The sequence below is a fragment of the Amblyraja radiata genome, chromosome 1, assembly GCF_010909765.2.
Source record: "Amblyraja radiata isolate CabotCenter1 chromosome 1, sAmbRad1.1.pri, whole genome shotgun sequence".
NCBI classification, from domain to species: Eukaryota; Metazoa; Chordata; class Chondrichthyes; order Rajiformes; family Rajidae; genus Amblyraja; species Amblyraja radiata.
The window spans coordinates 109360567-109504745 of record NC_045956.1 but is presented as its reverse complement, the minus strand read 5'-3'; the positions used below and the strand labels follow the sequence as shown (position 1 = coordinate 109504745).

The 144179-nt window shown below is 42.7% G+C and overlaps 1 protein-coding gene and 1 long non-coding RNA gene across 3 annotated transcripts; both read left to right on the top strand.

Annotated features, from left to right (window-relative positions):
* Positions 1 to 23624: 23624 nt before the first annotated feature.
* chic2 (cysteine rich hydrophobic domain 2) lies at positions 23625 to 85738 on the top strand. Its single transcript, XM_033028797.1, has 6 exons — positions 23625 to 23824; positions 41004 to 41058; positions 50541 to 50696; positions 78510 to 78566; positions 78744 to 78803; positions 83746 to 85738. Exons 1-6 carry the CDS (start codon positions 23640 to 23642, stop codon positions 83794 to 83796), a joined length of 564 nt encoding a protein of 187 aa, XP_032884688.1. The 5' UTR covers positions 23625 to 23639; the 3' UTR covers positions 83797 to 85738.
* Positions 85739 to 88753: 3015 nt separating this feature from the next.
* Positions 88754 to 128563, top strand: LOC116977931. Of its 2 annotated transcripts, none has more exons than XR_004413330.1 (4): positions 88754 to 90031; positions 101946 to 102172; positions 116893 to 117680; positions 128553 to 128563. It is a non-coding gene; the product is annotated as an uncharacterized LOC116977931 (long non-coding RNA). The 2 variants fall into 2 exon arrangements; XR_004413331.1 differs by lacking the exon at positions 128553 to 128563 and having other exon boundaries at positions 88754 to 89340; positions 89705 to 90031; positions 116893 to 117648.
* Positions 128564 to 144179: the final 15616 nt, after the last annotated feature.

Genomic DNA, 144179 nt, shown 5'->3' with positions numbered 1-144179 from the left:
GAGAGTGACATTGTTAATTCAGAAACAATGGTCCTGAACTTAAAGAAAGGTAACTTTGAGGGTATGAGACGTGAATTGGCCAAGATTGACTGGCAATTAAATCTAAAAGGGTTGACGGTGGATATGCAATGGAAGACATTTAAAGACTGCATGGATGAACTACAAAAATTGTTCATCCCAGTTTGGCAAAAGAATAAATCAGGGAAGGTAGTGCATCCGAGGATAACAAGGGAAATCAGGGACAGTATCAAAGCGAAGGATGATGCGTACAAATTAGCCAGAAAAAGCAGCATACCAGAGGACTGGGAGAAATTCAGAGACCAGCAGAGGAGGACAAAGGGCTTAATTAGGAAAGGAAAAATAGACTATGAAAGAAAACTGGCAGGGAACATAAAAACTGACTGCAAAAGTTTTTATAGATATGTGAAAAGAAAGAGATTAGTTAAAACAAATGTAGGTCCCTTGCAGTCAGAAACAGGTGAGTTGACCATGGGGAACAAGGATATGGCGGACCAATTGAATAACTACTTTGGTTCCGTCTTCACTAAGGAAGACATAAATAATCTGCCGGAAATAGCAGGGGAGTTGGAGGAATTGAGTGAAATCCAGGTTAGTCGGGAAGTGGTGTTGGGTAAATTGAATGGATTAAAGGCCGATAAATCCCCAGGGCCAGATAGGCTGCATCCCAGAGTACTTAAGGAAGTAGCTCCAGAAATAGTGGATGCATTAGTAATAATCTTTCAAAACTCTTTAGATTCTGGAGTAGTTCCTGAGGATTGGCGGGTAGCAAATGTAACCCCACTTTTTAAGAAGGGAGGGAGAGAGAAAACGGGGAATTACAGACCAGTTAGTCTAACATCGGTAGTGGAGAAACTGCTAGAGTCAGATATTTAAGATGGGATAGCAGCACATTTGGAAAGTGGTGAAATTATTGGACAAAGTCAGCATGGATTTACGAAAGGTAAATCATGTCTGACGAATCTCATAGAATTTTTCGAGGATGTAACTAGTAGCGTGGATAGGGGAGAACCAGTGGATGTGGTGTATCTGGACTTCCAGAAGGCTTTCGACAAGGTCCCACATAAGAGATTAGTATACAAACTTAAAGCACATGGCATTGGGGGTTCAGTATTGATGTGGATAGAGAACTGGCTGGCAAACAGGAAGCAAAGAGTAGGAGTAAACGGGTCCTTTTCACAATGACGGGCAGTGACTAGTGGGGTACCGCAAGGCTCAGTGCTGGGACCCCAGCTATTTACAATAGATATTAATGATCTGGATGAGGGAATTGAAGGCAATATCTCAAAGTTTGCGGATGACACTAAGCTGGGGGGCAGTGTTCGCTGTGAGGTGGATGCTAGGAGACTGCAAGGTGACTTGGATAGGCTGGGTGAGTGGGCAAATGTTTGGCAGATGCAGTATAATGTGGATAAATGTGAGGTTATCCATTTTGGTGGCAAAAACAGGAAAGCAGACTATTATCTAATTGGTGGCCGATTAGGAAAAGGGGAGATGCAGCGAGACCTGGGTGTCATGGTACACCAGTCATTGAAAGTAGGCATGCAGGTGCAGCAGGCAGTGAAGAAAGCGAATGGTATGTTAGCTTTCATAGCAAAAGGATTTGAGTATAGGAGCAGGGAGGTTCTACTGCAGTTGTACAGGGTCTTGGTGAGACCACACCTGGAGTATTGCGTACAGTTTTGGTCTCCAAATCTGAGGAAGGACATTATTGCCATAGAGGGAGTGCAGAGAAGGTTCACCAGACTGATTCCTGGGTTGTCAGGACTGTCTTATGAAGAAAGACTGGATAGACTTGGTTTATACTCTCTAGAATTTAGGAGATTGAGAGGGGATCTTATATAAACTTACAAAATTCTTAAGGGGTTGGACAGGCTAGATGCAGGAAGATTGTTCCCGATGTTGGGGAAGTCCAGGACAAGGGGTCACAGCTTAAGGATAAGGAGGAAATCCTTTAAAACCGAGATGAGAAGAACTTTTTTCACACAGAGAATGGTGAATCTCTGGAACTCTCTGCCACAGAGGATAGTGGAGGCCAGTTCATTGGCTCTATTTAAGAGGGAGTTAGATGTGGCCCTTGTGGCTAAGGGGATCAGAGGGTATCGAGAGAAGGCAGGTACGGGATACTGAGTTGGATGATCAGCCATGATCATATTGAATGGCGGTGCAGGCTCGAAGGGCCGAATGGCCTACTCCTGCACCTAATTTCTATGTTTCTAAATATCTTAAGAAATGACACTGTGACATTAAAAATCCAGATCTATTAAATGTGTCATGCAACACCGTTTAACATCTGTTTAATGACAATATTTTTAGTATGACTAAAAAGGTTGTTCTTTTTTCACAGCAGGTTTCTGCTCCTACTGTTTCAAACTGCTGTGACTGACCTGAGTTGAATTGGTGTATGTCATGATTTGAAATGCTGTGTATTTGTGTGGGAGTTGAATCACAGAGGGTCCATCAGATATTGTGAAATAGAAGTGTGTCATGCAATTTTCACATTGCTGCAAGCAGTGTCTTGCTGTTTAATTCTAAACATCTTAAAGAATAGACAATCTCCAGATGTTTGGTGTGGAGGGGAGATTGCAATTATATAGTGGTGGATGGACGATTTGCTTCAACAGCAACGAGGCTCAAGCCAGACTGCTTGTAATGGCCAAGATGACATCTGCAAAAGCATCATTTACCTGGAAGTACATTTTATGTTCCAATCTATAAAAAAACATAAATAAGATTAGACAAATAGTTATTCTTAAATTAGGAGTTAAAGTAAACATTATCCACATTGGTGTGCAAAAGAACAAAAGCAGTGTACTTTTTTAACAGACAAATTGAGAATTATTTGCTAGGATTAATGTTACCAGAATGATGCTTGGAACAGGGAGAGTTTGGCCAAACTTGGATTGTTTTCTTTGGAATGCCAGAGATTGCGAGGAGACCTGATCGAAGTATATAAAATTATGAGGCATAATTAGGTTAGACAGTCAAAATAATTTTCCCAGGATAGAAAAATCAAATGCTAAAGGGTACCTTTAAGGTGTGAGGGGCAAACTTTAAACGAGACTAGACCAAATGGGCAAAGATCCGGTTTGCGGGGGGGGGGGGGGGGGGGGGGGTGGCTGCGGCATCACACACACTAACCACCACCCTTGATATTATATTAATATTATTCATTGGATCCTTTTACACCATCCCAGCCCTATCCACTGGCGCATAGCACCCAACTCGCAGGCACATCTAGAGAGAGAGTGAGGGGGTAGAAAGTGAGGGCAGAGAGAGAGAGTGGGCGGAGACAGAGAGAGGGGAGGGGGAGAGGGAGAGGGGGAGAGAGGGGGTAGGGAGGGGGAGACGGAGGGGGGGGGGAGAGGGGGGGGAGGAGAGGGAGAGGAGGGGGAAAGGGGGGATAGGAGGGGGAGAAGGTGAGAGGAGAGAGGCGTGGGGAGTGGGGGGGATGAGTGGGGGGGATGAGGGGGGAGAGGGGGAGGGGGGGAGAGAGAGGGGGTGAGAGGGGGGAAAGAAGAGGGAGAGTGAACTGGAGGTGGGGGGGAGAGAGAGGGGGGAGAGAGATGGGGGGAGGCCCTGGCCCGAACAGAGGGGGAGAGAGAGAGGGTGGAGGAGGCCTGGGCCAAGCCGAGGGGGAGAGAGAGAGGAGGGGGGAGAGAGGAGAGTGGGAGAGAGGTAAGGGGGAGAGAGGGAAGAGGCAGAGAGGGGACGGGGAGAGACCCGAGTCGAAGCTCGAGCGAGTGCCAACCAAAGGAGCACTGGTTGGGCCAAAGCAGTCTTCAGCTAAGATCTTCGGCTGGCGGCAGCTCGTGGGGGGGACGGGACGGGATGTGGCAGCTCGCGAGGGGGGGGGGGGGGGGGGGGGGTGCGGCAGCTGGTGTGGGGAGGGGGGCAGCTGACGGGGGGGGGGGGCTACAGCTTGCGCCGACCAAAGCTCTCAGGTACAGGGCCAAGCCGAGGCACGAGCGGGCGAACGTCTTCAGTCAACAGGGTGACTTGTGAACAACAGGGGGAGGAAGGTAGGGTGGGAGGTGACGTCAGTCGCAGAGCGAGCAGATCCATTGTCACATCATCTGCGAAAAAAGCCCAAAAATTAACAGGCGTTTTGAATTGAAAGTTGGATGGGATTTGTCAACAATTTAATTAATAACTCAAGAAGTAAAGCGAGAATTTTTCAGGTAAACCGATTTTTTTACTCCAGGGAGTAAAAGTCTACTGGAATATGTAAACATGTTCCCGTTAGCTCGCCGTTTCTCCCAGTAGACACAGAGACACAGAGACACAGAGACACAGAGACACACACACACACACACACACACACACACACACACACACACACACACACACACACACACACACACACACACACACACACACACACACACACACACACACACACACACACACACACACACACACACACACAACAAGTCTTTACACAGAGGCCTGGAAGGTGCTGGTGTTTGAAGCAAATATGTGAATGACACTTAAAAAACTTTTCAATAGGCATATAGATATACAAGGAAGGGTGGGATATGGGTTATGTGCAGGTAGATAAGTGGCATCAAGTTCGACACAAGACATTGTCGGCTGAAGGGCACATTCTTGTGCTGCACGGTTCTATGTTCTATTCATGTTCTCAGTCCAAAGGGTGCTAAATGTACACAAGAATTAAGATGGCGACTGAAATTCTATAATATCTTGTTGAGACTAATTATTCTTGGAGCGGCAAGTTTAGTTGGACGTTGGTTGCACTGAAAACCTTTCCCCTGGCTGTATTGTATGAAACTAGGAGTTATGCTCTTAGAATAAGGGGAAAGTGATTTAATGTTGAGATGAGGAGAAATCTTTATAGGATGTTGAATTCTTTATCCCAGAGGATTGTGGAGTTCAGTTGGACTTTGTTCAAAACAGAGATTAAGGGAATTATGAGATATAGAATTAAGTGCAAGAAAATGGAGCTTAGAAAGAAAATGTGCTGTGATCTGTGGATCAGGTTCAGAAGCCCAGATGGCTATTGTGTCCTGAATGTTGAATGGAAAAGTGACTGGTGATGGAGAATGTATAACAAGAATGAGGTTTGGATTTGGCATTAAATAGGAGTAAAGTTTTTGGCGTTAGAGTTAGATAGTGAATGGTGATTACAAGAGTAAAAGATAGGCTAAATTGTGAATTAAACTTTGCTATTTTTAGGTGGTATGCAGGGTGGGTGGGATGTGAAATGAGGAAGGGTTATTTCATGGTATGAGCATGTCTGTTCTAAAAGTGGCAGATATTTTTAAGTGGTGACAATGACATGATATTATAGTTATAAAGACATATAGCACGGACACAGATCATTCAGCCCAACTCATCCATGCCAACCGAGATGTCCCATCTAAGTTAGTCCCATTTGCCCGCATTTGACCTATATGCCTCCAAACATAGAAACATCAACATAGAAAATAGGTGCAGGAGTAGGTCATTCGGCCCTTCGAGCCTGTCTTCAGTGGTGAATCTGTGGAAGAGAATTCCAGAGATTCACCATTCTCTGTGTAAAAAATGTTTTTCTCATCTCAGTCCTAAAAGATTTCCCCTTTATCCTTTAACTGTGACCCCTTGTTCTGGACTTCCCCAACATCGGGAACAATCTTCCTGCATCTAGCCTGTCCAACCCCTTAAGAATTTTGTAAGTTTCTATAAGATCCCCCCTCCCGCGAGTACAAGCCGAGTCTATCCAGTCTTTCTTCATATGAAAGTCCTGACATCCCAGGAATCAGTCTGGTGAACCTTCTCTGTACTCCCTCTATGGCAAGAATGTCCTTCCTCAGATTTGGAGACCAAAACTGTACGCAATACTCCAGGTGTGGTCTCACCAAGACCCTGTACAACTGCAGTAGAACCTCCCTGCTCCAATACTCAAATCCTTTTGCTATGAATGCAAACATACCATTCGCTTTCTTCACTGCCTACTGCACCTGCATGCCTACTTTCAATGACTGGTGTACCATGACACCCAGGTCTCGTTGCATCTCCCCTTTTCCTAATCGGCCACCATTCAGAGAATAGTCTACTTTCCTGTTTTTGCCACCAAAGTGGATAACCTCACATTTATCCACATTATACAGCATCTGCCATGCATTTGCCCACTCACCCAGCCTATCCAAGTCACCTTGCAGCCTCCTAGCATCCTCCTCACAGCTAACACTGCCCCCCAGCTTCGTGTCATCAGCAAACTTGGAGATGTTGCATTCAATTTCCTCATCCAAATCATAAATATATATTGTAAATAGCTGGGGTCCCAGCACTGAGACTTGCGGTACCCCACTAGTCACTGCCTGCCATTCTGAAAAGGACCCGTTTACTCCTACTCTTTGCTTCCTGTCTGCCAGCCAGTTCTCTATCCACATCAATACTGAACCCCAAGGCCGTGTGCTTTAAGTTTATATACTAATCTCTTATGTGGGACCTTGTCGAAAGCCTCCTGAAAGTCCAGATATAACACATCCACTGGTTCTCCCTTATCCACTCTACTAGTTACATCCTCGAAAAATTCTATAAGATTCGTCAGACATGATTTACCTTTCATAAATCCATGCTGATTTTGTTCAATGATTTCACCACTTTCCAAATGTGCTGCTATCCTATCTTTAATAACTGACTAGCAGTTTCCCCACTACCGATGTTAGCCTAACTGGTCTGTAATTCCCCGTTTTCTCTCTCCCTCCCTAAGTGGGGTTACATTAGCTACCCTCCAATCCTCAGGAACTACTCCTGAATCTCAAGAGTTTTGAAAAATTATCACTAATGCATCCACTATTTCTGGGGCTACTTCCTTAAGTAGGAACATAGAAACATAGAAAATAGGTGCAGGAGTAGGCCATTCGGCCCTTCGAGCCTGCACCACCATTCGATATGATCATGGCTGATCATCCAACTCAGTATCCCATCCCTGCCTTCTCTCCATACCCCCTGATCCCTTTAGCCACAAGGGCCACATCTAACTCCCTCTTAAATATAGCCAATGAACTGGCCTCAACTACCTTCTGTGGCAGAGAATTCCACAGATTCACCACTCTCTGTGTAAAAAATGATTTTCTCATCTCGGTCCTAAAAGACTTCCCTCTTATCCTTAATCTGTGACCCCTAGTTCTGGACTTCCCCAACATCGGGAATAATATTCCTGCATCTAGCCTGTCCAACCACTTAAGAATTTTGTAAGTTTCTATAAGATCCCCCCTCAATCTTCCAAATTCTAGCATGTACAAGCCGAGTCTATCCAGTCTTTCTTCATATGAAAGTCCTGCCATCCCAGGAATCAGTCTGGTCACCTTCTCTGTACTCCCTCTATGGCAAGAATGTCTTTCCTCAGATTAGGAGACCAAAACTGTACGCAATACACCAGGTGTGGTCTCACCAAGACCCTGTACAACTGCAGTAGAACCTCCCTGCTCTTATACTCAAATCCAAGTACTCTGGGATGCAGCCTACTGGGCCCTGGGGATTTATCGGCCTTTAATCCATTCAATTTACCTAACACCACTTCCCGGCTAACCTGGATTTCACTCAGTTCCTCCATCTCATTTGACCCTCGGTCCCCTGCTATTTCCGGCAAATTATTTATGTCTTCCTTAGTGAAGACAGAAACAAAGTAGTTATTCAATTGGTCTGCCATGTCCTTGTTCCCTATGATCAATTCACCTGTTTCTGACTGTAAGGGACCTACATTTGTTTTAACTGATCTTTTTCTCTTCACATCTCCATAAAAACATTTGCAGTCAGTTTTTATGTTCCCTGCCAGTTTTCTTTCATAATCTATTTTCCCTTTCCTAATTAAGCCCTTTGTCCTCCTCTGCTGGACTCTGAATTTCTCCCAGTCCCCTGGTAGGCTGCTTTTTCTGGCTAATTTGTATGTAATTTGTTTTTATACTATCCCTGATTTCCCTTGTTATCCACGGATGCATTACCTTCCCTGATTTATTCTTTTGCCAAACTGGGATGAACAATTGTTGAAGTTCATCCATGCAGCCTTTAAATGCCTTCCATTGCATATCCACCGTTAACCCTTTAAGAATTAATTGCCAGTCTATCTTGGCCAATTCACGTCTCATACCCTCAAAGTTAGCTGTCTTTAAGTTCAGAACCCTTGTTTCTGAATTAATTATGTCACTCTCCATCCTAAAGAAGAACTCAACCATATTATGGTCACTCTTGCCCAAGGGACCACGCACAACAAGACTGCTAACTAACCCTTCCTCATTACTCAATACCCAGTCTAGAATAGCCTGTTCTCTCGTTGGTTCCTCTACATGTTGGTCTAGAAAACCATCCCACATACATTCCAAGAAATCCTCTTCCTCAGCACCCCTGCCAATTTGATTCACCCTTTCCTATCCATGTACATGTCCATGTATCTTTTAAATGTTGTTATTGTGTCTGCCTCAGCTATCTCCTCTGGAAGATTATTCATTACACCCACCATTGTCTGTGTGTAAAAAGTTGCTGTTCAGGCTCCTATTAAACATTTCACTTTCTTTTTAAACCTATGCCCTGTGGTTCTTGATCCCCTAATCTGGGTTAAAGTGCATTCACCTTATCTATTCCCCTCATGATTTAATGCACGTCTATAAGATCACCCTTAGCTTCCCGTGCTCGATGGAATAAAGTCCTCGCCTACCCAATCCATCCCAATAGCTCAGACCCTCAAGTGTGGGCAACATCCTCAGATATATTTTCTGCCCTCTTTTCAGTTTAATGACATCCTTCCCATAGCAGGTGATCAAAACTGACCACAATGGTCAAAATGCGGTCTTACCAGTGTCTTGTACAACTGTACATAACTCGAAGATAGACACAAAAAGCTGGAGTAACTCAGCGGGACAGGCAGCATCTCTGGAGAGAAGGAATGGGTGATGTTTTTGGTCAAGACTCTTCTTCAGAGAAGACCCTTCTTCAGAGAAGGGTCTGAAGAAAGATCTTGACCTGAAACGTCACCCGTTCCTTCTCTCCAGAGATACTGCCTGTCCCGCTGAGTTACTCCAGCTTTTTGTGTCTATCTTCAGTTTAAACTAGCATCTGCAGTCCCTTCCAACACATTGTAACATAACTCTCCAACTTCTATATACAATACCCTGACTGATGAAGGACAATGTACCAAAAGCCTTCTTCACCACCTTATCTACCTTAGATACCATCTACAGGGAACTGTGTATCTGTGCTTATACATCATTCTGCTCTACAATACTTCCCAGGGCCCCACCAATGCTGTGAAGGTCCTGTCCTGTTTTGACTTTCTAAAATGCAACATCTTACACTTACCTGCATTAAACACCATTAGCCATTTTTCAGCACATTTGTCCGACTAATCAAGATCCCACTGGAATTTTTGATAGTCATCTCTACTGCCTATGAAAGCACATACGTTAGTACTATGCATTTTACTGTATGCTCTTTATCCTTCATATCAATCACAGCAAGCAAGCAAAGCAGTAAAGGGCTCAATAAGTATTAACAAATATTTCACTTCTAACCTGACTTTAAATATTTTAATGGTGCTGAGTTTGTCTTTGCCATCTATTTTTGGGTCATTCACTTTTTACAACTGTTGCCTCGCAGTGCCAGAGACCCGGGTTCGATCCTGACACCGAGTGCTGTTTGTGTGGAGTTTGCACATTCTTCCTGTGGCTGCATGGATTTCCTCCTGATGCTCCAATCTTCCCTCACATCCCAAGACAAGCGAGTTTGTACGTTAATTACCCTCTGTAAATTGTCCCTTGTGTACCAAAAATGAGAGCAGCCACTTTAGACTGGGTACTGCCTCCACATGGCAGAGAAACAAGTATGGTGGCACATGCACTGTTACTAGACGAGTAATGCTGAAGCCCAGACAAATGATTGACAAAAATGATTTCAAATTCCACCAAGACGGGGAATTTGAGTTCAATTAATTGTCCAAAAAAAATTAGTAATAGTGACCATTAAACAGCTTTTTAATTCATGAACATTCTTTATCAAATAGAAATCTTCCATTCTTGGACGGCATGGTGGCGCAGAGGTAGAGTTACTCCCTTACAACATCAGGGACCCGGGTTTGGTCCCGACTGTGGGTGCTGTCTGCACGGAGTTTGTACGTTCTCCACATGACCGCGTGGATTTTCTCCGAGATCTTCGGTTGCTTCCCACACTCCAAAGACGTACAGGTTTATAGTTAATTGGCTTGGTGTATGTATGAATTGTCCCGTAGTAGGATAGTGTTAATATGCGGGGATCGCTGGTCGTTGTGGACTTGGCGGGCCGAAGGGCCTGTTTCCGCACTGTATCTCTAAACTAAACTAAGCTAAACATGCAGATTTGTAAGTTAATTGTCCCTAGTGTGTAGGATAGAACTAGTGTACAGGTGATCATTGGTCAGCGTGGCCTCGGTGAACTGAAGGGCCTGTTTCCACGCTGTATCTCTAAACTAAAAAAACTAAACTGAATTCTTATCTACTCTAGTTTTTTTGCGTCCAGTCAAAAATCTCAGTTCATGAAACAGATTTAGTCAACTAATCAGTTGAAAGCCAAATCAGGCATGGTTAATCAATTATGATCTTGGTAGCATTGTGTGCATCTAGTGAAATAATGAAAGGATGAGTGAACAGACACGATCTCATCACCCAGCAACCTTGTGACCAGATTTAAAAAATCAGATGATATACTGGAAAGCTAGACTTCCATAATGAAAATAAATTTTAGAATTTTGCAGGTAGTTCAGCAATAACTATAAAGTGGGGTTTTGCAAGGCATTAACATAAAGGCACACAAGGTTAAATGGAAACTTAGATGTGAATATTTACTTTTTTTTGATTAGGAAATAAACAATATCTTAAAATGCATTTAAAGGACAAATGAAAAGGTGAAAAGTGAAATATAGTATGAAGACATTTCTTTGAAGCCCTTTAATTATAATTTGCCAGTCTGTCCTAGCCAATTCCCGTCTCATACCTTCAAAGTCTCCTTTCTTTAAGTTCAGGACCCGAGTCTCTGAATTAACTGTGTTACTCTCCATCCTAATGCAAAATTCCACCATATTATAGTCACTGTTGCCCAAGGGGCTCTGCACAACAAGATCGCTAACTAATCCTTCCTCATTACACAATATCCAGTCTAGGATGGCATGTCCTCTAGTCGGTTCTTCTACATATTGGCTTAAAAAAACATCCAGGAAATCCTCCTCCTCAGCGCTGTTACCAATTTGGTTGGCCCAATCTAGATGTAGATTAGTCACCCATGATAACTGCTGTACCTTTGCTACACGCATCCCTAATTTCCTGCTTGATTCTATCCCTAACCTCCCAATTGCTGTTTGGTGGTCCGTAGACAACACCAAAAAGCATTTTCTGCCCTTGGCTATTTTGCAGTTCTACCCATACCGATTCTACAGCATCCAAGCTAATGTCTCTCCTTGCTATTGCATGAATCTCCTCATTAACCAGCAATGCCATCCCACCTCCTCTTCCTTTCTGTCTATCCTTCCTGAATATCGAATATCCCGGCATGTTTAGCTCCCAGCCTTGGTCACCCTGGAGCCTTGTCTCTGTAATTCCAACTATATCATATGCCTTAGCTACGAACTGCACATTCTATTCATCCACCTCATTACGAATGCTCCTTGCATTAAGGCACAAAGCTTTCAGGTTTGTTTTTCTTATCTCCCTTCTACCTTTTGCTTCTGTCCTCCTTTTATGTCCCTCTGCCCTGTTAGTTTAAACGTGACCTTTACTACACTCTCTTTCCCGCTAACCACGTATACGCTTCCACGTTGTTAACTCCACCCCCCGACTGTTTAGTTTAAACCCACCCGTGCAGCATTAGCAAACCTACCTAATAGGATACAAAGTGCTGGTGTAACTCTGTGGATCAGGCAGCAACTTTGGAAAACATGGATAGTCCCAAAGTTTGGCAGAAGAGGAAGATCACAACATTTTCCACCAGTTGGTGGTGGATGGTTGTACGTCTAGTTTGAGTTTTTGGGCAATCTTTTGGATGACTTACATCCACTCCAATTATATGGATTCTGCGATGGCTAATGAAAACAATACGGAATCCACAACTCTTTCATAAGTGTGGAAGGCAGTGGTTGATTTAGATGGGTGGGTGGGTAGTGTGGTCCTTCAATCATTTTTATGTGGGCTTTGCATACACCCAACAAAAAGACAACATTCTCAGTGCCAACCTGGACATTCCTTCTCTATTTTAAGTGGTCATGGGCCAGGGATTCTGGTGAGATAGTAAGCATGTTGCATTCATTCAAAAAAGATTTGAGAATATTCTATAGCAGTGTCTGCTATCCTCCTGTTAATATTTTACTGAGATTAATTTTCATTTCTCTTAGAATAGAATATCTGTTTCAGGAGGCTGTTGCAGGGCATGTGACCAATAAGGATCAACCATTAGAGCAAGTTGAATGTAGTTAGATCCTCAATGACAGGGTCATGGTTAAAACAATGTCTGCAGATGATTTAGAAGGTTTTAGAGTTGCTAGGACATCTTTGGTGCTCTGAGGTGCCCATATAGATAGTTCACACCTCTGAAACAAACAGAACTGTAATTACTTCTAACTGTTCAACCATGAGCTTAGTGCCTAGGTTGAAGTCATGATCTTTGCACGCTCTTTTCATCAAATGGCCAAAGTGAGCTGTCATCACAGGCACTCCCCTCCATTGAAAGGATCTACAAGAGGCTGTGCCTCAAAAATGCAGCCAATATCACCAACACTACCCTGGCCATGATCTCATTTTGCTTGTTCCATAGAGGCATAGGAGCCTGAAAACCAAGTCGACCAAGTTCAAAAATAGCTTCTTCTCAGCAATCATCAGGCTCTTGAACATAACATAACACTAATAGCTACTATGAACTTCTATGAATTGTGTCTTTAGTTGTACTGAAGACTTTGTTTTTTACACTATTATCACTGTCTAGTATTACGATAATGAATTAATTGAACTTTTGTTTATTATGTATTAACTATGTGCATTGTGTTTACAGGCCTGTTAAGGGCCTGTCCCACTTGGGCAACCTAATTGGCGAGTTCGGGCGAGTTTGCCCTCGACTCATACTCGCAGCATGGTCGTCACAATGTCGTAGGAGGTCTTCGTAACTCTCCTTCATGCTCGAGAGTGGTCTCCGCGTACTAGAGGCCTCAGCTAGGTCGCGGCGTTTTTTTCAATATGATAAAAAATGCCCACGAGTAAAAATAGGTCGCCATGGAAAAAATCGATACTTTTTTTACCCGTAGGCTTAGTCGCAGTAAGTCGTAGTAGGTCGCCATGTTACTCATAGGTAGTCGAAGGTAGTCGTAGATAGTCTTCATCATAGTCGAAGGGAGGTCGAAGGAGATCAAAGGAGGTCGTCTTCACTCTCCATTATTCGGTGTCCAATTTCCCCAAAGTTAGTCGTAGCAAGTCTTCAACATAGTCGAAGGAGGTCGAAGGAGGTCTTCAACGTCATTTTTTTAAACTCTTCTATACTCGCCAATTAGGTCGCCGAAGTGGGACAGGCCCTTTATGCAACTGCAAGTAAGAAATTGATTGTTCTTTTGTCGGAACATATGGAAATTGAACACTCGAGTCTTGTCTTTGCTGAGAGTCATCTTTGAAGATATTTAGTTTTTAGTTTAGTTTAGTTTATTGACAGTCTACATGACAAAAGGAGTAACATTTAGTTGAACTTAGTTTATTGTCACATGTACTGAGTTACAGTGAAAAGCTTTAGTTGCATGCTAAACAGTCAATGAAAAAACAATAGATGATTACAATTGAGCCACCTGCAGTGTACAAATACATGATAAAGGGTATAACGTGAATAACGTTTAGTGCAAGATGAAGTCCAGCAAAATCTGATCAAAGATAGTTCGAGGGTCCCCAACGAGATGCATAGTAGCTCAGGATTGCTCTCTGGTTGTTGGTAGGATGGTTCAGTTGCCATAGTAACTGGGAAGAACTGTCCACACTTCTATATCTCTTGCTCAATGGGAGATGGGAGAAGAGGGAGTGGCTGGGGTGTGACATCCTTAATTATGCTGGTGGCCTAGCTGAAGAAAATGGAGTTGCAAGATAAAGTCCAGTTAAGTCCAATTAAAGATACTGTCATCAGCAGGTCTTTAGTGAAGTAGATATAGCTCAGGACTGCTCTCTAGTTGTTGATAGGATGATTCACTTGCCTGATAATAGCTAGGAAGAGGGGTAGAAGATTGCAATCTTCACGTGGTCTGCCCTGTTTCGACGAATGCAATCAACTCAGTGTGCACAATCAAATAAAATCAGATAGAACAAGTTGTCCTACAACTTTAGGCTGTGCATGCCATACGCAAGAAGAAGAAGCTAGGAAGAAGCTGTTCCTGATTATGGAGTTATGCGTTTTCATGCTTCTGTACCTCTTGCTTGATGGGAGAGGGGAGAAAAGTGGGTGAGACTCGTCCTTGATTTTACTTCGGAGTCACATGAGTGACTACGTGAAGAAGACCCCGTCCATGCGCACACGCGTCATATCGTCAGACGCTTAGCGGCTGCGACCATGTTGGGAGGAGCAGAGCCCTCCAAGCGATGAGTGAAAGAAAACCTGAAGGTATGTACTTTTACTTTCACTTTCAGGCCATTTTTCTTCCGTGGAGACTGTGTGCTGAGCAACAGGCAAGTCTAAACTATGGAGAAAAGTGGGAAAAGTAATGGGAAGCGCACCACAGCTAAAACTCAAGAGGACAGAGTGTCTGAGAGTAGCGGGCGCCCCGTTAAAAAGTCTGCTGTAGAAAAACCAGCGACTACAGAAACGGTAGAAAAAGGTACCGTTGTAACACCCACAGGGTGTAAGGCCAAAAAGAAAACAAACAGGCCAGTAGACTCGGATGAGTCAGACCCGGAGATTGTTCCACCTCAGAAAGAGGTCATGTCAGATCGGGTCGCACAATTGGAATTCCTCATGGGGAAAATTATTTACAAAGGCACACCCCACCAGCGTATGGAACACCCAGGAGAGGTCCTGGGAAACGTTGGCCTAGAAGAGAGCCAGCGCACGAAACACCTGAAGAAGAAATACCAGGTCAACCCCACTATGAGGAGGAATATCCAGAAGATTCTGATAATGAATCATATGAGGACCAGAGCCCAATAATAGAGCTCAAAGTACCAGGTCTGGCCCAAAAATTCTCAAGTCCCAGACTGAAGGGACAACCATTGGCAGAAGAATTAGCAGCAACTATAAATTATCTGCTTTCCCATCAGTTAGAAGAACTAACGATGGATGAGACTATCAATAAATATGAAATCCCGCAGAATTGCGCACTGCTAGCAGTCCCAGCAGTAAACAATGTAATATGGGGCTATTTGGGCACCGCAGTACGCGCACAAGAAATGAGGTTACAGCGGGTGCTGAGATTAATGCGGTCAAGTATTACAGCGTTTGCCAGAGACCTGGAAGAAGAACATGCGACAATGTCACAACAGGATGTTTTGGCACTAATGTGTAATGCACACTTCGAAATTAACAGTATTCGTAAAAGTGCTATAAGACCTAACATACATCCTAAGTTTGCAGGGCTCTGTAAACCATCAAATATACAATTGCCGAACTTACTCTTTGGAGAAGATCTAGCCAAAAGGGTGAAAGTCCTGAATGAAGAAGCAAAAACCGTGGGTATGATTAAACCACCGATGTTTGGCAGATCAGTTCGAAGGCAATATCCATACCCAAGGGTGGCTGGAGCTGGTGAAGGAACAAGTCGTTCGTACCCGTATACGCGTTATTGGCACACTGCTCCAGGGCGTGGAGGACATGGCATTCCCACAAGGGGCAAGGTACAACATGTGACACCAGCAAACCCTGAGGTAGGTGGGTCTGGTTCTGAAAGAAACATATTAGATGTTTCATATTCGCAAATTGGGGGAAGGTTACAATACTTCCTAAAAGAATGGCGAAAAATAACATCTGATGCATTTATACTGTGCAGTATTATGGGGTTCAGAATTGAATTCTACCCACATTTGAATCCTCCTACTCAACATGGTCCAAAGCGAATGCATGTTTTTTCTCTAAAGAAGAGAATAGAAACATTCAAGCAGAACTTGACATATTAAGTAGGAAAGGGGTTATTGAAAAGACAGTTTATCAAAACCACCGATTTATATCTAGTATTTTTTCTAGAGCAAAAAAGGATGGTGGTTGTAGAATCATTCTTGACCTAACAAGTCTTAACCCTTTTGTACAGTATAAACATTTCAAAATGGAGACATTTACTAATGCTATGCAGCTAATTTCAAGAGAATGCTATATGGCCAGCATAGATCTGCAAGATGCATATTACTCTGTGGCTGTGCATGGTAATGACCGAAGATATTTGAAATTTAACTGGATGAATCAAGAATGGCAGTTCAAAGCATTGCCTAATGGTTAACCTCAGCCCCTAGACTATTTACAAAATTGTGAAAACCAGTCCTAGCATTGCTAAGAGCCCAGGGCCATTTGGTAATGGTTTATTTGGATGATATTTTAATTGTGGGTGATACTGAAGCTACAACAGAAGCATTAGTATCAGAAGTCAAGCTCACATTTCAAAGGCTGGGTTATTTAATACATCCAGATAAATCTAGATTGTCTCCAAATAAAACAATTGATTACTTGGGGTTCACTATTAATTCAGAACACATGATAGTGACTTTACCCAAGGACAAAAAGCTGCAGTTAATTGAGGGTTGTAGCAAACTCATTACAGAGCATCAACCATCAATTAGCTTACTTGGCAAACTTATCGCTTCATTTCCAGCTGTGCAGTTCAGTCCACTGCATTATCAGCAACTGTAGCGAGCAAAGGTACAAGCATTAAAAAGACATTCGGGGCATTTTGATAGGCCCATGCAATTATCAGCAACAGCAATTGCTGATGTACAATGGTGGATTAAGAGTGTCTCCTATTCTTCCATGTAAATTCTGGTTGAATCACCTGCTATCATTCTACAGACTGATGCAAGTGCGCTAAGTTGGGGCGCTACTGATACCATTACCAGCTATGGAGGTAGATGGAATGTGGAAGAGGAACCTTTGCTCGAAGCACATGGAATTAACTGTCTAGAATTATTAAGTACATTTCATGGGCTTAAAGCTTATTGCTCTAATGTGCAAAATCTGCATGTGCAGGTTCAGATTGACAACACAATGGCAGTAGCATATGTCAATCATATGGGTGGAATCAAGTCAGAAGCTTATGACAGATTGGCAAACGTTATCTGGCACTGGTGTATTATTCGAAACATTTGGCTTTCGGCGATTTACCTACCAGGTAAATTCAATATAATTGCAGACAACAGGTCACGAAAATTTAATGATAATACAGAATGGATGTTAAATCGTGACATTTTTTATAATATTGTTGAAAAATTTGGAAGGCGAGAAATTGACTTGTTTGCATCTAGACTGAACCACCAATTGCCTCAATATGTTTCATGGGAACCAGATCCAGGTGCAACAGCGGTGGATGCATTCTCGCTAAATTGGGGTGGAATATTTTTATATGCATTTCCTCCCTTTTGTCTTATTAGTAGGTCTCTGCAAAAGATCAAGCAGGATGATGCTTCAGGATTGTTGGTGGTCCCAGATTGGCCTACACAACCATGGTATCCACTAGTGCTAAAAATGGTCACAGAACCTCTTATGCATATTCCAAGACAAGAAAACCTACTTGTGCACCCTGTAACTGGTGATTTTCATCCTTTACATGATCGTATTGATTTGTTGATTTGCAGAATCTAAAAAGTCCATATCTCGGAAGAGGACTATCAGATCAAAGACTGCAACATCCTGATCTTCACGGAAACTTGGCTCAACATCGACGTTCCTGATAGCGCCATCCAGCTAACGGGGCGTCATTTACTCCGAGCGGACAGGACAACAGACTCCGGTAAGACCAGGGGTGGGGGTCTGTGCATTTATGTAAATAAAGCATGGTGCACGGACTCCACCAACATCGAGAGTCACTGCTCAGCTAACCTTGAGTTCCTCTTGGTTAGATGCAGACCGTTCTATCTGCCCAGAGAGTTCACTCCACTGTTGTGACTGCAGCATATATCCCTCCTGATGCTAATGCCAAGCTTGCAATGAGAGAGCTGCATACTGCCATTAGCAAACAACAAACGCACAACCCCGAGGCAGCCTTCATTGTTGCGGGTGACTTCAATCACTCCAACCCGAAGACTGTACTCCCCAAATTCCACCAACATATATCCTTCCCCACTAGAGTAGACAAGACACTGGACAAAGTCTACACTAACATGGCTGAAGCTTACAAAGCCGTCCCACTCCCCCACCTTGGTCAGTCTGATCACCTCTCATTGTTCCTGCTCCCTAAGTATTCCGCACTCATCAGATGGGTTAAACCCACTGTGAGGACAGTTAAAGTCTGGTCAGAGGAAGCGGACTCCACACTTCAGCAGTGTTTTGGAAACACTGACTGGAAGGCGTTTGCAGCCCAGGCCACCCTTGACTCCCACACGGACATTGATTCCTACACATCCTCTGTTCTGGACTTTATAAACTCCACCATCAATAGTGTCACCTCCCTCAAACGGGTGACCATATTCCCGAATCGGAAGCCATGGATGAACAGCGAGGTCAGGCTACTGCTGAAAGCACGGGACACCGCTTTCAGGTGAGGCGATGCTCGAGCCTACAGTTCATCCAGGGCTAACCTGAAGAAGGGCATCAAGAAGGCCAAGCACTGCCATAAGCTCAGGATTGAGGAGCACTTCAACAACAACACCGACCCCCGACGCATGTGGCAAGGCATCCAGGCCATCACAGACTATAGACCCACCAACACCACCCCCACATCCAGCGACGCCTCCTTCCTTGAGGAGCTTAACCACCTCTATGGCCGCTTCGACAGGGACAATCTAGAGACAGCCACCAAGGCTGTGCTCCCTACTGATCACCAACCCCTCACACTCACCCCCTACGACGTGTACGTGGCACTGAGTAGGACTAATGCACGTAAGGCTGCTGGCCCTGACGGCATCCCCGGGCGCGTCCTCGGGGCCTGTGCTGCGCAGCTGACAGACGTCTGGACTGACATCTTCAACCTGCCACTTGCCCAAGCAGTTGTCCCCACGTACCTTAAAACCACCTCCATCGTGCCGGTGCCAAAACACTCCACTGCGGCAAGCCTCAACGACTTCCGCCCAGTTGCACTTACCCCCACCATCACCAAGTGCTTCGAGAGGCTGGTCCTGGCACACCTCAAAGGCTGCCTACCCCCCACATTGGATCCCTATCAGTTTGCCTACCGCAAGAACAGGAGTACGGAGGATGCCATCTCAACGGCACTTCACTCCGCCCTCTCCCACCTCGACAACAAAGACACTTATGTAAGAATACTGTTCATCGATTACAGCTCAGCATTCAACACCATTGTACCCTCTAAACTGATCACCAAACTCGGTAACCTGGGCATCGACCCCTCCCTCTGCAACTGGATACTGGACTTTCTAACCAACAGACCCCAGTCTGTTAGGTTAGACAAGCAAACCTCTTCAACCCTCACCCTGAACACCGGTGTTCCACAGGGCTGTGTGCTGAGCCCTCTCCTCTACTCCCTCTTCACCTACGACTGCACACCTGTACATGGTACTAACACCATCATCAAGTATGCAGATGATACAACGGTGATTGGCTTCATCAGCAACAACGATGAGTCGACCTATAGGGAGGAGGTCCAGCTCCAAGCAGCATGGTGCGCTGACAACAACCTGGCCCTTAACTCCAAGAAGACCAACGAGCTCATTGTAGACTTCAGGAAGTCTAGGGGCGGCACGCACCCCCCCATCCACATCAACGGGACGGAGGTGGAACGTGTTTCCAGCTTCAGGTTCCTGGGGGTCAACATCTCCGATGACCTCTCTTGGACCCACAATACCTCAACTCTGGTCAAGAAGGCTCACCAGCGTCTCTTCTTCCTGAGGAGACTAAAGAAGGTCCATCTGTCTCCTCAGATCCTGGTGAACTTCTACCGCTGCACCATCGAGAGCATCCTTACCAACTGTATCACAGTATGGTATGGCAACTGCTCTGTCTGCGACCGGAAAGCACTGCAGAGGGTGGTGAAAATTGCCCAACGCATCACCGGTTCCTCGCTCCCCTCCATTGAGTCTGTCCAAAGCAAGCGTTGTTTGCGGAGGGCGCTCAGCATCGCCAAGGACTGTTCTCACCCCCAACCATGGACTGTTTACCCTCCTACCATCCGGGAGGCGCTACAGGTCTCTCCGTTGCCGGACCAGTAGGTCCAGGAACAGCTTCTTCCTTGCGGCTGTCACACTACTCAACAATATACCTCGGTGACTGCCAATCACCCCCCCCCCGGACACTCCTCCCAGAGTGTCCCAAAGAAGTCTATGACTGTATGCATGTAAATAGATTTATTTATTGAAATCATATTCTATGTCGCTCTTCCAGGGAGATGCTAACTGCATTTCGTTGTCTCTGTACTGTACACTGACAATGGCAATTAAAGTTGAATCTGAATCTGAATCTGAGATCGCACTATGGATGTAATTGCAGGAGCCTGGAGGGATAGTACCCAGAAGCAGTACATTTCTTACATTACGAAATGGGAGGTGTTTTGCTCAAGACAGAATATTTCATACCACACTGCAGACATCTCAGATGTTTTAGAATTTCTGTCAACACTACATTTTGATGTAAATTTAAATTATAGTGCGATCAATACTGCAAGGAGTGCCCTCTCTGCATATTTATGGAGAGCATCAGAACAACAGGTTCTAGGATCACACCCATTGGTCTGTAGGTACATGAAGGGAATCTTCAATGCCAAACCTCTTAGACCCAGATATACAGATATCTGGAATGTGAGGGATGTGCTCATGTTACTTCGGGAATGGAGTCCCATTTCAAATTTGTCTTTAGACAAAATTACCATGAAGTTAGTCATCCTAATGGCATTAGTTTCAGAACAAAGAGTACAGACATTACATTAATTACATATAGCCAGAATGGGAATGACAACAGAGGCAATTACATTCTATGTCTATGATTTACTCAAACAGAGCAGACCAGGAGTCACGGGGTGTAAATTGGTCTTTGCAGCATACCCTACGGACCCAAGACTATGCGTAGTGGCACATTTAAAATGTTACATTGAGGCCACCAAGGACTTAAGAGGTGCAGAATCAGCATTGTTTATTAGCCATTAAAAAACACATAAGAAAGTGTCAGTACAGACTATCTCCAGGTGGCTGAAGCAGGTGCTGTTAGATGCAGGGATTAATACTGACAAATTTAAATCTCATTCCACCAGGGCGCAGCAACATCGGCGGCCAAGGATTTGGACGTTCCAATAGACCATATCCTCGCGGCCGCAGGATGGGCAAGTGAACGGATGTTTCACAAGTATTACCATAAAGAGATTGCAGACCCTGGTGTATTTGGTGGTGCTGTTTTGGATTCAGTATTAAATGTTCCCCTGTGATAAAAAAAGGGGACAGAAATGTTTTGCTATGATAAATAAAAACCAGTAACTGATTACATTAATGTTATGGTTGTATATTATTGATTGTTTTCACTCATTTAGTCAATCAATGCAGTGAGACGCCTGGATTTGAATCTATGGCATGAAATCACAGAAGCTTTGAAATCTTCACGTAGTCACTCACGTGACTCCGAAGTAAAATAGTAAGATTAAACGAGCTTACCAGTTTGAAGTTTGATCTTTATTTTATGAGGAGTTACGATGAGTGACTACGTGCCCTCCGCTCCCACCCTCATAAAGATCAACTGTAAGTTATGTTTGTCTCGCGTAGCTCACTATTATGCTTCGGTAAATTAATCATCTGTGATTTCACACCGCTGTTTTGAAGGTTGACGCGTGTGCGCCTGGACGGGGTCTTCTTCACATAGTCCCTCATCATAACTCCTCATAAAATAAAGATCAAACTTCAAACTGGTAAGTTCTCATTTAATCTTACTATTATGCTGGTGGCCTTGCCGAGGCAGTGTGAAGTGTAGATGAAGTCAATGGAAGAGTGGTTGGTTTGTGTGATGGTCTGGGCTGTGTCTACAATTCTCTGCAATTTCTTGCGGTCTTGAATGGAGCTGTTTCCAAACCACGCTGTGATGCATCCCGATAAAATGCTTTCTATCAGTCTAGAGGCTGGTCATAGGATTATTATTGGGCTATAATAAGACTTTTATTGGAGGAGACATAATATATTGGGACACAAAGTGCTGGAGTAACTCCCAAAATGTCATCTATCCATGTTCTCCAGAGATGCTGCCTGACGTGCTGAATTACTCCAGCCCTTCGTCTCCTTTTGTGTATTTACCAGCATCTGCAGATCCTCGTTTCTACATCATATATTGGGGACATGTTAGCAAAAGGCTTTGTTTTTGCACGTTTGGTGTAACGGCTACCCTTTCGTATGCTTCAATGAAGTCAACAATGACTCGCAAGAAAAGACGCATGAAGTGTAGCGATGTTACAATACCTACCTTCAGCGGCGCCTGCCTGTCGGAGTCGAACTTTCTCAGGCTGTTCAGCTGCTGCAGAAAAATCGTTCCGACTTCCGTTCTCTGAAGTTTAAAAAAAAATTGCGGGACAATTTAATCCCTGCTACTTCTAACGCCGTCAACACCGACAACGGGACGGATCTCACATAGGGGACAAAACATAAGGTAAGTCGTTTACTTTACATATAAACTTGCTTCTTAGGATGACTTTAATCCAAATTTCATTGGCGAAAATTTGATTTTGGCCCCATACGAACCGGCAGTGTTTTTCCTGCCGATATGGGGTTCAAATTCACTGCAACCGCAACGTTCCAATCGATCGCGTTCCACATAAACCCACTCGCAAGATGATTAAAATGCCCATTAATTTACGGGAATTAAACATTAAATTCCTACCATTTGGCCTATAAATTCATGACATTGAGATTTAAAAATCATGTTATATTGTGAATTCTTATGTGAATGTTATTTGGACACAGGTTATTTTAAAATGTTAACCTTTTCTTAAGAAATGGATAGATGTTTAGATCTAGTAATTGAATTTTGTAATTAGCTACAATTAGGTAACTAACTAATTATATGCTTTAAGTTCAGGTCATCCAAGTAAGATTGTTTCATATTTGTTTCAGAATGCTTCAATCTATAATAACTGAAAATGTCATTCAGTTCTCTTAATTTTTAAGAAAGTTCTGGGCTTTTGACTGTCCTTGATCACAGCTTTTGCGTTCAGTCAATGGAAAATCAATAGGGAACAAGATGCCAATTTCCCAGTATGAAAATGGTCATAACTTTTTTAATACTGAAGATATGAACGTGAACTAGGTGTCAAATTAAACTTCTTTTTATGCTTTATCTGATGGGATAAATTGCAGACTTGATATTTAAAATCTCAAAATGTTGTAATATTGCTACTGGTACTGTCTGTACAAGTTTGTTCGTTCTACCTGTGACTGCATGAGTTTCCTCCAGTATCTTTGGTTGGTTGCCAGCAGCGACAACCATATGTCAGCGCCGCTGCTCTCGCGATGTTGGTCTCGCGATGTTGGTCTCCCTCCCCCCTCCCCTCCCGGTTACGTAGCGCGAGCGAGCGAGCGCGTATGTGTGCGCGTGCGCGCGGTGTCTCGATGGAGTCGGCGGCCTTCGGCACGATGGCGGATTTCGATGCGATCTACGAGGAAGAGGAGGAGGAAGAAGAAGAGGACGAGGAGCGGGCGCTGGAGGAGCAGCTGCTGAAGTACGCTCCCGACCCGGTGGTGGTCCGGGGCTCGGGACACGTCACTGTGTAAGGCCGAGCGAGGAGCGGTGGTTGGGCGGGCGGGCATGGAGGTAGTGAGCTGAGCTGAGCCGCGGCTGGTGACCCGGAGCCGGGCCGGGCCAGGCCGCAGGTGCGGTTACAATCCACCTGGGCAGTGAGTCAAGTGCTTGGAGCCAACGTGTAACACAGATCCTGGGTGGTGATGGTGACAATCCACTCCGTGCCACCAGATGATCAGGATCATGTCCTCCCTTCCCTTAGGGATTTATTTGCAGGAAATTAAACAAAAAGTTGTGGATGGGAAATGCGACGCTGCTTTAAACAGTGAGGTAATGTGGAGTGATGTGATTCTGCTTGTCAATTCCCGGGCAGTGGGGCTTCTCGCAGCTCCACGCGATGGGTTGTTCAGCATCGTTAGTCCTGGAGGAGTAGCCTGGAAACTGACCATGAGAGCAGTAGGATGTCACCCAGCTTGACGTAGATTAAAAATATTGATTGGATCGCGATGTTCCATTAACGCGTCTGAGTTGCGATTTTGTTCAGCGGTGTCTCATTGCTGTGGATCATTTGGACGTAACAGCGCTCCAAACCACCATGACATGAATTAGTAAATATTGCGTCAACGTACACGAACATACTCAGCGTGTTGTGGACTAACTTACAATGTCGATTGGTTGGTATCTACATTGCACAAGTCAAATGACAAAATGATTTAAAATGAATGTGATGCAAACTATGGTCAGATATCTTGTCAGCTGTTTGTTGAGTGGCAATGAATGGCATATTGGATGAACTGCCAGCACATCAGTACTTTCCCCACTTAATCTCCCTTTCCAAATGCCCCATGTTTCGCCCTAGCTCAACCCCTGCCAGATCTCCACTATCCTTACCAACCTCTCTACTCTCAGGATTGATACAGGGTTTCAATATGGCGGAGCTGGCTCGAAGGGCAGAATGGCCTCCTCCTGCACCTATTATCTATTGTCTATTGAGTTAGTTGTTTTGTGGAAATTGCTGCTCCTAAGTGATAGGAGCAGAATTAGACCATTCAATAGACAATAGGTGCAGGAGTAGGCCATCCGGCCCTTTGAGTCAGCACTGCCATTCTATGTGATCATGGCTGATCATCCCCAAGCAGTACCCTGTTCCTGCCTTCTCCCCATATCCCCTGACTCCGCTATTTTTAAGAGCCCTATCTAGCTCTCTCTTGAAAGCATCCAGAGAACCTGCCTCCACGGCCCTCTGAGGCAGAGAATTCCACAAACTCACCACTCTCTGTGAGAAAAAGTGTTTCCTTGTCTCCGTTCTAAATGGCTTACTCCATAGATACATAGAAAATAGGTGTAGGAGTAGGCCATTCGGCCCTTCGAGCCTGCACCGCCATTCAATATGATCATGGCTGATCATCCAACTCAGTATCCTGTACCTGCCTTCTCTCCATACCCCATGATCCCTTTAGCCACAAGGGCCACATCTAACTCCCTCTTAAATATAGCCAATGAACTGGCCTCAACTACCCTCTGTGGCAGAGAGTTCCAGAGATTCACCACTCTCTGTGTGAAAAATGTTTTTCTCATCTCGGTCTTAAAGGATTTCCCCCTTACCCTTAAGCTGTGACCCCTTGTCCTGGACTTCCCCAACATCGGGAAAAATCTTCCTGCATCTAGCCTGTCCAACCCCTTAAGAATTTTGTAAGTTTCTATAAGATCCCCCCTCAATCGCCTAAATTCTAGCTAGTATAAGCCGAGTCTATCCAGTCTATCCATATTCTTAAACTGTGGCCCCTGGGTCTGGTCTCCCTCAACATCGGGAACATGTTTCCTGCCTCTAGCATGTCCAAACCCTTAACAATCTTGTATGTTTCAATGAGATTCCCTCTCATCATTCGGCCCATCAAGTCTACACCACCATTCAATCCTGGCTTATCTATCTTTCCCTCTCAACCCCATTCTCCTGCCTTCTCCCCATAACCCCTGACACCCGTACTAATCAATAATCTATCAATTTTTGCTTTAAAAATATCCCTTAACTTGGCCTCCACGGCCTCCGTGGCAATGATTTCTGCAGATTCACCACCCTCTGACTAAAGAAATTCCTCCTCATCTCCTTCCTTAAGGCACGTCCTTTTATTCTGAGGCTATAGTCCTAGACTCTCCCTCTAGTGGAAACATCCTCTCCACATCCACATTGGGGCAATCAAATAAGTGGGCAGCAGGAAGAATTAAAAAATTAAGTTGCACTGTTTACAAAGTTGTACAGCACCAAAATGAACCCTTCAACCCAACCTCAAATTTATATTTGGATTAAAAACTCATGAATACAATGTGTCTGGGAAGTGAAACGAGGCAGAACCTACACCTGGAATGGTAGGGCCCAGGGTAGGGTTGTAGAGTAGAGGGTTCAAGGAGTGCTGGTACATATTTCCATGAAAGTGGCATAACATGTAGATAGGGTAGTCAAGAAGGTTTTTGGTATGTTGACAATCATCAGTTGGAGCATTGAGTGTGGAATGTTGGGATATTATGTTGCAATTGTACAAGATCTTGATGAGGCTGCATTTAGAGTGTTGTATTCTGTTTTGGCCACTCTGCGAGAGAAAAGATGTTGTTAAGCTAGAAAGAGTGGCATAGAAGATTTACAAGAATGTTACCTGGACTGGAGGGCCTGAGCTGTAGAGATAGGTTGGGCAGGTTAAGACTTTATTCCTTGGTGCACAAGAGGCTAAGGGGTGATCTTCTCAAGGTGCATAACATATTGTGCATAAATGGGGCATAGAGTCATACAATGTGGAAGCAAACCCATCGGCAAAACTTGCCCACACTGACCACATGTCCCATCTACACTTGTCCCACCTGCCTGCGTTTGGTCCTTAAACCCAACCTATCCATGTACCCATCTAAATATTTATTAAACATTGCGATAGTATCTCCCGCAACTGCCTCCTCCAACAGCTCGTTCCATATACTCACCATTCTTTGTGTAAAAAAAAGTTACGCCTCAGCTTCCTATTAAATCTTTCATTCCCCCTCCCCCCTCACCTTAAGCCTATGTCCTCTGGTTCTCAATTTTCCTACTCTGGGAAAGAGACTGCATTTACTTGTTCTATTCATCTCACGATTTTGTACAATTCTATAAGATTACCCCTCGTCTACCTGCGCTCCAAGGAATAGAATCCTAGCCTGCTCAACCTCGGCCTCGAGTCCTGGCAACATCCGTGTAAATCTTGTCTGCACCCTTTCCAGCTTGACGACATTTTTCTTATAACATGGTGCCCAAAACTGAACACAATATTCTAAATGTGGTCTCACTGTCTTGTATAATTGCAACATGACCCCCTCTCCCAACTTCTATACTCAATGCTCTGACTGATGAAGGCCAATGTGCCGAAAGCCTTTTTGACCACCCTATCTACCTGCGATCAAGGAACTATGTACCTGTACTACTTGATCCCTCTGCTCTGCAACACTCCCCAGAGCCCAACCATTCACTGTTTAGGTCCTCCCCATGTTAGCCTTCCCAAAATGCAATACTTCACATTTCGCTGTATTAAATTGCATCAACCATTCCTCAGCCCATCTGACCAACCGATCAAGATCTTGTTGCAATTTTTCACAACCGTCTTCACTACCAACCGACTTTGGTGCCATCTGCAAACTTGCTAATCATGCCAAGTATGTTTTCATCCAAATCATTGACATAGATCTTGGTCGACATGGGCAAATAGAGCAAAAGGGCCTATTTTTATACTGTATGACTGTGATTACATTCAGTACTGAAAAAATGTTTATTTTGCAAATTTGCAACTTTTAATGCACTTACTGATTTTCATAATGCATCATATTTGGTAATTATTTTGAGCCGTGAATAGTCTAATTATGTTACAATTTAGTCATTGAATTTTCCATTGACACTTGTCTTGTACAATTTATTCACAATGGGATTCTCATTATTGCCTACTTTGGTCTTTAAATGAGTGGTTTCAAAGGATGATTTAGTAGAAAAATGACAAAGTGCTGGAATAACAGAGTCTGGCAGCGCCTCTGGAGAACATGGATAGGCGATGTTTTGAATCGGGACCCTTCTTACTCATAATGAGTTACACGGGCACTTTTATAAGATTTAAGGCAAGGCAAGGCAAGGCAACTTTATTTATATAGCACATTTCATACACGAGGCAGACTCAAAGTGCTTCACATAAAAACATGTCATACAATAAATGAAATAATAAAATGAAATAAAATAGAAGAACTAAAAGAAAAGAAAAACAAAATTAAAAATGCATTATAAAAAGTGCAAAAGTTAAAAGTGCAATGTAGTTAAGATTTAGCTGAAAGCTAAAGTAAACATAAAAGTTTTCAGTCTTGTTTTAAAAGTGGTCAAAGTTGAGGCAAGTCTTAAATCTTCAGGAAGTTTATTCCAGCTATTTGTTGCATAGTAACTAAATCCTGCTTTCCCATGTTTTGTATTTACTCTGGGAATCACTAGCAGATTGGTTTCAGAAGATCTTAGCAGTCTTGAAGGCTTATATAGTGGAAGCATGTCAGTGATATACTTTGGCCCTAAACCATGTAGTGATTTATAGGTGAGCAGCAGGATTTTAAAATCAATTTAAACCATTTCACATTGCTGATTTTAGCAACTTCTAAGAAAATGTTTCTATTCATTGCTTGGTAATTATATACACTAGTTGGAAGATTGTCCTCCAGTTATACATGGCTTTGTTGAGACCATATCTGGAGAATTATGTACAAAGAGATCTGTTTCCATGCTCTATGGCTTTAACTTTGAATATTGTTCTCCTTATTTTAAGGAAGAGTATGAATGCATTTCAGAGAAAGTTATTTAAGTAAACTTTAAGGGGGAAGGTTGGACAGGGTAGGTATGTACATGCTCAAGTTTAGAAGAGTGAATAAGGATTTTTTGGAAACAGATGGTCCTGAACGGTCTTGTGAAAGGCGCAGCAAGTAGTGTTGCTGCCTCATGGCACTAGAGATCCAGGTTCAAACCTGACTTCGAATACTGGCTGCATGGATTTGTGTATTCTGCCTGTATCCAAGTGGGTTCCATCTGGGTGCTACTGTTTCCACTGCCCCCTCCCCACCAAGAAAGCAATTGAGGCAAGAACAATCTAAACATGATAGATTTTGCTTGGCACAGATATGTGCAGTTACTTCAAAAATATACTTTGGATAAATTGAATGATTGCAATATGTGTTATCTTTTGAATGATATGTTTTAAAGCACTACACTGTCATTGGCATAGATATTCCATACACTATTCCATTAAAATATTCCATACACAATTCCAAGGACAGGAGAATTTTGATATCGCTTGGTGTATGTTGGTTTCTTGTTTCACTGCATACCAAGAGTATCTTACATTTCATGATCTGATCTCAAGTTTTACATTTCAAAGCTTATAATTGCAAACTTGTAAAAAAGTATTTTTCGCTAATTTTGCGGATCTGCAATAATAATTCATGTGAATGGTCATTAAGCATAAAGCTGCATGAATAGTTAAACTTTCAAGGATTGATAAAAATAGTTAATGAAAAAAGATAAACAATTGTCAATGTATTGATATGTAAATAGAGGAAGAGCGCAGTTGCAAGCATCAGCCACAGGAGGTATAATTGAGTAACTCTTCATCACCTGAATTTTAAACTGAAATTATATAATTGAATTCACTTATGTACCTTTGTTAAATTAATGTAATGTTTAGCTTACTCTTTGTCTGCTTCAGATTGTTCAGCAGTGGAGCACTTCATCCAACTTGGTACATATTAAGTGCAATTTGACAATGACATTTGTCAAATTACTGAAAGATTAATGGAGTATAAGCCATATGAAAGTGGAAAATTGCTGCCCTTTATAAGAGCATTTTGATAAAAAAAGCAAATATTTTGATTTCACTTTATTCCAGCTGTAGAGCTAATTAGTTTCAACCACTTGCATTATGAAGTAATCCAAATTATGGTTGATCCTGATGTTTTATTTTAAAGCTTTAGAACCAGTCTTCAGCTGCATAACGTTTCTGGAACTGACTCACCTGATCATTATTGACTAGGAAACAGTGCAACAGCTGTGAGTTTATGCCCACTGCAGACAAAATAGTATGAGAATAATGAGGACTGTCAAATTGATGAGGACCATTCTTGCAGTTGTCTTCCAAATCATAACTTCAGTGTAATAAAGTTTGACCATATTCATACTGTTTTAGTCATCAAACATCAGTGTATTCACCATAAAAGTGTAGCCAGAGCAGCCTATTATGCCAAAGGCCTTGCTGAAGTCCACACAGACTACGTCTATGACCTTGCTCTTGTCAATCTTTGATCTCCCATGTGCAAAACCACTCTTAACAGGAACATGCACACCTTGAACTCTCTGTCACACTTTTAAAAGTATCCCACTTTCTGGGTTCCTCTTTGCTGGCAGACAACCTCCTCCAGTCAAATTCTCCTATCTAATATTATCAAAGTTGGTCTTGACCCAATTTAGAACTTTAACTTGTAGACCAGGCCTATTCTTATCCATAACTATTTTAAAGCTAATGGAACTGGTCGCTGCTCCCAGAAGGCTCACTCACTGATGTTTCAGTCAATTGCCCTACCATATTCCCTATAAGTAGTTCAAGCTACGCTGTCCCCATTGCAGGGCCCTCTACATATTGTTTGAGGAAACATTCCTGACACAATTTGACAAATTTTTAAGTGGGTATACTAGGTGGATGGAACCATGGAGATGAATATGAGGATGGATATGGAAAAAGGGACAAAAATGGGAAGGCCATGATCAGAAGGAGGGAGAAAGGAAGTTGGTAAGGTTTGTCTGAAATTAGAGAATTCAGTATTAATACTATCGGATTGGAGACTACCCAGGCATAATATGAAGTAGACAAAAATGCTGGAGAAACTTCCAACGGGTGAGGCAGACTGAAGAAGGTCTCAACCCGAAACGTCACCTATTCCTTTGCTCCATAGATGCTGCCTCACCGGCTGAGTTTCTCCAGCATTTTTGTCAACCTTCGATTTTTCCAGCATCTGCAGTTCTTTCTTAAACAACTCTTAGGCATAATATGAGGTGCTGGTATGGGCAAGAGTAGGTGCTCTGCAAGCCAGTCGCCTAATCTGCTTGGGTTTGCCAATGTAGAGGAGGCTACACCACAAGCAGCGACTGCAAAGGATGAGGTTGGAGGAGGTGCATGTGAATTTTTGCCTGTTTAGGTCCCTGGATGGTGGTAAGAGAGTGCATATAGGAATATGTGTTGTAACTCCTATGATTGCTGGGGAAAGTGCCAGGTGTTGGACAGCTGGTGGAAATAACAAGGTATGCTGATTCTGCATCATAGGACATTAACTTGTGAGTACATTTTTAATTAAAAGAACTTCTGACTTCAAAAAGAAAACTTGCTAAGCATGGGTAACATCTTTGGCTTTAATTGATCAGAAAAGTGTATGGGGAAACTACAAGTGAATTAGAGGAGTAGAATTTTCCTAGCCACCTGCTGTCCTTACTAATAGATACTGTACATGAAAGAGATTTCAACAAAAACAATTGAGAAATTATTTTTCTCTGGAACTCGGAGGTTGAGGAGAGACTTGATAGAGGCGGATAAAATTAGGAGGCGTAGAAAGGGTAGACAGTCAAAACCTTTTTCCCAGGGTGGAAATATCCAATGCTCGAGGGCACAGATAAGGTGAGAAGGAGAAAGTCTAATGACGATGTGCGGGGCAAGTATTTTACACAGAATAATGGGTACAGAATACATCATATTCAGGAGGAGGAGCCATCTTGGTGAACGGCTGCTAGCCAGCAGCCGTCCGTTTTAATTCGTTTTTTTTATAGTTTTTAGTGAGTCTTGTTTTTCGTTTGTAGGGGATATGGACTTTTTAATGTGGGGGGTAGGTCTCAACTTTATTTCTAGGTCCCTACCTGGTCGGTGTGGCAGCTTTTTCTCCGGGCTGCCTGCTGACCCGTCCTCGTGGCCTACCAGCGGGCTTGGAGCGCCGTTTCCTGGCGGGCACCGCCCAGCAGCTTGGCCTCGGTGGCGGCACAGTGTTGGAGCGCTATCGCGGAGCGGAGTGGAGCGGGCGATGCCTTGCCTGGGTCGCCGCGCTGGAGCGACGCGCTGGAGCTCTGGCGAGCTGGACCGGCGAGAGCAACATCCCCGGGCTGCGGGTCTGCGGAGCGGAGAGGGCGGCGCCGGCTTTAACATCGGGAGCCTAGGAGCTCCAACTCGGTGCGTCCTTGTCGGCTCCGGAAGCCGCGGTCTCCAGCTTGGAAGCGGCCGTTCCAGGTGGCCCAGCCGCTGAGAGGACTCTCCCGACGCCGGGGCAAGACCACCCGGTGAGAACGGCCAGGAACATCGGGCCTCCGTAGAGGCAATTGCGGTGGCCTCAATAGGCCTGACTTTGGGGTGAACTGGGGATGGGGACTGGACATTGTGCCTTCCTCCACAGTGGTATCCATTGTGGGGGGATGATTTTTTTGTCTAATGTAATCCTGTAAGTCTGTGTCCAAGATGGCCGCCGTGAAGGGAGAGTGGACGCTGGCACGAATTGGTTGCCGCTGCTCTCTCTTCACACTGTGTTTTTGATTTTCTGTTTTTGGAATGAATTCTGTTTTTAATTTGTGTCTCTGTGATGTCTTTATTACTTATTTTATTCTGATTATATGTTTTACTATGTAAGGTGTCCTTGAGATTTTGTATGAAAGGCGCCCATTAAATATAAAATTTATTATTATTATTATTACTTGGAACGCAATGCCAGGGGTGGTGGTGGAGGCAGATCCGATAATGTCATTTAAGAGGCTTTCAGTTAGGCACATGGAAGTGCAAGGAATAGAGAGATATGGATCATTTACAGGCTGATGAGATCATTTTAACTTGGCATCATATTCGGCAAAAATATGGTGGGTCGAAATGCCCGTTCCTGTGCTGGGAAAGCATTTAAATTTTACAAGAGAGGCATACATTTCCTGTGATAATTTTCTCAAAAATCAAATTTTACCACATGGCTATTGTTTCAGATCCAGTATATATAGTGAGTTTTTAAATGAACCAACCAGCTGGAGTTGTATTAAACGTAATACAGGTATTTCAAGTCTTGTTCAAGCCTAGTATTTCATCTGAATATGTAGTTTGATTCTGCTATGTATATGGCATCTGGGATTTTGTTTCAAAACCATATGTCTTTTGTTAAATCTAGCAAACCCTGGCAAGGAGTCAGGAATTTTAGTAGTATAAATTATCAGCGACTAATGAAGTTAATAGATGTTTTATTGAGCCTTTGAGAAGTTTCAAGAGTAATATGGTGGGTTCCTGCAGTTTCAAGGGACTGCAGCAGTTGTGTAACGAAATATATATGAAAAATAACTTGATAGATTGAAGTTTTTGCACCTTATTTCGAGGAACTATGTATTAGAAAAACAAATGTGAAAGTGTAGTTATTTACTTTTAATTAGTTCACCCCAAAATTCACTGCAATTGTTTAAAAGACGATGTAATTGTGGTGCTCTGTAGGATATAAAATAATTTCACCAAATAATTCTTATGATTAAGTTTATGACTGAGAGTTTCGCAAGGTATCCTGACGTGGGGGCATCCTGGCAAATGAAGTTGCAGAATCATCTAATGTTTAGAATTGTCAACAACCAAAATTGTATTGGCTGTTTCTGCCTTGTTTCAATTGTTTTCATTTAAAGTTATTTATTATTTGATAAGCAGCAATTTCTCCTACCATGTCTAAAGGGCAACATCACAAATGCATTTAGGCAGAGTTGAAAAGCTGCCCAATCAAGGGAGAGAAGAAAATAGTTTTCATAGAGTGTGCAAACAGGCCCTTCGGCCCAACTTGCCCTCACCGGCCATCATGTCCCAGCTACACTAGTCCCACCTGTCTGACTTTGATCCATATCCCTCCAAACCTGTCCCATCAAATGTACCTGTCTTAACTGCTTAAACATTGAGATAGTCCCAGCCTCAACTACCTCCTCTGGCAGCTTGATCCAGACACCCACCAATTTTTGTATGAAAAGGTTACCCCTCAGAATCCTATTAAATCTTTTTCCCCTTCACCTTAAACCTATTTCCATATGGTGCCAGCGCAATAACCTGGCCCTCAACACCAGCAAAACCAAGGAACTGATTGTGGACTTTGGAAGCAGTAGGAGGGGGACCCACAGCCCCATTTATATCAACGGGTCGATGGTTGAAAGGGTCAAGAACTTCAAATTCCTGGGCGTGCACATCTCTGAAGATCTTTCCAGGTCCGAGAACACTAACGCAATTATCAAAAAAGCTCATCAGCGCCTCTACTTCCTGAGAAGATTACGGAGAGTCGGATTGTCAAGGAAGACTCTCTAACTTCTACAGGTGCACAGTCGAGAGCATCGTGGCTTGGTTTGGCAATTTGAGCACCCTGGAGAGGAAAAGACTACAAAAAGTAGTAAACACTGCCCAGTCCATCATCGGCTCTGACCTTCCTTCCATCGAGGGGATTTATCGCAGTCGCTGCCTCAAAAAGGCTGGCAGTATCATCAAAGACCCACACCATCCTGGCCACACACTCATCTCCCTGCTACCTTCAGGTAGAAGGCACAGGAGCCTGAAGACTGCAACAACCAGGTTCAGGAATAGCTACTTCCCCACAGCCATCAGGCTATTAAACCTGGCTCGGACAAAACTCTCATTATTAATAACCACTTTCTGTTATTTGCACTTTACCAGTTTATTTATTCATGTGTGTATATATATATATCATGGTAGGTACACATTTTGTGTACCTTCGATATTCCAGCATCTGCAGTTCCCTTTTGAACACTATATATCATGGTATATGGACACATTTATTTGTTTTGTAGTAAATGCCTACTATTTTCTGTGTGCTTAAGCAAAGCAAGAATTTCATTGTCCTATACAGGGACACATGACAATAAACTCACTTGACTTGACTTGACTTCCTCTGGTCCTCGATTCACCTACTCCTGGCAAGAGAGACTCTGTGCATGTACACAACTGTACATTTTCAAGGAGAAGCAGTTTTTTTTTTTTTAAGTTAACCTTCAATTTAACAGTAAATATTATTGTAGGTGTGTCACTTGGTCCCTAGTGTATAGGCATGCACAGGTGGCTTGTTGCGGATGGTAAATATAAACCTTATTCCAAAGCCCAACCAGAAAGGTTCAGGATATTGCCATTGCTTGTGTACTCTATGCTTCCTTATTTTACAAAAAAAAAGCTTTTTTTACATCATAGATAGAAATATCTTGTCTTTCTATAGCACTGTATTGAATCTTGGAATACTTAATGTCAAAATAAATACTTTTAAAGTGGTGTCACTATCTTAACAAAGGGAAATGATATCACCAACATGCCCCTGTCAAACACCCACTTATAACAATGGGAAGAGAATGGTTGTATCAGCTTGGTCTCCCCAGTACCTACATGTTGACCGTTGATAGATGAGTTATAACTTGTGAGATATATTTAGTATTTTCATGAACGTAACTTGTCATTTAAAACGATTAAAAATAATTATGTTAGCTAGGAAGCCAAAATTTGTATTTAATCACTCATCATATTTTATCATCTTTTCTAATGGATGCACACACTGGCACATAGCTTCATTCATCTTCAGAAATTAGTGCCCATTTTAAAAGCTTTGAAAAAGTTTTATGTCGTAAGATTGTTGTCCTTTGGCTTGTAAAGAAATAGCTGGTGAGAAATTAGAAAATTGTGTGAAAGTTTGCATACGATTTCATCTTTTGAATTGAATAAAATTCCTGCTGATAGCCTTGTAAAAAGCAATATCTTTACTGGCCCTGTTGTATGAAGTGGTTAATATAGCAAATGTTACTTAATGAAAGTACTGTTATTTGAGTATTGCCTGGAACATAGAACGGCACAGCACAGGAAAAGATCCTTCAGTCCATAATGTCCATGCCAAGCATGATGTCAAGTTAAACTAATCTCTTCTGCCTGCCAATACTCCTCCATTCACTGCATAACCATGTACATACCGTAAATGCCATTATAACGGTCTCCACCACACCCCTGGCTGCACATTCCAGACTACTTTTGGTGTAAAAAAAATACTCTGCACATCTCTGTTAAGTTATCTGACCTAAAAGCCTCCTGATATTACCACTCTTTGGGGGAAAAAGGTTTACATCCTACCTCAAAACCTTCCACATCCATCCAGTAATGGGATCACCAGAACTGCACATAATACTGCAAATGATGCCTAACCAAAGTCCTATAAAGTTGGAACATGACTTCCTCGCTCTTATACTCTACACTGTGACCACTCTTATCTAATTTGTGATGCCACTTTCAGGGAGTTATGCACTTTGACGCACAACCTCTCTGAACATCAATGCTTTTAAAGGTCTTGCCATTAACTGCATACTTTCCCCTTGCATTCAAACTCCCATAGTGCAATATTTCATACTTGCTCCGATTAAACTCCATTTCTCTGCCCATTTCTATAGCTGATCTATATCTCGCCGTATACTTTGACAACATTACTCATTGTCTGTAACTCCGCCAATTTTGGTCTACAAACCCTACCCATTTATGTCCAGCTCGTATATATCACAAGCAACGGAGGTCCCAGCACAGATCCTTGCAGAAATCCACTGGTCACAGACCTCCAGCGGAATAAGACCCTTCCACCCCTGTCTTCCAAGAGTAAGTCAGTTTTGGAAAATGGGCAAATTGACAAGAGCTGAGAATTGAGAATGAAACTTAGAACTACCACAAATATATTTTTGCAGAAATGGGATGACATATACTAATTCCTTCTGTGAAAGGAAAAGTGTTAAAATGACGCAAATGTAAGAATATTTGGGAAATTCTTTAGATTGTAACCAAAACAATGAACATTTTTCAAGAGTAGATTATACAACCTAGTTTAGTTTATTGCATGATTACAATCGAGCCATCCACAGTGTACAGATAGATGACAAAGGGAATAACATCTAGTGCAAGATAATGTGCAGTAAAGTCCGATTAAAGATAGCCAGAGGGTCGCCAATGTAGTAGATAGTAGCTCAGGGCTGCTCTCTAGTTATTGATAGGATGGTTCGGGTGATAACAGCTGGGGAAAAAACTATCCCTGAATGTGGACGTGTGCATTTTTAGGCTACTGTACCTCTTGCCTGATGGGAGAGGGGAAGAGGGAGTGACCGGGGTGGGACTTGATCTTGACTATGCTCGTGGCCTTTCCGAAGCAGCATAAAGTGTACACAGAGTTAGTGGAAGGGAGGTTGGTTGGTGTGATGGTCTGGGCTGCGTCCACAATTCTTTGCAATTTCTTGCGGCCTTGGATGAAGCTGTTCCCAAACCATGCTGTGATGCGATGCGCCGTAGAAGTTGGTGAGAGTTGTTGGGGACATGTGGAACTTCCTCAGCCGTCCAAGAAGTAAAGACGTTGATGTGCTTTCTTGGCTATTGGTTTGATATTGGTGGTCCAGGACAAGTTGCTGGTGATATTTACTCCTGGGAACTTGAAGCTTTTCTTCTCTACTTCGGTGCCATCAATGCATACTGTGGTATGTATAGCTCTTCGCTTCCTAAAGTCAATCACTATCTCATTTGTCTCGCTGACATTGAGAGAAAGGTTGTTGTCTTGACGCCAGGTCACGAGGTTCTCATTCTCCTTCCTGTGTTCTATCTCATCATTATTTGATATCCGGCCCACAATGATGATATCGTCGATCATTTTGCAATCATCACCGTTATCATTTGCACTTTGAAGATCCAAACAATTTTGACTGAAATATTCATCAATTTAACTGTGGATTGGGATTAGTATCTAATCCTAATAATTGGAAAGCAAAGAAATAAAAATCATGAAATCCGTTGCTGTGGTATTGGAAGAAATGAATATCATTTCAGTATTTGGTATAATGTGTGTTTATAGTGAAAGTAGGTACTCTGCAGACATGACAAATGAACCAACACACTTCTTTAAAAGGATTTTAAGTGAAGAATACATTGCTTTTTCAGCTTTTATGAAGGAACTCCCAAGATGTTATGTAAAATTGCCAAAAGGAGCAGGCAGAAAGATATTGAAGAAAAAAAACATGAAAAATGTATAATTTAATTACGAAGGTGAGCTTTGTTCGAGGTTACTGTCTGGATCGAAATAACTAAATTCAAACTTTTTCGTGCAAAATAACTTGGTTAATTCCCAGATTTGTAATATTAGTTAATTAAACAAAGGCCTTAATGGAGCATTGTCATCGTTTGCAAAGAAAACAAATTAGCTAGGGTTTCTGAAACAAAATGCTACCAGTGACCACATTATAATGACTAATGTTTGATGAATGTGTGTTTAGAACAGGATTGGGCTTGAGTTTGAAGTAATTTGATTGTGAGGGCAAGATGGAGCGAATATTTCATGTCTTGGTTCTGAAAGAAAGAATGATTGCTTGCTGAATGTACAATTGAGATACATGATTATGATAACAACTTGTTACTGATATTAACCTCCAACTCGCAAACTTGGAAATATATCACTAAACTTTCATTTTCACTGTCTGAATCCTTCAATTCCTTGCCCACAGATGCCTGTGGGATTTACCTGATATAGAAGGACTGCACATGTTTAAGAGCATGGCTCCCCATCATCTTCACAATAGCATTTGAAGATGAGAACTTGTGCTGCTTTGCTAGTGACACCCAGAACTAAAAAATGAGCTAAATTCTTTTATTTTTACAAAGTGACTGGGATGGCAACGTGAGCATTGGACAAGTGCTTGAATATAGGCCGTTGCGGGTTCATATTGATGTGGTCCACTGGGAGTTGAATTGTATTTCCTTCAGTATAATAGATGGCCAGGTTTTTCTGCAGTGTTCATCGATGTCTATTAATTGCTTTGAAAGTTTAGTACAGCAACCAGATCTGTAAGGTTGAGCCCTTTGTTTAGGACATGGTTGTTGTTCTATTAATACCTCAATTTTTCCTTGTGATTGATGAGATTGTTATTATAGTCCCTTCTGTGGTGGTTTGTGATTTGAAAATGATATTGGTATGCCCTCCATGTTGTGGTGGATTGGGTGTGATGGGTCGGCATAGATGTAATCACTGAAGCAAGTGATGGAAACTTCATGAGAATGTGGTGTAACTTGCTTTGTCTTCTTGTAGAATTGACTCTTCAGATGTTTCTTCTGAATAATTTAAACACCTTCAGAGAAAAAAGTGCTGTGCGATGGTACAAAAACAAGAATTTTTTTAATTCAATTATTAGGAATGAGTTTTTGTCATGGTCACCACAACATCCACATTTGATGCTATACTGCTGTCATACTACTGTGTTTGCACTTGACTTGTTATATTTTTATGCATCAATCAGTGGTAGGGTTGCTGCCTTACAAAATAGGAGATCCTGACTACGTGTGCTGTCTGTATGGTGTTTGTACATTCTCCCTGTGACCTTATGGATTTTCTCTGGATGCTCCAGTTTCCTGGACATGTTTGTAGGTTAATTGGCGTCAGTAAAATTGTAAATTGTCCCTAGTTTGTAGGATAGTGCTAGTGTACGGGATGATCGCTGGTCGGCACAGGGCCTGTTTCCACGTTATATCTATAAAGTAAAGGAAATCATAGGCTGAGATTTACCTGCAGTGGATTTGCTTCCTCTTGACCCAATTTTTCTTCCTCTTTATTCATGTTCATTTCCTTAGCAAGATCATCTGAAAATAAATAGTCTCCTTCCACACATATGTTTAATAGGTGTCATTTTGGTAATGTGGCAGTCAGAAACTAGCTTGGAGGGATTCAGACAAATAGTTCTGAGAAAGAAGGGTATGAAATTGTGAGGCTGCAGCATGTTAAAGGGGTAAAAGACAAAGGTTGGTATTGGCATTCAATTTACCTAACACCTTGAGGTTAATATGGGGAACATTGACTATTTCTATCTCCATAGACATTGTCTGACCTGCTGAGTGTTTCCAGTGCTTTCTGCTTTTATTTCAGTTTGATATGCATCGGGGAGAGAGAAACTGTGTGGACAGACCTGAGATAAACTTAAGACCACACCTCTGTCATCATTTAGCTCTTCCATAACCCTACGTGGCTCCATGTCTGCTGCATCTCAGTTGATGACACCCTCATCCATGCCTTTGCTGCCTGTGTATTTGTCTATCCCAGTGGACAACCACACTTCTTTGATCTACCTCCTGCCTGTAAATCATTCTAATCTTCTACCAAGACTTTGATCACATCAATTGATGCTTATCGACTTGCATCAGTCCTCAATTAAGCAACACTTTGATTTTAAGATTCTCATCCGTTTTCAAATACTTCTTGTTGTCTCGCCATCCACCCTCCAATTTTGATATTTATGCTTCAATTCTGATCTATTTCATTTCCTGTTCTTTCTTAAATCCATTCCTTACAACCTAATGTTTTTCTTATTGTTCTTGTATATCTCCTTTTGTGACCTGGTGTCAAATGTTGTTTAATAATGATCCAGTAAAGTACTGTGGGATGCTTTGTTCCATTAGAACCTTGAGATAGACTTTGAAGAAATGTTCCACTTCAGATAGTATTTGGAATTATGTATTTGAATGTTCTTTGTTGTCTGAGCCAGCTAACAATGAATTAAATTAATGTTAAGGATATGGGGATAGGATGGGAAAGTGGACTTGAAGAAAGTTGGATCAATGTATGATCATATTCAATGGCAGGACAGGCAAATGGTTTATTTTTTATCTTCACTAATGTCTTGCAATTAATTTCAGTTGGAAAGCCTTAATCCAACTATATCCGGCTATATTTAAGAGTTAATTGTGGCCCTTGTGGCTAGAGGGATCAGAGGGTATGGAGAGAAGGCAGGTACGGGATACTGAGTTGGATGATCAGCCATGATCATATTGAATGGTGGTGCAGGCTGGAAGGGCCGAATAGCCTACTCCTGCACCTATTTTCTATGTTTCTATGTAATCCACTTCCTCGTGGAGCAATTAATAAAGTAGTCCTGCGATAACTAAGTTGAGTGAAGCTGTGCTGTAATGTAAAGAAGTGCTTGATGCTGATAGAATGAAATGTTGGCATCTACACTCCAAGCAATTTAATCTAATTTATTATTATTATGCATGTTTTGAACCTATTAATTCATACTATGAAGCCAAACTTAGCTTTTAATTGGAATGCCAGAATTATGTGACATTGTCTAATTTTTTTTGTAATTTCAGGTTTGGTCTGAGCAACAAATTTGAATTTGAATTTCCTTCGCCATTAACAGGAAAGGTGAATCCTTTATTTCTCCCCTTGAATTAGTTTTCTTTTTGCTGTTGATGAGAGTCAAAACTGTAAATGAACAAGTGAAAAAACGTAAGAATTTATTACTTAACAAACGTACATAAAACGTGGCCAGTGCTAACATTTTTGGAAGCAAAGCCTTCTAATGGTGGGGTTTAACGTGGTGATCTTTCAGTAATAGACCCACCATACACTAATTTAAGAGTTACATTCCTTGAGTCACTAGGTCAAAAATATCTGCCTACATATTGTAGTATTAATAGTAGTTATTGAGAATCTTTTTTGCATGTTTTTACACCATTTGGGGTAAATTGCAGATGTAAAATATACCAGCATTGGACCAATGGATCTTAATTATTACTGTGGTAGATTTCGATACCTTGTTTTCTATTTGCTCCTCAAAGGTTTGCACATCTGAAAACTAATTTACTCTGCCACAAGTTGTGCAACTATTTTTAAAAATTGTGGCATCATCACTAAATTATTGATGCAAATATCTAGAAAGTATTTATTCTGCACTGTTTTATTGCAGTTGTTTAAAAACATTGTTACATCATTTAAAGTATTTTCTGAGTGATATGTAGGATGACGTGCTTTTTATCGGGTGCATTAACATCACTAAGTTTGACTTGCCTACTATTTTGTGTTATAAATGTGGGTACTTCAACACTCATACCTTATTAGATATGATCATCACTATTGTACTGCTACATTTGTGTTCCTTTGACATTCCTTCCTCCACCAACAACCCACCAAATTCCGCTCAGTCCTCATCACTCTGCTCACTGATTTTTATGAGTTTATGGTTCCACAGGTAGATTATTTTTGTTTCTTATGATCGTGATCATATTTGTAACCTTTCCTAGTTTTAAATTTCTCTGAGAATTTTGCATTCACCCAACTCTGCCATATTCTGCATTCTCTTCAGTGTTGATTCAACTGTCTATGATGCATGATCTGAAATTTCCTCAGACTTGATCATTCTCCTCCATCTTCTTCTATTTATAACGTGCCCCTTAAAAGCCATCTCCTTGACTTAGTAGAAACACAAGGAACTGCAGATGCTGATGTTGATATACAAATAAGACAGCGCTGGAATAACTCAGCTAATAATCTGAAGAAGGGTTCCGACCCGAAATGTCACCTATCCATGTTCTCCAAAGATGCTGCCTAACCCACTGAGTTACTCCAGCACTTTGTGTCCTTGAATTGGTATTTGGTCATTAAGAAATTCCTTACAAAATAGCTTTTTTTTCTGATTTCCTTCAAGTGAAATTCCTGTGATATTTGTATATAGTAATGTTTAAATAACCTGATATGGTTTTAGAATAAACGGACTAATCTGGTTATACTAAATTTTACTGGAATAGTAAATAGTGTACTGTAGAGCTAACTTAAACAATACAAGAACAGGAAAAGGCCATTTAATCCTTTAACATGCTCGACGATTCAAACTGATTATGGGTAATCTTCTATTTTTATACCACATTCTTGCTTTCTCCCAGACATCTTGAAGCCTTTTATCCAGAAACCTATCCACCTTCAACACATTCAGTGATATAGCATTCAGCATATTGTATGGCAGAGAATTCCACGGGTTTATCACCCTGGTGAAGAAATTTCATCTCGTGTCAGCCCTAAATGCTTTATTCATGCCATCCCGTCCCCCTCCCTGCATCCCAGCAAGGCTAAACCATCCTGCCTGCATCCAGATTTTGTTTAGCCCTGTAAGAATTCTGCACATTTCAATAAGGTTTTGTTTTCATTCTTCCAAACTCTTAGTTGGAAGTTTGGTTTGATCAACCAATCAAATTATGGTTTGATCAATTTATCCTCTTATGGTAGTGCTGGCATCATGAGAATCAACTTGCTGAACTTTCAGTACACTTTTTTCTGATTAAATATATCCTTACTTTAAGGATGACTATTGTACATGTGATGCTCCAGGTATGGTCTTACCAAAGCCCTATATAACTTCTTCTGTACTGGAAAACATCTTTCATCGAAGGCCAACATAATATTTGCCGACATAACATAGCTTCACAGGTGTTTGTAATTGCTCAGGTGTGTTTAATTGCCACCTTAATGCAGCTATAGTCCTAGTCTTTCCTCTAGTTTTTCCATCACCTTTGGAACCTTTTATTGCTGTTTATCAACACGAGGATCAAAGTTGTGCCAATGAAAGTCAAAGAAGCCATGATGAGACTGGGAAACACGAATAAGACTGTTAGAAACATCAGCTAAACCCTAGGCTTACCAAAATCAACAGTTTGGAACATCATTAAGAAGAAAGAGAGCACTGGTGAGCTTACTAATCGCAAAGGGACTGGCAGGCCACAGAAGATCTCCACAGCTGATGACAGAAGAATTCTCTCTATAATAAAGAAAAAAAAACAAACACCTGTCCAACAGATCAGAAACACTCTTCAGGAGTCGGGTGTAGATTTGTCAATGACCACTGTCTGCAGAAGACTTCATAAACAGAAATACAGAGGCTACACTGCAAGATGCAAACCACTGGATAGCCACAAAAATAGGATGGCCGGGTTACAGTTTGCCAAGAAGTACCTAAAAGAGCAACCACAGTTCTGGAAAAAGGTTTTGTGTACAGATGAGACAAAGATTAACATATCAGAGTGATGGCAAGAGCAAAGTATGGAGGAGAGAAGGAACTGCCCAAGATCTAAAGCATACCACCTCATCTGTGAAACACGGTGGTGGGGGTGTTATGGCCTGGGCATGTATGGCTGCTGAACGTATTGGTTCACTTATCTTCATTGATGATACAACTGCTGATGGCAGTAGCATAATGAATTCTGAAGTGTATAGACACATCCTATCTGTTCAACCTAATCCTATCAAGTTCAAACAAATGCCTCAAAACTCAGTGGTTCATTCTACAGCAAGACAATGATCCCAAACATACTGCTAAAGCAACAAAGGAGTTTTTCAAAGCTAAAAAATGGTCAATTCTTGAGGGGCCAAGTAGGCACCCGATCTGAACCCAATTGAGCATGCCTTTTATATGCTGAAGAGAAAACTGAAGGGGACTAGCCCCCAAATCAAGCATAAGCTAAAGGTGGCTGCAATACAGGCCTGGCAAAGCATCACCAGACACTCAGCAACTGGTGATGTCCATGACTCGCAGACTTCAAGCAGTCATTATCAAGTCAAGTCAAGTTTATTTGTCACTTACACATACAAGATGTGCAGTGAAATGAAAGTGGCAATGCCTGCGGATTGTGCAAAAAACTATAGAACAGAATAGAACAGAATCAGTATTTACATTATTCGGAAAAAAATCCTAAAAAAACAGCAATTTAAAAAAGACACAACACAACAGTAAATTGGTACAGTAAATTAGTCCCTGTTGAGATAAGAGTTTACAGTCCTAATGGCCTGTGGGAAGAAACTCTTACATCCTCTCTGTTTTCATAGCTTGCAAAGGATATGCAACAAAATACTAAATATGACTATTTTCATTTACATGACATTGTTGTGTCCCAAACATTATGGTGCCCTGAAATGGGGGGACAATGTATAAACACTGCTGTAATTTCTACATGGTGAAACTAAAATGTATAAAAATGGCCTTTATTAAAATCTGGCAATGTGCACTTTAACCATATGTGATCTTTCCTATTACAAATCTTAAGTTGTGGAATACAGAGGCAAATAAATAAATGACGGGTCTTTGTCCCAAACATCATGGAGGGCACTGTGGGCCCTAAGTTTCTTTGGACAATAACATTTCTCAGTCGAGCACCTTTTAAATAATATTCTTGCCTTTTCCTCCCGAAGTAGATAATTTCAAACATCTACCACACCCATTCACTCAATTGATTTTAAAGAGCCTTGAAGCTTGTTTTGTGTCCTCCTCGCTCAGTACAGTGTTGTCAGCAAACTTCAAAATATTAATGTGATTTCCGTATATAAATTATTGATATTAATAGTTGAGGCTCAAGCACTGGTGCCCATGATACCCAATTGGTTACTGACTGCTCTCCTGAAAACAGATCCATTAATAGTTTTTGTGTTAACTTATTTCCTCGCACCATTACTCTATCTTGTTACCTTCCTGCTCAACCCCCACCCCCTCACCCCCCAGCAGTTGTACATTCAGGCACCTTGAATGCTCTCTACCAATTTAACAATTTACAAGTCCATGGACCCCATTGCCTCATCTTTACCAAGGGCCTCCAGCCCCTATACACTTTCTATTTTAATGAAGAATTCTATCATGTTATGGCTACTCTTGCCCTAAGGATTTCATACAACAACATTATTGCTCAACCCCCTCCATCAATGCACAGTACCCAATCTAGGAGAGCTTGTTCTTAGTTGGCTCTTCTATGTGTTTGTTTGAAGAACATCTGACCACTATTTAGGCGTTCATCGAACAAAACGTTATTTCTAAAGATAGACACAAAATGCTGGAGTAATTCAGTGGGACAGGCAGCATCTCTGGATAATAATAATAATAATACATTTTATTTATGGGCGCCTTTCAAGAGTCTCAAGGACACCGTACAAAAATTTAGCAGGTAGAGGAAAAACATGTAAGGGGAATGAAATAAATAGTAGAGACATGACTAGTACACAAAATAAAGACAGAATTCAATTCAAAACACAATATGAGGCAATTAATGCACAGATGAAAAGGGAGGGGGACGTGGGGCTAAGGATAGGCAGAGGTGAAGAGATGGGTCTTGAGGCGGGACTGGAAGATGGTGAGGGACACGGAATAGCGGATCAGTTGGGGGAGGGAGTTCCAGAGCCTGGGAGCTGCCCTGGAGAAGGCTCTGTCCCCAAAACTGCGGAGGTTGGATTTGTGGATGGAGAGGAGACCGGCTGATGTGGATCTGAGGGACCGTGAGGGTTGGTAGGGGGAGAGGAGGTCAGTGAGATATGGGGGGGCCAGATGGTGGAGGGCTTTGTAGGTGAGGACCAGGATTTTGTAGGTGATCCGGTGGGAGATGGGAAGCCAGTGAAGTTGTTTGAGGACTGGAGTGATGTGATGCCAGGATTTGGTGTGGGTGATGAGTCGGGCGGCTGCGTTCTAGACCAGTTGGAGTCGGTTGATGTAGGTGGAACTGATGCCAAGGAGAAGTGAGTTGCAATAGTCCAGTCGGGAGGAGATGAAGGCATGGATGAGTCTTTCAGCAGCGGGAGGTGTGAGAGAGGGTCTGAGTTTGGCGATGTTGCGGAGATGAAAGAAGGAGGTTTTAATGACATGGCGGATGTGAGGCTCAAGGGAGAGGGTGGGATCAAAGATCACGCCAAGGTTGCGGGCCTGGGGAGATGGGGAGACAGTGGTGCCGTCGATGGTCTGAGTGGGGTTATTGATTTTGCTGAGTGTGGCTTTGGAGCCTATGAGGAGGAATTCTGTCTTATCGCTGTTGGGTTTGAGGAAGTTATATTGCATCCAGGTTTTCATAGCTGACAAACAGGAGTTGATATGGGAGAGGGGGGGGGGGGGGGGGGGGGTTGTGGGGGGATTTGGTGCCGAGGCAGATCTGGGTGTCATCGGCGTAACAGTGGAAGTCCAGGTTGAAGTGGCGGAGTATCTGACCAAGGGGGAGGATGTAGATGATGAAGAGGAGGGGGCCGAGTACGGAGCCTTGGGGAACGCCTTGAGTGACTGTGGCTGTAGCAGAGGTGTGGTTGTGGAGAGAGATGAAGTGGGATCTGTTGGAAAGGTAGGAACGGAGCCAGCTGAGTGCAGAGCCTTCAATGCCGAGGTCTTTGAGTCTGGTGAGCAGGATGTTATGGTTCACTGTATCGAAGGCTGCGCTCAGGTCGAGGAGGATGAGGATGTTGAGGGAACCAGTGTCAGCAGAGGTGAGGAGGTCGTTGAGGACTTTGAGGAGAGCAGTTTCTGTGCTATGGAGGGGGCGAAAGCCAGATTGGAGGGGTTCAAGTAGGTTATACGCAAGGAGGTGGGAATGAAGTTGCGACGCAACGATACGCTCCAGGGTTTTTGAATGTAAGGGGAGGTTTGAGATTGGGCGGTAGTTAATGAGAGAGGAGGGATCAAGACCAGGTTTCTTTAAGATTGGTGTGACAGCAGCAGTTTTGAAAGCGGAGGGGACAATTCCTTGGGACAATGAGAAGTTGAAGAGATTAGTGAGGTAGGGGCAGAGAACGGGGAGGCAGGACTTCAGCAGAGGAGTGGGGAGAGGGTCGAGGGAGCAGGTAGTGGGTTTGGAAGAGCTGATGAGTTTGGAGATTTCAGTAGGGGTGACCAGGTCAAACTGGGAGAGGAAGCAGTGTGGAGGAGGGGTAAGGAGGTCAGTGGAGATGTTGAAAGGAGGGGCCTTGGTAGGTGGTGGAGTAGATGCTGGGGAGTCGGGTACAGGGGATAAAGATTGATAGATGGTGCTGATTTTATCAGCGAAAAAGTGGAGGATTGAGTTGCAGAGATCCGGAGTAGAGGTAGGGAGAGTGTTGGCTCGAGGCTTGAGGAGGTTGCCCACTGTGGAGAAGAGGGTTCTGTGGTTTTGGCAGGGTTCGGTGAATATGGAGGAGAGGTAGGCAGATTTTGCAGCAATGAGGGCATCTTTGTAGTCAGTGAGGTGGAGTTTGTAAGCTTCAAGGTGGACTGTAAGAGATGATTTCTTTGTGAGTCGTTCAAGTCGGCGACCAGTCTGTTTCAGTTTACGAAGTGCAGGTGTGCACCAGGGTGAAGATGTGTTGAAAGTTACGGTTCTTGTTTTGAGGGGGGCCATAGTGTTAAGGGAGGTAGACAAGGTGGAGTTGAGATTGTTTGTGAGGTCATCAGGTGAGATATGGGTTGAGTCCAGGGGGAGAGTGGTGGAGAGCAGGTCAGAGAGATGGTGGGGATCAATGGATTTTAGATTATGGAAGGTGATTTTTCGGAGGAAGCGGGGGCGAGGTGTCAGAGAAGGGATGGTGAACCGTATAAGCTTATGATCAGAGAGGGGGAAGAGGCATGGATGGAGGTCGAGTATCGGTTGATTTGTGGAGCAGACCAGGTCAAGGATGTGACCTTTGTCATGGGTGGGAAAGGTGACGTGCTGAGTGAGAGAGAAGTTGTCAAGTAAAAAGGCGAATTCAGATGCGAGCTTGCAGGTGGGGGAGTCCATGTGAATATTTAAGTCACCAAGTAGCAGCAGACGTGGGGAGAGGGATGAGGCAAGTGTGAGGAGTTCAGTGAAGTCAGATAGGAAGGAGGGGTTTGGTTTAGGTGGCCGGTAAATGAGGATGACTGTCATGGAGGAAAGGGCTTTGAAGGTGAGGAATTCAAATGATGCTACTGGGGGGAGGGTGAGTTCAGTGATCCGAAAGTTCTGGTTGAAAATAACAGCGAGGCCACCTCCATGGCGGGAGGGGCGGGGTTTGGAGATGTAATTAAATCCAGGTGGGGATGCTTGATTGAGGGAGAAGAAGACATTGGGTTGTTGCCAGGTTTCAGTGAGCAGAAGGAAGTCCAGAGTGTTGTCGAGGATTAGCTCATGGGCAAGGGCTTTGTTGTTGAGCGACCTGGTGTTGAGGAGGGCAAAGTTGGCATTGTGAGTGGGTCGAGACCCTTCTCGACCCGAAACGTCACCCACTCCTTCTATCGGGAAGCTGCCTGCCCCAATGAGTTACTCCAGCATTTGTGTCTACAGTTTAAACCAGCATCTGCAGTTCCTTCCTACAACAAAAATATCTTTTCTATTTTGTCCATTAATACTGTGGTACCCTTGCTACAGTCATCCCTGATTTTCTATACTATACTACCACTACTGTGATAGACATAGACAATTATCTGTTTTGTGCCCCTTCACAGATCACTTACTTTCTGCAGTGCGAAGTGAAGTTCACCATCTTGAACAGTCACTCCACACCTCCATCCCCCACCAGGAAGGTCTTAAAGCGCTCCGTTTCTTCCTCAACCGCAGAACCAGCCAATTTCTGTCTACTAACACTCTCCTCCGCCTAGCAGAGCTGGTCCTTACCCTTAGCAATATATCTTTCAACTCCTCCCACTTCCTCCAAATCCAAGGCGTAGCTATTGGCACTCACATGGACCCAAGCTCTGCCTGCCACTTTGTAGGGTATGTCGAACAATCACTGTTCCAGGCTTACACTGACCCTATCCCGGAAAGCTACCTCCGCTACATTGACGACTGCATCGGTGCTACCTCCTGCACCTATGCAGAACTCACTGACTTCGTCAACTTGACGACTAATTTCCACCCTGCACTCAAATTCACTTGGACCATCTCCGACATCTCCCTACCGATTCTAGATCTCACCGTCTCCATCACAGGAGACAGACTATCGACTGACATCTATTACAAACCCACTGACTTCCAGAGCTATCTAGACCACACTTCTTCCCACCCTGCTTCCTGTAAAGATTCAATACCCTACTCCCAATTCCTCCGTCTGTGCTGCATCTGCGGCCAGGATGAGGTGTTCCATACCAGGTCATCGGAGATGTCCTCATTCTTTAGGGAACAGGGATTCCCCTCTTCCATTACAGATCAGGCTCTCACTTGGGTTTTCTCGATATCCCGCAGCTCTGCTCTTGCTCCCCCTCCCCCCCCCATTCGTAACAAGGACAGAGTCCTCCTTGTCCTTGCCTTCCATCCCATCAGCCGTCGCATACAGCACATAATCCTCCAACATTTTTCCCACCTCCAACCGGATCCCACTACTAGCCACATCTTCCCTTCTCCACCCCTTTCTGCTTTCCACAGAGACCGTTCCTTCAGCAACTCCCTGGTCAACTCGTCCCTTCCCACCCAAACCAGTCCCCTCCCCAGGTACTTTCCCCTGCAACGCAGGAGATGCGACACCTGTTCCTATCCCTCCCCCCTCGACTCCGTCCAAGGACCCAGACAGTCTTTTCGGATGAGGTAGAGGTTCACTTGGCGATCGTTTCGCTGAACACCTCCACTCAGTCTGCCTAAACCTACCTGATCTCCTGGTTGTTCAACACTTTAACTCCCCTTCCCATTCCCATACTGATCTTTCTGTCTTGGGCCTCTTCCATTGTCAAAGTGAGGCCCAGCCCAAATTGGAGGAACAGCACCTCATATTTTGCTTGGGTAGCTTACACCCCAGTGGTATGAACATTCACTTCTCTAACTTCAAGTACAGCTTGCTTTCCCTCTCTCTCTCCATCCCCTCCCCCTTCCCAGTTCTCATACCAGTCTTACGGTCTCCGACTACGTTTTATCTCTGCACCGCCCACTCCCCTGACATCAATCTGAAGAAGGGTCATGACCCAATACATCACCCATTCCTTCTCTCCAGAGATGCTACCTGTCCCACTAAGTTACTCCAGCTTTTTGTGTCTATCTATTCACCATCTTGAATGTGAGGGTTTTCTCTCTTCTCACAAGCTGCTTGATTGTAAATTCCACAATCCATAATATTTTTGTTTTGTGTAAGGCAATTCATGCTTTTTTGGGGACATTTTTACATTGATCAATAATTTAACTATTTTATTTCAACAGGTTGCACCAGAGGAATTCAAAGCCAGCATTAATCGCATTAATGGCTGTTTAAAGAAGAATCTCCCCGTCAATGTGCGATGGCTACTCTGTGGCTGCTTGTGCTGTTGTTGTACGTTGGGCTGCAGCATGTGGCCAGTAATCTGCCTCAGTAAAAGAGTAAGTTTCCATAGTATTTTAATAATCCTTTGGATCACTCGGTCAGAACAAACTTCAGTTTGAGTGAAGGTAAAGAATGTTATAGTCATACTGTGTGGTAATAGGCCCATTCGCTGAACTTGCCCCCACCGACCAACATGTCCTATCTACACTAGTCCCACCTGCCTGCGTTTGGCCTATATCTCTCTAAATCTATCCTATCCATGTACCTGTCTAAATGTTTCTTAAACATTGCGATAGTACCTCCCTCAACAACCTCCTCCAGCAAGCAGCTAATTCCATATACCCATATTTGTGTAAAAAAAAAAAATAATAAAGTCACCCCTCACCTTAAACCTATGCCCTCTGGTTCTCGATTGCCCTACTCAGGGCAAGGGACGTTGTGTATTTACTCGATCTATTCCTCTCACGATTTTGTACCCTTCATCCCCCTGCGCTCCAAGGAATAGAGTCCTAGCCTGCTCAACTGCTCCTTGTAGCTCAGACCCTTGTTTCTTACCAAAATCCTCGGAAAGCTTCTCTGCACCCTTTCCAATTTGACATCTTTCCTATATCTTGATGCCCAAAGCTGAACATAATACTCAAAATGTGGTCTCACCAACATTTTATATAAATGCAACATAACCCAGAAATCGTGAATGCATTGGTGATTATTTACCAATGTTTTATAGACTCTGTGCACTGGAGGGTAACTAATGTAACCCCACTTTTTAAGAAAGGAGGGAGAGAGAAAACGGAATTATAGACCAGTTAGCCTTACATCAGTAGTGGGGAAGATGCTTGAGTCGATTATTAAAGATGTAATAGCAGCGCATTTGGAAAGCAGTGGCAGGATCGGTCAAAGCCAGCATGGAATTATGAAGGGGAAAAATGCTTGACTAATCTTCTGGAATTGTTTGAGGATGTAACAACTAGAATGGTTAAGGGAAAGGCAGTGAATGTGGTGTATCTGGACTTTCAAAAAGCCTTTGACAAGGTCCCGCACAAGAGATTAGTGTGCAAAAATAGAGCACATGGTAAGGGTAGGGTAATGACATGGATAGAGAACTGCTTGGCAGACAGGAAGCAAAGAGGAATTAACCGGTCCTTTTCAGAATTGCAGGCAGTGACTGGTGGGGCGTCGCAAGGTTCAGTACTGGGAACCTTGTTATTTACAATATTAATGATTTAGACAGGAAAGTAGACTATTATCTGAATGGTGGCCAATTAGGAAAAGGGGAGATGCAACAAGACCTGGGTGTCATGGTACACCAGTCATTGAAAGTAGGCATGCAGGTGCAGCAGGCAGTGAAGAAAGCGAATGGTATGTTAGCTTTCATAGCAAAAGGATTTGAGTATAGGAGCAGGGGGGTTCTACTGCAGTTGTACAGGGCCTTGGTGAGATCATACCTGGAGTATTGCGTACAGTTTTGGTCTCCAAATCTGAGGAAAGACATTCTTGCCATAGAGGGAGTACAGAGAAGGTTCACCAGATTGTTTCCTGGGATGGCAAGACTTTCATATAAAGAAAGACTGGATAGACTCGGCTTGTACTCACTAGAATTTAGAAGATTAAGGGGGGATATTATAGAAACTTACAAAATTCTTAAGGGGTTGGACAGGCTAGATGCAGGAAGATTGTTCCCGATGTTGGGGATGCCCAGAACAAGGGGTCACAGTTTAAGGATAAGGGGGAAGTCTTTTAGGATCGAGATGAGAAAAACATTTTTCACAGAGAGTGGTGAATCTGGAATTCTCTGCCACAGAAGGTAGTTGAGGCCAGTTAATTGGCTATATTTAAGAGGGAGTTAGATGTGGCCCTTGTGGCTAAAGGGATCAGGGGGTATGGAGAGAAGGCAGGTACAGGATACTGAGTTGGATTATCAGCCATGATCATATTGAATGGCGGTGCAGGCTCGAAGGGCCGAATGGCCTACTCCTGCACCTATTTTCTATGTTTTTAGACGAGGGAATTAAACGTAACATCTCCAAGTTTGCGAATGACACAAAGCTGGACCAGTGTGAGGGTGACTTGGATAGGTTGGATGAGTTGGCAGATGCAGTATAATGTGGAGAAATATCCACTTTGGTGGCAAGAACAAGAAGGCAGATTATTATCTGAATGGTGTCAGATTAGGAAAAGGGGAGATGCAACGAGACCTGGGTGTCCTTGTACATTAGTCACTGAAAGTAAGCATGCAGGTACAGCAGGCAGTGATGAAAGCTAAAGGCTAATTGGCCTTCATTGCGAGAGGATTTGAGTTTAGGAGCAAGGAGGTCTGACTGCAGTTGTACAGGGCCCTGGTGAGACCACATCTGGAGTATTGTGTGCAGTTTTGGTCTTCTAATTTTAGGAAGGACATTCTTGCTATTGAGGGCGTGCAGTGTAGGTTTACCAGATTAATTTTCGAGATGGCGGGACTGACATATGATGAAAGAATGGGTCGACTGGGCTTGTATTCACTGGAATTTAGAAGGATGAGATGTGATTTTATAAAACATATAATTCCGAAGGGATTGGACAGTCTAGATGCAGGAAAAATGTTCCCCATGTTGGAGGAGTCCAGAACCAGGGGTCACAGGTTAAGAATAAGGGGTAGGCCATTTAGGACTGAGATGAGGAAAAACATTTTCACCCAGAGAGTTGTAAATCTGTGGATTTCTCTGCCACAGTAGGCAGTGGAGGCCAATTCACTGGATGTTTTTAAGAGAGAGTTAAATTTAGCTCCTGGAGCTAACGGAATCAAGGGATATGGGGGAAAAGCAGGAACAGGGGATGATTTTGGATGATCAGCCCTGATCATATGGAATGGTAGTGCTGGCTCGAAGGACCAAATGGCCTACTCCTGCACCTATTTTCTATGTTTTGACGGCCCCTCTATACTCAGTACTCTGTGATGAGGGCCAAAGAGGTGAAAGCCTTTTGGACCACCCTATCTACCAAGGAACTATGTACCTGCACTCTGCTCTTCAACACTCTGCAGAGCCCTACCATTCACTCTGTAGGTCCTGCCCATGTTGGACTTAATAAAATGCAACACCTCATATTTCTCTGTATTAAATTCCATCAATCAATCCTCAACCCACCTGTCCAGCTGATCAAGATCCTGCTGCAATTTCTGACAACCATCTTCACTATCATCACTATTTTGTGTCATCTGCAAACTCGCTAATCATGCCATGTATGTTCTCATCTAAATCATTGATTGTAAACTGATGTTTCTTGTCAATCAGTATCAAGTACTACCTTTCTTGTTACAGCACGATAAAACGCAGAGCAATGCTTCTTTCACCCCATTTTAACAAAATGTCTTAATCCCAACAATAAAGAAAAACTCAACTTCCACCAATGTGAGATTTTCCCCAGTTGACTATCCTGTCAGAAATTCTCAATTTGTCCTACTTGTTGCCAAAGTAAATCGAGTTTTACGAAGTGGAAAGCTAAGACTAATGCCCCTGTCCCACTTCGGAAACCTGAACGGAAACCTCTGGTGACCTTGCGCCCCACCCAAGGTTTCCTTGAGGTTCCCGGAGGTTTTGATCATTCTCCCTAATGGTCGAAAGCGGTTTCCACGTAGTCGAGCCTTCTTCTATGTTCCTGCGATTATTTCAACAAAATTAAAGCTGGCCTCGACTTAAAATAGGTTGCTGTTTGGTCGAAGCCAGTGGAGTGGGGTCGCTATTTACTTACAGGCAGTCGAAGACAATCTCCTTCGCTGACCGTCAGCAAAGATCCTATAGGATCTTTGGTTTTCAGGACCTAGAAGATCCGCCGGAAGGTAAAATGTCCGCTAACTTTATTAAACTTCTTAAAACTGCCTCCACTCCTTCTCCCCATCTCTCTCCCCATCTCTCTCCCCCTCTCGCTCCCCCTCTCACCCCCCCTCTCCTCCCCCTCTCTCTCCCTCTCTCTCCCTCTCTCTCCCCCTCTCTCCCCCCCTCTCTCTCCCCCCCTCTCTCCCTCCTCTCTCCCTCCTCTCTCCTCTCCTCCCCCCCTGCTCTCCTCCCCCCCTGCTCTCCTCCCACCCTGCTCTCCTCCCCCTTCTCTCCTCCCCCCTTCTCTCCTCCCCCCCTTCTCTCCCCCCCCCCTTCTCTCCCCCCCCCCTTCTCTCCTCCCCCCCTTCTCCTCCCCCCCTTCCCCCCCCCCTTCTCTCCTCCCCCCTTCTCTCCTCCCCCCGTCTCTCCTCCCCCCTTCTCTCCCCCCCTTCTCTCCTCCCCCCCCTTCTCTCCTCCCCCCCCTTCTCTCCCCCCCCCCTTCTCCCCTCCCCCTTCTCCCCTCCCCCCATTCTCCCCTCCCCCTCCATCTCCCCCCTTCTCTCCTCCCCCTCCATCTCCCCCCCTTCTCTCCTCCCCCCCTTCTCTCCTCCCACTCCATCTCCCCCCCTTCTCTCCTCCCCCCCTTCTCTCCTCCCCCCCCTTCTCTCCTCCCCCCCCTTCTCTCCTCCCCCCCCTTCTCTCCTCCCCCCCCCCCTTCTCTCCTCCCCCCCCCTTCTCTCCTCCCCCCCCCTTCTCTCCTTCCCCCCCCCTTCTCTCATCCCCCCCTTCTCTCATCCCCCCCTCTCCCTCCCTCCCGTGCTCTTTAAAGGACTTATCGTGCTTTTTGCACGATAAGATTTTTGGAAATTCCTTCTCTCACCAGAAATAAATTCTAACATGCGTGGGAAGTCATGGAATTCTAGAGTATGGAGGCTTAAATTATTTTTTGAATTACGAACGGATTGAGATGGATTTGAAAAGACATTCTTTTAAATTATGTGGATTACTTTCCACCTGAAATCTTTGCAGTTAAAGATAAATTCCAGCATTAAAACAAATATTCTAAATACCTTTTAAACTAATTTTAAGATATCCATTCGGCTTCATTGCAAATGCAAATGTTTGCAAGAAGCTTTTAGGCTGAAGGTTACGAATTGTAGATTGAACCATGTAGCTAAACATACATAATCCTTGATTTATAGGTGCCAAAATACTGTTTTAATAAGGAAGTGGTGGAGATGGATATATTTACAAAATGTAAAATACTTTTAAGATCCCACATATGAGATTAGTGGGCAAAATTAGGGCACATGGTATTGGGGGTAGAGTGCTGACATGGATAGAGAAGTGGTTGGCAGAGAGGAAACAAAGAGTATGGATAAACGGATCCCTTTCAGAATGGCAGGCAGTGACTAGTGGGGTTCGGTGCTAGGACCGCAGCTATTTACAATATTGGAAGTGTTAAACCATCCTCTTGAATGGGTGGATATGCTGAAAGTAGATGGTTAAATCCAATAGTTTGGTTTGCAATTGAATGTTAACTTTCAATGTGTCAAATTCATCCCTGACTGCAACCTCCTCATTTTTCAGGAGTTAAAAATCAAATTGGACATTAAATCAAATGTATACTCTTGTCATGCAGACTAATCTTTATCACTAACATTAGATTTGATTGAAATTGTGTTTCATTCAATTTTGAAATTCTTTTCAAGAATAGTCAGAGTTGTTATTCCGATATGTGTTTGCAGTATATCAGCTCTCAGCTTGAATTCCATTAGAAAAACAGTGCCATTGGAATCAGCCCTAAAAAGGTGTGATTAGAGCATTATACCTAGAGATGCGTTACTGACCGTATTGGGAGCTTGAGTGAACCAATTCCTGCTTTACAGTTGTAATAAGGTTGTAAGGTCATAAGTGATAGGAGTAGAATTAGGCCATTCGGCTCATCAAGTCTACTCCGCCATTCAATCATGGCTGATCTATAGCTCTCTCCTAACCCCATTCTCCTGCCTTCTCCCCATAACCTCTGACACATGTACAAATCAAAAATATATCTATCTCTGCCTTAGAAATATTCACTGACTTGGCCTTCACAGCCTTTTGTGACAACGAATTCCACAGATTCACCTCCCTCTGACTAAAGACATTTCTCCTCATCTCCTTCCTAAAAGAACGTCCTTTAATTCTGAGGCTATGACCTCTAGTCCTGGACTCTCCCACTAGTGGAAACATCCTCTTCCCATCTACTCCATCCAAGGTAATGAGGGCATGGAAGAAGACTCTGCCATCTGCAGACACTTCTCCAGCAATGATGTGGTTAAAGTAATTTCTTCACTATGTGGCTTGATGTGAACAACAGGGACAATGTTCAATATTTGCCTTATGGATAGTAGGCAGGCTGGCCAGGAGCTACCATTGACCCTGTTACTGTTGAATCTTCAAGCTGGGATGACGTGTGTAGAAAAACCAAGAGATGACGGCAGCTTGCATCACATCCAAGAGGTGACGAGGAATTCAGTAGAATATCAATGTACACAGCAGTCACTGATCATCTCGGCAATGGCCTTGACTCACTATGTTGGCCAGAATGCTGTTCTGAGCCCCACATCCAAACACTGAGTAACAGTCCCAGCCTGCCCTGTACCAGTGAAATAAAAATGAATGCTGGAGACAGAGATCTCTTCCAAAGGCTAAGAATATACTTATTCTTTCTACAGGGGCTCTTCTTGGACAACACAAAATGGTCTGAGTTCAGTATTCCACTGTAAACATTTTTTTGTCTACAATTTTTTATTTGTGAGTGAATGTGACTTAAATGGAACAGGAAACTTACTGAGAAAGTGGCATCCCATATAAACGTTCTTTCCATTTACAATAATGCGTTGATTATTTGAACATGTGCACTTGTGAATATAAACTCTGGTAAAACTCTGATTATTTAAGGAACATTTCTTGTTTTAAATTTTAATTGTTCACCATGTATAATTAGTCTTTCAAGCAGATAACCAAGTCCTTAAAAGAAATTCAATTCAGTTGTTTCTACTTATTTCTAAAGTTCTGAATGCTTCTTTTATGTAAAATTTAACCTTCTTGTCAGAATGTATTGACCATAATTAATGACCAGTTTTATTTGGCTGTCAATTAACTTTTGAACAAGAAGAGCCAGCATGAGAATAGCATAGAATTATTCACACATTGGATTACATTCGAATCCAGCCATTGAAAAGACCGGGAACAACAAAAATAATGCAATAAACCGTGTCTGGAAATGCTTTAATAGCATTAGCATGAAAATTGACGCTTTATTTTGTAGGTTAACAATCGTCATGACATTGACTTATTCTTGAGATAGATGTGCTTAGCCATGAAATGTAACATTGTAAATTAAATTACATCATTATTGTTCAATGCAACTGTTGCAACAAGATTCTATTTTTTATGTATATAATAATGCAGCCATACATTAGAGAATTGTTGATACCAAAATAATTGTAAAATGTAATAATATCTGATGCTGTTAGGAATATGTTAGAATATACCAAAATCCCATTGATATAGTGCTTGTAAATTTTATTTGGGGTTCCTATAACAATATTTAAATATTTTCTCTTTTCTTTCATCTTTACTTTGGCGCCATTAGTGTATACTGGGACATGTGTACTACTTTTCTTCCTGCAGTCAATCACAATCTCCTTTGTCTTGCTGGCATTTAAGGAGAGGTAATTTTCTTGGCGCCAAGTTACAAGGTTCTTAAACTCGTTTCTGCATTCCGTCTCATCATTATTTGATATCAGGCCCACTATGGTGGTGTCGTCTGCAAACTTGTAAATTGAGTTGGATTAGTAATTGGCTACACATTCTTGAGTGTATAAGGAGTATAATAGATGGCTACGAATGCATCCTTGCGGGGCATCAGTTTTTAGAATAGAAAGATTAAACGAGAACTTACCGTTTGAAGTTTGATCTTTATTTTATGGTTGAAGTGAGAGACTACGTGAAGAACCCGCCAGCGCGCATGCGCGTCAATCTTCAAAGCAACTGTATGAAACCACAGATCACTTGCACCAAATTAAACTATAGAAAGATTAATAACGATTGACTTACCGAATGATCTTGTATGAGATTCGGGGTTGGGAGTGGAGGGCACGTAGTCTCTCACTCCAACTTCTCATAAAACAGATAAACCATAAATGGTAGAAAATACATGGGCCATTAACAACATGATGCTAACTTTACATACATGTACATCACCCTTAATTGGACCACAGTCCCAATTGCCTTTGGGTTAGACAATAGCTCATGCAACACTGTTCAGAATTCTATCTGCAACCGTCCAGACATGTTCAACGAAATTTTATAACTTGTGAAAGTGCGCTTATCTGAGCCTCCTGCTGTTGCAAGAAAGTGATCAAAGGGAAATATCCATTATATTGGCTGTTGACGATCCAGCCGCCCTGGTAGAGTGAGACTTGAAATGATTTGTAATCACTCCTGCTTTCAGCTGCTTATACTTTATCCATCTTGAAATAGTCTGCACCAACAATCTCTTGTGAAACTATTGTATAACTACGAAGAAACTTTTCTTTCATCTCACAGGTTCTTAGTAACTTCCGTGTACCTTTTTACATAATAAACACCCCCCAATCTCCGATCTGGTGGGTATGCTGTCAACTCCAACTTGTACCCAACCGTGCCTGTTTTGCTTTATGAGTTCATTCACATAAAATGCTACCCTCTTGTCAGATATGACCGAGAGATTCAGACGGGGATTGTATAAAGACTGTGCTCTTTGTGCTGAAATCAGTGTCATGAGCATGATTAACTTAAGTAACTGCTCCAACGTTTGGGATACAGCTGATGATAATTTGTATTAAAAAATTATACTGATTACACATTTAGCATGTGTTGAGGGATTCCTCAAACTCCCTGCCTCTAAGCAGGAGATATCTCTCACTCTTGTGGACAGCCTGATAACCTCAAGCATAGATGTTGAGACAGTGCTTCCCTGACCAATATGATCCATTTGGACAGCCAGTTTCGAGTTGGTCTACCTTGCACCAGGGTAGACAAGCTGCTCCTTCTGGAAGCTTTCAGAGGTTGCTGTGCAGGCCACGCTGCCAGCGTCTCTGAGCCCGGTTCCAACAAGCTGCTCCATTTCGGAACTTTCAGCAGTTGCTGTGCAGACCAACCTGCCAGCGTCTCTGAGCCCGGGTCGTCAACCCGCTCTTTTTCAGAGCCAGTGGAAGGTACTAGCAGACTATGCTGCCAGTGTTGCCGAGCCCGGGTCGCCAGGCTGCTCCATTTCGGAGCTTTCACGGAGGTTAGTAAGCAGACCTTACCTGCCAGCCTATCCGAGCCCAGGTCGACCTCCTTGGTGGAGCTTCAGCGAATTTCCTTTTGCAGGCCATGCCTGTCCACATCTTCAGCCCCAGGCTTGCCAAACTGCTCCCTTTCAGAGCTTTAAACGGACATAGCTGTGCAGGTCGCGCCTGCCAGTTAATCTGAGCCTGGTACGACAGGCTGCTCCTTTGGAGCCTTGGTGGAGCTTACTGTGCAGGTCGCGCCTGCCAGTAACTCTGAGCCTGGTGCGACAGGCTGCTCCTTCGGAGCCTTGTTGGAGCTAGTTCGCGCCTGCCAGTTTACTCCGAGGCCGGCCGCCTGCTCCCTTCCGGAGCCTCAACGGCGGTAGCTGTACAGGCCGCGCCTGTCAGCCACCGAACCCACTACATCTATTTTCGGATCCAGCGGGCTGTTCCTGAAAGAAAAATGCCTTGCCTGCCGGAGCACTTTAGAATAGCTCCGAATTCCGCGCCATGCGTAGACGTATTGACACGCACGCGGGAGGATGGGTTCTTCACGCAGTCTCTCACGAGACTTCGATATAACATTATCATAGAGGATGATTTGTCACCTATCTTCGCTGCTTGTGCTATGTTGGTCAGTAAGTCTAGGATCCAGATACAGAGGGGTGAGCTGATTCCAAGTTCCACAAGTTTGGAGATGAGGTTGGTTGGGATAATGGTATTGAAAGCAAAACTATTGTCGATGAATAGGTGGTGTTTCGTTTCAGGTCAGGACTTCGGACTGACGATGGATGACGTTTGGGTTCGGAACATTCTTCAGTCTGAAGAAGTTCCTTGACCCAAAATGCTGTCTGTCCATTTTCCCTGCATGGATGATGCCTGACTGCTGTCCTCCAGCAATTTGTTATGAGTTGGCATGGGGGGGGGGGGGGTGGTTGAGAAAATAGTAGTGCAAGAAATTGGACACTTGTGTATTTTGTCACATGATAAAAACAAATGTTTTTTGGTGATGGCCCCTCCAAGTTTGGAATGTAAATCTGATCCACCCTGCAAAAAAAATCTGTACCATTACGCATAGTATACCATTGTTGCTCTGACCACATCCCCCTTCCTAATCCACATTTTCAAGAGATTTGTAGAGGGAAGGAGCTTAAATTGCTTTCAATGTAATTTTTAAAAAAAACTTCTTGCGATTTAAAAGCACTTAAAGGACATGGAGGTAATCTCTAGTAATAACCAGAATGAGGCATATTCTACTGAATAATGAAGCTTGGCAGGTGTTCCCAATAGGATTTCTCTGGCAGGAAATGGGAAAGCTTTCATAAAATATATAGCTTTTAGTCTTAGTTTTGAAATGAACTTTTACATAGAACAGTATAGCACAGGCCCCAATGTCTGTGCCGAACATGATTCCAAATTAAACTAACCCCTTTTGCCTGCACGTGATCCATATCAGACCATTCCCAGCAGAGTCATGCTTGCACAACAGCTTAAAGAAGGCTTTCGACAAGGTCCCACATAAGAGATTAGTATACAAACTTAAAGCACACGGCATTGGGGGTTCAGTATTGATGTGGATAGAGAATTGGCTGGCAAACAGGAAGCAAAGAGTAGGAGTAAACGGGTCCTTTTCACAATGGCAGGCAGTGACTAGTGGGGTACCGCAAGGCTCAGTGCTCGGACCCCAGCTATTTACAATATATATTAATGATCTGGATGAGGGAATTGAAGGCAATATCTCCAAGTTTGCGGATGACACTAAGCTGGGGGGCAGTGTTAGCTTGTGAGGAGGATGCTAGGAGACTGCAAGGTGACTTGGATAGGCTGGGTGAGTGGGCAAATGTTTGGCAGATGCAGTATAATGTGGATAAATGTGAGGTTATCCATTTTGGTGGCAAAAATAAGAAAGCAGACTATTATCTAAATGGTGGCCGACTAGGAAAAGGGGAGATGCAGCGAGACCTGGGTGTCATGGTACACCAGTCATTGAAAGTGGGCATGCAGGTGCAGCAGGCAGTGAAGAAAGCGAATGGTATGTTAGCTTTCATAGCAAAAGGTTTTGAGTATAGTGGCAGGGAGGTTCTACTGCAGTTGTACAGGGTCTTGGTGAGACCACACCTGGAGTATTGCGTACAGTTTTGGTCTCCAAATCTGAGGAAGGACATTATTGCCGTAGAGGGAGTGCAGAGAAGGTTCACCAGACTGATTCCTGGGATGTCAGGACTGTCTTATGAAGAAAGACTGGATAGACTTGGTTTATACTCTCTAGAATTTAGGAGATTGAGAGGGGATCTTATAGAAACTTACAAAATTCTTAAGGGGTTGGACAGGCTAGATGCAGGAAGATTGCTCCCGATGTTGGGGAAGTCCAGGACAAGGGGTCACAGCTTAAGGATAAGGGGGAAATCCTTTAAAACCGAGATGAGAATAACTTTTTTCACACAGAGAGTGGTGAATCTCTGGAACTCTCTGCCACAGAGGGTAGTCGAGGCCAGTTCATTGGCTATATTTAAGAGGGAGTTAGATGTGTCCCTTGTGGCTAAGGGGATCAGAGGGTATGGAGAGAAGGCAGGTACGGGATACTGAGTTGGATGATCAGCCATGATCATATTGAATGGCGGTGCAGGCTCGAAGGGACGAATGGCCTACTCCTGCACCTAATTTCTATGTTTCTATGTTAAAGGCCATTATATCTGTTTAAGGAGGAACTGCAGATGCTGGAAAATCGAAGGTAGACAAAAATGCTGGTGAAACTCATCAGCATCTATGGAGCGAAGGAAATAGGCAACGTTTCGGGTCTAAACCCTTCTTCAGTCTGAAGGCCATTATATCTGCTTCCACCAAAACCCCAGGCAAACTATCCAAGCATCTACCACCATCTGTTTATATTTAAAATATGTCCAGCACAACCCTATTAAACTTTCCCACTCTGACCGTTAAGCTATGTCTTCTAGTATGTAAAACTTCCACATCCTTCCAGCAATTGGGCAACCAGAATTGCACACAATACTCCTAATGTAGCGTATCCAGAGCCCTATGGGGCTGGAACATGACTTCCTGACTTTTTTTCACTTAATGTCCCAACTGAAGCATATCATAAGCCTTCTTTACTACCTGCATTTGGCCCATATCCCTCTAACCTTTCTGGTACATGTATCAGCCCAATGTAAATGTAACTGTGCGTACATCAACAACTACTTCTGGCAGCTTGTTTCATATACACGCCACCCTCTGTGGATAAATTGCCCCTTGGATTTCTTTTAAATCTTTCCCCTTTTACTTTAAACTTATGCCCTCTAGTTCTTGATTCCCCTGTCCTGAGAAAAAGACTGTACATTCACCCTATCTATTCCCCTCATGACTTTATACACGCCTCCAGAAGATCACTCCTCAGCATCCTCTGCTCCAAGAAATAAAGTCCTAGCCTGTCTACTCTCTCCCTATAGATTTGGCCCTCGAGCCCTGCAATATCATCATAAATCTTCTCTGTACTCTTTCCAGCTCGATGGCATCTTTCCTATCGCAGGGTGATCAATGCTAAACAAAATATTCCAGGTGCGGCCTCACCAACTTCTTATACGGAGGGGTGGAGAAGTTTATGATGTTAGCGATAGAAGAATAAATTTGGAAAATTATAGAAGATATGGCCCCCTCCAAATCCTGGGAGAGTAGGAAAAGATGAGGTGGGGGTGCAAAGATCAGGTGGATGGTGATTAAATTACAAAATGTGTGGGATGGAAACGGAAACTAGAGTAAATAATATCCCTGCTTTCGGTGGGAGGAGAGGGGATGAGAACTGAAGTGAGAAATGGAATCAACACAACTGAGAACCTTATTAACTATGGAGTGAAAACCACTGTTAACAAAAAGGAAAAACATTTTGGAAGCACATGTGGATTATGTTGTCATCAGCCCAGATATGATGGAGCGAGAGAAACTAGGAGAATGGAAATGAGTCTGCAGAAGGTGGGGAGAGAAAGGATAAACAAGGTAACTATGGGAATCTTTTGCCTTGTAATGAATATTGGTCACTCACCTATCTGCTGAAATGGAGATAAAGTTGATGAAGTGAAAGACCAGAAGAACCGTATGAAAGATGGGTAGAAATTCACAGCAAACTAGGTGGAACCTTTACATACTGTAGAAGAGTAGGAAATTGGCACTAATATAGCCGTCAATGTACTTGATGAAATGAAGGAGGCAGGTTGAGTAGGCCTGAAAGAAGGGATGTTCTGCACTTCCATATAGTTTGGCCCTATGCAGATTCGATAGCTACATCTGATTTTGTGGAAGTGAGTAGAGTTAACACAAGCTCTGTCTACGAATAAGTTCAATGAAGGATGGTGGTGATGGGGGTGGGGAACATGTTGGGACTTTTTTTCAAGGAAGAGGTAAAGCACCGTCAAACTATCCTGGTATGGCTTGGGAGTTGAATTTGGTAAAAGTGAGCCAGTTGGAAAGAGAAAATTGTCAACAGTAGTAGAAGGCTTCAGATGTAATTGTAATGAGATTGGACAGAGGGCAAAAAGAGCGAGTCACGATATCAAGCAATACTACTTGTAGAGTCAAGCAGCATGGAATCATGCCCATGACCCCGTTATGTCCATACTAATTTGTAGCTTTATATGCTATGGTGTTTCAACAGCTCAACTAAAGACACAAATCTTGTGAGAATAGCTGCCGCCACCAACGGTTCCTGGCATGCGAGTTCCAGATTACAACTGACTAAAAAGATTCCTCGAATCCCTTCTAATTTCTTTAACCTCTAGCAATGGATACCCCTGCACAGTTACACTATACATTATATACGCCCCTCAAAATTTCAAATACAGGTCCACTACTGACTTTCTAGCACCCTTGCCAGACCAATAGAGGCCATGTAATAATGATACAACAATACACCTCTAACCTGTTATTTATATCCCCTCTCGTGTCTAAAGCACCACGGACTGCTAGAAACTTAAATAAACCAGATATTAAATTCACAGTGAAAATTGCATTTCTTGCACGGGCAACCCAGGTGAAGGTTAACAAGTTGCCCTTGGAGGTCCCGATGAGCGTTGGATCAGTAGCTGTCTTTGGGGCCGAGGTGCAGCTTTCCCGACAGGACTACTGGGCTGACCCCAGCAGACCCGATGAGATCAGGGTCGAGATTGGCCATCTCACTCTACCTCGCCACCATATTTTATGGGGTACTTCCAAGATTTCAAGAGCGTGCTAGTAATTTTGTCCCAATTAAAGGAGGGGCCGGACCATCAGTTGCCGAAAAATTGATGGTGGACCTTATTTGCATCATGCCTGAGCTTTGCTGCTGTACAGAAAACAGCATTACAGCTGTGAGGTCTAGCCTCAGAGCTGAAACGCTCCATCCCAGGTAACATCTGGTGAAACTCCTCCACCCCCTCCAATGTAATCACATCTTCCTGTGGAGTGGTAACCAGATTTGCTTGCAGTATTGCAGCAGCCTAATTAATATATATAGTTGTACCATAACCTACCTGCTCTTGCTTTGTATTTCCTAGTTAAAGGAGGCAAGTATCCCATATGCCTTCTTAATCACCTTAAGTTATTTGGGACAAATTCTGAGATAAAGTTGCATTGGTTTAAACATACAATAAAGTGCAATGTTAATTGTTCAAATGAAAACTTAAATCTTTTTTAATATTTTACACCCTCCTGTTAGATGTTCTGGTTTTTAATGTGGTAGCAAAATAGGGTCTAGAACATATCATGTTGACATAATGATAAAAAAAAATCATAGATATTCCATATAAAACAAACTTCAGAGACTTCAGAAAAACTTTACAAGCTACTCACCCTGACTATACATTAGTAATAGTAAGTTTTACTTTACATGCATTAGCATTTTAAAGCAATAGGGTGCAGTTTAAATGTCTATCCTCTTGGTAAAGTCTAATATCTTTGAGAATCTCTTTTATGTCTGACAATTATTTTTAAATTCACCATGCCACTTAAATTGGCTGTGATTTAATGACATTCCCTCCTATTGACTGAAAACCAAATGTTTCCTATTTTGTTTTGTACTTTTCACCTGCTTCTCACTGTAAATCACTAAGACATCAAGTGTTGTTAATTAGGCTGCACATGCAAGTGCTTTTTGTTGTCACCTGTCATATTGTAAAGAAGGTGCATTAATGGAGGCTGAGATCCCTTTCAGTTCAAGATTTCTCAGGACATATTGAGAGGTTTATACACATTATCTTTGTTTTTAGTACTTTCAGGTGCAGGCTAAAACATTTTGTAAGGTCAGAAAGAATGGTGATTGATTAAAACAATTAACAGTATGATTTCCTTACTTCATTTATGCTGAAATTTGTATATTGTATAATACTTTGGAGAAATATTGGCTCACATTAACTGCCTCGATTAGTTTCCATTGAACTTCATAGTTTTCCACCAGTTAACTTTTCTCACTTGAGTTCAAGATAAAATAACATAAATCAAAACCACAATGTATCATTCTGGCCTTGACTTTCAACTGCAAGTATATCCTCTCAAAGACTTAATTCTTTTTTGACCAGTAACTAATGCGGATGAAGTAAAGTAAAGTAAGTAAAGTATCCTTTATTGTCATTCAGACCTTTCGGTCTGAACAAAATTTTGTTGCCTTGCAGTCATACATATAATAAAAATGATAAAAACACACAATAAACACAAATTTTTTTTTTTTTTTTTTTTTATTTATTTATTAGAAGTAGACATATTATACAATGTAATTACATATTATAGTAGAAAAAAAAAACTTTTCATATACATCAGTCATACATTATTAAAATTTTCCATTATCAATTACTTCTGCTTCTAGTATTTTTATTTTTTATAGAAAGCGAGAAAAAGAGAGGGTAGAAAGTTACAAATAAAAGAGGAAGCAAAAAAAAAAAAAAAAAAAAAAAAAAACACAACAGAAAAACAAGGAAGGTGGAATGGGTTACCTGTGATACATCAATGGAGATAGGTTCGTAGGTTATAAAGTATAGAGTATAGTTTTTCATCTGTTCCTGAGTTCAAGTTTCAGCTGGGCCCTAGTGCTGTGCCAGTCTATCCCTTCAGATAGTTAATGAATGGAGCCCAAATTTTATGGAAAAGATCTTGTTTGTCCATTAAGACAAGTCTAATTCTTTCTAAGTATAGGGTCTCCGACATTTCCGTAATCCACATTTTGATTGTGGGGGTTGTAGGGCCTTTCCAAAATTTTAATATTAATTTTTTTCCGGTTATTATACTGTAATTGAGGAAGTTTCTTTGGTTTGTTGTGAGTGTTAAGCTTTGTTCTGATATTCCAAGTATTATTAATTTTGTGTCTGGGTCCAGTTTTGTATTAATAACTTTTGAAGTTATTTCAAAAATATCTGTCCAGAAATGTTTAAGTTTTATACAGTTTGCAAAAGTATGTGTTAAATTAGCCTCTAAATGTAGACATTTATCACAAATAGGAGAGATTTGTGGGAAAATTCTATTTAGTTTTATTTTAGAGAAGTGTAGTCTATGTAAGACCTTGAATTGTATTAAAATATGTCTGGCATTTAATGAACATTGATGTATTTGTTGTAAACTTTCGTCCCACATATCTTTCGTGATAGGATGACCTATTTCAATTTCCCATTTGTATCTATGTAGTTCGGTCGGTGGTACCTCGTTATTTAGTAGGGTGTTATAAATATAAGCTATTAGTTTTTCAGTATTAGGATGCTTGTTCAGACACTCATCAAGAATTTCTGATTCCCTATTCTTGTAAACTTGTGTATTAGATTTAACATAATCTCTAATTTGTAGATATCTGAAAAAATTATTTGAGTGCAGTCCATAATTCAGTTGTAACTCTTGAAATGAAAGAAAAGTACCTTTCCCATAAAGATGTCCTATATTTTTGATTCCATGATTTTTCCATTGTGTGAAACCTTTGTCCATAAAGGATGATTTGAACAAAGGATTATTTACAATGGGAAGGCAGAGTGGTATATTATTCAATTTTAAATCTTTTTTTATTTGTTTCCAAATTCGTATTCCACTATGTATTATGGGGTTTTCTTTATAGGTTTTTTTGTGCTGTTTTGTGGGGGCAAATATGATCGGTCCAATTTCAAAAGGTAGACAGTCTTCCTTTTCCATCATTAGCCAATCTGGTTGTTGGTCCATTTCTTCCAGCCAAAAATTCATGTTTTTAATATGGACTGCCCAAAAATAAAATAAGAAATTTGGCAAAGCCAGACCTCCATTTATCTTTGATTTACATAAGTGTTTTTTACTTATTCTATGATTCTTATAATCCCAGACAAAACTTGTAACAATGGAGTCGACTTTTTTGAAAAAAGTTTTTGGGATATATATCGGAATTAATTGAAGTAGGTACAGTAGTTGCGGTAAAAAAATCATTTTTATAGCATTAATTCTCCCAAGCATTGAAATGGGGAGTGTTTTCCAGTATTGAATATTCTTATGTAGTTTATTCAGTAAGGGTGGGAAATTTAGTTTAAATAAAGAGGTATATGTCTTAGTTACCCAGATTCCTAAGTATTTAAATTTATCTTTAACTATTTTAAAAGGGGATTGTTGTATTGTATGTAAATTAAATTTTGTTATTGGCATGATTTCGCTTTTATTCCAATTGATTCTATATCCCGAAAACTGACCAAATTGAGTTATTAGATTTAATAGGTTTGGAATACTAGTTTCTAATTTTGTAATATATATTAGTATATCATCTGCATATAAGGAGATTTTATTCCTTGTGTCTCTAGTATTGTATCCAAATATTCCTGGATGGTTTCTAACGCTTTCTGCTAGGGGTTCAATTGCAAGAGCAAATAATAGTGGGGATAGTGAACATCCTTGTCTACAGCCTCTAGAGAGATTAAATTTAGTTGATAACATTTTGTTTGTTAATATTCTAGCTGTTGGGTTAGAATATAACAATTTAACCCATGTGCAGTACTTCTCTCCTAGTTGAAATTTTTCCATCACCGAAAATAAATATGGCCATTCTACCTGGTCAAATGCTTTTTCAGCATCTAACGAGATAATTGCTAGCTCTGCGTTGGGGATTCTATTGGAGTATATAATATTAAATAATCTTCTCAGATTAAAAAATGAATACCGTTTGGGGATAAACCCTGTTTGGTCAGGATGTATTAATTTACTGATCACTAAGCTCAATCTATTAGATAGAATCTTAGTTAATATTTTCTGATCAGTATTTAAGAGGGCTATAGCTCTGTATGAACCTGGGTCTTCAAGATCCTTGTCCGTTTTTGGTATAAGTATGATTGTTGATTCATTTAGAGTTTCTGGGAGTTTCTGTTGAGTATAAGCATATTTGTACATTGTCTGTAGGCGTGGGGAAAGCAAGTCATAAAATTTTTTATAAAATTCCGAATTTAGTCCATCGGGTCCTGCCGACTTTCCATTTTTTAAGGACTTTATTGATTCTTCAATGTCTTTTATCGTAATTTCAGCCCCTAGCAATTCTCTCTCTTTCTGATCTAGACCCGTAAACTTACAATTCTGTAAAAATGTTTCCATTCCCGTTGATTGTTCTGTTATTTTAGATGAATACAATTTTTGATAGTATTGTAGAAATCTATCATTAATATCTTTAGGCAATGTTAATGTTTCTCCCTTATCTGTTCTAATTTTGTATATTGTTTTTTCCCCGTCCAATTTGCGAAGTTGACGCGCTAATAGTTTTTGTGGTTTGTCACCAAATTCAAAATTTAATTGTTTTGTATGTTGATAAAGTTTTATAACTTGGTCTGAGTAAATCTTGTTTAATTTATATTTCAATACTGCAATTTTATTGTGTTTTATCGTGGATGGTGCTGCTGCATTTTCTGTGTCTAATTGCTTTATTTCCATTTCCAGTTTCTTTTGTTTGGCCCTATTCTCTTTATTAAAAAATGATTGGGAAGAAATTAATGCTCCTCGTACAAATGCTTTAAATGTTTCCCAAAGAAGCGAGGCAGAGATTTCAGGGCTATCGTTAGCCTCAAAAAACATTTTAATCTGTTTTACTAGATATTCATTACATGACTTATCTTTTAAGATTTGGGGATTAAATCTCCATTGTGACTGTGTCTCTGCCATTCCGTTTACTTTGATCATAAATGTTAATGGGGCATGGTCTGAGATTATGATGTTGTGATATTGTGAGTTATAGGTGAATGGGATAAGTTTTGAATCTACCAAAAAATAGTCTATCCTTGAGTAAGTTTTATGTACTGGTGAGTAAAATGAATATTCTCGGTCCGATGGATTTTCAATTCTCCAGACGTCCTTAATATTAGTGGTATTAATGTATGAATTTAAAAATTCACTTGATCGAGATTTTAGTTTTCTTTGAGTTGATGATCTGTCCAAACAAGCATCCAATGTACAATTTAAATCTCCACCAATTATTAAGTTTTGTTGTGTACCTTCCGGGATATTGTTAAGAATTCTCTTATAAAACAGAGGGCTATCAAAATTTGGTCCATACACATTGAGGAGAGTCACCTTTTTTAAGTATAACTCCCCTATTATTATAATATATCTGCCTTCAATGTCTTCTATCGTTGATATATGTTTAAAGGGTATACCTTTACGAATTAATATTGCAACACCTCTTGATTTATGTGAGAATGAAGAATGGTACGCTTTAGCAATCCATTTTGCTTTCAGTCTATGTTGTGCTTCCTTTTTAAGATGTGTCTCCTGGAGAAATATTATATCTGTTTTCAATGATTTTAAATGTGCTAACACTTTGCCTCTCTTGATAGGTTCATTAATTCCCTTAACATTCCAACTACAGAATTTAATTCCCTCACCCCCAATTTTTATATTCATGTCTTGCATCTTGTGATTAAGTGGTAGAGCAGATGATTCAGCACACTCAACCCTACCTTATACTTGAACTTCAGGTAGATGAATTTTAGGTCACGTCTGTTTTCCATCCGAACGTATCTCCTTAAATAAAATATGCAATTCCATTCCATATACAAACACAAATTTAACATCCACCACAGTGAGTTCACCAGGCACCTCCTCACTGTGATGGAAGGCAAAAATCTTAAAGTCCTCGTCTCTTCCCTCCTTGTTCTCCCTCTGCTCCGAGGCGACCTGTGAGCTCCCAACGCTGTCGTCCGAGGTCAGGTCGCCGCTGCCGCCAGAACGCCACAGCTCCGATGTCGGGTCGCCGCTGCCGCTGCCGCCGGAACGCCACAGCTCCGTTGCCGGGTCGCCGCTGCCGCCGGAACATCACAGTGCCGTTGTCGGGTCGCCGCTGCCGCCGGAACATCACAGTGCCGTTGTCGGGTCGCCGCTGCCGCCGGAACACCGCAGCTCCGTTGTCGAGTCGCCGCTGCCGCCGGAACATCACAGTGCCGTTGTCGGGTCGCAGCTGCCGCCAGAACGCCACAGCTCCGTTGTCGGGTCACCGCTGCCGCCGAAACGCCACAGCTCCGTTGTCGGGTCGCCGCTGCCGCCGGAACGCCACAACTCTGATGTTGGGTCGCCTCTGCCGCCGGAAGGCAACAACTCCGATGCCGGGTCGCCGCTGCCGCCGGAACACCACAGCTCCGATGTTGCCGCTGGAACGCTGCCCCAGAGATACATTATTAAATTAATCACAACATTAATTTGACATAGTCACTTCCCTCACACCAGATGCGTTGCTTTATCCTGCCTTTAACCTAACCTAACGTGCCAAAATGTTAGTGTCCGTGTTATTCCTTCCTCTTAAATTATGTAATCATAGAATATTGATTTTAGTTTAGTTGAGTTGAACAGCAGAGAAGCCGTTAGCGTACCATGTTCATGTCAACCTTTTTGCTCATCTGCATTAATGCCACTTACCTGCATTAGGACCGGACCTTTTGATGCCTTGACTGTTTTGGTGTCTATTAAAATGCCACTTAAATGTGACATTTAAGGTCATAGGATCATACAGTGTGGAAACAGGCCCTTCAGCCCATCAGGTTGATGTCGACCATCAATCACTTGCTCCATACTGACCCACTTTCTCATCTAATCCCATACACCAGGGGCAATTTACAGTGGCCAATTAACTTGCTAACACACATGTCTTGGGATGTGTGATGAAACATTACTGGGCAGGAAATGAGCCCAGCCTATCCCATCCCTTTGCATAATCAAAGTTCCCTTTCTCTTGCCCCATCACAGTCCCAGCCTTCCTATTGTGTGCTCTGGAACTGCATATACAAAAATTGTCCAGTGACATAATAAATTAAAACGTAAGCTCGTAAAACTTAATAAAGGAATTTAAAATATTCTTTAAGTTGTCTGCACTGCACTTGTATCTAACCAATTTCTTTTTTTATGGCTAAATTGCAAGATAGGGTTAGGGGTGAGCGGTACCCGGACGTGTCGAAGGACGAGAAGCTGAAGCAAAGAAGTGGAAGCCAATTAACCGAACGGAAACGAAGCCGAAAAGCCAAATAACCGAAAGGGCGGGATGCTTAAAAGCCAACTAACGGAAAGGGTGGGACGCCTAAAAGCCAACTCACCGAAAGGTCGCTATGCCGAAACACTAACTAACTGAAAGGCCACGTCGCCTAGAAGCCAACTCACCAAAAGGCCACTGTGCCGAATAGCCAAATAACGGACATGAAGTCGTCGGGGGGGCGGGACTTGTCAGCGATTGGTCCAGACCCTCGCGTCCATCACATCACTGGCCGGGGGAGACGGGAGGATGGGGTTAATTTTCCCACACAAGACCACCCTGGGCTGGAGAGTAACTGGGCACTGAACCCGAGCACCAAGCGGCCGAAGGAGTGCATCCCTCGGGACAGCCCCCACTCTCCCACGGCCACGGCCGCCCTCCGCCTTGTCTCCCTTTCTGTTAGTTAGCTTTTAGGCGTCCCGCCATTTTGGTTAGTTGGCCTTTAGGCGTCCCGCCCTTTCAGTTGGTTGGCTTTTCGGCTTCTAAGCTTTCGGTTATTTTGTTTTTCAGCTTTGTTTCCGTTCCGTTATTTGGCTTCCACTTCTTTGCTTCGGCTTCTAGTCCTTCGAAGCCACATCCGCACATGGGGGTGAGGGCAGGAGAGAAATGGTGCTTCTTAAGGTGACTTAATAACAGCTTGAGAAAACAATGGGATGTCGTTTGCAAGGAAGCATTTGCAATTGTGCACAAACGTCTCAAGTTTTTTTCCAAACATGTGTTGGCAGTTTCTATATGTGATTATGCAAGTGTAAGGGTCCTGATGTGATGTGTTTAGCTACTCTCTGATGCTGGACTTTACTCAAAGTATCTGGTTCAGGTTGGTCCTGATAAAGGGATGTTCTCCTTTATTAATATCAGTGTTTAAGAAAAAATGTAAGGAATTAAGCAAAATATTAATTATTTTTAGAATTAAAAAAAGAATAATTTTTTAGTTTTGGATAAATTTGAAATAGTTTTATAATGTTTCAGAATGTTAAACATTTTTTTTGGCAGCTTTGGCACTGGCTAAATCATAGGATGACTTGGTTGCCTGTCATTACATTTTCTCAGCTGTTTTCTAGGTAGAATTTGTTCTGGATATGCCCCTGCAACGGGATGCATATGCAAGAATCTGTGCAGCAACGCCGTCGTGGCCATTGATCTTTGAAGCTAAATAGGGGCAGATGTGAAAGAGTTGTGCAATCTTTTATCCCTTGGGCTACTGCAATTTGCAAATTCTGGACTAATACCTTTCGGTCAATTGGCTGTAGATAAAAAGCTGGAGAAACTCAGCGGGTGAGGCAGCATCTATGGAGAAAAGGAATATGTGACATTTTGGGTCGAGACCCTTCTTCAGACTGATGTTGGGGTGGAGGGGGGGGAAGAAGAAAGGAAGAGGTGGAGATAGTGGGCTGTGGGAGAGCTGGGAAGGGGAGGGGAGGGGAAGGAGGAAGAAAGCAAGGACTACCTGAAAATGGAGGTCAATGTTCATACTGCTGGGGTGTAAACTACCCAAGCGAAATATGAGGTGCAGCGACTACAATTTGCGGTGGGACTCACTCTGGCCATGGGGGAGGCCCAGGACAGAAAGGTCGGATTCGGAATGGGAGGGAGTTGAAGTGCTGAGCCATCGGGAGATCAGGTTGGTTAATGCGAACTGTGCGGAGGTGTTGGGCGAAGCGATTGCCAAGCCTGCGCTTGGTCTCACCGATGTAGAGCAGTTGACACCTAAAGCAGCGGATGCAATAGATGGAGTTGGAGGAGGTGCAGGTGAACCTCTGCCTCACCTGGAAAGACTACTTAGGTCCTTGGATGGAGTCAAGGGGGGAGGTAACGCGACAAGTGTAGCATTTCCTGCGGTTGCAAGGGAAAGTACCAGGGGAGGGGGTGGGAAGGGGCGAATTGATCAGGGAGTTACGGAGGTACGAATTGGCTGGTAATTTTCAGACTAGATTTTGATGGTGAATCATGTCTGATTATTAGAAATTTTGTATTCATATTTCATGATGTTCAGCATTAATTGGAAATTTCTCTATACCAAATGCGAGATAAATCCCGTCGGTCATAGCAATTACTATGGTGCAAAGCCATTAAAATATCTGTTGAATTTTTACCTAGCCTTACCCAAGTCTCGAAAATCAAAAAAAAGTTGCAAATGCTGGAAATCTGAAACAAAAGCAGAAAATGCTGGAAACTCTCAACAGGTCAGGCAGCATCCGTGGAAGGAACAATGGTTAACATTTTTGATCAGTCACCTCTAGAGAATTGGGAAAGAGAGAGGGGGAAAATGGGTGTACAGAACAAAGGAAATAAGTTATCCAGGTCTCAATTTGCCAAATGAAGAACCTCCTTACTTGCCTAAGTAATGCACATTTGATATAAATTTGGGGGCAGGAGGTGCAAATCTGAGAGGACGAAACATCATTCCTCATTGTTCCCCCAATTTCCCTTCTCATCTCCATTTCCTGAGATGATGCAGCATGTATAATACTCCAAGCATCCAGGACTTTTATTGTTTCTCTATTTGGAGCATATTTGAAAGCTGGTTGAAATTTATGCACAAATATTTGAACAATGTATAACAAAGCTGAGCACCCTGGCAGCCAATTGAAAATATTTGTGCAATCCAAATGGTGTTTCCCTCAACAGCATTCTCTGCACGCAGCTCCTTGGACACCCATTTTAGGCTTATTTTAGAGATTACTTTAGCTTCCTTGATCCATCACTGAAACCTGGAGAGCAACAAGCTTTTAATTCTGAGTTATCTGATCACAGCCATTGATGCAACAGGATCAATATTTTCCCCCTGTTCCTAATCATTTCAGAAGCAAGATTCCAGTATAATGGTCTTGAGATTATAACATTGTGAATGTGTCAGGGTCCTCCTGAAGATTAAACTGTTTCCCACAATAAAACGTGTATATTTCTGGGGAGAAATTGATAATGGTAAACAAAAACTAAATAGTACAGAAATACATTTACTTTCAAGAAATTTTTAGCTTGGTTGTAATTTGAGGGAAAAAAACTATTGGATTCAAATTTGCTGTCAGTAAAAAAAAAAATATTTTTGATAATTGAATAGTAAACTCATAACTTTTTACATTAGTTTAGACCTTAGTATAAGAGTTGTTGCAGCTTTGCTGGAAACAAAACCTTAATTTGTGAAACTTCCTTTTGAGGGCTTGACATTGAAATTTATGATTTGTATAGCTTCTGTTAACAAGGCTGAGCAGTCTTCCAGCTTGTGTTCAAAGTTTTTGTTCTAGTCTATAATGTGATCACACCCAATAGTTCCATTGGTATTTGCTTTTGTTAAGTAGTACAACCATTGCAGAACGCAGCCAGGCAGCATTGGGGTAAAAAAAACAAAAATGAAGTATATCCCACACTTAATGTCTGCACCAAAGGAAAGTTGGAGAGTAAAATCTAGTTTTGCATTAGTGTCACCTTCAAATCAGCAGCGGGTGGGCAGGCAGATGCCAGTTTGAAGTAGAAGAACGCAATACCGTCTTTTTCCATTGATAAAGTAGCCTTTCAGAGTCAATGAGCTCTGTCAATGCAAGCTTGTCAAGGCTACAACTTCATAGACCTGAGAGGCGGTTTGAGAGGTCAGGCCTTTTCAAATTCCCTGTGATGCAAATGAACTTTGCTGCTTAAACAACTATTGGAATTTTTATGTCCGCTCCTTGTCTGTTTCACAAAGTCATTGACGAGACATTCAGTGCTTTTTAAATTGGGGTAGCATTGTGATAAAGACCAAGTACAGATTTACGGAGGGCTGAAAGCAGTTAGATCATGTTCTTTTCATGGTACCATTAGAATCAAATCGATTTCCCTTCAGCCTTCAGAATGGTAAATTTTAACAAAGCTTTGGGGCTAGACAAGGGCCAAAATGACTGAAGTGAATGTTAATTACACTCCACAAACTTATTTTTTTCCACATTGACTAGTAGTCAAAATTAAAAGTGTGACTATAAACTGCTATGTTATATACATATAAGAATGGTCAGGCCTTGGAAAAGAGCAACTTCAAAATAGCTGTGGTTGATCTGAAAATACATACACTGTTATATTTACAAATAGTGCTGGGAACATTTAAAAAGTTTAGGTTTGAAATACATCATACTCAATTTTGGGGGTAAAATATGACGTGCCTTCTTTAGTTCTTTTTGTTTAGAGTTTGTTTATCTATCTTACAGGTGCTGGAAAAAAAATATTATTCATTCAACAGTTTAGTAACTAAAAAGTACGTCTGGACATGCAATGTATGGTTAAATAGGCAATTAAACAACCCTCATGGATATTTTTGTTTTCCAAAAAATAATTATCTACTTCTGAAACATGATTAACTTACCATACACAACACGTGGTGAAAATTGAACTCATAGGAATCTGTAAATGTATCTTTTTTAAACACATGAAAATTAACTTCTTGTAGGGCAAAAAATCTAATTATTTTGCCATATCCTTGTGTCTAATGTTGATTTCCCCATCCCCATAGTTTCTAAGATTATGATATTGAGTAATGGATGCCGATTGTTAAAGTTCTGAAAAAGAATGATATTTGAACACCTCGTGGCATTTATTTCCTTGCCTAAAAGTAACATAATTTGTTTGTGATGTGTTCCGTGTTACAAATTTTGAATATTTTACCACGGTCCATTGCATTTACTGGTGTAAATAATAATTGGTAACGGGTCTTGGATCTTTTGATAGTCAAATCATGGAATCAGATTAGTAACAATATATTTTAAAATAAAGGCCTTGTTGCATCTGTATCATGTATTGTGTTGTTAAATATGTATATCGTCAAATGTGATTTTACAAATCAGGAAATTAAAAAAAATACAAATGGCTGTCAAACTAGTTTGGTTAATGCCTCAAGTCTGAATCTTGCCGTAATAAGCAGGGATGATGAGCACATCAAATCATATGATGGACAGTTTTATGGATTGATCGAAATTTAGCCTTAAGAGAAAGTTACTCCTTACAGATTGCTATGAGAATAAATGTGATCAAGTTTATAGGATGATATTTTTTTGTAATTATTACTCCGCAGTTATGTCAGAACAGGAAAGACCAAATGTATAACTCTTACCTGTTTTGTTTCCTGACGTCCTTTTAAACACTGACGCATTTTGGTTTCTGAGCAGCAGCTGCATCACTGATGCAGTTGAACTGCAGGGCAATGTTTAATGGCTTTTCTGCACCTGCAGCTATAGAAGCTTATTTTGACACCTGGCATCATCACTTATTTACCCTTCCCCCTTCCTTTTTAAAAAGACCAATTTTTCTCTCCTTTCCGAGTCCAATTCCTGTTGATATATAGATATGTTAGTGATATGAAAAGGGATAGTCAGTAGGGATTCTTTTGTCACTCCTGCTTTATTGGAAGCAATATCGCCGGTGTTATGCACTAACTTTGGTTCAAACAAAGTGTGAGCACTGGTTTTTCGTTTTAGCTCTGATGGACTTGGGCACCACTGAAGAAGATGCATTCTTTTCACTTTGCACAATTAAACCGGATGAATGAACACAAAATAAATGGGTTTGTTTTGAGAAATTATATTAAATACAAATTTCATAGTCCATTAGTTTTACTTCTCTGTGTTGAAGCATACAGAACTTTAGAACCCATAAAATTAAGTATTTTGACAAGTTTCAGGAAGTAACCTCGTTTTTAACTCTTGTTTTTTTATAAAATCAAATGAATAATGCTATTTGATTTGAGTGTGGCTGGGACAAGGAATGAGATGGTAATTGTAATTATAGTATCTTATTTCACTGTTAACCTTGCATTCATTCCGTTGTTCCATTTTAGTATATATCCTTAATTGTGCAATATTTTTAAAGATATAAAATTAACCAATTTTTTATTTAATCCACAATTTGAGAATTACTATGACATTAATGAAACATGCACACTAGAAGTCTAATATTCTGACTGTAGATTTTGGCACTAAGTTTATTGCATGTGCTAATCTTACAATTTGTTTGTGATTGTAATTTTGCCCTTAACATTGTTTGTAGTATGCATCGTTTTTTTTTGTCTTTTTGTAATGTGACATTAGGTACTTAATAATAATTTTCTCTTTTACCATAACTAAAAACCCCTTAAAATGTTGTTCATGGAAAGTGGAAGGGAGAGGATGAAAGAACTATATTTAGTTACTGTTTAACGCTAAAAGGTGCTTTGACAGCACACACAGCCTATGTTACAGGACCACCCTGTATTCAGTCACTGTCCCCACACCTCTGTATTTTCCATTCACACAAGCAGCTGCACTACAAAGTTTTTCAGAAGTCAGTCAAGAGTAAAATTCTACCTCATTTGTCTTCCAGACACGAAGATCGATCGAGAAGTTATTAGAATGGGAAAACAATAGGTTATACCACAAGGTGAGTGCCGCAGAGAGCAACGTTAGCATGGGGTTCAGACCATTGGGGTCTGAATTGCACAGTATGGAAACAGATGCTTTTGTTGGTAGAAAAATATGAAAGATGGATAAATGGTTTGTCTGGATGCAAGAATAAAATGGAAGTCATTTTTCTTTCTTTTCTCTGTTTCTTTTCCAGCTGTGCTTGCACTGGAGACTGAGCAAAAGGAAATGTGAAACCAATAACATGATGGAATATGTAAGTTAAAGGGCTGTTTTGTTACTTTCTCTATTAAATGACCATTTATATTGCTTCTGATCTTATTCTTTTAGCAGTTATTAATCAGAAAGGTGTCAGGCTACTTAGTCGCTTGAGTGGAAAAATTTATTACGGTCCACAGATGCACGTATTCACGTGCAAGGCAGATTTATATAGTTATGAATGGCCTGAAAACAAGGCTGGCACTGTGTTCAGAAAATAATAAATTAATTGCCAGAATGCATTAACTGAAATGTATTGAAGGGTTACTGTGTGTGTCTAAAGAGAAGAATCTTTTGAGTTCACCACAAATCTTTCAACCTGTTTTAGTTTAATTCTACAAAATAAGATTATATTTGTTTCACCTACACACGTAAAAAGGCACAGGAAAATAAATTAGCAGCAGCCTGGACAATATATTATGGATAAATTACGCACTCCAGGAAAACCGTGTAACATGATTGTTGTGCTTAGTGATTAGATTTAACAAAAATATGCATCATCTTATAAAGTAAATGTGATTCTTAACTGAACAAAATTCAATTTTTGTTTGCTTGCTATGCTATGAAAACTCAAAGAAAACTGCCTCATCACTTAATCTGGTAAAATGTCTAAAATACCAGCCTGGTGTCTGAAGTGTTTCTGAAACTTGTGTTTGCAATCTTAGAGCACTATGTGGAATTAAAGTTGCACAGTCAATAAAACCTGTGGCACATCACATTATTATAGAGTGGTTAAGAAGAAGTTTGACTCCCATAATTGTTGCACTAAATCGTATTATTTAACTCGCGTAAGGGTTGTAACCAATAGATGACCAATTTCGACTTATAACATTATGTACCCACCTCTCCCTCACATCATCTGCTCCATAACCCTCATCATTGTCATTGTTACTCTGGACTTTACTATTCCAAAGTACTTCTAGCTACACTGTATAGAAATGTGAAATCTTCCAAAATTCCAGAACCACAGCATTCACTCACTTTTTAAACTTGGATTGGTATCCAGTTAAAGCAATTTCACCATTTTCACACATTTTTAAACGTCTCAATGTCTGTAACTCCCTTCTGTGCTTCAACCCTACAAAGCATGTGCAACTTTATGTCAGACATCATGAATGCCTCAAAATTTAATCAGTCTGTAACTCATGACCATACCTGCAGTTTCTTAGTCTCTAAGATCTGAAACTTCCCAATATTTCTCCACCTCAATCATTCTCTTCTTTTACGATGCTCGGTAGAATCTCCCTCTTTGACCAATGTTTGGGACATTGTTGCCGTAGTGTCAAATTTGTTTGAGAACATTCTCATGATCTACCTTAGGATATTTTGCTGTGTTCATGTGCTAATGTGCAAGGTTAACAGTGAAATAAGATACTATAATTACAATTACCATCTCATTCCTTGTCCCAGCCACACTCAAATCAAATAGCATCATTCATTTGATTTTATACAAAAACAAGAGTTAAAAACGAGGTTACTTCCTGAAACATGTACCACATAAATACTTTATTATAGACAATAGACAATAGGTGCAGGATCAGGCCATTTGGCCCTTCGAGCCAGCACCACCATTCAATGTGATCATGGCTGATCATCCACAATCAGTACCCCGTTCCTGCCTTCTCTCCATATCCCTTAACTCCGCTATCCCTAAGAGCTATATCTAACTCCCTCTTGAAAGCATCCAGCAAACCAGCCTCCACCGCCCTCTCAGAGAATTTCACACACTCACAACTCTGTGTGTGAAAAACGTTTTACTCATCTCCGTTTTAAATGGCTTACCACTTATTCTTAAACTATGGCCCCTGGTTCTGGACTCCCCCAGCATCGGGAACATGTTTCCTGCCTCTAGCGTGTCCAACCCTTAATAATCTTATATGTTTCAATAAGATTCCCTCTCATCCTTCTAAATTCCAGAGTATACAAACCCAGCCGCTCCAGTCTATCAACATATGACAGTCCAGCCTTCCCGGGAATTAACCTCGTGAACCTAAGCTGCACTCCCTCAATAGCAAGAATGTCCTTCCTCAAGTTTGGAGACCTAAACTGCACACAATACTCCAGGTGTGGTCACACTAGGACCATGTACAACTGCAGGAGGACCTCTTTGCTCCTATACTCAACATTATTGTTATACCCCTGTCTCAGTCCTCATAAGAAATGGCTTGTTCCATGAAACAAATTGCATATCTAGTTTATTATTTTAACATCCATTGGTGTGACATGGGAAGACATAGCAGGGCAGACAAAATTGAAGAACAGATTAAGGCCAACTGCTTATACTAACTCCTGAAGATAAATGACTGGCATTGAAAAGATATTGTCCAGTCGTGCAGTTTAAATGAAGATTAAATGAAAATAAAAACAAAATGATCTGATTGTTTATAACGTGCAGTGTCCATATTGCATGCAATTATATGGTCATGGACTCAGTTGCTGTTTTTTTTCAAGGATCAGGGTGACACAATGTTTCAATCTATCCTAACTTTTACCAGATTACTTCTTTAGTTTTCATATGCAGTTTTAAAATCAGAATAATTTTGGAGATTTTCTCATGTCTCTTGTAATACTGCCTCTTTGGTACAAGGCATTTCTCAAAATTGTGAAAACTAAGAACTTAGCAGCAGTTTCAAACTTTTCAAATTATTTTCTTATGGAACTTAAAACCCTTAGCTAATTTCTATTTAATTGAGTATTTAATCAGAAACGTTTCCCATCATCTTTCTTGCTTTTAACCTTATTGAGAACTCTATTTGAAACTAAAGCCTATGAGATAATAAAGGACTTTCAAGGTACTTTTTTTTCGTCTGGAACAGCATCCATTCACTCAATTGGTTGTTAGAGATTATTTGTAACTTCAGCATTTATATCAAATATGATGATTTATCAAAATGTGAAATGCAGAAGCAGAGATTTTTGTGATGCAAAGGCAGAAGGACCTAAGTAAGTTGTTAAAGGTTTTTCTATTTTTAGATAGATTCTTCTTGAGATGTAATCTTTCCAGGTACATTTTAAATTCTAACAACAAGCTGCATTTAAAACCTTCTCTGCATCTCTATGCCCTTCATTTTTTGAATGGAAGTTATTTTCTATAGTTATTGAATACCAAGCCTGTGGAAATATTATTTTGCAATTTATGCTTTGTGTGATTATTTGGCAGATTTCTTTGCAACCTTCCCTGTGAATAAAATTAGATAGCGAAACTTGGGAATTCTTTCATATTTCTTTTTTTGTTATTTACCACAAATAACTATACTATTTTTTTACTTGGGACATTTTGATTTACAAATGCTATCTGGCTTGTTTCCCAAAATTAGTTTCTGTGCAATTTTGAATTTTAATTGAATACCACATTATGGTCTCTAGACTCTTAAGATTACTAATGTTGGATGACTGATTTGTAGTTTAAACTCTTTTGAAAGAGTTATCTTGCCTCTGGTATATGTGACATTGCTTATGTATTAAAATTTGATGGCAGTTTTTAATCACATTCCCCACAATCACATTTACTACTTCCAGTTCTGCGGTTCCAACCAAACTCCATGGGCGGCAACTAATCCTGAAGCGCAGATCCGTAGTCTCTGATAGCCTTTTGGTAGTTTGGCGCCGTCAAAGACCTTGGAACATTTTATAAACAAACATTCCTGCGTCTTCCTGCTCCAGTCAGACAGAAAGTAAAGAAGCTTGAAAGAGCACACCACTAGACTCAGGAATGAATTCTTCCTCTGTTATCAGGCCTGACAGGAATGGCCCTTCCTAAGCTAAGGCACTGTCTGATTCACCTCTATCCCATTGTGGACATTGGACTTAGTCTTTGAAACTGATGCGCTACAATGCTGGGAACTATATTCTTCACTGTATCTTTGCCTTTGTTCTATCTATTGTATTTAGGTTTCGCTTGATTGTATTTATTAATATCTGAACTGATTGAATAGCATGCAAAACAAAGCTTTTCATGAAATAGGAATCACGTAAACACGGAGGAAATCATGAAAAATATATATTTTCTGGGGCTTGTGGTGAGCCCAGAATTGGCACAGGAGGTCTTACTCATTCGACATGCACATTGCACTGCACAGGCACTGAAGTCAGAAATGAGCTAATCCACGAGCTATTTTATATAGAGATTAGTATAATTTGCTCAACACAAACTCTCAGCGGGTCTAGCAGCATCTGTGGAGGGAAATGAACTGTTGACATTTCTAGTCAAACCCCTTCATCTGGTCTGAAAGTATAGAGGGGAGAATGCCAGTATGAAGAAACGAGGGGGAAGGCGGAATAAGAGTTGGCAAGCGACAGGTGGATCAAGGTGAGCAGGTGCTGATTGGTTGGGAGAGGGAGACAGACAACCTGACAGACAAACCCTCTTCACCTGGATCCTGTCGCTTGCTCATGAGTGCTACACCCTTTCCCTCCCCTCTTATCTCCCCTCTGCTCTCTCGATCCAGATGAAGGGTTCCGACCCAAAACTTCATCTGTCCATTTCTCTTCACAGATGTGCTCAATCCCTTCAACAAATGGTTTGTTGCATCAGATTCCAGCATCTGCAGTCTCTTATCTCCATGGTCTTTAGGCTAGAGAACTGCTATCTCCATTTGTGTAAGAAAGAACTGCTGATGCTGGTTTATCGATTTATCCGAAGATAGACATTGGAATGTTGGAGTAACTCAGTGGCTCGGGCAGTATCTCTGGAGACAAGGAATAGGTGATGTTTTGTGTCGAGACCCTTCATCGATGAAGTTGGTGACGTCACCTATCCCCCTTCTCCAGAGATGCTGCCTGACCTGCTGAGTTATTCCCAGCATTTTGTGCATTCTCCATTTGTTGATCTTATTATTGAGGAACAATAAGATTTTTCTTTGTTTTAAATGATGTTAAGATGAAACTAAGAAAAATGTATAATTTTATAATTATTTTGTTTTTCATTGTTTCCTTTCCAGGTCATCTTAATAGAGTTTTTACCGAAAACACCAATATTTCGACCAGATTAGAATAAGATTTTGTCTTCAGAGACTTATCTTAGTGCGTTGTCCTTCCAATGGTGCCTTGCTTGGTACTCTCCTGGTGAAGATTGTGTAAATCGGACGCCTTTAATGCTTATTATCCAGTTTTTCCATCCATCTGTTTATTAGTCCGCCACATTTTTTGTTAGCTTTTTTTCTAGTAACAATTGCATTCCAGAATTCTGATCTTGTAATTTGTTCTCGCCAACCTCTGGCAAAATCCTTCACTTTGTCATTTTGCTCTTTAATGATTCTTGACACACATTGGCCAGTGTACACACAATAGCTTTAAAACAATCACTGAAATTATGTATGAAAAGATTACCAAACTGATTTTAATCATGTCTGTGAATTATCCCAGAAGTTTTCCATGAAGGATCGAAATCACTAGTTGGAGTTATTAGAATCAACACTTTTAAGTTGAATTCTGAAGGCAATACATGCGGAACAAAGTTGTGTACAGTGTTGTCACAATATATTATTCTATTGTAATTTTTTCTGCCCATTAAATTTAAACTTGAGACCTACTGTGCACGTATTCAGGAACACAAATTCTACTGCGATATCGAAGTCACCAAATATGAAGAAATCTGAGTGAAGAAACCACATCTACTGGCTCTTGCTACTCTAAATATTTAACATGCAAATGGAAAAGAATACTGAATTTATAACAAAGAATAATAAAATGAAGGCTTTTGCGTGCATTGTAAGGTCACTAGGAGCCAGGACAATGGAAAATGCAACTGAATTACCACCGTAAAATGAACGTTTTGTTCATTAACTATCACGTGTGATGGTTATTTTGACTCTGCTACTATGTTTACTTTTCCTTGAACAATTTAGGTTTACATGTAGATGTTTTGATTTTTCCTGTACATAGTGATAATGTAGATTGTACATTAACAGAATCTTGGGTCAGGCCAAATATTATTTTATTCTGCACCTCAGATAGTGGAACCTGTCATTGTATTTGAAGAGGTGATTTCAGTTTTAGTACTTCACTGAATACTGGCAGAAATTATGGTGCAGATTATTTTAGCTTTTTTAATATTAATTTTGCTCTAACTTTTAGAAAACCAACTTATTTCTTTAAGGTAGGTCTTTGGGATTGAAGGACCAGTTTTTACTATTAAATAAAAGAACTGGAATATTAGGAATGATCTTTAATAATTTTTCACTTCCTACTTAGTATCTCTTGTTGCAGGTGAAAAATGGCACACAACTAACTTTTTCTTATATTTGCACCCAATATCCAACAGTGACATTCAGTTTGTAATGTGTAAAGGCTGTATAAAATTTATTTTTGTGTGTGAGACTATCCAACTCATAATATAACTGTTGAATGACAAAGAAGTCACTTTCTGCCTTCTATTGTGTTATCCTATTCAGTGTGCATCCACACGATTCTGATATCCAGATCAAAGGTTTAAGTTGAGGTGAGATCAGAAATTTGCTTCACATTCCTGTTAATTTTAATAACAGAGGCTTTATCCTGATTTGATAAAGAGGTAAAGATGTTTTGGTTTAATCTGTCTCAAGGTTACAGCAACCTTATAAACCAAAATCAATGCTGTCATAATTTTTTGTTGTTCCAATTAAACATTCTCTGTGGTAAAGGGCACCTATCTAATGTCTCCCAACTCTACTGGTGGATTGATGGCATTGCCATTCTATAATCAGTAGTATTTCTATTGGTTTAGTTTGTCTGCAGCTGTTTGCTGCCTATTTTTCAGTCAGATAATATGTGTACTGCTTGTGTGTTTACTATGTTTTTGTTGCATCTGTTTCTATTTGTGCTCATTTACTTCAAACTCTGTTGAATGATGTTGCTGCATGCCTTTTAGGGATACATATACAAAGAAAGCATTTCTGCAATGGTTAAATAAGAACTGGCTATTTCTGAAATAAAAGACTGATCAAAAATAATTAACACTGCTGTATTAATGCTATGGAAATCTGGTAATTAACTTTTGCAATGTTTGGAAATTGAGTATTCATCTGCAATTTATCCTTTTTGCAGCCTGAAGATAGCTACCTCACTGTATAAACATTCTACTTATGATGTGAAAGAAATCATTGGCGGTGCCTTGTATTTACTGATGCAGTCACTGGCTGTTGAATGGGGGAAAATATGGACTGATCAGTGTTTCCCTTTTGTTTCAAGTTAATTTCAAACAATTTAACTGAGTATGAAACAATTGTTTTTCAAGTTTATTGAAGTCTACTTCTAACTTAGAAATGATTTGTTTCATTTAAATCCGGCAAATCGTGGCTCTTTTGTTACAGGTCAAAACTCTTTCATCATCATCTACTGTGAAGGCTTTGTATAAATGGGAAACTTTGGAATATGTTAATTTACTGCACATTTGGAATCATTCATATAATTATAGTTTGTTACGAAGCCTGACTCAAAATTGGGATTTTATATATATATATATATCGAGATTAAAATGTCTTCTTTATATTATAACGCATTGTCAGAGTCATATAGCACTGAAAAACCCAATAGTTCGAATGCACGCCAACCATGAACCATCCCCGATACTAATCTTATTTTATGCACCTTGCCCATAACGCCTTCTTTAAGTCTACTTTTGCTTAAAAATGTATATAATCTGCAAATGTGAACTATTGTTTTGCGGTTTTAAGTTAATTTTCTCTCTCTCACCCCAGCTCCTTCATGCGCCCGCATGCTTGCTCTCTTCTCTCCCTCTCTCTCTCCCCCCCCCCCCCCCCCCCCCCCCCCCCCCCACTCAAAGCTTCTGTACTTTCTGCCAGACTGGAGCAGAGAGTAGAAGGAAAGTAATGGCATGGGGAACATGTTTGATTGTGTTGGCCGCTTTCCCAAGGCAGCATGGAGTAAAGATGAAGTCAATGGTAGGGAGTTTGGTCTGTGTGATGGACTGGGTTACATCCACAACATGCAATTTATTGTGGTCTTGGGCAGAGGCGTCTCCAGACCAAGCTGTAATGCAAGCTGTAGTGTGCTTTCTATGGTGCATCTGTACACGTTTGTCATTGGAGAAATGCTGAATTTCCTCTATGGAAATGCTTTCCTAGTTGTTGCTTCAATGGGGTTGCTCCACAACAGATTGTTGTAAATATTTGCAACAAAGAACTTGGAAGCTCTCAACCATTTCCACTTTGGCATCATTTATACTGGTTGGGGCATGTAAACTATCACTCTTCCTGAAGTTGGTTTCTCCTGATGGAGGAAGAGAGAATGAGACAGAAACACAAAAAAACTTAACCATAAAATGAACTGGACAGATTGTAATGATGGAATAAAGACTTATAGACAAGCTGGTGGAATGAATGAAAAGGGAATAGATTTTTTTTACTGAGAAATATGAAGTGTTGCACTTTGAAAAGAAAAGGAAGAAATTATATGGCTGAATATCTAAAGGGAAAAATATTATGGACCAATGTGATGGGGGGGGGGGGGGGGGGGGTACAGAGAGAGAGAGAGGAGGAGAGAGAAAGCGAGAACGTGTTTTGTGACCTAGAGGGTTTTAAGTTTGCCAACCGCTAAATTTAATGTGCATTAAAACCGGTGTTCAAACTCTCATTCTATTGGTGAAAGAAGAGCAGGGCAGCTATGGAAAAATGAGACTGATTAAAGAAGGGGGTATAGCTTTAAGGTGAGAATGCTAAAAGATATGTGGAGCAATTTTTGTTTAAATCATGGTGGGTGCTTGGAACGAGTTGTCGGGAGTGGTGGTGGAAGTAGATATGATATAGCACAGTAGTGCAACAGGAAGACCTGGTGGGACAGGCCCATATTAGAGTGTTTTTAAAGTGAGTTTTATGTCATTGAAGTCTGGTAAAGAAACAGATTCACTGAAAAATAAACAAAATCAAACATGCATTTTTTTAGGGGCTCTGTCCTGAATAGACGATGGCTCACTATTATCAGTTAGTGGGCGCACTTTCTTCTCATAATAACTTTGCACCACATGTTTGAATGTGGAACATAAAATGTAGAACACCACAGCATAAGAATGGGCCGTTCGGTCCACTTTGTCTGCCGAACGTGATGCCAAGACCAACTCTTATATGCCCTGGGGTTTTTTTCTATGGTTGTACGGAAACTTAATTATTTATTTTATGTAAAGCACTTTGGTTTCAATGCGAGTTGATTTAAACGTGCTATATAAATAAAATTTACTTACTTACTGTTCCTCCTGAAATGTTAAATATCTGTTGAACATACATTTTAGACAGTTGCAGGTGTTGAATATTCTGACTTTCAGATGCATTCTGAAATTTAGGAGCCAAACGGTCTAACTTTGTTTAATTTATTGGTAGCATTCTATCATTTGTTAAGCTTGGACTTTTTTTGGAGGAAAAGATGGAAGAATTCCAGAGTCATAGACCTACAGCCTGGAAACAGGCCCTTATGCCCAACCAGCCATAGCCAACCATGATGCTCCATCTACACTCGTCCACCTGCCTGCATTTTGCCCATATTCCTCTTCACTTTGCCTTTCCCTGTCGATGTCCAAATGTCTTTTAAATGTAGGTATAATGTTTGCCTCAGCTACCTCTTCTGGCATATACCCATCACCCTCTGTGAGAAAGTTGCCCCTCAGATTCCTATTAAATCTTTCCTCTGGTTCTCGATTTCCCTACTCCTGGTAAAAGACTTTGCGTATTCACCTTATCTATTCCTCTCATGATCTTGTATGTACCTACACGATCACCCCTCAGCATTCTGCACACCAAGGAATAAACACCTAGCCGCCCAACCTCTCCCTATAGCTGAGGCCTTCAAGTCCTTGCACCATCCTTGTAAATCTGCACTCTTTCTATCTTAACAATATTCTTCTTGTAGCAGGGTGACCATAACTGAACACCATACTCTAAATGTGGCCTTACCAACGTCTTGTACAACTGTAACAATATCCCAACTTCTATACTCAGTACTGTGACTGATGAAGGCCAATATACCGAAAGCTGTCTTCACTACCCTATCTACCGGCGTTGCCACCTTCAAGGAACTATGTATCTGCACTCCTAGATCCCTCTGCTCTACAACACTGCCATCCACTATGAAGGTCCTGCCTTGGTTTGACTTACCAAAATGCAACACATGGTACTTATCTACATTGAACTCCAGTAACCATTCCTCAGCCCACTTGCAGAAGTTTACTGAAATTTCTGACAACCTTCTTTGCTGTCTTCCATACCACTCACTTTAGCGTGATCTTGGTGTCAAATTTACTAATCTTGCCTTCTACTTTTTCAACTTGTATAAACTCGTATAAACCACGAATAGCAATGGATCCCTGAGGCACACTACCGGGCACAGGCTTCCCCAACTTTCCACCATCGCCCTCTGGTCCCTTCCATGAAGTCAACTATCTATCCAGCCAACTAGCTCTTCCTGAATCTCAAGCAATCTAATCTTCCAGAGCAGCCTACTATGCTGAACCTTATCAATTGCCTTGCTGAAGTCCATTGAAACAACAAGTTCTCCAGGTTCATTTAAAAAGGTTTTCATGCTGCCGATGAAGGAAATTCTCCCACTGGGTAGGTAATATGCTTGTCATTGGGTAGTTTTCTCCTGCGCTGTTTTTAAATCGCCGATATAGTAAATGGGAAGGAACTCGAGCTTGTTTGAAACTTTAATCGCGAGTTGAGCGAAATAACATTTTGTAATCAAAAATAAATTGCGCGCTGAGACTGTTTCATCCCTTTTTCCAAAAGTAAAAGACGGTGGATTTATTTCCAGCCCCCAGCGAGTATCTTCGCCAGTCATTAGCAATCTTAAAACTGTATAGTCACTTAATTTGTAAAGCTGCACCATTTGCACACATTTTCAAGCAAGCGTTATTAATTGCAACGTTTTGGGAAACGTGAATTGTTTATTTTTATTTCGTTAACCCATCTCCAGTGAAGCCCTTCCTTGGACGCACAATGAATTGCCTCCACTGTTGAAATATTCCAAGGAAAACACGAACGATGGAGTGGCACAAAGAGATTTCGCCAGCGCGTTCAGCTACGATAAGTGAACTTGTTTTTAAAAGTTTGGGAGGTTTTGCACCTTCCGATAACGTCCTTCGGGATGACCCTGTTGGAAATCAAACACCGTTCAGGAGAAAAGCTGCTGAAACATATTCATTAGTAACCCAGCTCTCGGTTAGCCGGGGAGTGGCGGAATGATGCTGAGATCGATTTAATGTAGCCGATTGTCTAACGTGTGAAAAAGAGTAACAATTCCGTGAGTTAATTTTGAATTTTTCATAGTCTGTCTGCCTGCTAGGTATTGTGTTGCATTCTCACAGATAAATGCCCATTCCATGTGGGCTGTTGGATCTTAAATGCTCTCGCCGTGACACTCGGCTCGCCTTTTGCAATCAAGATTATGTTGCTAAGGAGATTTGCTTTAATGTTACCACTGATTTGTGTTAATACGTATTGAATACCTTTCAGTATTCTTTCAGACAAGGGCGAAGGAAAACTTTCCTAAGTTTCTGAATTTACATTACAAATGAATCGGTCGTGTAATGAAGCCGATATAAAGTGCGGAGGAGAAAAGAGGCTAAAGAAGGGCACTCATGTGAGAAATGAAGTGAGCTGCAGGCTGCTGTTGAGTTGAGAGCGTTCACTATCAGCTGCGAGAGGGGGAGAAAAGCTGGTCGAGCGCCTCCATCACCGCCGACCACCCACTTACTCAAACTGCAGAAAATCATTAGTATCGCCTTGACAATGTATTGGGGAAACCAAACTGCGAGCCAGTTTGGTTCGCCTACACTACTGTTTATATATATTTTTAATTAACAGAGTGAAACTGTATTAAGCTGAGAGTGCGAATCTCCTTTTGTAGGACTGCTGATAATCAGTCCATTCTACAGCTTCCAAATATGGATATTCCTGATACCAAGAATGGGCTCTGATTTCTTTCAGTGAATTTTTAATTGTGGAAGTTGCTTGTGAATTTAGTGGGAAATCTGTTCCCTCCTTAAGCCTTCCCGTGTGGTCAAGGATGAATTGCTTCCATTTGGGTCTGTGGGTTCCAGGTGAAGCAATGTGGGGGTTGCACTATGCTATGGGTGGTGCAGGAAATAGGTGGCACAGCAGCCAGTGTGGAGCTTGCAAAAAGGCATGCATGCTATGCTTCCAGGTCATCGAGACACAGCGCAGATCAGGCCCTTCGGCCCAACTTGCCCACATCGACCAACATGTCCCATCTAAACTAGTCCCACCTTCCTGCATTGGCCCATAGCCCTCCAAAACTGTATTATCCACGTACCCGTCTAATTGCTTCTTAAACATTGCAATAGTTCCTGCCTCAACTACCTCTGGCAGCTCATTCCATGTACCTACCACTCTTTGTGTGTAAAAGTTACCCCTCAGATTCCTATTAAATCTCCCCCACCCAAAACCTATGTCCTCTGGTTCTTGATTCACCTACTCTGGGTAAGTCCTCCCAAGAAAATGGACTGGAGAATATTCCATCTCTATTCTCAATGGTCAAGGCCAGGATTCCTATGAACTGGGGGTGTCACGCTTTTTAAGAGAGACGGAGCACATTCTTGGATCGATTCCTCTACCAGCATTGGAATCTTAGCGGAGACTATCTGTTTCAGGGGTCTTGTGTTTGGCATTCAAACTGTGTTCTGATCATTAGTGCTGAGTATTATTGGTGCCTTTGTGCTGTGAATATTAGCCTGGGTGATCAGATATCTGTGTTTTTAATTTTGTGTGCTTTTAACGCTTATTTAGCTGCTTAAAAACAGTAATTTACATTCATATTGCTGCATATATCGAAGGCTATCAGAAGTTGCAGCAGTGAGGCCTGAAAACGGAAGCTAAGCCAAACAAAGAGCTACAAAGAGAGGAGCAAAATGTTGGTAAATGATGTGTGTCATTAAAACAGAGAGGGAGGTAAACAACCAGAGAGGAAGATTATTTAAAGTAGAAAAATCAGTAATTGGATCCTGGGTAATTGGAAGCACACAAACATGATGAACCAAAGGACATAGACAGGTATTAAGCTATTGAGCTTGATCCATTGTTCAGGCTTAATCGGTAGAAGGCTATATCTGTACTGTACTAACACATCCCGTGGCTAATGATGATGGATATGTCTCATCCAGGGCTCATGCAATTACTTCTCTAACTTTCCGCAGTGTTCTTGGACCTGATCAGTTCCAGGAGATTTATCTACCTTCATACATTTTAAGACGTCCAGTGCCTCTACTGTAATGCGAACTATCCTCAAGACATGCACATTGTTGGGTAGGTGTCAGTGTTGTAGCTAAACAGACATGGTTTGTGAAACATTGTTTATTCTAGTCGATTGCCAGTTTTGACAGCATTCCTGTCAGTCCTGTTTGCCCACTTGAAGCCTACTCACTTACACATGCTGTCATGCCCACAACACCTTGCCCCACCCTATATTCTATTGCCACGCACTTACACCAGTGATCATTTATAGCAGCCAATTAATCTACCAGTATCTCTAGAAATCGGGGCGATGGGGGGGGCAACCCATGGAGTCGTAAAGAAGAAGCTGCAAACACCACAAAGGCAACAACTTTGTGAACTAAACTAAACTTTAAAAAAAAGAACAGCATAGCTGGTAGAGCAGCTGCCTCACAGTGCTAGAATCCCACGTTCAATCCTGACATTGGGTTCTGTCAGAATGCACGTTCTCACTGTGACCATGTGGGTTTCCTCCAGGCGCTCCAATTTCCTGCCACATCCCAATGAGGCATAGAAAGGAACTGCAGGTGCTGTTTTAAACCAAAGATGTACACAAAAAGCTGGAATAATTCAGCGGGTCAGACAGCGTCTTTGGAGAAAAGGAATGTGACATTTCAGGTCGTGACCCTTCTTCAGACTGAGACTCAGGGGAAAGGGAAACGAGAGAACTAGACAATGATATAGAGAGATATAGAACAAATAAATGAAATGTATGCAAAAAAGTATCGTTGATAAAGGAAACAGGCCATTGCAAGCTGTGGGATAGGTGAAAATAAGTTACAGCCAATTACTCAACAAGACGACTTTGAAACTAGTACCACGACTTGGGTGGGGGATATTGTGAATTCCACCCAAAACAATCCTAGAGGTCAGGATCTTAATTGCATCGGTTTTTTGGATAGTCCTTGAGGTGTATGTATAAAGAAAATCAGCAGGATCAATACAGTTGAAGCTGAAAGGCTGAGACAACATGGTGCTATTAAAGGACTGAAATCAGAGGGTTGTGAATTATTGGATTTCTCTAGAATGCAGATGATCTGTTGATGAATGCATTTAAGAGAGATTGATAGAGTTCTGGTACTCATTTTGATTAGAGCTGGCGTTCAAAAGCAAATCTGATGTAGTTCGACTACAATGTAGAATTGCAAAGGAGGTTTAAGGAACCTTATGACTCACTCGTAGTCATATGTCTTGTGGTCATATAGCCGTCAGCCTGTAGAAGCCACAGACATAATTTGAAAGTTATTATTTCTTACTGAGTTGCAGTAGTCATTTTTTTTGCACCCACATTTTCTTGCAACCAAATGAATCATTGACAAAGATCAAAATAAGGAACATGATAAATATACAAAATTGCATATCTTAAAAATAAGTGTGTATTAAATGTGTAACTAGATATCTGGTCATAAATAAGGACATAACCAGATTATCCTCTGGCACCAAGGATTGAAAACATGATATTAACCTTTGCCTCGGTACAAACTGATGTGAATTATCGGGATTGTGTCCAATGTTTACAGGTGTAGCAGCTGGAAAGCAATGGAACAAAAATGCTAAAATGGCATAATACTAAGCTTTACAATGGGTGTGCTGTGCCCTCCATAATGTTTGGGACAAAGACACATCATTTATTTGCCTCTTTACTTCACAACTTGAGATTTGGTTAAAGTGCACATTGTCAGATTTTATTAAAGGGTATTTTTATTAAAGGGTATTCTACATTTTGGTTTCACCGCTGTACAGCTGTGTTTATACATAGTCTCCCCATTTCAGGGCACAATAATGTTTGGAACACATGGCTTCACAGGTGTTTGTAGTTGCTCAGGTGTGTTTAATTCGCTCCTTAATGCAGGTATAAGAGAGCTCTCAGCACCTAGTCTTTCCTCCAGTCTTTCCATCACATTTGGAAACTTTTATTGCTGTTTATCAACATGAGGACCGAAGTTGTGCCAATGAAAGTCAAAGAAGCCATTATGAGAATGAGAAACAAGAATAAAACTGTCAGAGACATCACCCAAACCTTAGGCTTGCCAAAAGCAACTGTTTGGAACAGCATTAAGAAGAAAAAGAGCGCTGGTGAGCTTACTAATCACAAAGGAACTGGAAGACCTTCACAGGTGATGACAGAAGAATTCTCTCTATAATAAAGAAAAATTCCCTAACACCTGTCCGACAGATCAGAAACACTCTTCAGGAGTCAGGTATGGATTTGATAATGACCACTGTCTGCTGAAGACCTCATGAACAGAAATACAGAGGCTACACTGCAAGATACAAACCACTGGATAGCTGCAAAAATAGGATGGCCAGGTTACAGTTGGCCAAGAAGTACTTAAAAGAGCAACCATTTTTCTGGAAAAAGGTCTTGTGGATAGATGAGATGAAGAATAACTTATGTCAGAGTGATGGCAAGAGCAAAGTATGGAGGAGAGAAGGAACTGCCCAAGATCCAAAGCATACCACCTCATCTGTGAAACACGATGGTGGGGGTGTTATGGTCTGGGCATGTATGGCTGCTGAAGGTACTGGTTCACTTATCTTCATTGATGATACAACTGCTGATGGCAGTAGCATAATGAATTCTGAAGTGTATAGACACATCCTATCTGTTCAACCTAATCCTATCAAGTTCAAACAAATGCCTCAAAACTCATTGGCCAGTGGTTCATTCTACAGCAAGACAATGATCCCAAACATACTGCTAAAACAACAAAGGAGTTTTTCAAAGCTAAAAAATGGCTAAGGGGCCAAGTCAGGCACCCGATTTGAACCCAATTGAGAATGCCTTTTATATTCTGAAGAGAAAACTGAAGGGGACTAGCCCCCAAATCAAGCATAAGCTAAAGGTGGCTGCAATACAGGCCTGGCAAAGCATCACCAGAGAAGACACTCAGCAACTGGTGATGTCCATGACTCGCAGACTTCAAGCAGTCATTATCAAGTCAAGTCAAGTTAATTTGTCACTTACACATACAAGATGTGCAGTGAAATGAAAGTGGCAATGCCTGCGGATTGTGCAAAAAACTACAGAACAGAATAGAACAGAATCAGTATTTGCATTATTAGAAAACCCCCCAAAAAAACAGCAATTTAAAAAAGACACAACACAACAGTAAATTGGTACAGTAAATGAGTCCCTGTTGAGATAAGAGTTTACAATCCTAATGGCCTGTGGGAAGAAACTCTCTCATCCTCTCTGTTTTCATAGCTTGCAAAGGATATGCAACAAAATACTAAATTTGACTACTTTCATTTACATGGCATTGTTGTGTCCCAAACATTATGGTGCCCTGAAATTGGGGGACAATGCTGCTGTAATTTCTACATGGTGAAACCAAAATGTATAAAAATGGCCTTTATTAAAATCTGGCAATGTGCACTTTAACCATATGTGATCTTTCCTATTACAAATTTCAACTTGTGGAGTACAGAGGCAAATAAATAAATGATGGGTCTTTGTCCCAAACAGCATGGAGGGCACTGTATGTGTTGTCCGATACCATTCTGACTTCCAACATGCAAAAGCAGAAAATTACCATTATTTATTTGTGTAGGAAGGATACTAGTTTAAACTGTTTACTCAAAATGCTGGAGTAACTCAGCGGGATTGATAACATCTCCAGAGAGAACGAATGTGTGACGTTTTGGGTCAAGTCCGTTCTTCTGATTACAGTCAGGGGTAAGGGAAATGAGAGATATAAACGGAGATGTAGAGAGAATTATAGAACAAATTAATGAAAGATAGGCAAAATAAAGCAACAAAGATAAAGGGAACAAGCCATTTGTTTGCTAGGTGAGAACGAGAAGCTGGTGTGACTTAGGTGGGGGAGAGATGGTGAGAGAATGCAGAGGTTTCTTGGAGTTAGAGAAATCAATATTCATACTACTGGGTTGTAAACTGCCCAAGCAAAATATGAGATGCTGTTCCTCCAATTTGCATTTAGCCTCACTCTGGCAATGTAGGAGGCCTAGGACAGAAAGGTCAGTGTGGGAATGGGAAGGGGAATTAAAGAGTTTGGTAACCGGGAGATCAGGTAGGTCTATGCAGACTAATTGAAGGTGTTCAGCGAAACGATCGCCCAGTCTACGTTTGGTGTCCCCGACGTATAAGAGTCCACATCTTGAACAAAGGATATAGTAGAGGTTGGAGGAGGCGCAAGTGAACCACTGTCTAACCTGAAAGGACTGTCGGGGTCAGGGCCGGATTTAGATGAAGAGAGGCCCAAAGCTACTTCACTTGTGAGCCCCCCCCCCCCCCTCCCAATCCCCAACCCCCACGGCTAGTCAAGTCAAGTCAAGTTTATTCGTCACATACACATACGAGATGTGCAGTGAAATGAAAAGTAGCAATGCTTGCGGATTGTGCAAAAAAAAAAAAAACTATAAAACAGTATGGAACTGAATCACATATTCACATAGTACATATTTGTGGGAGGAAAAAAGCGAAAAAAACAGCAATTTTAAAAAGACACCACACAACAGTAAGTTAGTCCCTGGTGAGATAGGAGTTTACAGTCCTATGGCCTGTGGGAAGAAGCTTCTTCTCATCCTCTCCGTTTTCACAGCATGGCAGCGGAGGCGATTGCCTGACCGTAGCAGCTGGAACAGTCCGTTGCTGGAAGGGGTCCCCTATGATCTTGTTGGCCCTGGATTTGCACCTTCTGATGTATAGGTGATTTTTTGGTTATTAGGTTGTGTTATGTGTGGGGGGGCTGAAACATGGTTTTCTGTCTCTCCCTTTGGGTGAGGGCGGCCCGGCGCGGGGCTGAGGCGGTGCTCCGGTGGCTGAGGCGGCCCGGCGCGGGGCTGAGACGGTGCTCCGTTAGCTGAGGCGGCGTTCTGGCGGCGGCGACCTGAATCCGGGGCTCGGCCGCGGGCCAGTGGACGACATCGTCGGGAGCTCGCGGGTCACAGGCTGGTGCCTGTTTTCCGTAGCTCCCGCAGCAACAGCTGCGTCCGCTGGACTGGAGGGCGGCAGCTTCGACCACCCCGAGCCGCGGAGCTTGAACCGGCCCGTTCGCGGAGCTCGGTTGAGCCGCGGGACTGACTACCATCGCCCGGTGGGGTAACAACATATCGCCTCAGCACAGAGGGAGAATGAGGAGGGAAGAGACAGTAACCTTAAGACTTTTGCCTCCATCACAGTGAGGTGGTGCCTGGTGAACTCACTGTGGTGGATGTTAATTTGTGTTTATTGTGTGTTTTGTTGTTTATTATTATATGTATGGCTGCAGGCAACGACATTTCGTTCAGACCGAAAGGTCTGAATAACAAATAAAGGATCTAATCTAATCTAATCTAATCTAATAGTTCCTGTAGAGGGGCGAGTGTAGTTCCCATAGTGCATTCGGCCGAACGCACTACTCTCTGCAGACCCTTCTTGTCCTGGGCAGAGCAGTTCCCAAACCAAATTGTGGTGTTGCCGGACAAGATGCTTTCCACAGCTGCTGCGTAGAAGCACTGGAGGATCCTCGGAGACACTCTGAATTTCCTCAATTGCCTGAGGTGGTAAAGGCGCTGCCTTGCCTTACTCACGAGTGCGGCAGCGTGTGATGTCCATGTCAGATCCTCAGAGATGTGGACTCCCAGGTATTTAAAGCAGCTCACCCTATCCACAGTATCCCCATTTATCCTCAATGGTGTGTACGTCCTCAGATGATGTGCTCTCCAAAATTCCACGATCAGCTCCTTAGTTTTTTTGATATTCAAGAGGAGGCTGTTGTCTTGACACCAGAGTGCCAGATCAGCCACCTCCTCCCGGTAGGCCTTCTCATCGTTATCTGAGATCAGGCCCACCACCACAGTGTCATCAGCAAACTTGATTATTGAGTTGGAGCTGAACCTAGCCACACAGTCATGTGTGTACAGGGAGTACAATAGGGGGCTGAGGACGCAACCCTGGGGGCATCCTGTGCTCAGGGTGAGGGACTTTGATGTATTTCCCCCCATCTTGACTACCTGGGGGCTGACGGTGAGAAAGTCCAGGACCCAGGCACACAGGGGGGTGTTGAGCTCCAATTCCAGCAGCTTCTCAGCAAGTCTGGTGCGGACTATCGTGTTGAAGGCTGAACTGATATCTATGAACAGCATCCTCACATAGCCCCCCTTCTGGCTGTCAAGATGAGAGAGAGTGATGTGCAGAACCTGGGAGACCGCATCGTCCGTGGATCTGTTTGGACGGTATGCGAATTGTAGCGGGTCCATGTTGTAAGGGAGGAAGGCGCAGATGTGTTTCTTGATTGATTGATTGATTACTTTATTAATCCCCTTATTCAGGGGAAATTCTGATGTCCTTGCAGCATACTAATAAAAATACAACACAGTATTCATAAAGAAATTCAACACCAAAACATCCCCCCACAGTGATTCCCACTGTGGGGGAAGGCACAAAGTCCAGTCCCCATCATCTTGTCCACCCATAGTCGGGCCTATTGAGGCCTCCACAGTCGCCGCCACGGCGCCCAATGTTCTCGCCGGGTGATGGTACTCCGGCGTCGGGAGAACCCCCAGCGGCTTGGGGTGCCAGGAACGGCCGCCTTCCCACCGGAGCCTGCGGCTTCCAAGCCAACAGACCACGCCAGACGGAGCTCCGCACACTGGTGATCTCGGCGAGATGTAAGTTCAACGTCGCAGCTGGCCGCTCCGCAGAACCGCGGCTCCACGATGTTTTCCTCGGCGGTACCAAGCATACTGGAGTCCCAGCGCGGCGACCCAGGAAAGGCATCGCCCGCTCCGCAATAGCGCTCCAGCGCTGCACTGCCGCCAAAGCCGATGTTCTGCGCCGCCGCCGCCGACGTTCTGCGCCGCCGCCAACGCCGATGTTCTGGCCAGGTCCCCTCAGGGAAACGTCGCTCCAGGACCCGCTGGTAGGCCGCGAGGACAGGTCGAAGACGCTGCTCGGAGGAAGGCAACCCCTCCGACCAGGTAGGGACTTAGAAAAGCAGTTTCGCCCTTCCCCCCCACCACCCCCCACACATAAAAGATTTAGACCCCCTGACTGTACACTTAACGAACTAAAAATAATAAAAAAGAAGGGGAAAAAACGGACAGCTGCAGGACAGGCAGCCGTTCAGGACAGCGCCTCCTCCGGTTCTTGATCAGCCTCTCAAAGCATTTCATGACTACCGAGGTGAGGGCCACCGGACGGTAGTCATTCAGACAGGCTGGGGAGGCATTCTTTGGTACAGGTACAATGATGGATCTTTTGAAGCAGGCAGGGACCGCTGACTTGGCCAGGGAGAGGTTGAATATTGCAGTGAGCACCAGAGCTAGCTGCGTAGCACAAGACTTAAGTACTCCCCGAGATGCCATCTGGGCCTACAGCTTTCCTTGTGTTCACACGTGTCAGAGCCCACCTCACGTCATGCTCGGACAACGAGAATGTGTGCACATCCCCAGCGATGGACCTCCCTTCAGCTTCATTAGCCAGCACGCTGGCGGTGTTGTCGTTAGTCGGCAGACCAGGGGTGATGTTGCCCGTCTCGAAACGAGCATAGAAAGAGTTCAGGTTATCAGCTAGGGAGGTGCCAGCACCTCCCTAGCTGGTTGAGGTGGGGCAGCTCCGGTAGTTGCTTACAGTCCGTAGCCCCTGCCACAGGCGTCTGGTGTCCTGCTGCTCCATCTGTGACTCCATCTGAGGACCATGACTACCCGACAGTGACAGTGTGAAACTTTTAGCTCCTACTGTATGTTGTCATTAAACAGTTGGTTTTAAAATACATATTGGATTCATTGCCGAGTGGGAGATGCCTTACCTGGATCGCCGTTTGAAGCTCTGGAGTTTTGGGCCCGCTGCTTCAACATCATGGAGCTGTGGTTTGCGGAGCTCCCAGCCTCGGGCCGCGCTGATTTTAATTTCGCCGAGTCCTGGGAACCCTTTGCCGAGGGCGCCAATGTGCATCATCGCCCAGCTCAGCCTGTGGACTTCAGGAGCCGCGATCTCCGGTAAGAAGTGGCCGATTTGGAAGTCCAAGCCACTGAGAATGTTTTCCTGTTCCGACGTCAGATGGTGACCCCCAAATTTCATTGTACCAATGGCCATGAGGGGGGTCCAAGAGGAGGGGGTCCGTTGGAGACGGGAAAATGGATCATCAATGGGGGCGAGGACTCCTTGGCATGGAAGAACGGTGTGAGGCGGAGGCGATGGAAGACGAGCTCCAAATTGTGGCGGGTGCGGAACTCATTGAGGTGGGGAGGGAGGGGGACGAAGGTGAGACCTCTGCTGAGGACAGATCATTCGGTATCTGAGAGGGGGGGAGGTCAGGGGGGATGGTGAACACACGGCAGGGATGGGGGTTGGGGCCGGAGGAAGGCAGGTAAGTGGACTGAGGCCGAGGCGATGTCTGGTGGTGAGGTGGTGGGTGGTCAGGGGGTAGGGGGGGTATGAAGACTATAGTGTCGGTGTGGAAGAGCTGGGGTCGCATGGTTTGAGGGGATTTGGGAAGACCCAGTGGAACAGCCACTGATGTTACCAGGGTTGGGGGGACTAGCACTAGGACCCAGCGCAGTCAAACTCAGGGGAGTTGGAGTCTGCAACGTGGAAACTTCTGATCCGGTGCTGAGTCCAGGCTGCAGGTAAGGCGACGGCTGCTGGAGGGCGGTGGAGTGGCCAGGGTCAGCAGGCAAAGAGTAGGAGGTCCTCTCCACCTGCATTTAACCTCACCTGCATTTTAATCCCACCCCCACACCACCAAAGCATCTGGAATCGCAAGCACAGCGCCACTGTTGGTAGGGTTTGTAACAATGCCACTATGTCAAAAGTTTTATACACCTTGGTGGAGCAGGCCGAGGCCCCCCTATATCTCGAGGCCCTAAGCTTGAGCTTGTCTAGCTTATAAGTAAATCCGGCCCTGGTCAGGTCCCTGGGCAGAGTCGAAGGGAGAGGTATAGGGACATGAGGTGCATGGGGAGGGAATGCTTTGAGTGTGAAGGGTTGTTAACCAGAGTTGCGGAGGGATTGGTCTCTGTGGAAGGCGGAAAGGGGTGTAGATGGAAAGATGTGACTAGTGGTGGGATCCCATTGGAGGTGGTGGAAATTTCGGAGGATGATGTGCTGTATGTAACGGCTGAAGGGGTGAAAGGTAAGGACTAGGGGGACTCTCTGTTGCGAGTAGGGGGAAGGGGAGCAAGGGCAAAGCTGCAGGGTATTAACGAGACTTATGTGGGGGCCTCATCTTTGAAAGAAGAGGGGAACCCCTTTTCCCTAGAGAATGAGGACATCTTGGATGTCCTGGTACGGAACACCTCATCGTGGGAGTAGGGTATAGAATCTTTGCAGGAAGCAGGGTGGGAAGATGTGTAGTCGAGATAGTTGTGAAGTCAGTGGGTTTGTAATAGACATTAGTTGATAGTCTATACCCTGCAATGGAGACGGTCAGATCAAGGAAGGGAGGTGTCGGAGATGGTCCTAGTGAATTTGAATGCAAGATGGAAATTGGTGGTGGTTAATAAAGTCCATGAGTTCTGCATGGGTGCAGGAGGTAGCACTGATGCAGTCGTCAATGTAACAAATGTAATTCTAGAGATAGAGTTTAGGGATACGGCCAGTGTACGCCTGGAACAGGGGTTGTTCAAAGTACCCTACAAAGAGGAGGCACAGCTGGGGCTCATGCGAGTGCCCATAGCTACACCTTTGATTTGGAGGAAGGGGGAGCAGTCAAAGGAGAATTTGTTAAGGGTGAGGACCTGCTCAGCAAGGCAGAGGAGAGTGTTAGTAGAAGGAAATTGGCTGGTTCTGTGGTAGAGGAAGAAATGGAGGGCTTCAAGGCCTTCTTGATGGGGGCAGAGGTGTAGAATGACTGAACATCCGTAGTAAAGATGAGGGAGTGGGGGCTCGCAAAGCGGAAGTCATTAAGGGTAGCTGGTGTTCACATGGTTACCATTTCCCTTTGACTGACATTCTGCAGTGTGCACATCTTGCCTCCTAGGTCACTTCAGCTCAAGTTTCAGATGGTCCTCTGTAAAAAAATGATGCTCTAAAAATGTTCCATGAGAGCAAAGCCATGCATATACTGGTCTGATTGCAGTATTAAATTTCCAGACCCTTCTTCCCTGATAGCAGCTGACCCAAGCCACCATGATTACTTTTTGACATGACATGCAAATGATGCAATTCTAATTATTTGGCTATCGAACAATGTGAATGCACCAAAAGGTAGGTTAATTTAAATTATGTAATCATGAAAGTACATCAATCTGTTTCCTTTCCATAATAGATAGATAGGGCAGACATATACGAGAGTGACATTTTAGAGACTTTTGGATAAGCATATGGATATGCAGGGAACGGAGGGATAAGGATTATGCACAGGTCGGGAAGAAATGGTCTTGGCATCATATTTGGTATAGACATTGTGGGCCGAAGGGTCTGTTCTTATGCTGTACTGCTCTCTGGTGTATAAATAATCGAAACATGCATTAATATAAGATTACCAATTTCAGTTTCAATGGCAATAAAATGAAGGATCACACCACCTTTTATGATGGCATTATGGGATGTTGTGAACCCAGTAAAAATTTACATTAATTGTTTTATAATTCTAGTCTGTATATACTTTTAAAGTTTGCACAGACTCATGGGATTGCTGAAGATAAACGGCAGAAATGGGCCATTTTGTCCAATCACCGTTTATGTTCCACTCCCGTTTGCCTTTTCTATCAAAAAAATGACGAAAAAGCTCTGAACTAAATGCTAGAGGAAACTAATTCAGAACACTATAAATACAAGTATTTTATTTTCCTACTATTTCAAAATAAATTGAAAGTAGCTTAAGAATTTATAAATTACTAATGAAGCCTCACACCATATTTTAGGAAAAGCATCCATGTCCTCGGATATGTGGAGAGACTGAAGAAGATCAGAATGTTCTGCCTAGTGCAGAGATGGTTAAGACCCGATATGATGATGATATTCAAAATCAGAATGCGATGGTCATCTGTTGTGGCATTCACAACTTCACATATTACAATAATTCTCAACACTGGTGGTCCATAATGATGTGTTCTCAGCCCCTTTCTGTACTCCTTATACACCCATGACTGTTCATGGGTGTATAAGGAGTACAGATGACATACATATCCAGTTCAATTTATAAATTCGCAGACGACACCACCGCAGTGGGCCCGATATCAAATAATGACAAGACTGAGTACAGGAAGGAGATTTGAGAACCTTGTAACCTGGCGCCAAGGTACTAACCTTCCTCTGAAGAAGGGTCTCGACTCGAAACGTCACCTATTCCTTCGCTCCATAGATGCTGCCTCACCCGCTGAGTTTCTCCAGCATTTTTATCTACTTTCAACCATTCTCTCAATGTCAGCAAGATAAAGGAGATTGTGTTCGACTTCAGGAAGCGAAGTGATACACACACCCTGGTATACAATGACAGCGCCGAGGTAGAGGTGGTTGATAGCTTCAAGTTCCTAGGAGTCAATATAACCAGCAACTTGTCCTGGACCAGCATATCAAAACAATGGCTAAGCAAGCACGCAGACAACTAACCTTCCCTAGAAGGCTTAGGAATTTCGGCATGTCACCAGCAACTCTCACCGATGTCAACGGATGCGACACAGATAGCATTTTATCAGGATATATCACAGCATGGTTCGGGAACTCCATCCAAGAGTGAAAGAAATTGCAGGGAATTTTGGATACAGTCCAGACCATCACACCAACCTCCCTTTCATTGTCTCCATCTGCACTTTGCACTGCCTCAGCAAGGTCACCAGTATAATCTAGGACAAGTCACTTGGTCACTCCCTCTTCTCTCCCATCAGGCAAGATGTACAGAAGTGTGAAAACGCACACCTCCAGATTCCGTGACAGGTTCCTCCCAGCTATTATCATGCAACTGAACCATCCTATCACCAACTAGAAAGCAGTACTGACCTCTCTTTTATCTCATTGGAGATCTTCAGATTGTCTTTAATTGGACTTTATTAGAGTTTATCTTGCACTAAACGTTATTCCCTTTATCCTGTATCTGTACACTGGCTTGGATGGCTTGATTCCAATCGTGTATGGCCTTTCCGCTGACTGGATAGCACACAACAAACAAACTTTTCACTGTTCCTCAGTACATATGACAGTAATAAACTAAACATGCCTTGGGTGAATTTTCGAAGTCTCTCACTTTACTATGGATTTTTTCCTCTGGTCCAATTATAACTCATTGTCAAGGGTCAGTTACCAAAACTGCATACTTATATTAGATTTCCTAAATACAAATAACAAGAAGTTGGCTGGGTGAGCTTTATCCCTATCACTCAAAAAATATCAGATAATTGTCCGGATTTCCTTTGCTTTCTATCCCTTTAGCAACTACAGCTTCAATTACCTGGAGCAGATCATCAGTTTGGTTCATAAAGTCTGATCTGATCAGTGGAAGAATCGATTTTCAGGAATGAAACCCTTGCATACCCCAGGGACAGCTTGTACTCACATGACATTCGTTACCCCACCCCGGTCCAGTCCTTTTCCACTTCCGCATGGTAGGCTGCTCTGGAAGGTTACATCGCATGGGATCCAAGGAAAGATAGACGAGTGAATAGAAAATTAGCTCCATGGAAGGAAGCAGTGGGTGGTGATGGAAGGTTGCTTCTCGGACTGGAGGCCTGTGACGAGTGTTGTGCCTCAGGGTTTGATGCTGGGACAGTTACCGTTTGTCATCTATATCAATGATTTGGATGAGAACATACAGGGCAAGATTAACAAGTTTGCTGATGATACAAAAGTGGGTGTTTTGCAGATAGTTAGAAGATGGTTGTGAAACATAGAAACATAGAAATTAGGTGCAGGAGTAGGCCATTCGGCCCTTCGAGCCTGCACCGCCATTCAATATGATCATGGCTGATCATCCAACTCAGTATCCCGTACCTGCCTTCTCTCCATACCCTCTGATCCCCTTAGCCACAAGGGCCACATCTAACTCCCTCTTAAATATAGCCAATGAACTGGCCTCGACTACCCTCTGTGGCAGGGAGTTCCAGAGATTCACCACTCTCTGTGTGAAAAAAGTTCTTCTCATCTCGGTTTTAAAGGATTTCCCCCTTATCCTTAAGCTGTGACCCCTTGTCCTGGACTTCCCCAACATCGGGAGCAATCTTCCTGCATCTAGCCTGTCCAACCCCTTAAGAATCTTGTAAGTTTCTATAAGATCCCCTCTCAATCTCCTAAATTCTATAGAGTATAAACCAAGTCTATCCAGTCTTTCTTCATAAGACAGTCCTGACATCCCAGGAATCAGTCTGGTGAACCTTCTCTGCACTCCCTCTATGGCAATAATGTCCTTCCTCAGATTTGGAGACCATTGCAGCAGGATCTGGATTAATTGGCCAGATGGGCTGAGGAACAGTTGATGGAATTTGATACAGAGAAATGTGAGATGTTGGATTTGGGAAAGTCTAACAAGGGCAGGACCTACACCGTGAATGGTAGGCCTCTGGGGAGTGTTGTGGAGCAGAGGGATCTAGGAGTGCAGGTGAATGATTTTCCGAAGGTCGAGTCGCTGGTAGATAAGGTGGTCAAAAAGGCTGTCGGCACATTAGCCTTCATCATTCAGAGTATTGAGTATAGAAGTTGGGAGGTTATGTTACAGTTGTATAAGATGTTTGTGAGGCCGCATTTAGAATATTGTGTTATGTTATGGACACCATGTTATAGGAAAGATATTGTGAAGCTGGAAAGGGCATAGAGAAGATTTACGAGAATGTTGCCAGGACTAGAGGGTCTGAGCTATAGGGTGAGGTTGAGTAGGCTGATAGACTATTCCTTGGAGCGCAGGAGGATGAGGGGTGATCTTATAGAGGTGTATAAAATTATGAGAGGAATAGATTGGGTGGATGCACAGAGTCTCTTGCCCAGAGTAGGTGAATCAAGGATGAGAGGACATAGGATTAAGGTGAAGGGGAAAAGATTTAATAGGAATCTGAGGGGTAACTTTTTCACACAAAGGGTGGTGGGTGTTTGGAACAAGCTGCCAGAGGAGGTAGTTGAGGCTGAAATAATCCTAACATTTAATAAACAGTTAGACAGGTACATGGATAGTACAGGTTTTGGGGGAAATGGGCCAAAAGCAGGATGGTGGGACTAGTGTGGTTAGGACATGTTGGCCAGTGTGGGCAAGTTGGGCCGAAGGGCCTGTTTGTACAATGCCTCTATGATTTTCTGACTATGACTTGCATCTGTGGCAAATCTGATGCCCCTTGCCATTTTGACAATTTACAATTCATTGATTCAAACTAGCATTAAGTTCTAAGGAAGGCTCCCTCACTCAAAATATTAACCAGTTTCACTTTCCATAGATGCTGCTCGGCGTGCTGAGTTCTTCCAGCATTTTCAGATGCAAACTTGCTAATTGCTATGTTGCTTCAGTTACAGTTCTTTCTGAATCTGCCAGCATTTTTCAGTAAACTCCACGCCATTAATTCTGGCACAATTGCTCATTTGCAGAAGTTTCAATCTGATTTTGGTACAAAAAAGTTTTGTTTTCTCTCCACATCTGACTGATAAATAATCGCCTTGAAGCTCACTCCGGGTGGTAACAATAAATGCTGTGATAAAGCAGCCGTGTGTTCTACTCTAGCTCCTTTGAAGTAACACAACTGCCATACAGTCCATTTAGCATGATCAACAAAGTGAATATCTGAGCAAATTAGTTCCTAAGATAATAAATAAAAACATGCAACAATAATTAAAATGGAATAATGTCAATACAATACATTTAAGTTTGTCACACTATCAAAGGCACCTTGAAATTCACAAGATTAACATTGTATACTCCAGGAATTCCCAGGCTATGGAAGATCTAGCTTATGGAAATCCAACCGTACAAATTGTCTCAAAATATTTTTAAGCATTCACAGGAGGGAATGTCAATTGCAGCAATGCAAACATCTCGCAAACATTATGGAATAGGGAGAGCGGCTAATTAGTTCAAAAGTCAACCAGTCTTCTAATATAAAACATGTTACGTCCCTGTTTTAATCAAACAAATACATAGTCCTTAAGAACACAACTGCTGGTTCACTGGAGGAGGGTACTTAGGAGAGTTTCTTTGGAAACTGACAAGACCCATGTAAAATACTTTCTTAAACAATGTCCTATCCATTGACATTTTAAGGCCATCAAAACTAGGGATTGGATGTCGTGCATTCTGATTCAGCACCATTACAACTAATTCCTGGGATGAGTAGTTTGTCCTTGCAAGGGAGGATCAACAATTTTGGCTTGTAATGTTTGGAGTTGAGAAGAATAAGGGGTAATGTTGTTCTGTTGAGATGTTTCCATTAGTGGGAGAATAACAAGCTAGGTGACATATCTGCAGCATAAGGGGCTGGTCATTTAAAACTGGTGCGTAGACATATCTTATGTCAGAGTGTAGAATTCCTGCAATTCTCTACCCTGTAGGAATCCAGATAATCAGATATTTTTAAGGTGCAGAATGATAAATATTTGAAAGATTGAGGGTTATGGGGCTGCGGCACAGAAGAAGAGTTGAAGACAGCATTGATCAGCCATGATTGAATGGGGCCGTGGCTTAATCTTGCTCCACTTTTCTCATTTTCTTGTATTTAGTTGACCTACTATCATCCTGATATTCAGTTGGCAAAATAACACTGGACTTGTTGAAAAATTGTATCAGCAATACACTGCCAATTAGTCTCCAATATATTTGATTAGTATGGGTGTAAGGGGTTATAGAGAGAAGGCAGGAGAATGCGGGAGTGAGGGAAAGATAGATCAGCCATGATTGAATGGCGTAGTGGACTTGATGGGTCGAATGGTCTAATTCTGCAATAATTTATGAACATATCTAGATGTGACATAAAGAGGCCTTCAGAGAGGGAGCGCTGTGAGAATGTTAGCTATGCTTACTCCATCTGTCTCAACTGCATCATACTGTATCCAAATATATTTTAAAGTAATGTATTTAATTTGCATTTACGTTAATTGGTTTAATCACTTGCCTCACAGTTCCAGGGATCCAGAATCAAACCTGATCTCAGGGTGTTTTTCTCTTGGAGTTTGCGCATTCTCTCTGTGATAAGGTAGGTTTCCCTCGGGTGCTGACTTCCTTCTTCCTTCCAAAGACATGCTGGTAGGTTATTTGTTCTGTGTAAATCACTCCTCGGTTGGATTTATGGAGCTGTGAGGCAACAGCACTAACTGTGTGTGATCGTGCTGGTAAAGTTAATTAAAAAACTGCTTGTTCTCAGTGAGAATCGTTTCAGCAGCGATGTCAGCTTGATTAGGGTACATAGAACATACAGAGAACAGGAGGGTACAGGAACTCCCACAGGCTGGAGGAGTCTAAAACTGTAGGACGTAGATTTAAGGTGAAACCGGAAAGATTTATCAGGGGCAGGATAGCAACTTTTACACATTGAATGTGGTGGGTATATGGTACAAGCTACCAGTGGAAATTGTAGAGAAGGGCACAATTACAACATTTAAACAACATTTGATAGATACATGGATACATGGACAGATGCAAAGATTCAGATGGAGATGGGCAAAACACAGGCTACTGGGACTAGCTTGGATTGACATCTTGATTATTTGATTGAGGAAGCTTTAGAAGTTTTTTTTTGTAAAGATTATTAAAATCTACCTTGAATAAAGGTCTTGACGTGAAACGTCACCTATTCCTTTTCTCCAGAGATGCTGCTTGACCCGCTGAGTTACGGCAACATTTTGTGTCTGTCTTCAGTTTAACCCAGCATCTGCTGTTCCTCCTGACACATTAATACATAACTCGTGGTCAAATTTGCTTTGATGCTGTGACATGTATATATTTTCCCCATCTCAATGTGGCAATAGGAAACCCTTATTACAAAGGACTGACGTTTCCTCAAATGAAGGGAAATACACCTTTCCAGTACAATGATTTCACCCATTGTTTGAAAACAACTCAGTTGGAGTTCAGTGTAACGGAGCTTCTGATGTTTTCATGTATTACAGTTGGTCATTAAACTTGGAACAAATTTAAACCTAGTGTAACTATTCTTTCTCCTTTGTTCAATCCTCAATGCATTATAGTTAAAATGAGTCATAGAAACATAGCAAAACAGGTGCAGGAGTAGGCCATTCGGCCCTTTGGGTGAACACCGCCATTCAATATGATCATGGCTGATCATCTAAAATCAGTACCATGTTCCTGCTTTTTCCCCATATCCCTTGATTCCCTTAGCCCTAAGAGCTAAATCTAACTCTCTCTTGAAAACATCCAGTGAATTGGCCTCCACTGCCTTCTGTGGCAGAGAATTCCACAGATTCACAACTCTCTGGGTGAAAACTTTTTTTCTCATCTCAGTCCTAAATGGCCTACCCCTTATTCTTAAACTGTGACCCCTGGTTCTGGACTCCCCCTACATCTGGAACATTTTTCCTGCATCTAGCCTGTCCAATCCTTTTAAGAATGTTATATGTTTCCATAAGATCCTCTCTCATCCTTCTAAATTCCAGTGAATACAAGCGCAGTAAACCCATTCTTTCATCATATGTCAGTCCCGCCATCACGGGAATTAACCTGGTGAAACCACGCTGCACTGCCTGAATAGCAAGAATATATTCTTCAAATTAGGAGACCAAAATTGCACATAATACTCCAGGTGCAGTCTCACCAGGGCCCTGTACCACTGCAGTAGGACCTCCTTGCTCCTAAAGTCAAATCCTCTCGCAATAAAGGCCAACATGTCATTAGCTATCTTCGCTGCCTGCTGCGCCTGCATGCTTACTTTCAATGTGATTTACAAGCACACCCAGGTCTCGTTGCACCTCCCCTTTTCCTAATCTGACACCATCCAGATAATAATCTGCCTTCCTGTTCTTGCCACCAAAGGGGATATCCTCACATTTATCCACATTAAACTGCATCTGCCATGCATCTGACCACTCACCCAACCTATCCAAGTCACCCTGCAGCCCCATAGCATCCTCCTCGCAGCTCACACTGCCACCCAGCTTTGTGACATCCGCAAACGGAGATATCACATTTAATTCCATTGTCTAAATCGTTAATGTATATTGTAAATAACTGGGGTCGCAGCACTGATCCTTGCAGCACCCCACTAGTCACTGCCTGCCATTCTGAAAAGGACCCGTTAATTCCTACTCTTTGCTTCCTGTCTGCCAACCAGTTCTCTATCCATGTCAATACCCTACTCCCAAAACCATGTGCTCTAATTTTGCATACTAATCTCTTGTGTGCGACCTTGTCACAAGCTTTTTGAAAGTCCAGATACACCACATCCACTGGCTCTCCTTTATCCATTCTACTTGTTACATCCTCAACAAATTCCAGAAGATTAGTCAAGCATAATTCCGCCTTCATAAATCCATGCTGACTTTGACCGATCCTATCACTGCTTTCCAAATGTGCTGCTATAACATCTTTAATAATCGACTCAAGAATCTTCCTCACTACCGAAGTAAGGTTAACTGGTCTATAATTCCCTGTTTTCTCTCTCCCTTCTTTCTTAAAAAGTGGAGTTACATTGGCTACCCTCCAGTCCACAGGAACTGATCCAGTCGAGAGAACATTGGAAAATGATCACCAATGCATCCACGATTTCTAGGGCCACCTCCTTGAGTCTGTCCAAAGGCAGAATTTAAATTTTCCCCTTTGATTTCCGCATCATTTCCAAATGAAGGTCTGAAAAACTGTTTCCCAGGATGAGAAAGCTAGGTATCTATGAGCTTATCTTTATCGTAGGGATGGTGGAGGAGAGAGTCAACAGCTTCAAGTTCCTGGGCGTGAATATCTCTGAAGATCTATCCTGGCCTCAGCACATTGATGCAATCACAATCACAGTTCTTTAATACCGCTACTTCATTGAAAGATTGAGGAGATTCGGTACGTCAATGTCAATGTCAATAGTCTATTGAATTCATACAGGCAGAGAGCATACTGACTGGGTGCATCATGGCCTGGTTCAGTAACTCTAATACCCAGGAATGAAGGAGCTTGCAGAAAGTTGTAGACATTGTCCAGTACATCATAGGACCATCTAATGAGGGAATGCCATCTCCCCACCATCTAACGAGGGACTGCCTCAAATCATAGCTAATATCATTAAAGATTCATACCAGCCCTGCCGCACTCTCATTTCAATACTACCTTCAGGAGCCTGAAACCCGTGATCACCAGGTTCAAGAATAGCTTCTTCCTAGCAACCATCAGACTCTTAAAATGGGTCGGAGATTGCAACCTTCATGTGGCCCACCCTGTTTTGACGAATGCAATCAACCTGGCGAACACAAACAGAAGATCAAACAGAACAAGTTGTCTTACAACTTTAGGCTGTGCACGCCATACGCAAGAAGTAGACTCTTAAAACACTACGCAACACCAACCTCGGCCACTATGAACTTCTATGGACTAACCATAATTATGGTTTTCTTGTATTGTGGTAATCAATATATTATTGATTATTATATATTTATCTATGTTTTTGCATGTTCGGGCCTGTTATGCTTCCGCAAGTCAGAATTTCCTATTGCCGGTAGATATGACAATCAAACATTCTTGACCCTCTTGACATAGAAAATAGGTGCAGGAGTAGGCCATTCGGCCCTTCGAGCCTGCACCGCCATTCAATATGATCATGGCTGATCATCCAACTCAGTATCCTGTACCTGCCTTCTCTCCATACCCCCTGATCCCTTTAGCCACAAGGGCCACATCTAACTCTCTCTTAAATATAGCCAATGAACTGGCCTCAACTACCTTCTGTGGCAGAGAATTCCAGAGATTCACCACTCTCTGTGTGAAAAATGTTTTTCTCATCTCGGTCCTAAAAGATTTCCCCCTTATCATTAAACTGTGACCCTTTGACACATGACCAAAGGGCCTGTCCCACTTTCACGACCTAATTCACAATCTTTTTTACTCGTGGACATTTTTCATCAGGCTAGAAAAACGGCCCGACCTACTTGATGCCACGAGTACCTATGACTTGCATCACGACCTACCTATGACCTCGTGACGACCATGCTGCGGTATGAGTCAAGGGCAAACTCAGCAGAGGTCGTGAATTAGGCCATGAAAGTGGGACAGGCCTGTAAAAAACCTAAAAATAAGAACTCTTTTCGGCCTGAAGAAGGGTCTCGACCCGAAACATTGCCTATTTCCTTCGCTTCATTGATGCTGCCTCACCCGCTGAGTTTCTCCAGCATTTTTGTCTACCTCTTTTCCACGGATGCTGCCTGGCTGCTGAAGGTTCCCAGCCTTTTCTGTTTGTATTTCAGATTTGCAGCATCTGCAGCTTTTTGGATTTTCAATTCCAGTTTGTGATACTCTCCATCCACACAATAACATTTTAAAGCAGAGCTTACTTTTATGTAGCACCTTGAATACATTTTGAGAACTATTTGAGGTATTTAGATGGTAGTGGTTAAATAATGTCCCGAGGCTATGACTGCTTGCAGCTCATTTGTGAGTTTGGATCTGAAACAGAGTATTCCCTTCGGTGGCTGATGCCGTACATTTTAGTCCACACTCCACACGTACAAAGCCAGAGCAATCAATTTGCAACAAGATCAGATGCAACCCGAGAGCCTCTTAGTTTTGAATGCATTCCCAGACATTTTTTATTCTTTATAAAATGCATGTTTTTGTATTTTTCCATCAGTAATCTTTTCCTCTTTGTGTTTCACTGTGCAAACTTGCATATTCCATTATAAACTGCCTGCTATTTTCTTACTATCGGTATATGCCACTAATACAACTGCTGAGTTTTTCCATATGGCTGAATATTACAAGGCAGAAAGTAAAAAAAAAAACTGTAAGAGCATGACAGTAACAGGAAGAGAATGTTTTTGTTTCCTTCTTGCTATGTGTAGATTATTACCAGATGTTTGAGATAACTGGAGCAAAGGGAGTGCTCTCCCTGGAGCTGCATGCACTGAAAAATGTAACTACTTTGATATTTTAGAGGTCAAGATGAGAATTTACTTGAAGAGATAAGCTTCAGACACACCACTAATTAGGAGGCTTAAATCTTTCGCACCTTTAACTCCACAAAATCCTTGATTTCTGCAGGATGGGAAGAGGATAGACAGTCCTTTTGCCCATGTTCAACATGCACCAAAACAAGGTGAAAGTGCACTGGCTCCAATCTGCATTAATCTAAGGCCTATGTTTCTTTTGAATTGAGACAGTACCCTGTTCTGACACTGGCTGGATGAGGTGAGTAACCTGTGCGAAGGCCCGGCTCGGGATAGGAAATTGCCGTGACTAAAAATGATAAATATTCTTTGTGCTTTAAGACCTTGAATCAAACTACAGTTGATGTTGACAACCTGAATCGAGACAGAAAGCCCTAGAAACACTAGGCAAATCGGACATAACATTTAGAAAAGTTACTGTTGATCTTTGGAGGCACCCATTTCCTTATGGTGAGTCTGATTCACTCATGACCCACGTGCTGGCATTGTTTAAGACCAGAATAGTATTTTCAAATGTTTTCCAACTGATTCAGACAGCTGGCTCTCGATGGACCAATGCCTTGGTTATACAATCCTTAACTTCTTTTCTGCTCCCTCTAGGCAGGCACCGCTCTTTATCTAATCCAGTATTTTAAATTTCTCCAAAGATAGACACAAAATGCTGGAGCAACTCCGTGGGTCAGGCAGTATTTATGGAGAAAAGAAGTAGGTGATGTTTCAGGTGGGAACCCTTCTTCAGACCCTTTTCTCCAATCATAATTTTCTCCAATCTCTTAATTTTCAGAGCTATCTGCACTCCAGATGTCTTCGAATAGTCACTCTTGGATTGTTTTCTCTTGAAGGTTGACAGAGGGAAATGTGGCATCCAATGGGTGAAGTCATTAAAATAGCGGAGGTTGAGGGGAGACCTGAATGTACATTTATGAGAAGAATTGATGAGGTAGATGGTAAGAACTATTTTCTCTGAGTAGATATTTCAGAGACTAGAGGGCATGGGTTTAAGGTGAGAGGGTAAAGCTTAAAGGAGATGAGCGATGGCAGTTTTTACACAGAGAGTGTGGGTGCCTGGAACATGCTGCTGGGGATGTGGTGGAAGCAATTGGTGGCGATTAAGATGCTTGCACCTCAGCCTCGATCTTCATTACTTCACCAATGGTTGCCATATCCCATCCCAAGCATCTAAGTTTCCATCTTCTCTTTCTAAACCATCAGACCTGTTTCTTCCTTTGAGACAAACCTTAAAACCGATCTCTTTGACCTATGTACCTAAGCGCGTCAGGTAGCATCGTTACAAAACATGGATAGGGATCCTGATTCTTCCGAAGCATCACCTATCCATGTTCACCCGGAATACTGCCTGACCCGCTGAGTTACTTGAACATTTTGTGTTTTCCTTGGTAAACCAGCATCTGCAGTTCCTTGTTTCCTTCTATGTACTTACAGTATCTTGCCTTTTGCTGCTCAGCCAATGTCCCTGCAACAGTCATTCCATTGTTACAAGTTGTTCCTTTTGTTGCTGCTGCTGTGTTTAACTTGCTGAATTTATTAAAACATTTTGTGTTTGTTAGGGGCAAGGTCAAATTTGACTGATGCAACATGACAAAGGGTGTGAAACGTTAGTTCTGGCCATTTGCAAATGATTTTCCGTCTGTGTAATATATTTGGTTTGAGGCTAGAATAGCATTTTCAAGTAGCTTACAACTGTTTCAGGCAGCTGGGTTGTTTTCTTGGTTTTTGGTTTCTTGGTCCCAATTACAGCCTGCCTCAACATCACAGGGGTGGCCAAGAGCACCAGTGTACGCCCCACCCTTGCTCCATTAAGTTCCAGTAACTGCTGCCAATTTATCAAGGACATGTGTTGGATTACTCAGTCATTGTATCTGAAAACTCTGATAGACCTGTCCGGAACCTGTGCTTTTGCTGCTTTCTAGATTTATCTTTTTGAGCCTGAAAAAAATCAGCATAGGTGAGGACTCTAACCGGGCAAAAATGTCATTGCCCTGTTGAACTGCTGATGCACACACGGACACAAGGTGCTGGAGTAACTTAGTGGGTCAGGCAGCATCTCTGGAGAACATGGAGGTGATGTCTCGGGTTGAGACCATTCGTCTGACTGATTGTAAGGGAGGAGAGGAGAGGGGAAAGGCAAACAAATTGTGGCAGGTAAAAGATTGGCAAAGGCGAGGGGGGGGGGATGGGGAGGGGGGTTGTTACAACAGGTGGTTGGAACGAAGGCTAAACATAAGAACAGAAGTGTGAAACTGGAGCGCTGCACATGGTGGCAGAAACTCCCAGAGCGCCGAAATCTAACGGGGGTGACAAGACCCAGCAGACCGCAGTCTACAGGGAATGGCTGGCAACAGGGAGTGGCCGCTGAGTCTTCCCCTGCTTGGAGAACCCAGCAGACTGGAAGGGGGAGCCCGCCAAGCTGACCCGTCCTTACAAGGATGGAGCCCGTGACCCCGATGGACGCGACCCAGTGAGGAGCAATGCTGTCGGGAGAAGATAAGGAACAGAGGTCTGGCCTACAGCACCCTAGAGATCGTCTGCGGGAGGCGTCTCCGGGAAAGAAAGGTGGACAGGCGAGGCGAGGACGTCAGTTCGCAGGTTGACCCGTATGTCTCAGGCGATGGCTGGAGGCCCGCAGTAGCCTGGGCTTGCCCGGAATGGGCACTGCTCATAATATCTAATGTGGACTAGACGCTAAAAATGGTGCCAAAATATGGCGCCTCTTGCACGCATGCTCAGTAGACTTTTTCTGTACACTTTGCTAATTGGGGATGTGCTTAGGTATGGCTATACTCTACAAAGACAAAGGACAAAGGGCATTTTTTGTCACATGCACCAATCGATGCAGTGAAATTTGAGTTACCATGCAGCACACAAATAAGATAAACACAACACTATAGAATTTATCATAAAACATAAAACATCCCCCACAGCGGAATCAACGTTTCCCACTGTGAAGGTAGGCAATAAAAGTTCATTCCTCTTCCTCTTGTAAACCCGTGGTCGGGGCCTATTGAGGCCTCCGCAGTTGCCGTTACGGGCGACCCGATGTTTCAGGCCCTCTCGCCAGATGATGGTACTCTGTCGTCGGAAGAACACTCTCAGCGGCTTGGAGTTTCCGAATCGGTCGCTTACTACCGGAGACCCCGGCTCCCGAAGTCCACAGGCCGAGCTGGGCGGAGCTCCAACAATGGCGACCTTGGCGAAAGATCCCAGGCCTCCACGATGTTAAAGTCAGTGCTGCCCGCTGTTGGAAGCTCCGCAGACCACAGCTCCACGGTGTTAAAGCCGGCAGTCCCAGCACTCCGGAGCTTCCAACACGGCGACCCTGGTAAGGCATTACCCACTCCAAGATGGTACTTCAGTGCTGCGCCGCTGAAGCTGAAGCTCTGGCCGGTCTCCGGCAGGATAGGCCCAATCCAGATGGTAGGCCGCGAGGAGGGGGTGAAGATGCGGCTCAGAGGAAAGACGCATCCTCGACCCAGGTAGCGACAGTGAAAAACAGTTTCCCCCTCCCCCCCCCCCCCACATAAAAAGACTAAAAGACCTCCAAAACAAAACTTTTTGACGGACAAAAAATTGAAAAAAGGATGAAAGTACGAACAGCTTCAGGTATTGCTGCCACACTCGATGGCGCCACCACTACTGGACCGTTCGTTGGAAAATACTTTAACTCTGTGTTTGCACTTCGCACATGTGACAATAACAGCTCCATTGAAGCATTTAGGTTAACTTCTGTGGTTTTCAGATTGGGAAATCTAAGTGAATGGTGTTCTCTAACAGTGTATGGAAAAACATCGTGCAGGGAGAATCACGAGTAGAGCTTTTTAATTTATTTTGAAACGTGCATTTTTTTTAGTTTAAAAAAAAAACGTTAATAATTTAAACATTTTAATGTTACTTTTATGTTTTAGCAGGTCCAGGATGATCAAAGACACTCATAACCATTCAGCAACAGAAACTTTGGCAATTACCTGCTAGAGGGAGGAGTTCGTCCCCTGCCAAAGCCATTGTGTGATGCAGCAGTCTGCTAGTTCTGAGATGATCCATCTACAGTGGCGGACTGGGTCTAAAAATATTGGTTGCCAGGAGACAAAGGGGGCCCACTTCATCAGGGGCCCACTTGATATAGGGGGCCCACTTCATCAGGGGCCCACTTGCCATCGGGCAAGCTGACACCCTGGCCAGTCCGCCACTGTCCACCTATGACTCTCTACCATGCTAATATGTTTGGAGCCAAGCTCCCATCAAATGAATGAGATGGCTGAAGGAGCTGGTGAAGTGGTTTATCAATAATGTTTAAACAATAAAATATTTTTGTTTAAAATAAACCACATTCCAACCTAAATATCCATGTGAAATATTAACAACTACTTGAAGCAACTTTAATCTGTTTTTAGCAAGCTTTTGTTTAGTCTGTTTTGGTATCTTGAAAAGCCAACCTTGGATAGTAAAAGCCGCCAATCTGATAATTTGGTCTGAACTTACATTATATTGTACCGTGTGATTTGAACTGAAGTGGCAATGGTTTTGATTTCAGGCTGTCAAAATAGAGTACTAGAACCTTCATGCAATTTAAATTCATAACAGATGCTTCAAAGTTTTATGGACTGCATTGTAATGTTTTACAGCTTTGCAGAGAGATTGCCATTAAAGTTGTGTATTGGTCTTTCTATCAAGTATTTGTTAACCATTTGTAGTTAATGTAACAATCAACTGATGGTTATACTTTTTATAAAGGGTACAAATGTATTGTCACTATCATCTGCTAAGATGATAGGAAATGTCATCACAATATCTATTTGAAATATGTTCAAATATCTGGAGAGGTGATAACAAGTAGGGTGTAGAATGTATAATGACTTACTATACTATTCCTTGGTACACATAGATACAATCAGTTCACACTCCAGTACAATAGGTAGAGCAAAGGGGAAGATACAGAGTGCAGAATATAGTTCTCAGCAGAAAAGCGCATTGTAGTGCATCAGTTCCATAGACAAAGTCCTCATGCAGTAGAGAAGAATCGAACAGTACCCTACTTTAAGGAAGAGCTGTTGAGAAGCCTGATAACAGAGGGGAAGAAGTTGTTCCGGAGTCTAGCGGTGTGCTCTTTTAAGCTTTAAGACAGGCAGAGGGAGAAGGAGGAATGACCAGGGTTGGACGTCTTTGATTTTGTTACATGCTTTTCTGAGCCTGCTTAAAGTGCAGATAAAGTAAATGGTGGGGAGACTGGTCTGTGTGGTGGACTGGGCTACATCTACAACTTTCTGCAATTTCTTGTGGTCTTGGGCAGAGTTGTTCCCAAACCAAGCTGTAATGCAACCCAACAGAATGCTTTCTCTAGTGTATCGGTAGAAGTTTGTAAGAATCACTGGCGATGTGCCAAATTTCCTCAGTCTCCTCAGGAAGTAGAAGCTTGGTGTGCCTTCTTGGCTGTCACATCAATCTGGTTGGGTCCACGACAGTTTATAAGTAATATTAATGCTACGAAACGTGAAGCTCTCAACCATTTCCACATCTACACCATTGACGCTGATTGGGGCATATACTCCATCATGCTTTCTGAAGTCAATTCCTTCATCTTGCTGAGATTGAACGAGAGGTTATTATTCTGACACCATGTCACAAAGTTCTCTATCTCTTTCCTGTACTCTGTCTTAATATTGTTCGTGATTTGGTCCATCACTTGCTGTTGTCTGCAAACTTGTAGATGGAATTAGAGCCGAATATGGCCGCACTGTCCTGAGTGTAAATGGAGTATAGTAGGGGACTGAGAGTGCTAGGAATTATCGTGGAGGAGGTGTTGTCCCCTATCCTCATTAATTGAGGTCTGTGAGTCAGAAAGTCAAGGTTCCAGTGGCAAAAGGGGGGCATTAACTATTAGGTCCCAGAGCTTGGAGATGAGTTTGGATGGGATGTTGAAGATAGATCTATAGTTGGCAAATAGGAGTCTAACATCGGAGTTCTTGTTTAATTTAATTTAGCTTAGTTTAGTTTAGAGATGCAGCACGGAAACATGCCCACCGAGCCCACAACCACCAGCGATCTCTGCACATTGACACTATCCTATACACACTATGAACAATTTTATATTGATACCAAGCCAATTAACTTTAGAGTGTGGGAGGAAACCGAAAATCTCAGAGAAACTCACGCGGGAGAATGTACAAATGCCGAACAGACAACACCCATAGTCGGGATTGAACCCGGGTCTCTGACGCTGAAATTGTCAACTCTACCGCTGCACCCGTTGTCTAGTTGTCAACCAATCAAGTCAAGTCAAGTTTATTTGTCACATACACATACGAGATGTGCAGTGAAATGAAAGTGGCAATGCTCGTGGACTTTTGTGCAAAAGCCAAACAACCAAACAACCAAACAAACTATAAACACAATCATAACACACATATTCTTTTACATAATAAATAATGGAAGGAAAAACGTTCAGTAGAGTTAGTCCCTGGTGAGATAGGCGTTTACAGTCCGAATGGCCTCTGGGAAGCAACTCCTTCTCAACCTCTCCGTTCTCACCGCATGGCAACGGAGGCGTTTGTCTAACCGTAGCAGCTGGAACAGTCCGTTGCAGGGGTGGAAGGGGTCTCTCATGATACTGTTGGCTCTGGAGTTACACCTCCTGATGTATAGTTCCTGCAGGGGGGCAAGTGAAGTTCCCATAGTGCGTTCGGCCGAACGCACTACTCTCTGCAGAGCCTTCTTGTCCTTGGCAGAGCAATTCCCAAACCAGATGGTAATGTTCCCGGACAAGATGCTTTCCACCGCCGCTGCGTAGAAGCACTGGAGGATCCTCGGAGACACTCTGAATTTCCTCAATTGCCTGAGGTGGTAAAGGCAATGCCTTACTCACGAGTGCTGAGGCGTGTGATGCCCATGTCACATCCTCGGAAATGTGGACTCCCAGATATTTAAAACAGTTCGCCCTATCCACAGGATCCCCATTTATCCTCAATGGAGTGTACGTCCTCGGATGATGTGCCCTCCTAAAGTCCATGATCAGCTCCTTCATTTTTTTGATGTTCAAGAAGAGGCTGTTATCCTGGCACCAGAGTGCTAGACCAGCCACCTCCTCCTGGTAGGCCTTCTCGTCGTTGTCTGAGATCAGGCCCACCACCACAGTGTCATCAGCAAACTTAATTAATGAGTTGGAGCTGAACCTAGCCACACAGTCATGTGTGTACAGGGAGTACAATAGGGGGTTGAGGACGCAACCCTGGGGCGATCCTGTGCTCAGGGTGAGGGACTTCGATGTATTCCCTCCCATCTTGACTACCTGAGGCCTGGCGGTGAGAAAGTCCAGGACCCAGGCACACAGGGAGGTGTTGAGCCCCAATTCCATTAGCTTCCCGGCCAGTCTGGTGGGGACTATCGTGTTGAAGGCTGAACTGTAGTCTATGAACAGCATCCTCACGTAGCCCCCCTTCTGGCTGTCCAGATGGAAGAGAGCGGTGTGCAAGACCTGGGAGACCGCATCGTCCGTGGATCTGTTCGGACGGCATGCGAACTGCAAAGGGTCCATGTTCCGAGGGAGGAAGGCGCAGATGTGTTTCTTCACCAGCCTCTCAAAGCATTTCATGACTACCGAGGTAAGGGCCACCGGACGGTAGTCATTCAGACAGACTGGGGAGGCATATTTTGGTACCGGTACAATGATGGATTTTTTGAAGCAGGCAGGGACCACGGACTTGTCCAGGGAGAGGTTGAATAATGTAGTGAGCACTGGAGCTAGCTGCGTAGCACAGGACTTGAGTACTCGCCCCGAGATGCCATCGGGGCCTGCAGCTTTTCTCGTGTTCACCCGTGTCAGAGGCCTCCTCACGTCGTGCTCGGACAGCGAGAATGTGTGCACATTCCTCCCTTCAGCTTCGGTAGCCAGCCCGCTGGCGGTATTGTCGATAATCGGTGGTGTTGCCCCTCTCGAAACGAGCGTAAAAGGAGTTCAGGTCATCAGCTAGGAAGGTGCCGGCACTTGCGGATGAGGGAGGGGTGCTCCGGTAGTTGGTTACAATCCGTAGCCCCTGCCACAGGCTTCTGGTGTCCTGCTGCTCCATCTGTAACTCCATCTTGTCTCTGTACCTTCTCTTTGCGTCCTTCACCGCCCTTCGCAGTCGGTAGGACTCTGCCTTGTAGACGTCCATGTTTCCTGATGCCAGGCCCGAGTTGTAGGCAGGGCCACACGAACAGACCTGTCTACCCAGGGTTTTTGGTTCGGAAAAGTGCTTACCCTTACCGTGGGGACGATGTTGTCAGTTACTGTTACGATGAAGTCCGTGACTGCTTCCACGAACTCACTGACGTCACTGGAACTTGCTTCGAACATATTCCAGTCGACATCACTCAGTGCATCTTGCAGCATGGCCTCTGACTGGTCGGACCACCGCTTTACGTCCCTCGTCTCTACCGCTGATGAAAGGATCCTGATCTGAATTCACTGGAGTTTAGAAGGGTGAGGGGGAATCTTATAGAAACATATAAAATTATAAAAGGACTGGACAAGCTAGATGCAGGAAAAATGTTCCCAATGTTGGGCGAGTCCAGAACCAGGGGCCACAGTCTTAGAATAAAGGGGAGGTCATTTAAGACTGAGGTGAGAAAAAAACATTTTCACCCTGAGAGTTGTGAATTTGTGGAATTCCCTGCCACAGAGGGCAGTGGAGGCCAAACCACTGGATGGATTTAAGATTTAGATAGAGCTCTAGAGGCTAGTGGAGTCAAGGGATATGGGGAGAAGGCAGGCACGGGTTATTGATAGGGGCCGATCAGCCATGATCACAATGAATGGCGGTGCTGGCTCGAAGGGCCGAATGGCCTCCTCCTGCACCTATTTTCTATGTTTCTATGAATTGTCACCTATCCATGTTCTGCAGAGATGGTGCCTGACCTGCTGAGTTACTCCAGCACTTTGTCTTTTTTTTAATCCATATTTGCAGTTCTTTGTTTCTATCAGTCTACACTGTTCTCCTGGAATTATCGAATCATATGATCCACTTGACATGAGAGGCAGTCAAAATTAAACCATCGAGTCCGTGCAGGATCTGGTAATGCTCATTCCCCCATTCTTTCTCCATAGATCTCTTAAGTTAATTATTTGGCAAAAAACTCTCCAATGCACAGCTGAAATTCCTGATTTTTTCCTATCTTTACACAGGCAGTGATTTCTATATAATGTGTTAGCTGATCCCAGCAAGAAAGGTGAAACCTTCTAAACTAGGGAAGAAAGCTAGTCTGCATACTCTCTTTACTTTAGACTTGACTTTAGAGATACAGCGTGGAAACAGGCCCTTCAGCCCACTGCGTCCACTCCGACCAGTGATCATCCTACACACGGGAGTGTGGGAGGAAGCCCGAGCTCCCGGAAAAAGCCCATGCCATCACAGGGAGAACATACAAACTCCACTCAGACAGCACCTGTGGTCAGGATCACACCTGGGTCTCTGGCACTGTAAGGCAGCAACTCTACCACTGCGTCACTGTGCCACCCTCATCTATTAACTAGAGTTTGGAAGTATCCATGTTGAACCATTCAACCATACACACCAAAGGTAACTTGGGCAAACAAGATGAGGTAAACAATGATGTCCAGTGACCATGAAACCAGAGCATAATTTGAATCTGTTCCTTCAGGAGAAGGGGAAAATGCATAGTTCAAATTAGTAGCTGTTCCCAGTTCAACTCCTTCACACTTCCAATTGCTGTAGATCTAATTCAGGAACAAATGTTCTGGTTATAACACCGGTACTTGCAGTTTAAGAATAAATGTGTAATAAAAATGAACACAGGAACACAGGTGGTGATTTGCTGCCTTACAGCGCTTGCAGCGCCAGATACCCGGGTTCGATCCCGACTACGGGCGCTGTCTGTACGGAGTTTGTACGGTCTCCCTGTGACCGCGTGGATTTTCTCCGAGATCTTCAGTTTCCTCCCACACTCCAAAGACATACAGGATTGTAGGTTAATTGGCTCGGTATAAGTATAAGCATCTCCGTGGATTGTCACCTTGTCGTGGTGGAGAAGCTTGTGTGGACCTGAGATCCTGAGAGCGATGCTGCCTGGAGCTATGCTCCTGGTAGGGCCACCCATGGCAGTAAGGTTGAGGGCGAGGTCTCTGGCAAACGAAGACCTCGACGGTGGAACAGGCAGAGGATGATGGCTGACCTCAGTGGAGCGTCACAACGGCTGGGAAGGCGGATGAAGGCTGCAGCAGAAAAGGGTCTCCGGTCGTCTTGGACTCCATGCCACTGGATCCTGACCCAGATCTGTCAAGGACCGTGGGGTGGCTGTCTGTGCACCAGTCTCCCTACGGTAAACAAAGTCACGCACAGGCATCCTCCAACCCTGGAGACACCCATGGTCAGCCATGACCGAAGGGGGCCTAAGTAAGAATAAGTGTCAATTGTTCCTAGTGGGTGTAGGATAGTGTTAATGTGTGGGGATCGCTGATCAGTGCGGACTCAGTGGGCCAAAGAGCCTGTTTCTGCGCTGTATCCCAAAACTAAACTAAACTAAACAGATGGATGTTAATATTAATGACAAAGTTTTGCAAATATTTAATTATAATTACTACTGATTGTGGCAGCTATCTTTTAAGTTACAGCAGATACTTAAAATGAAGCGAATTTTGCTGTAAATTCCGTCATGTTCTGTTCTCTTTCAAAATGATAAAGGTAATTATTTTTCTTATGATTGTACTGAAATTTGATTGCCAATGCTCTGACAATTTATCTACTTTTTTATATTACAATACTTCATCTGCAGTTGAAATCTACAGTATAGTTGTGAAAAGTACTTTTACCTCAATTAATTTTGGCTAGAGATAATTGATAGTCATTTTTCACAACCAGGCATTTAAAATTGGGTTTCAGTAGTTATCATTTTAAGTCAAACAGAAGTATTTCTGCACTATATCATTCTGAAATCATTAAAATCCCTTTATATAAATAGTCCTATGACTGGCTAAGCTTTTTTTAACTTTCAGTTATACAGGCAGCTAACTGAGCTTCCTAGGATTTAGATGGGCTTGAGATTTGATAATACTGTTATTCACCACTTAGATAAAGATGAATTATAATATTTAAAAGGTACTCGGACAGATACATGAAGATGAAAAGTTTGGAGGTATATGAGGCATGCTCGGGCAGTTGGAACTAGCTTGGTTAGGCAACGTGGTTGACAAAGAAGCGCTGAGCTGAGAGGTCTGTTTCTGTGGTATTTTGTGCCTTGCATTCAAGATCATTAAAAACGGTGGATGTTGAGAAAGTTTTTTAAAAATGACAGCTATGTGCAATCACCTCCTGTGGTTTGTACATTCATTGCATTTGGAACCATATCATGCAAAGCTTCATATTTTCCAGCTACATCCTTGCCAATATTAATATCCAAGTTCAATCTATCTCTATATCCATGATAACACTTGGAAAAGCAATGACTTCTGAAGTTAATTAACCTGAGAAAATGAAATGTGATTAATATAAAGATGCAACACTCCGAAGCACTCAGCGAAGATCAATTTAAGCAGATGCAGAGCTGATTTGTTACCACGAAACAGACATGTTAAATTATGAGGTAATTTGGCACAGGCATGAAATGAACTATGATTGTATTTTTTTATGGCAGAGAAATGTAAGAGAAATTTTGTTCCAAATGACAAGCATAATAAATCCAGATCTGATGATTTTGCAACTCTGAAATACACAACTTTCTCCATTGCTCTTCACAGAGAACAAGGTGAAAACTCGCACATATTGGGTTGTACACAGTTGGCCACAGTTGTGCCAGACAGTACATTGAATGCTCCTCAGGCTGTCCGGGTCAGCTTCATGCTTCCACTTTCATGATCCCTTATATATACAAAAATACTTGATCATTTGATTAAAATATGGCCGATGGCCTCATTGGCTTGCTTTAGATAATTTCAGGACATTCCGATGGTGCAGGAAGTTCGCGCAAACAATTTTATACCATCTTCAGTACACATGGAATTAAAATGACGTTGTTATGCTTCTGCTGGTTGAAAAGATCAACTTTTGTAGGTTTAGGGCAGAACTGTGGTGCAGTGGTAAAGTTGCTGCCTTACAGTTCCAGAGACCTGGGTTCGATCCTGACTATGGGTGCTTGTCTGTATGGAGTTTGTACTTTCCCCCTGTGACAGAATGAAAAAATAAAACAAAATGATTGAATATGTACCATGTTTTCACCACAGCTCTCATTTGCAGAACACTAATTGCACTTTGTAAAAAAAAAAACTAAAGTCATGACAATGCAGAATTATACATTATTTCTTAGAGTAAGTTTCACTAGATTTAACTTAATAATAGAACAGTCGAGCTCAGTACCAGGCCTTTTGGTCTACAGTGTCTGTGCCAAACTTGAGGCCAAGGTAAATGCACATGGCCCATTCCTTGCATTTCTATGTGCTTATCTAAAAGGCTTTTCAACGCCACTATTGTATCTGCCTCCGCCATCACCTCTGACGTATTCCAAGCACCCACCACCCTCTGTGTAAAATAAAATTGCCCTGCACAACTCTTTTTAAACATTGCTGCTCTCACCTTAAAGCTATGTCCTCTAGTCTTTGACATATTCATTCTGGGAAAAAGGTTCTGACTGGCCTATAAAGATTATGTGGGATAGTTACAACTGTCTGTAATAATCTTATTTCTTAGTCATGTAGAAAAGAAAAGATAGACCAAGAATGAATTAAGAGACATATAGGTAGTTTCATATTTTAATGAATAGTCAAATAATCAATAAATGCAAACATTGGAAGATGCATTTCAGAATTTGTAACAATGTTGTAAAGTGCACGTATATTTAGGGGTAAGCCAGCAGTTAATGTTTTGTTGCCATGGATATTCAAATTCTGGCCTACGATGGAAAATAAAGCCTCAATGGTGTTGATCCTTGAGATGATCTGAAGATATTATTTAGTTGACTTCATCTGTCCAATATTCCCTGGTACAATAATATAATCTTGAAATGCAAGATGTCATCCTGCTGTGATTTGGGTAAGATATTTGTATTTGGATTTATTCAACAAGTCAATTAATGATTGGGACGAGGGGATTGAAGGCTTCGTGGCAAAGTTTGCGGATGATTATATGAAAATAGATGGAGGGGCAGGTAGTGTAGCGATGTTACAAACTTACCTTCAGCGGCGCTGCAGTTCTGCCACTGGCCGTGTGTGCGACTTTGGCGCCTTTGGGGGGGGGGGGAGGATTAAAATGCCATTTTCTCCTGTAAAATAAATAAACAGCTACTTCTAACGCCGTCAACGCCTACAACATGACGAATCTCACTTACGGGACAAAAGCCGTCTATTTTACATATAAACCTGCTTCTTGGGATGGCTTTAATCAATCCTCTATAAGCGAAAATGTGATTTGGGCCCCATACGAACCAGCAGTGTTTTTCCTGCCGATATGGGGTTCAAATTCATCGCAAATGCAACGTTCCAATCGATCACGTTCCAGAAGCAAGATGATTCAAATGCCCATTTTTTTTGGAGATAAGCTGTCTAAATTGTCTATATTTTGTGTTATTCTCTCTCTCCATGATCATTATTTTTAAACTAAATATTCACAACAGTTTGAGTCACATGTATTGTGCAAAAAACAATAATCTGATTATATTTTGGATGGATGTTTCTAGATTAATTTATGGGAATTAAACATTAAATTCCTTCCATCTGGCATATACATTCATGGCAGTGAGATTTAAAAATCATGTTATATTGTGAATTCTTGTGTGAATGGGATTAGTTTGTTATTTGGATACTGAGGCTATTTAAAAAAATATATCCTTTTCTTAAGAAATTGAATCTACAGGACATTGTTAATGGGAAAGTAGTGGGCAGAAAGGCATGTCATGTGTGGTTTGAAGAGCAAAAACTTGTAGTTTACAATGCCAAAATTAAAAAGTTGAGGAAAAACAAGGTGTACAGAGTTGTTTATTGGTTACAATCTGAGGAGTATGATGATGCTACTGATTATGATATGCAAATGTACCAGCTAGCAACTGATCTTCTCCATAAAGACGTTCTATTGCTAGAAAATGTACCTATCTGTTACGGACTTACAGCATATTATACAATAATATTAAAGTTCTGATCTTGTGAATATCACATTTTTGAATTTTCAAGGCAGTCTGGGTGTTTATTACTATTTCCGTCACAACGGTCAATTTTGTAATTAGCTACAATTAGGTAATTAACTAATTATATGCTTTGATTTCAGGTCATCCAAGTAAGATGTTTTATATTTGTTTCAGAATGCGTCAATCTATAATAACTGAAAATGTCATTCAGTTCTCTTAATTTTTAAGAAAGTTATGGGCTTTTGACTGACCTTTATCACAGCTTTTGTGTTCAGTCAATGGAAAAGCACTAGGGAACAAGATGCTAATTTCCGAGTATGAAAAATGGCCATAACATTTTTAATACTGAAGATATAAAAGTGAATTAGGTGTCCAATTAAACTTCTTTTTATGCTTTATCTGATGAGATAAATTGCAGACCTGATTTTTAAAACCTCAAAATTTTGTAACATTGCTAGGTAGTGTAGAGAAAGCAGGGACTCTGCCGAAGGACTTGGACAGGTTGGGAGAGTGGGGAGAGAAGTAGCGGATGGAATATAGTGTGGCAAAGTGCGGAGCCATGCATTTTGATAGTAGGAATAAAGGCCTGGACTCTTTTCTAAATGGGGTGAGAATTCAGAAATCGGACATGCAAAAGGGCTTGGGAGTGATGGTGCAGGATTCCCAAAAAGTTAATTGCAAGTTGAATCAGTAGTAATAAAAGCAATATCAATGCTAGCATTTATTTCAAGAGGGTTTGTATACAAAAACAGGGATGTAATGTTGAGGGTGGACACAAAATGCTGTAGTGACTCATCAGGACAGGCAGCATCTCTGGAGAGAAGAAATGGGTGACATTTCGGGTCGAGACCTTTCTTCAGACCAGCATCTGCAGTTCTTCCGATACATGTAATGTTGAGGCTTCATTTAGGAAGGAGACAAGGAGAAATGTATTTAGTCAGAGGGTGATGAATAGCTGGAATTCTTTGCTGTGGCTGTGGAGGTCAAGTCAGTGGATGTTTTTAAGGCAGATAACGATACATTCTTGATTATTACATGTGTCAGAGATTATGGGGAAAAGGCAGGAGAAAGGGGTTAGGAGGAAGAGACAGATCAGCCATGAATGAATGGCGGAGTAGACTTGATGAGTCAAATGGCCTATTTCTACTCCTATTCCTTTTGACCTTTTGACCCCTAATGCCAGATTCAGTCATTACTCAATGTGATAAACTTTATATAAATAATTTAAGCTGCAGTCTTTAATATGTAATGTGCACAGAGCTACAGTTATGAACACTGAATTTGAACATGATTAAGAGTTAACTCTGTGTAAAGATAAAATTATGTATAAATATTGTATGCTTCATTGGGAAGTTTTTTACATCCAGTTTGCCAGAAAAAAAGAGAACCACGTTACCAAAAATAGTGGGAGATTGTAGGGCTAGAGGTTGCAGAGACATCAAGGTGTCTACTGCAAGATTCAAGAAAGGCTAGTATACAGGTACATAAAGTATCTAGGATGACTGGCAAAAGGTTGTTATTTTTTGCTAAGAGAACTGAATACCTTGTACCTTGTACCTACTGAAGAGTCCACCAGGGACTCTACTGGAAGTTGAGCAATTTTATACGGGACAATTTTTACATTTTTATCAAGCCAATTAACCTACAAACCTGCACGTCTTTGGAATGTGGGAGGAAACCGAAGATCTTGGAGAAAACACACGCAGATCACGGGGAGAACGTCCAAACTCTGTACAGACAGCACCCATAGTCGGGATCGAACCCAGGGTCTCCGGCGCTGCATTTTGCTGTAAGGCAGCAACTCTACCTGCTGCTCCACCGTGACTAAAGTTGAGACACAAGGAACTGCAAATGCTGGAAACTTGAGCAAAACACAGAGTGCTGAAGGAAATCAGTAGGTTAGGCGGCATCTGTTGAGGGATTCAGTGGCAATGTGGACTCATTGGTTGAAAACATTTCAGAACATACAAGACCATACGGTGGCTTGACAGGATAAATATAGGGATGCTTCTACTAGTAAGAAAGTTATGAACAAAAGAACATTGCTATAAAATAAGGAGCTGGTCATTTAAGGTGCATAAAAAAAAGAAATTTCTCAGAAAGTAGTAAATATCTGGAATCTTATAAACAATAGACAATATGTGCAGGAGTAGGTCATTCGGCCCTTCGAGCCAGCACCGCCATTCAATGTGATCATGGCTGATAGTCCACAATCAGTACCCCGTTCCTGCCTTCTCCCCATATCCACTGACTCCGCTATCTTTAAGAGCCCTATCTAGCTCTCTCTTGAAAGTATCCAGAGAACCGGCCTCTACCGCCCTCTGAGGCAGAGAATTCCACAGTCTCGCAACTCTCTGTGTGAAAAAGTGTTTCCTCATCTCCGTTCTAAATGCCTTACCTCTTTTTCTTAAACTGTGGCCCCTGGTTCTGGACTCTCCCAACATCCCACAACTAGCATGTCCAAACCCTTAATAATCTTATATGTTTCAATAAGAATCCATCTCATCCTTCTAAATTCCAGAGTATACAAGCCCACTGCCCACTGCATATGACAATCCCGCCATCCCGGGAATTAACCTTGTGAACCTACGCTGCACTCCCTCAATAGCAATAATGTCCTTCCTCAAATTAGGGGACTAAAACTGCACACAATACTCCAGGTGTGGTCTCACTAGGGCCCTATACAACAGCAGAAGGATCTCTTTGCTCCTATACTCAATTCCTCTTGTTATGAAGGCCAACATGCCATTCGCTTTCTTCACTGCCTGCTGTACCTGCATGCTTACTTTCATTGACTGATGAACAAGGACCCCCAGATCCCGTTGTACTTCCCCTTTTCCCAACTTGACACAATTTAGATAATAATCTGCCTTCCTGTTTTTGCTACCAAAGTGGGTAACCTCACATTTATCCACATTAAACTGCATCTGCCATGCATCTGCCCACTCTCCCAACCTGTCCAAGTCACTCTGTATTCTCAAACCATCCTCCTCACAGTTCACACTGCCACCCAGCTTTGTGTCAGCTGCAAATTTACTAATTTTACTTTGAATCCCTTCATCTGAATCATTGATGTATATTGTAAATAGCTGCGGTCCCAGCACCGAGCCTTGCGGTACCCCACTAGTCACTGCCTGCCATTCTGAAAGGGACCCTACTCTTTGTTTCCTGTCTGATAACCAATTTTCTATCCATGTCAGCACTCTACCCACAATACCATGTGCCCTAATTTTGCCCACTAATCTCCTATGTGGGACCTTATCAAATGCTTTCTGAAAGTCCAGGTTCACTATATCCTCTGGCTCCCCCTTGTCCATTTTCCTAGTTACATCCTCAAAAAATCTTCTACCCCAGAGGGTAGTGGAAGCCATGCCATTGCATATATTTAGGGTAGAGATAGAGAAATATTTGAAGGACTGAGGAATTGAGGGTCTTGGGGCAATGGCACAGAAATGGAATTGTATCCAGCAGAGATCAGCCATAATCATATTGAATGGTGAAGCTTGCTTGAGGGAGCAAGTGACCTACTCCTGCTCCTGTTTTCTTGTGTACACATACAGTGATGGTGTCAACATTCAGTTTTACCTTCCTCCAAATCTCCAAACCCCATCACAGCCTTTGTCACGCTGCTTGCTCAACTTACAGCAGAGTGAGCAGAACTAAATGTTAGAGCATCCAGAAATTATGATGAATCCTTGTCATTAACTCAGATCCCCAGCCACTACCGCCATCCCACTTCTTAGCTGCATTCAGAGGCTGAATCTGATGATCTTGGAACCCACTTAGGCCCCCTATTCACTCCATCACCAGAACTGCCTACTTACAGCTCAGTAAAACACCCTTCTCAGCTCCCCTCAGCCTAACTGCCCAAGTACTTCTTTAGTTGGCCTCCTATTTTCCACACTCGTCCAAAACATTGGTAACCAGATCCTGACTCAACCAAGTCTATCACTGATGTGAATAGGGGAGCAATGGATCAGCGTTCTCGTCGCGCCCCCCGTCAGTACCCAGCTCGCCTGGGGAAGCCAATGATCCTCCCAGCAGACTAAATTCTACAAGACGACGCCTGAGAGCCAATTCAAAGAATCCTAGTCATTATCCCAAAGCCGAAAGCAGCAACAACGACCAGCCTCAAGAGCACCTAGCAGTTGGACCTGCTCTCCGAATACTACAACTGAATGTTGAAGGCCTCTCTGCAGCCAAGCGACGCCTCATCGAAGTCCTCGCCCACCAACACTCCATCGACGTCATCTGTCTCCAAGAGACTCATGTTGGGCACAGAGGAAGCGGGCTGTTACACCATCAATGGCTATGATCTTCTTTGCTATTCAGGACTGGACATGGCCCCTGCTTGGCCAGCCTTCACAAATGGGGCAGCAGCCCAACCCCACGGTGTGCTTGTGGAGAGCAGCAAACAATGCAACACATCATTGAAGCATGCCCTCAACAAAGACTCAAAGGAGGACTTGTCACCCTTCATACAGCAGATCAAGAGGCAACTGCTTGGCTAAAGGACTTTGCATTCGCTAAATAAAACTGATGTGAATTATGCATATTCTGGCAAGCCCCATGGTTTCTTCCCTCTGGCTTTACATTTCACTTCTTTCCTCATCTAACACCCTCTTGTCTCCTTTCACCTCAATCAATCTCCCATCACCCCTCTTCCTGTATCCACCTATTTCTTGCCAAGCTTTGTCCCTCTCCCACCTCCCTTTCCAAGATATTGATTGTATCAAATAAATATTACTTTGAAGCTATTAGACTTTGAACTGTTCACACAAAGTATTTTCTACTAGTTACATTTCATATACTTTTATTAGTGACTTGCTTGACTGTATGAGCTTTCTTCCTCATCAATGTCTTGTTAGCCCAAAAAGGCCGGTCACACATATATTATTCTTCCCTGTTTTCTCAATCCTTTAATGTTTCATCAGTCCCCTTTTGTCTGTGTCAGGTTCGAGGAGACAGCTATAAAAGTTGAGAAATGAAATGCCATGCTCTTAGATCTTTTTATTACATTAGCATTAATTCAAGCTCTGCCTGGTCATAATTTTTAAGTCTGCATATGTAGAGAATTTTGTAATGTATTATTTGCTACTAAATAACTATTGGATCTCACTTATTCTTGAGTTTAATGGAGTCTGCGCTCGACTGATAAGTATCTGTTAAAAAATTGACAGAGAATTCATAATTAAAACCCTATGACATTTCTGCACCATGTCAAATATGTTCTTTGTGGAATCAGCAGGGTGTATTGAATTACAACAGGCCCTTTATATACATGGAAAATTATTTTACAATGTGAGCTTTCCCTGATACTTTATAATAGATTTTATTTTAAAATGGAATTTCCAGAAAGAAGCTCTCATTAAATAATATTTCCTACCCAAACCCATTTTTAAGAATAATTTAAACATCTTTGCCTGCATTCCACAATCTGTTGTATTTGATGTGTGTAACATAGAATTCTGTAATTAAAATCTTCCTTTTATTGTGAGCACATCTATTTACAGCACATAGGATTTTATTACATTTCAATTCACTCCAAAAGACAACAGCGCCATTTTCATAACAGGCTAAGCTATTAACTATGTTTATTCACAAAAAGAATGATTTCTAAAATCAAATAGTGAGAGATAATGACCACTGTAATGTTGTGAAACTGGAGACTGTTTGTAGGTAATAAAGTCAGCCGGACAAACACTTTCAATTCTTGTCAAAGCGATTGGACGGTGCACTGTATAAAAGCAATTAGCAAAACTTTTCAATAACTTTATGCTAAAAAACCTTAGCATACGTTAGGCAAGAGTGACTCATTCTTACACTCCGTAGCAAGAAGCTGAAACATTTTGTTTATGAAAGCAGCAGTATAAACACATAGATTTGTGAAGTCTGCAAAATTTCAGCAGCTGGGATTAAGGAGTTTGTACAACTTCAACAGATGTTACAAACATTTCATTTATATTAGGTCCACTGGGCATTGCTGATGTGTCTTTCGAGAATCTGGCCACGTCCTGAACATGATGTTGAATCTATTCCTGCAATCAATGAAGAGGTAGGTGGTTACAGCTGGCTCAATGTACTTCTGTAAGTAATTAAGCACACATGGGAAATGTGGGTACATAGTTATTACATGTGGCATGTAATATTGGAAGAATTGCACTTTAACAATTATCATATGTAATGCGATTATAAGTGCGAAACTGGATGCAATTGGTTTGCCTGTCCAGAAGTAGGGGCTCAAAAAGGTAATGCACCCCTGTTTGTTAGGGGCGGCACAGTGGAGCAGCGGTAGAGTTGCTGCCTTAAAGCCGGAGACCTGGGTTCAATCCTGCCAATGGCTGTGTCAGTAGTTTGGAGTTTGTACATTCTCCCGCATGGGTTTTCTCCGAGTGCTCTGATTTCCATCCACACTCAAAAGATATACAGGTTTGTAGGTTAATTGGCTTCTGTCTAATTGTAAATTGCCCCCTAGTCTGTAGGATAGTATGGGGTGATTGCTGGTCAGTGTGGACCCGGTGGGCCGAAGGGCCTGTTTCCATGCTGCATCTCCAAAGATCGAGTAATGGACCATCCTCTATTAGCATAGAATGAATGAGAGAAGATAGTAAAACAGAACTGATTATTTCTCTCATTCGACCAATGATTATCTTTTCCCCATATCCTGTTGATCACTTGCCACTTTTTGTTGTTTCCTTTGAGATGCAGTCCAATATTTTGGTGAGTATAATCCCCAAACTTATTGTAATGCTCACTTTGTTTTGGCTGAAACATCAGAGATTGCGAGGAGACCTGGTAGAATAATAACATTATGAGAGGCATAGATAGAGTAGACAGTCAGAACCTTTTGTACAAATTAGATACCAAAGGTCATAGCTTTAAGGTAAGAAGGGCAAAGTTAAAGGGAAATGTGCAGAGCAAGTTTTCTTAATACAGATATACTGCTATGGCCGGTGGTTGAAGCAGATATAATGATTTTCCAAAAATAAAGTCTTTGAATTTTGTGCAGGTGAAAACCACGGCAAGTAACTCCTTTTCGATTTGGGCATAACATTGCTCAGTTGCAGTCAGGGTGCGGGAGGCATATGCAACAGGCCTGTGGTCGCCATCGGTGGAGGTTTGTAGGCAAGCAGCGCCAAGTCCATAGTGGGACGCATCACATGTGAGTGTCACTGGCAACTCTAAAGCAAAGTGGCCAGCTGCAACTTAAGGATTTTGAAAGCTCTTTGGTGCTGTGAATACCAGGCCCAGGCAATGTCTTTGTGTGTAATTTCCCGCAGGAGGGGCAGATATATCGCTGAGGTTGGGAATGAATTTTCCCAGGTAGTTAACCATTCCTAGGAATCTCTGTAAACTCGTAACATCAGTAGGAACCGGCATCTCGTTGATGGCAGTAGTCTTGGAAGGTCTGAGACCGTCACTGGTGAAAACATGGCCAACATAGTTAACCTCTGAGACCTGAAATCTGCATTTCATGGGGTTGAGCTTGAGATTAATGTCTTTAGCACAGTCTCGAACTTCTATTAGATTGGCATCATGCTCAGCCATGTCGTGTCCGGCAACGAGAATGTCATCGGCAATGATGGCACACGGATACCCCACAAACAATTGTTCCATTGTGCGCTGGAAAACCTCGCTGGCAAAGTTGATGCCGAAGGGCATTCTCAGGAATTTGTAGCGGCCGAAGAGGGTGCCGAACGTGGTGAGGTTGGACAAGTCAGGGTCCAGCGGGATCTGCCAAAAACAAACTGTTAGCATCCAGAATGGAGAACACAGATGCAGTGCCTATCTAAGCAGCAACTTCCTCTACCGTTCGTATCGGTTAGTGTGGGCGTTTGATCGCTGTGTTTAGGTCTCTGGGGTTGATGCAGATTCGGATTTCTTCTTTGTTTTTCTTTGTTGCAACCACCATGGTGTAAACCCAGTCAGATGGGTCAATAACCGTAGCAATGACACCCAGGGACACCATCCACTGGAGCTCATTGTGTACTCTGTCGCGCATGGCATGTGGAATAGGGTGTGGAGCTCGGACCACAGGAGTGATATTAGGATCAATGGCGATATTGTACTTGATGGGCAGCTTTCCAAGCTTATCATCAAACAGTTTTCTGTATTGTGAGAGTATCTGCTGAGTAGAGCCCTCAGAGTGAGAGATTTGATGGAGAGCAGGCCCAAAGGAGACCAGGCCTAGATCCTGGCATGCATTGATGCCAAGCAGGGTTGCAGATTCCCCCCGAACAATTAAAAAAAACTTGAGTCTGTGAGCCTGTGATTCTACGATGCAGTTCAATTCAGTTTCTCCAATTGGAATGTTAGTCACTCGCATAACATGGTACAAAATATTTATTAAAGTCTACTCACAGTACACTTCAGCATAGTGTTAAGGCAAGCGTAACAGCTACTCAGACTAACAGTATGAACTGAATTCTGATAATATAAACCACGTAGTAGACGAACCTACTAATAGAACACTACAATTGGTTAGTATGAAGTAACCAATCTACCGAGGGGAAAAATGTGAATCAGAATATGTAAAAATCTTATCGTTACCGTGTAGTGTTTTTGTGAATATATAAATACACATATACACACACATATACACACATACAAGATAAGAATTTTAGTATAAATATGAGACAGACTAGTCCAAGTGGGACCCGTTGGGTCCCGTTCCCTCAACACGCGGTTGTGGGGGGAAGGCCTGTGGCGTTACACACACACACTAACCCCCCCCCCCCCCCACCCCCCACACCCCCCCCCCCCCACACATACACACACTAACCACCCCACCCCCCTTGATATTATATTAATATTATTCATTCACTCTTTTTCCCCCATCCCCCACCCTATCCACTCAGGCATAGCCCCCAACTGTGCAGGCGTGGCTAGAGAGGGAGAGGGAGAGGGGTAGACAGGGAGGGGGAGGGGATAGAGAGGGAGAGGGAGGGAGGTAGATATTGAGGGGTGGGGGGTGCGCAGGGTGCGCTGGTCCCCGAACGCAATACTCCACCACTCACCCACAGGTCCCAATACTCACCACTCCCTAGAGAGGGTAGGGGTGGTAGAGAGGGAAGGGGGGCAGAGAGGGAGGGGGGCAGAGAGGGAGAGGGGGAAGAGAGGGAGAGGGGGCAGAGAGGGAGAGGGGGCAGGGAGGGAGGGGGCAGGGAGGGAGGGGGGACAGAGAGGGAGAGGGGAGAGGGAGGGGGGTAGAGAAGGAGAGGGGCGATGGAGGGGGGGGGGTAGATAGGGAGGGGGAGGGCGGTAGAGGGGGAGGGGATTGAGATGGAGGGGGAGGGGGTAGAGAGGGAGGGGGGGTGTTGGCTGCCTTTCTGAGGTTGAGGGGGTGGGGGAGGTTGCGGGGGTGGGGGGAGGTTGCGGGGGTGGGGGGAGGGTGCGGGGGTTGTGAATAACCCGGTAGGGGAGTGTGAATAACCCGGGGAGGGAGTGTGAATAACCCAGGGGGAGGGATATGGAATAACCCGGGGGGTGAGATGGGAATAACCCCGGGGGTGTAAATAACCCGGGGGGTGTTGACTGTCTTTTTGAGCTGGGGTTGCCGATTCTTCACGGTTCTGACTGTGGGGGGACACAGCTAGCGTGGAGAAGAAGTGGCAACCCCAGCTCAACCCCTGCCGGGCCAACTGACAGGCCTCACCATTGCGTTCTTGATGCCTCAATGGGTGGGGGGGGGGGGGGGGGGGGGGGTCGGGTTGATATGAATAACCCGTGGAGGTGGTGGCAGCCTTTTTGAGCTGAGATTGCCAATTCTTCTCCAACGGGCTCCAAGCTGTAATCAGCAATGTGGTGAAATAAAGCATAAAATCGTCAGTGAAGCTGTTCACTGCTTAGAGGGGAAAAATGTGAATCAGAATATGTAAAATTCTTACAGTTACCGCGTAGTGATTTTGCGCAAATCTAAAGGCACACACATATGTATACACACATAAAAGATGAGAGTTTCAGTATATCACTAGACCAATTGGGATCCGTTGAGTCCCTGTCACATGGGAGACCTAGTCCCCCAACGCAACCCGTTTCCCAACGCAATATTGCACCACTAACCCATAGCCCCTACGGGTGGCGTGGTCCCCCAACCGAAGTCATTACCGAACATAAGATTCCAGCACTCCCCTGCCTCCCTCAGCAGTAGATTTTAAAAGCAATTCCAATTGCACCTCCCCTGTCTGCTGCACTAGTTCCAATTACAATACCAATTGGTGCTTCCCCTCCTGTTCAATTTCCCCTCCCCCTCCTGTTGAAGGACTGTTCAGAGTGTTCCTGTCTTGCAACTTTGTATCGAAGTGTGTTGGAAGCTGTAAGGAATGATTTTAACAGTAAAAATCTTGTGAAAGTTGGCATTTTTAAAGCTTTAATCGCAAATAACGTGAAATATAGGATCCAATCTTAAGTGAACCTGATCACTGCTTAGAGGGGAGAAATGTGAATCAAAATATGTAAAAATCTTATCGTTACTGCGTAGTTGAGAAATAAAGCAAAAATGTCCAATGAAGGTGATCTCTGCCTAGAGGGGAAAATGTGAATCAGAATATGTAAAAATCTTGTAAAAGTTGGCATTTTTAAAAGCTTTAATCGCGAATAACTTGTCAAATATAGGATGAAATCTTCAGTGATGCTAATTACTGTGGCCGAGCCATTGTGACGTCATCAGTTGAAGCTGGCTGTTTTAAATTCAAAGTCTTTAGATTTTTTTAAACTTTTAATCTTTAATAAGTCGAGAATAAGTTTAGAAATAAAGCATAAAATGTTCAGTGAAGGTGTTCTTGGCCTAGAGGGGAAAAATGCCAATCAGAATATGTAAAAATGTAATCGTTACCACGTAGTGTTTTTGCAAAGATGTAAAGACAACCACATATGCACACACACACACACACACACACACACACACACACACATATACACATATACACACACACACACACACACACACACACACACACACACACACACACACACACACACACACACACACACACACACACACACACACACACACACATACATACGTACAAGATCGCTTTTAATAAGTATATGATGATATGATATGATTAGATAGATAGATAGATAGATAGATAGATAGATAGATAGATAGATAGATAGATAGATAGATAGATAGATAGATAGATAGATAGATAGATAGATAGATAGATAGATAGATAGATACTGTAGATAGATAGATAAATATTGATTCATTCCAGTGGTGTGCAAGTGTCCACATTCACTATAATTCCACCTTGCATTGCCAGGGATACTCTAGAGCAAGTGTGAGACCACATCACATCCACACAAGAAGGTCTAATGAAGCAACATATATAACATATTTATGAATTTTTAAGTTAAAGCATGCAAGGGAGCTCATTGAGTAAGAAGGACAGCTTGGAGCAGAATCAACTGTACAAGTGTTTAAAATGACCAAAAGTTAGTAAGTGCAACAATGCTTTACAACTCATTTCACTATGTTGTTCTTTGGCTTATGTTGTAATTAACAAAATAAATCCAAACATGTTTCAGTCTAGACAGTAAAGATTTTCATTATTTTTGGGAGTTATTTATCTTGAAATGTTTTAATAATAAATACCACAAAAAATAATTTTACTTGATTTGCGATCATACTTTTTGGTGCATTTAAGGTATGTGGGGTTTGTATCAACTCCCCTCTCTCCCCCCCTCCCCCCTGACTGCCGGTCAATACCAGAACTAGCTGTTCCTATAGAGTCCCATGACAATACTCCACTTGTTTTCCATTAGATAATTTGTTCCATCAAGCTCCGAGAAACAACAGAATTGTATTTTTAAAAGGCTATGTAAAAACAAACTTTTGTGTGCTTTGATGTTCTCTAAGGTTTATAATAACACTTAACATTTATTACTCATCTGTCTTTCTGGCTGCATATTGTACGTTGTTTGCATTTAGTTTACATTATTTGGATTTCACTTTACCTGCTGGGGTCTGGTTTTATTGACTCCCAGTCACATCTCTCATTTGTGAAATCCAAAGAGAAAATGAAAAATGAGTCAAAGGAACTAGGGAGAAAGATTACACATGTTGAAGTTGAATTTATTGGAGGTCATCAGAGTGTAAACTGGCTGTACATTGTACCAGGATATGAGTTCAGACAGACCACACTCATAAAGGTCGTGGTCACATGTGATGTCTTTTAGGAAAATTACAGGTTATAAGACAATTTTACAGTGTTCTTATCCTCGGAAGGAATCATTTCATTGCGGTTCTAGGCTAGTTATAAGTCATAATTAAACCAAGTATCCCCTTATCATTTCCTCCCATCTTTCTGAAATAATGTGTTTATGATATCTCAGTGAATTGTAAGTCATTCTTAATGAAGTACACTGCCTGGAGCCTTCAAACTCAACACTTTTCCATCAGTTGTGAATTAGCACAGTGGTGGCACTGTAGCGCAGCAGTAGAGCTGCCATCTTACAGTGCCAGAGACCTGGGTTTGATCCTGACCATTGTTTCTGTCTGTGTGGAGTTTGGATGTTCTCCCTGTGACCTTGTGGATTTCCTCCAGGTGCTCTGCTTTCCTCCCACATCAGAACGATGCGCGGATTTGTACGTTAATTGACTTCGGCAAAATTGCCCCCAATGTGTAGGGAATGGATGTGAAAGTGGGATAACATATTACTACTGTGAACAGGAGATCGGTGGTCGGCGCAGACTCAGTGGGCCAAAGGGCCCGTTTCCATGCTGTATCTGTGAATTAAGTTGCAATAAAATAACTGTTTTTTAATAGTTATGTGGTATCATGTGCACTATTGTGGAAATTATTTGTTAATTTATTAAATCTGCCTCTGGCAGTTGCTTTAATTTGCAAATTTTCTGAAAAATCTGGATGGTGGATCTGCTTGCAGTCAGTGGGTCAGCAGCGGTCAACTGTTGGACTGTTGTGCAATGAATGATGTGGCTGTACTTGCGTCTGTGCGTGGGAGAGGAACAGGAAGTGCACCACCTGCAATCAACACCCCCCGAAAGTCCGCAGGGCTTGTTTAAAAAAAGAATGAACAGAATGAACACTGAAATCAGAACCAGCACAGAGAGCACAACAGAAAGTTGGCTTAGGGGAAACAATTGTCCACATAAGATGTGCATGAACTGTCCCACGCATATTTTAAAATTAGCTTTGCCTCCCATTTGCGAGCAGTCTACATTGATTTGATACTATGTTGAAGGTCCGCTCATTTTAAATTGACTACGTTTAAAATGTAGATCCAATTTTAAAAGAGCAGGAGCAGCCACAGGCTGTGAATTCTGGGGCAACACGAGAAGCCGAGGTCCAGCAAACCAAACAGCCTCATAATTTCCAAAAAATTCCAAAATTTCCAAGAATAAGGGGAAAGCTATTTAGAACGGAGATGAGGAAACACTTTTTCACACAGAGAGTTGTGAGTCTGTGGAATTCTCTGCCGTGGAGTGGAAGTCATGCAGTGGAGGCCAGATCTCTGGATGCTTTCAAGAGAGAGTTAGATAGAGCTCTTAAAGATAGCGGAGTGAAGGGATATGTGGAGAAGGCAGGAACGGGGTACTGATTGTGGATGATCAGCCATGATCACATTGAATGGCAGTGAGGGCTCGAAGAGCCAAATGGCCTGCTCCTGCATCTATTGTCTTTTGTCTATAACATTCTCATGTGAATAGAGAAACATCTTAAAAGATACTAGACTACGTGGGAACCGTTGGGCCCCTGCTTCACATGGGAGGGCTAGTCCCCCAATGCAATATTTCCACCTCTCCACCAATTCCAATATTGCTGGCCAGTGGGGGGGGGGGGGGGGGGGGGGGCTTTCTGGACTGATAGCATGGTGTTGTGGGCCGAAGGGACTGGTTTCCAGAAGGCCAGTATGGATATTGTGGGCTGAATGGATTTTTGGACTGGCAGCTCAGTCACTGAGACCACTCACACTCACTCACTCACTCACTCACTCACTCACTCACTCACTCACTCACTCACTCACTCACTCACTCACTCACTCACTCACTCACTCACTCATTCACACGCGCGCACACAAACACACACACACACACACACTCACACTCACACTCACACTCACACTCACACACATACACTCACAAACACAAACACAAACACACACACTCACTGACTCACACACCATATATATGGCAGTAAACTTTCTTGAATACTCACACGGCTGAGCGCGGCCTCTCCACTTTGGGGCTTCCGCAGTCAGCGGCACCTCCGCAATCAGAGTGACCTCTGCACTTACTGGAAATTATGCAATCAGCGTGACCTCTGCGCTCACCGGAAATTACGCAATCAGCGCGACCTGTCCACTAAGCGGAAGTCACGAAATAACATTTGAACCAAACACAGTCAGACCTAATAAAGCATTTATTCCTTCCAAACACAGTCAGACCTAATAAAGCATTGCAGTTTCAAGCACAGACAGGGCAGCAGACCAAACAACTCATGGCATTGTCATTAAGGGCTAACAAATCATTTATTGCAAGTACATTGCAGACTCACAGTTCAGTTAATTCGCAGCTTAGAATGAGAGTCGTGGCCTCTCCCTCATGATCTTGCAGAGTGACCAAGTCATGTCCAGGCATCCAGAGTTTTATAGTCCTGCCCCCCCCCCCCCCCTCACCCCCGGGTGATTGAAAGGCGAGAGGATCTCAAGGTTTTTTAAACACTCATAACTTTTTTATTTTTCATAGATGGGAAATATCCTCTGGGCCTGTTCAGCAGAGGAGGACTGTGTGTAAGATGACCAAATATCATTGCAATATATGGTAGCGTTTTTTCTAAAATCAATATACAGCGCAGACATGAAGTGGTCAAGATGAGACTTTTAATTATATGGACCACAGACAGCCTGATGGAGGGTTCCAACCTGAAACGTCACCTATTCCTTTTCTCCAGAGATGCTGCCTGACCCGCTAAGTAAAGGGCCTGTCCCACTTGGGCGACCTAAGCTGCGAGTTTGGAAGAGGTTGCCCTGGACTCAAACTCACAGCATAGAAACATAGAAATAGAAATTAGGTGCAGGAGTAGGCCATTCGGCCCTTCGAGCCTGCACCATCATTCAATATGATCATGGCTGATCATCCAACTCAGTATCCCGTACCTGCCTTCTCTCCATACCCTCTGATCCCTTTAGCCACAAGGGCCACATCTAACTCCCTCTTAAATATAGCCAATGAACTGGCCTCGACTACCCTCTGTGGCAGAGAGTTCCAGAGATTCACCACTCTCTGTGTGAAAAAAGTTCTTCTCATCTCGGTTTTAAAGGATTTCCCCCTTATCCTTAAGCTGTGACCCCTTGTCCTGGACTTCCCCAACATCGGGAGCAATCTTCCTGCATCTAGCCTGTCCAACCCCTTATGGTCGATACGAGGTCCTAGGAGGTCCGTATGAGGTGGCTGGAACTCTCTTTCATGCTCGAGGGAGGTTCTTGCCTACTCGCGGCCTCAGCTAGGTAGCGGATATTTTTTCAGGATATCCCCCCCCTTCTCTCCCTCTTCTCTCCCCCTTCTCTCCCCTTCTGTCTCTCTTCTCTCCCCTTCTCTCTGAAGGACTTACGGTACTCTGTGGCAACCGTTTACCTTCCTCTTCATCGCACAGACAGCGCTCCTCCGCCAGAACCCTTCTTCAGACTGATGGGGGGTTTTTCGGGCTAAAAAAGGTTAGCACGTTGCTCCTGTCCAACATGCAAGCAATTGTGGAAAAGGAGAGCTCTGGGAGTTTCCTCAATTGTGGCCATTATACAAAGCTAGGTCACTTCCCTGATATGCCCATTACACACATACACAATGATTGAAGGATAAAGATGACCAGCAAAATTAACAGAAAGGGAAAGTGCTGAAAGCACTCAGCAGGTCAAGCAGAATCAATGGAGAGAAGTTTCAGATCAGGAGACACCATGTGTGTTTTAAGTTGCAGACAGGGGTGCGAACAATGGGAACATCTGCACGAGGGTCAAGGCCAAAGTGGAAACATAATGGTAAAATCCCATTGGAAAAAAGATGATTACCTGAAATTGCTCAGTCCTACTTGTCCAGATGGAAAATTAGGAAATGCTCCTTTGACTTACATGGAGTTTACATACAGTTTCCAGACCTCACCATCTCCATCACATGTAACAGACTACTGGCTGACATCTACTACAAACCCACTGACTCCCATGGCTATCTGGACTACACTTCTTTCCACCCTGCTTCCTGTAAGAACTCTATCCCCTACTCCCAATTCCTCCGTCTACACCGCATCTGCACCCAGGATGAGGTATTCCAAAGCAGGGCATCGGAGATGTGCTCATTCTTTAGGGAATGGGGATTCCTCTCTTCGACTATAGATGAGACTCTCACCAGGGTCTCCTCTATATCCCGTAGCTCCGCTCTCACTCCCCATCCCCCCCACGCATAACAAGGGCAGAGTTCCTCTTGTCCTCACCATCCACCTACCAGCCGTCACATACAACAGATAATCCTCCGACATTTTCGCCACCTCCAAAGGGATCCCACCACTGGCCACATCTTCCCATCTCCTCCCCTTTCAGCTTTCCACAGAGACCGCTCCCTCCTAACTCCCTGGTCAATTCGTCCCTTCCCACCCAAACCACCCCCTCCCTGGGTACTTTCCCTTGCAACCGCAGGAAATGCTACTCTTGTCGCTTCACCTCCCCTCTCGACTCCATTCAAGGACCCAAGCAGTCTTTCCAGGTGAGGCAGAGGTTCATCTGCATCTCCTCCAACCTCATCTTTTGCATCCGCTGCTCTAGGTGTCAACTGCTCTACATCGGTGAGACCAAGCGCAGGCTTGGCGATCGCTTCGCCCAACACCTCCGCACTGTTCGCTTTAACCGACCTGGTTCAGCACTTCGACTCCCCCTCCCAATCCGAATCCGACCTTTCTCTCCTGGGCCTCCTCCATGGATAGAGTGAGGCCCACCGCAAATTGGAGGAGCAGCACCTCATATTTTGCTTGGGCAGTTTACACCCCAGCGGTATGAACATTGACTTCTCCAATTTCAGGTAGTCCTTGCTTTCTCCCTCCTTCCCCTTCCCTTCCCAGCTCTCCCTCAGCCTACTGTCCCCGCCTCT

What these genes read in the sequence shown, in the direction of transcription:
- chic2 (XM_033028797.1), top strand. Translation starts at nt 23,640, where the DNA reads ATGTGTGCGCGTGCGCGCGGTGTCTCGATGGAGTCGGCGGCCTTCGGC. An exon ending in CTTCGCCATTAACAGGAAAG is followed by an intron (nt 41,059 to 50,540) that starts GTGAATCCTTTA and finishes TTATTTCAACAG; the next exon opens with GTTGCACCAGAGGAATTCAA. An exon ending in CCAATAACATGATGGAATAT is followed by an intron (nt 78,804 to 83,745) that starts GTAAGTTAAAGG and finishes TTTCCTTTCCAG; the next exon opens with GTCATCTTAATAGAGTTTTT.